Source organism: Hibiscus syriacus, unplaced genomic scaffold (assembly GCF_006381635.1).
Source record: "Hibiscus syriacus cultivar Baekdansim isolate YM2019G1 unplaced genomic scaffold, ASM638163v2 tig00110393_pilon, whole genome shotgun sequence".
Taxonomy (NCBI): domain Eukaryota; kingdom Viridiplantae; phylum Streptophyta; class Magnoliopsida; order Malvales; family Malvaceae; genus Hibiscus; species Hibiscus syriacus.
This window is the reverse complement of record NW_024062721.1, coordinates 425,429-553,280: the sequence shown is the minus strand read 5'-3', so window position 1 is coordinate 553,280 and position 127,852 is coordinate 425,429. Positions and strand designations below refer to the sequence as shown.

General features: G+C 33.4%; 12 protein-coding genes, 1 long non-coding RNA gene and 3 pseudogenes across 14 annotated transcripts in view; 7 read left to right on the top strand and 9 right to left on the bottom strand.

Annotated features, from left to right (window-relative positions):
• The first annotated feature begins 11,793 nt into the window (after positions 1 to 11,793).
• On the top strand, positions 11,794 to 13,218 carry LOC120123407. The gene is made up of 3 exons (XM_039142305.1): positions 11,794 to 12,089; positions 12,178 to 12,427; positions 12,537 to 13,218. The coding sequence occupies exons 1-3, from the start codon at positions 11,856 to 11,858 to the stop codon at positions 12,827 to 12,829; spliced, it is 777 nt and encodes a 258-aa protein (XP_038998236.1). The 5' UTR covers positions 11,794 to 11,855; the 3' UTR covers positions 12,830 to 13,218.
• A 5,086-nt stretch (positions 13,219 to 18,304) lies between these two features.
• Positions 18,305 to 18,799, top strand: LOC120123514 (ethylene-responsive transcription factor ERF020-like). Its single transcript, XM_039142386.1, has one exon. The coding sequence runs from the start codon at positions 18,368 to 18,370 to the stop codon at positions 18,797 to 18,799; it is 432 nt and encodes a 143-aa protein (XP_038998317.1). The 5' UTR covers positions 18,305 to 18,367.
• Positions 18,800 to 20,422: 1,623 nt separating this feature from the next.
• Positions 20,423 to 22,852, top strand: LOC120123513 (probable serine/threonine-protein kinase At1g54610). The gene is made up of 6 exons (XM_039142385.1): positions 20,423 to 20,737; positions 20,827 to 21,111; positions 21,184 to 21,729; positions 21,839 to 21,939; positions 22,046 to 22,265; positions 22,419 to 22,852. Exons 1-6 carry the CDS (start codon positions 20,423 to 20,425, stop codon positions 22,551 to 22,553), a joined length of 1,602 nt encoding a protein of 533 aa, XP_038998316.1. The 3' UTR covers positions 22,554 to 22,852.
• Positions 22,853 to 24,724: 1,872 nt separating this feature from the next.
• Positions 24,725 to 28,824, bottom strand: LOC120123405 (annotated as a pseudogene).
• A 1,291-nt stretch (positions 28,825 to 30,115) lies between these two features.
• Positions 30,116 to 32,360, bottom strand: LOC120123512 (annotated as a pseudogene).
• Positions 32,361 to 34,486: 2,126 nt separating this feature from the next.
• LOC120123451 (putative methyltransferase At1g22800, mitochondrial) lies at positions 34,487 to 41,101 on the bottom strand. 2 transcript variants are annotated; one of them, XM_039142344.1, is made up of 12 exons: positions 40,928 to 41,101; positions 40,553 to 40,738; positions 40,388 to 40,468; positions 39,724 to 39,802; positions 38,181 to 38,322; positions 38,030 to 38,099; positions 37,517 to 37,581; positions 37,332 to 37,410; positions 36,442 to 36,529; positions 35,714 to 35,778; positions 35,512 to 35,601; positions 34,487 to 34,693 (listed from the first exon to the last, which is right to left on the bottom strand). In XM_039142344.1, exons 2-12 carry the CDS (start codon positions 40,727 to 40,729, stop codon positions 34,580 to 34,582), a joined length of 1,050 nt encoding a protein of 349 aa, XP_038998275.1. In that variant the 5' UTR covers positions 40,730 to 40,738; positions 40,928 to 41,101; the 3' UTR covers positions 34,487 to 34,579. The 2 variants fall into 2 exon arrangements, with proteins under 2 accessions (XP_038998275.1, XP_038998273.1); XM_039142342.1 differs by having other exon boundaries at positions 40,946 to 41,100.
• Positions 41,102 to 41,919: 818 nt separating this feature from the next.
• Positions 41,920 to 43,279, top strand: LOC120123511 (immune-associated nucleotide-binding protein 9-like; the record flags this gene model as incomplete). Its single annotated transcript, XM_039142383.1, has 2 exons — positions 41,920 to 42,117; positions 42,934 to 43,279. Coding segments are annotated over 2 exons (405 nt in total), but the record flags the coding sequence as incomplete, so codon positions are not given.
• A 7,676-nt stretch (positions 43,280 to 50,955) lies between these two features.
• On the top strand, positions 50,956 to 51,442 carry LOC120123510 (MADS-box transcription factor 26-like). Its single transcript, XM_039142382.1, has 2 exons — positions 50,956 to 51,153; positions 51,301 to 51,442. The coding sequence occupies exons 1-2, from the start codon at positions 50,972 to 50,974 to the stop codon at positions 51,440 to 51,442; spliced, it is 324 nt and encodes a 107-aa protein (XP_038998313.1). The 5' UTR covers positions 50,956 to 50,971.
• A 224-nt stretch (positions 51,443 to 51,666) lies between these two features.
• On the top strand, positions 51,667 to 58,198 carry LOC120123508 (agamous-like MADS-box protein AGL12). The gene is made up of 5 exons (XM_039142381.1): positions 51,667 to 51,705; positions 51,819 to 51,880; positions 52,090 to 52,192; positions 52,272 to 52,310; positions 58,109 to 58,198. Exons 1-5 carry the CDS (start codon positions 51,667 to 51,669, stop codon positions 58,196 to 58,198), a joined length of 333 nt encoding a protein of 110 aa, XP_038998312.1.
• A 224-nt stretch (positions 58,199 to 58,422) lies between these two features.
• On the bottom strand, positions 58,423 to 61,028 carry LOC120123462 (ribosomal RNA-processing protein 7 homolog A-like; the record flags this gene model as incomplete). Its single annotated transcript, XM_039142351.1, has 5 exons — positions 58,423 to 58,775; positions 59,429 to 59,636; positions 60,147 to 60,244; positions 60,572 to 60,697; positions 60,962 to 61,028. Coding segments are annotated over 5 exons (585 nt in total), but the record flags the coding sequence as incomplete, so codon positions are not given.
• Positions 61,029 to 61,040: 12 nt separating this feature from the next.
• Positions 61,041 to 61,333, bottom strand: LOC120123463. Its single transcript, XR_005516193.1, has 2 exons — positions 61,204 to 61,333; positions 61,041 to 61,095 (listed from the first exon to the last, which is right to left on the bottom strand). It is a non-coding gene; the product is annotated as an uncharacterized LOC120123463 (long non-coding RNA).
• Positions 61,334 to 61,888: 555 nt separating this feature from the next.
• On the bottom strand, positions 61,889 to 63,423 carry LOC120123461 (GDSL esterase/lipase At1g33811-like). Its single transcript, XM_039142350.1, has 5 exons — positions 63,147 to 63,423; positions 62,931 to 63,055; positions 62,565 to 62,813; positions 62,213 to 62,471; positions 61,889 to 62,134 (listed from the first exon to the last, which is right to left on the bottom strand). The coding sequence occupies exons 1-5, from the start codon at positions 63,406 to 63,408 to the stop codon at positions 61,917 to 61,919; spliced, it is 1,113 nt and encodes a 370-aa protein (XP_038998281.1). The 5' UTR covers positions 63,409 to 63,423; the 3' UTR covers positions 61,889 to 61,916.
• Positions 63,424 to 65,923: 2,500 nt separating this feature from the next.
• On the bottom strand, positions 65,924 to 66,838 carry LOC120123507 (annotated as a pseudogene).
• Positions 66,839 to 74,717: 7,879 nt separating this feature from the next.
• LOC120123506 (beta-amyrin 6-beta-monooxygenase-like) lies at positions 74,718 to 75,277 on the top strand. The gene is made up of 2 exons (XM_039142380.1): positions 74,718 to 74,901; positions 74,984 to 75,277. The coding sequence occupies exons 1-2, from the start codon at positions 74,722 to 74,724 to the stop codon at positions 75,275 to 75,277; spliced, it is 474 nt and encodes a 157-aa protein (XP_038998311.1). The 5' UTR covers positions 74,718 to 74,721.
• A 5,836-nt stretch (positions 75,278 to 81,113) lies between these two features.
• LOC120123402 (patellin-3-like) lies at positions 81,114 to 102,340 on the bottom strand. The gene is made up of 6 exons (XM_039142300.1): positions 101,055 to 102,340; positions 100,826 to 100,950; positions 100,600 to 100,741; positions 100,236 to 100,508; positions 93,927 to 93,935; positions 81,114 to 81,124 (listed from the first exon to the last, which is right to left on the bottom strand). Exons 1-4 carry the CDS (start codon positions 102,249 to 102,251, stop codon positions 100,260 to 100,262), a joined length of 1,713 nt encoding a protein of 570 aa, XP_038998231.1. The 5' UTR covers positions 102,252 to 102,340; the 3' UTR covers positions 81,114 to 81,124; positions 93,927 to 93,935; positions 100,236 to 100,259.
• Positions 102,341 to 121,202: 18,862 nt separating this feature from the next.
• Positions 121,203 to 127,852, bottom strand: part of LOC120123483 (transcription factor bHLH80-like) — a 15,358-nt gene continuing 8,708 nt past the window's right edge. The window contains exon 6 of the mRNA XM_039142367.1: positions 121,203 to 121,213. Coding sequence (XP_038998298.1) covers positions 121,209 to 121,213 — 5 coding nt within the window. The 3' untranslated portion in view covers positions 121,203 to 121,208. The remainder of the gene's footprint in view (positions 121,214 to 127,852) is intronic.

The window sequence follows — 127,852 nt, the reverse complement described above, 5'->3', positions numbered from 1 at the left end:
TTGATGATAAAAATGAGTGTTGGGGTACCTCAAGTCTAATTCCCTTAAAACTAACATTTTTGCCCAAAACAGTCTAAAAGTATCGATACTAGTCCAAGAGTATCAATACTACTGCAAAAGTTTCGATACTTTATATAAGTATCGATACTTTTAAACATTTTGTTCTGCCTAGTTCCAAAACTTTATGGGAGTTTCAAAACTATGACTCAAAGTTTCGATACTCTTAAAAGAGTATCAATACTTTTGCTTAGAAACTCACGAATTTTCCCAAAACGAAGAACTAGTATTGATACTATCCCAATAATATCGATACTATCCCAATAATATCGATACTTTACCTGTAGAAAACCATGTAACACATACTAAAATGCTATAAACAACTTTACCAATCCATCTAGGGGTTGAATAACATCTAAACAAACTCCCTATAACTCAAAACTTAGCTAGAATCCATAGATTCCCACAAAACTCTCAAGACCCATTTTTGGTTCCATGGATATAAACTAGTGAATGGGAGCTCAAAATGAAGCTAGAAGGATGAGTTTTAATAATCTTACCTTGGATGGATCCAACTAGGCTTGAATTTCTTTGAGAATCTTACTTAAAGAAGATGGAAGAAGAGAAAAGATGAGAAAATAGGAAGAGTGTTTGGTGAGTTGTGTAAGGAGGGTTGTTCTCGGTGAAAATATAATTTAAGGAGGGATTTTCAGCATCCAAAATAGCTATGGGTAAACTACACTTTTAATCCTTATACTTTTATTTCATAATTTACTCTTCACCCTTCATTAACTCTCTTGAGCCCTAACTCAAGCCCACTAACAACTTGATCCAACTAAAATAATATAAGGTTCAATGGCTCAACTTTGGGCTTCGGGTTGACCCGAACTACTAACCCAGGATTCGGGGTGTTAGATACATTTTTTATAATTTTTTCATAAACATATATGAATTATTTATTTATTTTTTATTTATATATACAGTGAAAATTAACTTTTAATTTAATGATGATAAAAATAAGTATTAAGTCCAATATAATAAAAAAAATCACACTATAGTTGAGTGATTAAGTTTTCGGTGATTAATATAAAGTGTCCTAAAATTGAATCTTATAATCATAAAAAAATATCGCTTTTGTGGTGATATTTGTAACACCCCAATTTAGGGGCTAAATTTAAGAAAATATAAATTGGTGGATTTAATTTGGTATTTTGAAAGAAATAAGGGAGTAAATTGTAAGATTTCAAAGTTGACAGACCGTTTTAAGAAGTGCAGGAAGTTCAGTGGCTAAACTCTTGGTTTAGCCATTTTTAATTATGAGATGTTATAAACCCAGACTCCCGTATGTTTCTGGAAAATTTTCAAGTTTTCCTCTCCCGTTCTCCCTACTTCCAACTCCGATCTACTCGCCGTCCGACCTCCAAACGACAAGCCGAAACAACCATCGTGTTCGTTGTCAACCGAGGAACAAAACCCCTCAAACCTTTCGTCGTGAATCATCGCCGTTCTTCGTAAATTTCAGTCGGAAGTATCGTCGGTAATAACTCGGTTTTAGTTGGTTTTTCATCGATTCACGACGATCGAGTCATCCGTTTACGACACCTCCCACACCATCGTGTTCCTTGTGCCGTTCCGAGTCCACCGGTGTTCTCCTTTTTCTCCGGCGGCGGCAGCGCGTGTGGAGGTGAAGCGGTCAAAGTTTCCGACATTTCAAAATCGAGCTCTCCGCCGTTCAAAATTGTGAACCGAGCTTTGTAAGTATCTCGAAATCGCTCAAAATAATTTTTAGAAATTTTTCTGTGAATTTTACACTGCCGGAACAGTGCCCACGCGCCCCCATGCGCCGCCACTGCGCGTGGGGAAGACAAAAGTGACCGGTTTGACCGGTTTTAGTGGATAGTTGACCGGTTTGACCGGTCATAACCCGACCCGACCCGACCCGTTTACCCGACCCGTTTACCCGACCCGTTTACCCGACCCGACCCGTTGACCCGTTAACCGTTGACCCGTTGACCGTTGACCGGAGTTGACCACTGTTGACCAAAACTTTGACCGGCTTTGATCGGGCATTAAACGACCTTTGACTTCGACCGAGTATACCTATTCTGACATTTTTCGACGTTACAAATCCGATTCCGCTGTTTGTTTTTCGAAATTCGAACCCGAAGGTCTCGAAATTGCCGGTCAAACCCGTTGACTTTGATTTTGACCAAAAATTCCAAATTTCCGAAAAGTCATATTTTATGCTTTCGACATCCGGAATCCGAATCCGAAGTCCGTTTCGCCAAATTCGAACCCGGTAAGCCGTCTTTCACTGATTTATCACCCGATTTGATCCGTTTATCGTAATTAAGCTCCGTTTCTGATATAATTTATGTTGATATGTATCTGAGGAATTATTGGAAGTTGAATTGAAGATCAAAGGCATTCGAATGGAATTTTTATGGTCGATCGATATTGCACGAAAATCGAGGTAATACTTTACTACCTCTTTATGCTTTATGGAACATGTTGATATTGGTAAATGCATGAATAAGATAATGTTGGTCACTTTTGTGGAGTTGAATAATTTATTCACTCGATATGAATGTGGTAGAAATTCTGTAACTGAATACGGATCGAATGCCTATATATGATATTGAAAGATTGTTAGAATTAAATTACAATTTTGTGAATAGTGATAAAGAAATCAGACATGGATTTGTAAATTATATTTTATATCATCAAAGGATTAAATGTTAAAGGTACTTGGATGGGAAATTATGAGAATACTTCGGTATGCTAAAAATAGGAAATTACCCTTATATTGGAAAATGATAAGAATTGTCCCTGGAAGTGGACTAATAAATCTGAAAAGACATAATGATACAATAAATATATTAATGTGCATAAGAAATGATAGTTATACTTAGAAATTATGGATAACCGGTTTTTAACCCCAAGAGGGTTTATACAAGATACTAGAAGTGTGTTAAGGGAATTATTTCAAGATCAGAGAGTGTTCAAGAAAGCAATTAATCATAGGATCTCTAAATTATATTATTTTCGTTAAGAGCTAATATCGAACTTATCTGGTTAAGAAATTACGGAAATGCCCTTAAGAGGTAGAATAGTCTGAGATGACTCTGAATGAGAAAATACTTAGAGGATTCGTACTTAACTCAATTAAGTACGGATTTAATTGTTAAGATCCCGACTTCGTGCAGGAAAATTTATGATATTCCGTTTGTAAAGTCTGAGAAGACACTTGACCTGAAAATATTCAAATAATGAGTAAATACTTGAAGAGTAATTTATCGGGGGTATTCTGCTATCAGAATTGTTCGAACGGACTGGAATAGATAATAAATTGGAATTAATAAGACCGGATTGAGGAAAAAGGTTGAAATACCGTGAATCTGTAAAATGACCAAAATACCCCTGTAATAGAAATGACCCAAGAATATCCCCAAGCTCAGAAATGATTGAATATCCTCGAGCTCTGAAATGAATGGAATAAAACTGAACATCAAAATTACCAAAATACCCTTATGGCCTAAATTAAGTAAATGTCTTGGATTAATTAAGGAATCCAAGTAAGATAAGTATTGGACTACCTTTAAAGGTAATGGAAAACAATTCAAGTGAATAGATCAACCCTAAAGCTATGTCAATACCTGAATGACATAAATATTACTGGAACATGTTCATCTTCTCAAGTTTGGCTCGATGATAAATTTTGGAAGTATTCAACTCAGCTCTAGATTGTATTCAGTACTAAGAATTGAACGTTTGTTCGACAATCAACCACGAAGACCAAATTGAATGGAATGGAAGTACAACATGTATCTGAAATTAGGAACGTTTGAATTACTCTGGAAAATCCTGAAGTAACTGGAATAGAGATGACTGCTAAATGAAATAGGTAACTTCAATGACTGAGGATTTAGTAAGTGACTTGGATAAGTCTGGAAACTCTGATGAGTTTACGTAGTGTACAATTACAATGAGTTTGAACAAATTAATCAAGTACGTCAGCATTTCATGATATTGTGGAAGTGTGGAAATAAAATAAAGACATTGGAAGATCTATTCAACGATGATTCTGAAAATGGTCTATGGACAAGAATTGTGGTATTAAAGAGTAAATACCCTGTAAGAACAATGAATTGACCAATCGACAGGCATTAGTTCTGGAAACTATTCATCTAAGAGTTGTCCGATAATTCGATCAATCGACATATAATATAAATGTCCTGAACCTTCATTTCTTCCTTATCAGCTCAAGTCACATTCTGAATAACTGATGATTCTGTCAGTTATTGAACTCTTTCAATAGTGATTCTGAATTCCGATATTCTATCGGTATACTAAAGATCTGTGTTCCCCTACTTGTTAAGATTATCCAATATCTTTGAATACTATCTGTAAATTCTGGTGTGTTCCCTACTCACATGAATATTTTACCTGATTTTTGATTTGATTTCTGATCTGATACTTGACATGGATTCTGATCTGATATCTGACATGGATTCTGATCTGATACTTGACTTGGATTATGATCTGTTACTTGACCTGATTTCTGATATGATACTTGACCTGATTTATGTTTTGATTTTTGATATATCCGTTTATGGACGGACATATTTTACTTGGGGGATAATGTTGGAGGAAGTATACCTGGAGGCTCCTCAGCTGTGTGCTCAGGGCCTTATTTACCGGTTCCTCGGCTGTGTGCTCAGGGCCTACTGGACTTGATGGTGGGTGTATGGTTCTGGGGAACCTACACAACTTGGACTTGTTGGATGGGGGTATATATATATATATATGTTTTTTTTTAAAGATCTGAAAAGTTACATGATTTTTGGGAACACACTAGAAAACCTGTTCTGATCTCCTGAACCTAGACATCCGAAATATTTCCATCTGAAATGAATACTATTTGTTACTACATGCGATATCATTGGACCTCAGCTCAATATAAAGATCTGTAAATATCTGAACCAATAAGGAAAATATGTTTATCTGTATCTGCACGTTTTTCAGCATCATCTGGTAGTTCTGTATTACTGAGCTTTTCGAAGCTCACTCTATTACTCACATTTTCAGGTTAAAAGAATTGTACCAGTGCATCTATCGACTTCAGTAAGGGAGTTCTTCCGGCGTTGTTGCAGAGTATGGTACATGTGATTAGGGGGCATGTAATTGTATTTTGATTTATATACGAGTCTGGAAATATGTTTTATTTTTAAATAGTGACAAATGATTTTATAAGTTTACATGTTCTGATAAAAAGATTTAAATTTTCCGCTATTTTTACAATGGGTCGCTCCGGTGGCCCTAATGTGACTTCTCGGATCGGATCAGGCTACCCCCATCGGTCTGGGGGGTTACATTTAGTGGTATCAGAGCTATGGTTTGAGTCAAAATTTTCAAGTTAGACTGGCCGGTCGAATGTCAAAATATGTCTGATCAGTACATGTCCCTAGACTGCAATCGTACCCTCTCTGAGCCGGAACTCCTGGGCTGAGTCCCTATCTGTAACGAATAAACCGAAGTTTCTATCCGTTAAGGCTATACTTGTACAAAAAAGGAATACCAGTAACATCTGTCTAAACGCTGTAAAGTATCTCATGAGCCATGTGAGAGTTATTCATCTGAGAATTTCTGACTCGACTCCGGAAATGAAATTGAGATATGTTGCTGCTCTACGAGCCTATTCACGTATCCAATGCTGAATTGATTTCACAAGAATAAAGTTGTTCTGATTATTTACTTGGACTGAGGGAGAATTCTGAAGAGATTGATTACTCGAGAAAATTTTAAATTCTTTTATTGAAATAAGGAAAATTTATGATAAGAATGTATGCTCAGTTGGTTAAGGATAAGTGGAGGAATCGTACTTTTATAAAAGCTATTGATAGATTTGAAAGAACTGATGGAAGTTTCATTTATGCAATTATGTGACATGAATGAATTTCGAGGACGAAATTTTTTTAAGGAGGGGAGAATTGTAACACCCCAATTTAGGGGCTAAATTTAAGAAAATATAAATTGGTGGATTTAATTTGGTATTTTGAAAGAAATAAGGGAGTAAATTGTAAGATTTCAAAGTTGACAGACCGTTTTAAGAAGTGCAGGAAGTTCAGTGGCTAAACTCTTGGTTTAGCCATTTTTAATTATGAGATGTTATAAACCCAGACTCCCGTATGTTTCTGGAAAATTTTCAAGTTTTCCTCTCCCGTTCTCCCTACTTCCAACTCCGATCTACTCGCCGTCCGACCTCCAAACGACAAGCCGAAACAACCATCGTGTTCGTTGTCAACCGAGGAACAAAACCCCTCAAACCTTTCGTCGTGAATCATCGCCGTTCTTCGTAAATTTCAGTCGGAAGTATCGTCGGTAATAACTCGGTTTTAGTTGGTTTTTCATCGATTCACGACGATCGAGTCATCCGTTTACGACACCTCCCACACCATCGTGTTCCTTGTGTCGTTCCGAGTCCACCGGTGTTCTCCTTTTTCTCCGGCGGCGGCAGCGCGTGTGGAGGTGAAGCGGTCAAAGTTTCCGACATTTCAAAATCGAGCTCTCCGCCGTTCAAAATTGTGAACCGAGCTTTGTAAGTATCTCGAAATCGCTCAAAATAATTTTTAGAAATTTTTCTGTGAATTTTACACTGCCGGAACAGTGCCCACGCGCCCCCACGCGCCGCCACTGCGCGTGGGGAAGACAAAAGTGACCGGTTTGACCGGTTTTAGTGGATAGTTGACCGGTTTGACCGGTCATAACCCGACCCGACCCGACCCGTTTACCCGACCCGTTGACCCGACCCGACCCGTTGACCCGTTAACCGTTGACCCGTTGACCGTTGACCGGAGTTGACCACTGTTGACCAAAACTTTGACCGGCTTTGATCGGGCATTAAACGACCTTTGACTTCGACCGAGTATACCTATTCTGACATTTTTCGACGTTGCAAATCCGATTCCGCTGTTTGTTTTTCGAAATTCGAACCCGAAGGTCTCGAAATTGCCGGTCAAACCCGTTGACTTTGATTTTGACCAAAAATTCCAAATTTCCGAAAAGTCATATTTTATGCTTTCGACATCCGGAATCCGAATCCGAAGTCCGTTTCGCCAAATTCGAACCCCGTAAGCCGTCTTTCACTGATTTATCACCCGATTTGATCCGTTTATCGTAATTAAGCTCCGTTTCTGATATAATTTATGTTGATATGTATCTGAGGAATTATTGGAAGTTGAATTGAAGATCAAAGGCATTCGAATGGATTTTTTATGGTCGATCGATATTGCACGAAAATCGAGGTAATACTTTACTACCTCTTTATGCTTTAATGGAACATGTTGATATTGGTAAATGCATGAATAAGATAATGTTGGTCACTTTTGTGGAGTTGAATAATTTATTCACTCGATATGAATGTGGTAGAAATTCTGTAACTGAATACGGATCGAATGCCTAATATATGATATTGAAAGATTGTTAGAATTAAATTACAATTTTGTGAATAGTGATAAAGAAATCAGACATGGATTTGTAAATTATATTTTATATCATCAAAGGATTAAATGTTAAAGGTACTTGGATGGGAAATTATGAGAATACTTCGGTATGCTAAAAATAGGAAATTACCCTTATATTGGAAAATGATAAGAATTGTCCCTGGAAGTGGACTAATAAATCTGAAAAGACATAATGATACGATAAATATATTAATGTGCATAAGAAATGATAGTTTATACTTAGAAATTATGGATAACCGGTTTTTAACCCCAAGAGGGTTTATACAAGATACTAGAAGTGTGTTAAGGGAATTATTTCAAGATCAGAGAGTGTTCAAGAAAGCAATTAATCATAGGATCTCTAAATTATATTATTTTCGTTAAGAGCTAATATCGAACTTATCTGGTTAAGAAATTACGGAAATGCCCTTAAGAGGTAGAATAGTCTGAGATGACTCTGAATGAGAAATACTTAGAGGATTCGTACTTAACTCAATTAAGTACGGATTTAATTGTTAAGATCCCGACTTCGTGCAGGAAAATTTATGATATTCCGTTTGTAAAGTCTGAGAAGACACTTGACCTGAAAATATTCAAATAATGAGTAAATACTTGAAGAGTAATTTATCGGGGTATTCTGCTATCAGAATTGTTCGAACGGACTGGAATAGATAATAAATTGGAATTAAATAATAAGACCGGATTGAGGAAAAAGGTTGAAATACCGTGAATCTGTAAAATGACCAAAATACCCCTGTAATAGAAATGACCCAAGAATATCCCCAAGCTCAGAAATGATTGAATATCCTCGAGCTCTGAAATGAATGGAATAAAACTGAACATCAAATTACCAAAATACCCTTATGGCCTAAATTAAGTAAATGTCTTGGATTAATTAAGGAATCCAAGTAAGATAAGTATTGGACTACCTTTAAAGGTAATGGAAAACAATTCAAGTGAATAGATCAACCCTAAAGCTATGTCAATACCTGAATGACATAAATATTACTGGAACATGTGTTCATCTTCTCAAGTTTGGCTCGATGATAAATTTTGGAAGTATTCAACTCAGCTCTAGATTGTATTCAGTACTAAGAATTGAACGTTTGTTCGACAATCAACCACGAAGGCCAAATTGAATGGAATGGAAGTACAACATGTATCTGAAATTCAGGAACGTTTGAATTACTCTGGAAAATCCTGAAGTAACTGGAATAAAGATGACTGCTAAATGAAATAGGTAACTTCAATGACTGAGGATTTAGTAAGTGACTTGGATAAGTCTGGAAACTCTGATGAGTTTACGTAGTGTACAATTACAATGAGTTTGAACAAATTAATCAAGTACGTCAGCATTTCATGATATTGTGGAAGTGTGGAAATAAAATAAAGACATTGGAAGATCTATTCAACGATGATTCTGAAAATGGTCTATGGACAAGAATTGTGGTATTAAAGAGTAAATACCCTGTAAGAACAATGAATTGACCAATCGACAGGCATTAGTTCTGGAAACTATTCATCTAAGAGTTGTCCGATAATTCGATCAATCGACATATAATATAAATGTCCTGAACCTTCATTTCTTCCTTATCAGCTCAAGTCACATTCTGAATAACTGATGATTCTGTCAGTTATTGAACTCTTTCAATAGTGATTCTGAATTCTGATATTCTATCGGTATACTAAAGATCTGTGTTCCCCTACTTGTTAAGATTATCCAATATCTTTGAATACTATCTGTAAATTCTGGTGTGTTCCCTACTCACATGAATATTTTACCTGATTTTTGATTTGATTTCTGATCTGATACTTGACATGGATTCTGATCTGATATCTGACATGGATTCTGATCTGATACTTGACTTGGATTATGATCTGTTACTTGACCTGATTTCTGATATGATACTTGACCTGATTTATGTTTTGATTTTTGATATATCCGTTTATGGACGGACATATTTTACTTGGGGGATAATGTTGGAGGAAGTATACCTGGAGGCTCCTCAGCTGTGTGCTCAGGGCCTTATTTACCGGTTCCTCGGCTGTGTGCTCAGGGCCTACTGGACTTGATGGTGGGTGTATGGTTCTGGGGAACCTACACAACTTGGACTTGTTGGATGGGGGTATATATATATATATATATATATATATATGTTTTTTTTAAAAGATCTGAAAAGTTACATGATTTTTGGGAACACACTAGAAAACCTGTTCTGATCTCCTGAACCTAGACATCCGAAATATTTCCATCTGAAATGAATACTATTTGTTACTACATGCGATATCATTGGACCTCAGCTCAATATAAAGATCTGTAAATATCTGAACCAATAAGGAAAATATGTTTATCTGTATCTGCACGTTTTTCAGCATCATCTGGTAGTTCTGTATTACTGAGCTTTTCGAAGCTCACTCTATTACTCACATTTTCAGGTTAAAAGAATTGTACCAGTGCATCTATCGACTTCAGTAAGGGAGTTCTTCCGGCGTTGTTGCAGAGTATGGTCCATGTGATTAGGGGGCATGTAATTGTATTTTGATTTATATACGAGTCTGGAAATATGTTTTATTTTTAAATAGTGACAAATGATTTTATAAGTTTACATGTTCTGATAAAAAGATTTAAATTTTCCGCTATTTTTACAATGGGTCGCTCCGGTGGCCCTAATGTGACTTCTCGGATCGGATCGGGCTACCCCCATCGGTCTGGGGGGTTACAATATTATTATATAAGTTAAATTTAAAATGTGGTGAAATTTACCCAAATGACTAGTTTTGCTCAATGGTTGAGTGATTTGTTTATCATGTAAGATACTCAAGATCAATAATTCATACTAACAGCAAGAATGATATCTATCTTTTATCCCATAGGTGGTAACACATCACGACCTAATTGGTTGAATAAAATTAATTAAAAAATACTAAAAAAAAGTGATATAGTAATTAAAAAATAAAAAATGCATGTCATGCCACATAAGTATTACCGTAAGTGATTTTTAAAAAATTAAAGCTTAAATACTAAAATTAAATAAAGATGATAATTTAAATACAAAACTACAATTTATCTATTTTAATATTTACTTAATAAGAACAATTTAATTAGTGATACGTTTCAGCACGTCGCTTTAATAATATATTGCGATATGCGATGAGTCGTAGAATTTTCCCTTATCTTAAGATTAAAAAAACCGTTTGTCCCACCACTATAATATGGAATTCATTTATATATTTGATAATATTATGAATGACCTTGTACTTCAACAAATTAATATATTTTAATAAGGTACACGAACTCTCAAAATATTAAGTGACATATTATTGGTGCCAATACGAAAACTATTTAGATTACTGTGTTAGAATTTTGAAAATAACTTTAATATATTTTTAAAGAATGATAAATTTATTTTTATTATTTTATATAAAATTTATAAAAGAATATTTGTTTTTTTTTTTTAAATTAGGGCGTGGCTTCGCCACTAGATTCAAGTTCTATCATGCGAATATATCAGTTTTAGGATAAATTTACTTTGGTATAAATCTTATTACGTGTGAGTTGTGTCTAAATTTTTATAATATATATTTAAATATATTTTGATAATCTATCTGTTTATATTTATTTGATAATGAAGAAATATATATATATATATATATATATATATATAATCATAAAATTTAGAATGAAAAATTTATAAAAGTAATTTTAGATTTTTTAAGAAAATTGTGTGAAAGCAAATAAAATTAAAGGACTTAGTTAATGGGTATTTATAGGTATTAGTTAAGAATTATTCAACTATCTTTTTCTTAGAAAAGTTAATATATTATTTTAACTTAATTTTAAAAATAATTTTTAATTCTAATCCTATTTTATAAATTCATTATCAAGTTAATATCAAAAAAGGGCAAAGTACACTATAGATCACTAAACTATGCTCAATTGATCATTTTGGTCATTGAAATTTCAAAATTACAAAAACAATAATTGAATTTATCGATATGTTATTAGTAATCACTACGACATTATAATAGGTGTAAAATTTAGATCAATATAATGATTATTTTATAAAAATTCAATAAAATTTAATGATTATTTTGTAATAGATCGGTAAATTTAATAATCATTTTTGTAATTTTTAAAGGTTTAATAGCTAAATTGACCATAGTTCAACGACCTTTTATATACTTCATCCAAAAAATAAAAAAGAATGTAGCGTAATGAAAGGTCCACATTCTCCCACTGGTGTATATATATATATATCTATACCTCATAGCTCTCCTCGTGTTGGATGTTTTGTGCAAGAGCCTTTTCTTCTCTCCTTTTCTTTTTCATTCGTGTTATTGGTAAGAAAAGGAGAAATGGGCAGGCTTATAGAAGAGAAGGCTCTTGATCAAACGTTTTACGGCCATCATTATGATCATCAACAGCTGGGGCTTGACCGTTATAACAGCCTCGAAGAGAAAATTTCAGAGTTTTTGAACAACGGCTACGCAGATTCCGATGCAACCGACGATTATGGATCAGACGACAACGAATCCATCGATGCTCTCCAACACGACCTTTATTGGGAATCCCAGGAGGCCCTTCTTCAGGTATATATTAATTCTTAAAGGGAAATTAATCTTGAAATTGATGTGGATTTGGAATGTAATGAGTTGGGGTTATTTATTAATTGTGCAGGAAATCCTTGAGCGTTATGCATTGGTGGGTGCTAAATTACGGCAAGAAATCAATGGAATTATAGAGGAAGCGAGAGAGACGGTGTTTTGCAGCTGCAAAAACCAGAAGCAAACGCAAAAGCAAAGCCTGAGGAGTGAAGCCGGTTGCATCAACTGCTTGCGCGAGAGAGTTATACATCTGCTTTGTCGCAGTGGACTTAATGCCACTCTATGTGTCTCTAAGTGGAAACACACCAAGAATCATCTTGCAGGTCCTTAATTTCCTAATTTGCACGATTTTATGTTAGAAGAGGTGAATTTATAATGTATAATCATAAAGATAAAACCGGGGTTATTATTTGGTTCCTGTATTACTTGCAGGGACGCATGAATACATCAAGGTGATCGCAAGCACACAGGGGCAGAAGAAGCAAATCCCATTTGTGATCGAATTGGAGTTCAGGGACCAATTCGAGATCGCAAAAGCATGCGACGAGTACATGAAACTGGTCGACAAATTACCGGAGTGTTACGTGGGGAAATCCGAGTACATCAACCCCATCGTGGGAGTGATGTGCGATAGCGCCAAGAGGTCGATGGAGGAGCAGAAACTCCATATGGGTCCATGGAGAAAACGAAGCTTCGTGCAGATGAAATGGTCTAATTCTTCATGAACCATCGAGGCAAGTGCTGCATATATGTTGCTCAAAATCTCGGAAAACCGCTGCTGCTGGGAATTGTTTCCAAACGAAACATCGACGCTTCTTGCTAATGAAGATAGTAACTAGCAAGGGACAGATGCATTTTTGGTCTCATTAAATGATATGATAGTGGCCAACTATTATGAACACAAGTAATGATTGCTATATAAATTATGAGATATATTAGAAATTGTCAAAGAAGGCAAACCCCAAGTCCATGCTGCCCAATTTTGTATCCTGGAGAGACATTTGTAGTATGGGTATTGGATCATATAGCCGTGAGGGTATGACAGTGCCGGCATATGAAATCATTTTGATTCACAGCAAAGTTTTGAAATGAAAAAAAAAGAATTGCTTATTAATTACATCATTGCTTTATAATTCAGTTTACGGTTCCATTCCTTCGGAGTAAGATTATATCATTGAATCATTTTCGCTTGATCGGATAGCAATCAATTAAATTTATTTGAATCGATAGACAGATATTTAAGGTAAGAGAAAAATCATGGTTTAAACTAATAATTTATTCTAATTGTAACTATTCAAACGTTACATCATAATTGTAATTGTATTTATAATATACTTGGGCTTTTTAAATTTATTTATATTTATTAGAATAAGTTTGTCTTGTTGATAGTTAGTAATTTTTCTTTCTAATATTGTAATACCTCAAATTTTGGTTTAGTGACTAAAATTTAAATTTTGAATGTTTGATGGCTAAAATATAAATTTTGTAAAAGTTTAGGGACTAAAAATGTAAATTTAGAAAATTAATATATTTTAGTATATAAATGAATAATTTGGACTAAAACAAGGATTTTCGTGGTAATAAGATTTTCGATACGAGATTTGTGTTAAAAGCTATAAAGCGATAAGTTTCAATATCGAAATCAGATAATCGGTTCGAACCATAATTTTACGAAAAAATTGAAGGATGTTATATCGGTTTGGGAATATTATTTTCATATTTTAGAACCAAGAAATTTAGCACAGATCAGTGCAATTTTTCAGATGTGGCCGAACAATGGAAATTTAGTAACTAAAATGAAATTTTTAAAAATTGAATGGACAAAATAGAAAGTCAAAGTCAAATTGGTTCATCTTTGACTAAGGAATATTTTAATGGAAGATATTACAATGACATATAGTAATTATCATAATTCATTAATGGAAAAATTGTAAACTAGATTTAAATGAATTTTAAATTCATTTATATTATTAAGTGTAGAAAAATCAAGAATTTCTCATCTTCAAGATCGCTTGGCCGTGGGTTCCATAGCTATAAGGTAAGAATTTTTGTTTTAATTTTTAAGCTCACGTGATTGATTTTTTGGACTAATTTGTGTAAAAGATAATTAATCTACATGAAATTTGCAATGCTGGAAATTTCATTAGAATGCTGATTTTTGGGTTTAAAAATTGAGTTGGAATCAAATTTCAAGTTTATAATGATGGGTGGTTGAATTCGAAAAGTCTAAGAAAGTTTAGGACAAAATTGTAAGTTTTTTAATGTTAAAGTATGGATTTAAGTGTTTTATTAAGATGCTGGAAATTTTAGTAATTAATGTGCAATGATCATAATGGTCAAGGATCATTATGAATTTAATGGAAAAAGTTAGTGTGAATTCTAAAAAGAATTCATAATTAGTGGTTTGATTGAGAAATTGATAAAAGTTGAAGGGTTGACTATGAGAATAATTATTTGTGAATTGAATGTGTATTTTGAGAAGTTTGAATTATGACGGAAGTATGATTTAGTTTTATACCGATTAAGCATCGATTATATTTTTTATAGACTTTTATATTACTAAGTTTAGATTATGTTAGTATGATACTAACATACAGTTCGAATATTTTATGTTATTATGTGATGCCGTCAGACCAAAATAAATTTAGTGATCCAAGTAACTCGAAAGGGTAGGAAAAAGTGAGAGATGGAGAAGATATCATGGAGAAGTTTCGATAGTGAGGCAAAGATGAGTGCATATTTAATGTATATTTATGTTATCGAACGAACATTAGCTTACGATGAGCCAGTGACGAAGTTACTATGGTCAGAAGTAACTCCTAAAGATTATGTGAATTGTGATTCATGCATACATGTTCATTTGATAAGCTAAAAGAATTATGGAATAAGCTAAGGATGCTAATTAAGGAAAGCTGCCTAGAAATTATGATTTGAATAGTAAGTTTAAAAAATCACTATAAATTATACAAAAGTGATTAGAGGACGATCTCTATACTATTGGATTTGTATGTCAGTCTAGTTTTGTTAAAAACAAACGGCTATGATTTTGAGAAGTATATAAAAAGATATGAATTTGTAATCGAGAAAATGTCAGAAAACAGGGCAGCAGATTCTGCTCAAACCAACTTCTGTAAGTCAAATTTGAAAATTTACTTTAAATTGTAAAAATTGAACTAGAAGGAGTGTCTTATATGGTTAAATTCATATTTGAGTCTAGTTTTCAGTGGTAAACGAAATAATTTTTAAGTATGTATATTAATACAAAATAATATTTTTTTGAAGTTAGTGCAGACTGCCAGAGTATGAAATTTCGATATATCATGTAGTTGAAGCATGTAAAAGCAAAAGATTAAATCTAAAGCTCAGTTAGGCTTATATTTTGACTTATAAATAATGTTTCAAAGTGAGTGCAATTTATTTATTTAATTATTATGATCGAGGATGACTTGCAATAAGTCAACCTCATTTTATTTTCAAGTATGATTTATAAATTTAATTATGGAATATTTCCATAATATTTTTCATCAAGTTTTATGAATGATTTAGTGTATGAACTGTCCAAGTACGATATTTATGATGAATTGTAAACGTTTACGATTATCATACGTTGATTAATAAATTATTCTATTGTGATATATAAGCTCATTGTATGTTGCATTGAAACTCGTAGGTATATTTGGCATGCCATTAAGTTGAGTACTTTCTAATTCAGTTATGGTACATTCATATACATTATAATATGCACCGTTGGTGCTCATGTTTTGATTGCACTTGGAGTGCATTATATGTTTCAGTTATGATTGACACTGTGATGTGCCCAGTGCGCACCTTATGTTCTACTCACGTACATTGTATTCTCTTACATATACATTGGGCTATACAAATAAATATGAAAGTTATGATAGGATTATGAAAGAAAAGAGTATGAAAATGAAATGAAAGTTCTGAAATATGTACGAATGAAAGGATTGTGAATTGTTTAAGATATTTGATGTGGATTTACATGATTTTTGATAAAATCATGAGATGATATTTTCAGGTTTTCAAGGGAAAATCGATTGGAATAGCTTGGTTTGAAAGTTGTAATGTTTTTATTTACATTACATTTTTATGTTATAATACTTTACGAAATTTATGTTTTATATCACTTTAGTTATGATGTTGCCTCACTAAGTTTTACTTAGCGCGTGATGATTTTCAAGCGTAGGTTCGAATAAATAAAAAGGACGTGAAGTGAGGAGTTTTACGAGCATCTTTTGGAAATCAAACCTACCGACAGTAACAATAAGATATTCTATCTTTGACTTACTAGTGACATGTACATTATATTGTTGGATTACTTTATCGAATTTATTTAAAAATGTTTGTAATAGTAATTTAGGATTATTTTAATTTTGGTTAATTTTAGTTATAATCGTATTCTTAAATGAATATTATAAATGTTTAGTCTTAAATGGTTTGTTGGGTTACTTTATCGAATTTATTTTAAAAAGTTTGTAATAGTAATTTAGAATTATTTTAATTTTGGCTAATTTTAGTTATAATTGTATTTTTAAATGAATATTATAAATGTTAAGTTTTAAATGGTTTTAAATTAAGCAGTATTTAGACAGTTGTATATAGCTATGAAACAACACGGAATTGTCCAATTGCTGCATAAAATCATCATTGTTTTGGAATGCAAATTATTATTATTTTATGAAAATGCATGCTAAATAATACATATTTTAAATTGGAAAAGGGATGTTTTAAAATGATTTTTTTAAGTATTTATGTTAGCAAATGTCTGTTAAGTTGATGTGATATCTTTAATACGTATTTCGAGATACATACTATAGGTTACAAATATAAATAGAAAGTTGTATTCGATAAGGTAATTGTCGTCCAGTGGTGTTACTTTGTAAGAGATTAAGACATAAGGTGGAAGATAGATGTGAAGAAGAAGAAGAAGTAAGTGCAGATGTCTAGTTTTAAGTTGTGGTTGAGAGACATTTACAATGACCATAACTGATGATGTGAGATGCAAGTTAATTACATCTTACTCGTAGGCCAACATATTAAATAAATTTGATAATCAAATCTTGAATTTCACTTTGATAAATCATTTGAAGTCATAGAAGTTTTGTCTATGCACCGCAAGCCATTCGAAAGCTATGATACTCTTATATCTAAAAATATATAATTTTAAAAAAAAATTGATAAAAGAAAATTTTATTCAAAATATTTAACCGGTTAAAGGTTGACAGTTTCTAGAAATGATGTTAAAAAATGTAACAATTTCCTTTGATGCCACAACTAATATTTAATCAAAAGGTGATTGGATAGTTTATGTTTGTTACGTTGACAACTTATCAATTCGAAGGACTGAATCAACTAACTAAATCATCTAATAAATTAATTGGTTGGAGTCAATATTTAAAGTTACAAAGTTGAATGGTGAATCTCCGCTTGAGATACGGTTGCAGCCGCATATGATTCAAAATTGGTAGTGTGGAAATTGGTGACGTCATGCATTATGCAAGTTTTGGTTCTAAATTGAGTCTTTTCTCTGTGGATTGTAATTAAAATACCATGAAAATCTTGGACACTTTTTTATCCCATGACTTTAAACAACCACTTGACCCTCTCAACCCAACTCCCACGGTAATCTGTTTTCCACTTCATGAGGCAGCCACCGACTTCGGATAATATTTTTAAAATAAATTCTAATATAAATTACATTATACATTATAAAATAATTTAAAACAGATACATAATTTTTTGTAATATATTTATTTATCTTACGAAGATTTATATATTTATTTTTAATAATATAATTTTTAAAATTAAAATTTGAGTTTTCTTTAAAAGTGTAATATATTTCTAATATATTCTACATTTATTAATATTTTATACAAAATCAATAAACTTTATGTATTATAGTAGTTTTTATAGGTTTACTTTTTTTTAAAAAAAAATCCAATAAAAAGGAAATATGAACTCGAAGGATTTCAAAAGGATTTTGTAATTATATTTCAGAAGGCACGTCCACTTTGACCTTCTTCAATATTTGACCCCTCCCTTTAATTTTCATGGATCGGTCCAATTACATATTTTATATAATATTTTTTATTTTATTTTATATAAGACTAGACATTAATTTAAAAAAAAATTGCCTTCTGACTTTTTTTCATTTTCTCAACCTATATAAGCTGTTCTTTCCATCCCCTTTCCTTTCTTGTATCTCATTTCATTGCCTGTTTTCCACTTCAATCCTTGAAGACATGAGTGGTTTTAGAGTAGAAGAGAGCTCCGGGAACGGAAGCAACGGCGAAAGGAAATACAAAGGAATCCGTCGTCGGAGATGGGGGAAATGGGTGTCGGAAATCCGAGTCCCGGGCAGCCAAGAACGGCTTTGGTTGGGGTCTTATTCGACGCCGGAAGGCGCTGCGATCGCCCACGACATTGCGTTCTATTGCCTGCGTCGACCGTCTTCCTTAAACTCTCTCAACTTCCCCACCATGCTACCTCCGAATGTCAATGCCGACATGTCCCCCAAGTCTATCCAGAGAGCGGCAACGGATGCCGGCATGGCGGTCGACGCCATCCTGATGGTGGAGTGCCGGCCCGTCGGTAATGACAACAGTGGGAGTGTATTTATGGGCGTGGAGACTGAGTCTTTGAACATATCTGTTGATGATTATCTCGAGTCTTGACATCGTAATCATGTATGAATCTATCTGGTATTATCTTGCATGCAGATCATTTTGTATATAGAAACTATGATTAGGGTTTTGCGCTGCAATTTTCATTATTACTATTGTGATGAATGACAATCAAAATCACAAAGTAACAGCCATAATGTGAAGATTGTTTAATAAATTGTTACTGAGAAAGCAACTGTTTTTCTTAGATTAGAGGTTTTCTTCTAATTGTTTTCAGTTTGTGAGACTTACATTACAAACCCACCATGCATTCATCGTGTCCATAGTTGTTTTTACTGTAACATACTAAATTAATAAATAATTTCTTATTTAATCTCTTAATTATAATTTTATTATTTTCAAATAATAATTTGATGACCATCGATATAATTTATCCTAATTTTAATTGGTTTAGTGTCTAAACAGTATGAAACCTGTGGAATTCAAATCCAATTCACGAGTTGACTTCCAAATATTTAATGGACTTGGTATTTCGGCCGACTCAATGCCTATTTTAAAATTCATTTCTATGTTTGATGGTTCGTTAACATGTTGTTATTATAAATAACATAAATCAAGTTAAGATTTTAGAATTTTTTATAATATTAAATCAAATTAATTATTAATAATTATAGTATATATCTATATATTAATGTAGCTTTTAATAAAAGAAGTAATTTAAAATAAGATTTACCCTAGCTTAAAAGAATATTAGGAGTACCCAAAGAGGGAGGGCGTCAAAATCTACATAAATTTACACGTGCTAAACAAGTTGGCTGGTTAGAAAGTCAAACAGTATCTAATCCAACTCTAGCAACGACCGGAAATAATAATAATAATAATAATATATGTGATGGCACATGATTTTGGAGCTTAGATTATTTAATTCATAAATAATATTAAATAAAATAACATAAAAATTATTTCATAAAACTAATGAATTCATATAAAATTTTAGTACCACAATACCTATAATTATTTGTTATAATAACCAGTTGTGCAAAATTTTAATTTTTAAATAATATATGAATCTTATTCATAGGGTAAAGTGGTTATATAATGTAAACAGAAATCTTAACAAGTTAAAATAATTGAAACAGACAATGAGAAGTTGGAAACAAAAAACCGAATCTTTGGTTTGTCGCAGTTTTAGGAGCTAATATCAGAATATCGCCTGCAATTAGTTTCTCACCAACTGTCATTTTGTTCTTCTTTTATTATTTTATTATTATCATTTTCATTTGCTGCAGTGTTGTCGTCTCTTTCCTTTCATCTTTTACTTTTATGTTCCAGGATAAACAAAAAAACATAGGTTTTTGTTATTCTGGAAACAAGTAACTTCAATATTTGTGTGATCTTTATCTGGGTTTTCATTCATTTCCCCGGGCTTTTGGATTTCCTAGTAGTTTTGTTCTACCACCCATTTTCTCATTTCTCTTCTGACATTAGCTATTTGTAAAAAAAAAATACTGTATTATACATTCTGCTGTTATTCAGATCTTGATTGAAAAACTGAAAATATAATAATAATATAAATATATGAATTGATTCTCAGGAAAGAGTGTTAAATTTAGGGTTTCCTTTTCTGTTTAATACATGGTTAAAACACGGTTGTCTTTTAAACATATTAGCGAGATGCATGTATTCAGCTATCTATTCAAGGACAAGGTATCCTTTAGGAAAAAGAACATAATGGGATGCCTTTGCTCAAAGGGAGCCAAAGATGACCCCAATAAGGACAAAAACCGGAAGAAGAAATGCAAAGGCAAGGCATCATCAATGCAAGTGGTTGCTCCTTTACCCTCTCAAGAAGACGATGGGTCCGAAAAGGTCAGTGATTGTGATCAACAAGATGCAGCCGAATGGCCATCATGGCTATCTTCAGTTGCAGGAGACGCTGTTAAAGGATGGAAGCCTCGTCGTGTTGAATCTTTCGAGAAGTTAGAAAAGGTAATTTAACGGGGTGACCGCCATCTTCAGCTCCCTCGGTCCATACCTGTACATGATCGAGGCTTTTAACATGATTTTTATATATGCAGATTGGTGAAGGAACTTACAGTAGAGTATATAAGGCCCGTGAAATAGAAACCGGCAAAATAGTTGCCATGAAGAAGGTTAAGTTTGTTAATATGGATCAGGAGAGTATTCGTTTCATGGCTAGGGAAATCGTTATTTTACGGAAGCTTGATCATCCGAATGTTATGAAGCTCGAAGGGATCGTCGCTTCGCAGACGCCGCGCAACTTGTTTCTTGTTTTCGAGTACATGGAACATGACCTTGCAGGGCTTGCAGCAAGTCCTGGCATCAAGTTCAATGAACCACAGGTGAAATACATTCAATGTTTTATTTGCTTTTATCTTCTGTTGGTTCTTATAAGAATGTGATTGTTTCTGTAGATTAAATGTTACATGCAACAACTGTTTAGTGGCCTCAAACACTGCCATAGCCGTGGTGTCCTGCACAGAGACATCAAGGGCTCGAATCTTCTGATCGGCGACAGTGGAGTTCTTAAGATTGCGGATTTCGGTTTGGCTAGATGCTTTCAGGCTGATCCGAAGCATCCGCTAACGAGTCGCGTTGTAACTCTTTGGTACAGGGCACCCGAGCTTTTGCTCGGTGCCACCAAATACGGAGTCGGTGTAGATTTGTGGAGTGCCGGTTGCATACTTGCTGAGTTATTTGCTGGGAAGCCTATTATGCCTGGGAGAACGGAGGTTGAACAAATGCATAAGATATTTAAGCTGTGTGGTTCACCCTCAGAGGAGTTCTGGAAGAAAACAAAACTTCCACATGCAACAAGTTTCAAACCTCAAAAGCCTTACAATCGCCGGATAGCCTCAACTTTCGAAAACATGCCTCCGTCTGCACTGTCTCTTGTCGAAAAGCTCCTTTCGTTTGAACCCAATAATCGAGGGACCGCTGCCTCAGCACTTAAATCTCAGGTATTTGTACACCCATCTACATGTATAAAACTTACCAAGATTGTTTACTATTGTTCCCCACTTGTTCAAATACGCATTCGATTACATTTACTTTGTTTCTCCTTCTCAGTTCTTTAAAACAGAGCCTTTACCTTGTGATCCATCAAGCTTGCCAAAGTATGCTCCCAGCAAAGAACTAGACATCAGACGTCGTGGCGATGAAGCAAGAAGGTACATTTTTCAGATAAAAACTAGATTCAGTGTTCATGTTTCATTCGTATTATCTTTTATATATGTTGATGTTCCATTACTGTTGTGATTTTTCATGTAACTTTAGGAAAAGAGCAGAGACTATAAAGGGGAGAGGACCTGCATCTGTTAGAAGAGGTCCAAGAGGTTTTAAGGCAGTGTCTACACCAGAATCCATTGCTGATGGACAGTCAAATTGTGATGCAGATTCTACAGGATACAGCTGCGAGTTAACAACACACATGTCTCAGGCAGCCAGCAGTTCCCTTAAGCAAGGTGTCAGAGCATCCAACAAAGGTTCTGCATCGGTAAATAGCCAACTGTTTCCTGTTTATTTCTAACTATTATTGTCGTCGTCATGTCATCATTGTTGTTTTCTACAATCATTCTACATATTTTCACAATAGCTGAGACCATGAGATTGCAGATTATCAGATTATATAAATTGTCATCTTTGGCAGGCTTATGCACCAAGGAAGAACAAGATCCAATACTCAGGACCAATGGTGCCTGCTGGAGGAAACATCGAGGATATGCTGAAAGAACACGAGAGGCAAATCCAGCAGGCTGTACGAAAAGCACGTCATGACAAGTGAGTATCTTATAACAGTTGCATCATAATGGACAAGATTTTCAGAAAAATGGGAGAAGCTCGGTCCGAACCCGTGTAAACCTACTTGTACATAGCCAGAACAACACACACTGAGATTATGATGCTACATAGAACTTGGATGGTGAGAGTTTTTGCAGTGCTTGATGAAGTTGTTCAAAGTTGGAGGAAGGAATTTGTTGGGTTACTAGCAAAGCATGTATTTCCGTATAGTTGGATGGGGTAAGCACAGCTATTGGCTAAAGTTGCCCTCTCGTGTATATTTTTTCTTCCCAATATCTAAAAGAATAGCTTTTAACTTTTGACAGCTCCTTTTGTCAGTTTCATGCAAAAAGTGTTTTTATACCGTATGCATAATTTTATGTAGGAGGAAATGTCCATTTCTAAAATTTAGAAAACAAATTTATAATATTTAAGGGACAAAAATAAATAATCAATAAAAATAATATTTAAATTCTATGATAAACTATAATTTTCAAGGTAACTGCCTCGTCGGCCTCCTCTTGATCTATTCCTTTCTCTCCCTATATATATGACTAGGAATACCAAATTATCCGTATGGTAATTCTTAGTTTTATACTGAAAAAACTTAAATACCCTATTGCCCTGAATTATTTCATTTTTACCGAATTGCTTCATAAAATATTTTATGGGACAATTTGCCTCCTCAACTACAAGTCGTCACTCCGTTTGCTCCAAACCGTTAATACCGTTAAAAATAAAATTCACGAACCAATCAGAACATGTCACGCCACCTCTTAATATTTATTTTTTTTATCTAAATAAATAAAAATCAAATAATAAAATAAAATAGGTAAACTGCCGAGATTGCCCCTCTCTCGTTGCAATTGTTTGAGCAGAACACACAAATACCTGGCAATGGAGTTTCCACCATATGGGTTTCTTTCTTTTGCATTGCTAGCTTCTTCCCCGAACTTGCTAGCTTCTCGGTCCAGCCATCCGCCGCCGAATCAACTCCGGTCGAACCGACACCGAGAACAGTTCCTCTTGCGAAAACAAAACCGTTAGAACCGGGTTCCATACGTGCACCAAACTGTTCCTTTGGTTATCTTTATTGTTACTCGGTTTCGAGATCACCGCGTATTATAACGGCTAGCATCATTTCGTTGCTTCGGAGCTTCAATTAAAGAATATTTTCACGGCACCATTCGCTGTTAAAGATATCTTCGAATTGTTATATTCTCATTGGGTTTTGATTCTGGTCGGGTTGATTGCTCCACCGCTTCAACTCCTGGCAACTGTCTGCATTGTTCTTTTCTTAACCCAAAGTTCAGATAGGTTAATCCTCTGTTTATGTTGTCTTTGGATCCGTCTCAAAAATATCAAGCCAATTTCTAAAGAAGACGCTGTTGCAGCTCTTGAAAATGGATTCTTTCCGATGGTTCTCGTTCAGATCCCTATGTGTAAAGAAAAAGAGGTAAATAACAAGAAAATTACCATTTTTTTAAGGTTTGAAAAGAACCCACTGTTTTGTTTATGGTTTGAATCTATATATATATTGCAGGTTTACCAACACCCCATTGCTGCAATGTGCATATTGGAGTGCCAAGGTCGAAAATTTTTATTCAAGTTTTTGATGAGTCTGACTATCGTTAATTTACAGAGGTGTTAGGGTAGGGAAAGGAGGGTGGTGTTAATGGTGGAGATGAAGAGGGATAATTTCGGTAGTTTATATGTTTTATTTTTATTAATTAATTTTTATTTATTTATATAAGAAAATAAAAATTAAATTATGACGTGATATAATCTGATTGGTCTGAATATTTTTTTGAACGTGTTAATAGTTTAAGACAAACGATAATGATTTATAGATAAGAGGAACATGTCCTGAAAAATATTTTAAGGACAATATAAATAGTATAATTCATGGGGCATTTACTACTGAAAATTATAACAGCAAGTCAAATTGTCGCAGTCAGATTCAAACTAAATCCCCATTGCCGCTCTTCTTGCTCATATTGACAGAAATATACATGCTTAAACTGTAGTCAATGACACCAGCTTAAACAGTCTTGGAGTTGGTTGTGTTCCACAAAATAATAAGACGAAAACACAGGTCTCCATTGAAAAACTTCTAATGTTGAATATTAAATTTGAGAACTGCTAACAAAACAGTTTCAAATGAAGATATGAGATCATTTGCCCTATACAAAGTTATGACCTAAATGCATCAACTTTAATTTACATTGATTAGAGGGGGGAAAAAAGAAATTTTACAGTATATTGGAGTACAATTCTGAAAAGCCTTATATATAAACCTACCAATTTAGAAACAAACAAGAGATTGCAAGAAATATAAACGGTTTCATAGGCCTTTCATGGTGTATGCACGAATGATGATAATCCATGATCAACAGCTTCCTGTATCTTGAACGAAACATGATCCTAGTATCATGCATCGATGCTAGGTCCCGGATAAGCTGGCAGGCTCATAATCCGCTTGTCCAACACTGGGCCTCCAACAGTGAAATGATATAGACTCTGAAATATTGATCCTTTAAGCCCAAGAAGTTGATGCACTGCAAAGTACGACAAAATGAAGAGGGAAAAAACAGACATCATTCATGTTTGATCTTTAGGCAATGATGGGTCCAACTTTATAGATATAAGGGGATGGAGCAAGGGCAGGCTTTGTGTTATTCATGAAAAAGGAAGGAGTATGTTCGCCATTCCATTGCAAATATCTCAAATTCATGTATAAATTTCATTGACTCTGGCTTAAACACTGTAACCAGAGATGAGACCAGCCTTATGCAACTACTGCCAAGAAAGCAGTATAGTTTGGACGACACAGCTAACGTATCTTTAATGTAGAACTTCATAAGAAGACTAGGATACCATGTATAATCACCATTGATTAGGAATACTAGTTTAGAATAAAGATGAAGATGGAAAGACATACCAGGATCATCAAAGAAACAACCAATTCCAGTTGCAGATATGCCAACAGCATGTGCTTCAAGGTAGAGCACCTGGCCAAGAACTCCAGTTTCCCAAAACAATCTAGGATACATCCAAGCACCCTTCTCACTTAAGGTAGGTTCAAAGTGAGCCACCATTCCAAGACTGAAGCAGCCATCACTAGCAATGTCCTGTGTGTAAGTTCAGTATTTCCGTTACAATAGAAACTATGCTTTGCAGGTTTGGACTCAGCGTTTAAATGGCCTTCTCCAGGAAAATTTGTCATACAAAACATAGCACTCTTGAGCATTTTGCAAAAAGCTTTTTCTCCACCTCGAGAATTCATATTTAATGACCAGAATTAGGGATGGCAACGGGCCAGGTTCGGGCCGGGTATTAGTCTCTCCGTCCCCGTTTAAAAAACCGGTACCCGTCCCCGTTTAAAAAACCGCGGGGATTTAAACGGGGATCCCCATCGGGTAATCGGGGAAAACCGCGGAAAAACGGGTTTCCCCGTTTAGCATAAACGTTTATTTAAACGGGTATCGGTAGGGTTGTTCATTCGGCTAATTTGGTGGCCGAACCGACCGAACTACCATTAACCGAATTAACGATTTTTTTAACCGTTAATAGAACCAAATTTTTTTTCGAAAATATTAACCGAACCGAATAAATTTCGGTTAATTCGATTAATTTTTGAATTAACCGAAATTTTTTAGAATTTTCGAATTTAATACTAGAGAGCAGCTGCTGTTCCATTTGCTAAGGAAGAACGTGATGTTGGTATAGGTCCCGAGGCTGATTTTAATATGGCTAATTCACATGCTTCGCTTTGTCAAAGGAACGTTAAAGCTTGTGTAATGGAGACAGCTTGTATGAGGTTATTGGAATGCGAGGTGAAAATGAGGGTTGTTGTCGAAGAGACGAAGACAATATGCAAGTTGCATTGATTTTAAATTCTGCTGGACATAATTTCTAGCTTGCCAATGCTAGTGGTGGGCTTCAGGTGTGTAATGGTGTACTGGACGAGGACCCTGCAGAAAGTACACGTTCGTTGGAAGTAGCACAATACCAGCAAACCAACTAGACTTTTCTCATTTAACTAGACAGTGTTTGTCTATTAAAAGATATTAAAGGTTCACACGTGATTGCAAACAAGAAGTGTAAGCATATTTTCATTATTAAAAGAAAAAAAGAATATTATAATACAACGAAAATTGAGGTAAATTTTAGAAATTGAAGCGGGGACGATGTTTTAAAGTGGGACAGTATAGGGTGAAAAAAATAATAAAAAATATTTAAGGATTAATTTAAAATATGTTATTAATATTATATATAAAAAAATAATTATTTTTAATATTTATCGGGCCGGATAATCGGGTCGAATAATCGGGTAATCGGGGCAGGGATTATCAAACCCGTCCCCGTCCCCGTTTAACATAAACGGATTTTCCCCGTCCCCGTTTATCATCCCCGAACCCGACCCGTTAAATTCGATTTTCGGTTTTCCCCGTCGAGTTCGGATTTTTTTGCCATCCCTAAGTATTTATGTTTTAAATTTGATGCATTGATGGACTAGAGATAATAGCATATAGTTAATATAACTGTTTTGATTTCCCAAATCAAGCACTTTCCTAACAATTTGTCCAGGCACTGAATATAAAACCACAAAGAACAAAGCAATAAGCAAAATGGCACACACCTGATGGCAAGAAACGCGTTTGGCAAGCTCTCGACAGTCACCAGTTGCAAGTTCATATAAAGGTAGGCATTCCTCTGGTTTATTCCACTTAAACTCCGAGTCGGTAGCCTTCTTAAGCTCCTCTAAATGATCCTCATTTCTTACCAAAAAGTACAATCCCTTGGGCAAACCTATCACTCTATGAACAAACAGAGCAGCATGAACCTCGGCATCCCAAGAGAGAGCCCGAAACGGCAAGGCCTTCTATGCTTCTCACCCTTCCCTGATGGAAGGCAATGCAACAAAATCTGATAAAATGTTTGTCTTTCCATTACAGTGACTCCATCCATATCAATTGCACTCCTCCTTTTCCTAACAACTTCCCTGATTGTTAAACCTTTGTAAGAGTTTTCACTACAAATTCCACTGCTTTTAAATCAATCAACCGGAAATTCTCCCTTTTGAATCGTTAATGGCTTCTTAACGGCCTCGGCAGTTCTATAAATTATGTCCCAACAAATGTGTTCCTTGCTAAGCGAATTTGGCCTCCCTTTCCACTCCAAATTCGAAAATTCATTTATCGCCGAACTCAATTCCTTATAATTCACATCGAATTGATTACTCCCATTAGGAAAAACAAGAATCAAACAATCTGGGTGCTCAAATTCAATATCAGGAAACTTGCCTTTGATCGGTCTTGATGGGATTTTAAAGTCCGGGAAATCTGAAGTCCCATTAGCTTCTCCAAATCCTTATATCCAAACCCATCTAGAAGCTTGACGTCCCAGCCCAGCGTTGCGGCAGCCATTGCAATAGCTCCAATCGCATGACCCACATCGTGGTTGCAGTACCGAAAGGCGCGTTCTTCGTATTTCCATGCTTCCCGCCAGAAAATAGAAGAAATCCCAACGAGGAATGAATTCTCAGGGAAGAAGTTGGGGAAAACCCAGAAGGGATTGTGGCTCGAAGCTCAAGAGAGTGTTCTTAGGGAGCATAATGGGCAACAAAAGGAGAATCGGAGAGAGAATCAATAGGCGGAGCAATAAGGTAAGCCTCAGTGGGGTGCAAATTGCCGCTGATGGGGTTAACCCGAAGGGACCAGGTGGAGGACCCGGTGGTTTTCCAAGCTGATAGAGCCAAAGAATCGTAAAAGAATTGAGAGATCGTGGATTGGGCAATGGGTTTAGGAGGAGGAAGAGAATGGAACAGAGAAGAATGCAAAGGAGCGTCATCTGTGACTGCAACTGTTGGTTTGTTGTCAGTGGGGAAGTGAAGAAGAGGAAGCAGAGGAGCAGAGATGTAGCGGCGAAAACGGTTCGGTTGATTGACCCAATCAAGGCCACGTGGTCCTCGGGCATAGTTGGTGAAACCATGCTTCGTTTCATGATGGTATGTGAGGGCTTGAGTTATCTTTTCTTGCAGCTCTTCATCTTTAGTGGGGGTTTTTTACAGATGATGACGCTGAGGAAGAGGCCATTGCGATCATTGTTTTGTTTGGGAGTAACACGGAGGCAGAGGTTGAAGGAAGAATGTGGAAACGTGGACAGTTGAGCGGCAAAGGAAGTCTTGAAGGAAGGAATTTTGACGCCATAACAGAAATGACCCACTCGTACAATGAAAATTCCAGATTTTGTAACAATGCTATGCTTCCATAGCCAAGTGATAAATGGCCCAACTTTCACCTTGGACACTGGATTTTTGGACCTAAGATTTAAAGTGCGATATAAAGGCTACTGTACCGAGGTTTTTTTGGCCCAATAGAGCAGGGGATTAGGGAAACAAGGCCCTTTGACTTTTAATTGAAATCTACTACATTTGCTATAGTATTTAACGAGTTCACCACGTTGAGATAACGAGTTTGTTCAAATATAATTTTTTATTAATTTTTCTCACATCGAGGGTAAAAACTTTTAAAAAATATTTCTTTTATTAAAACTCATCAATTCAAAGTGACGAGTTCTATGCAATATAACAAATACCGTAGATCCCAATTAAAAGTCAAAATGTTTTATTTCCCTACTTATTTTTCTGACCTGTATTGGGTAAAGAAAAGCCATTGTACCAATGGTTGAGAAGAAAAGTGAGATTGTGATACTGTTTTACTATTTTTCATTTTTGTAAATTTGAATAAATAATTACAAATATAGTTTTATGGAAAATGATGAATAATTGAAAGATATGAAAAGAGAGAATCTATTTTTTGTTCTTCTTTTATGATGATTTATATACAAATCTTTAACGTTAGTGTTAAGTTTAGGATAATGATAATTAGTTATAGGTTGATAGAGTAAATAGATATAACTATAGATAATAAATTTAATCGTTAGATCACGTGATCTTGCCATAAAGTTATAATTGTTTAAAGGATATAAAACTTCGAAGAAATCCGAAGAATTTAAGAAACTTTAGAGGAATGCTAATAGAGTTGTAGTTCGTAGAGAAGATTCGGAGGAGATATAATACTAATTTATTTTTTAAATAAAATTAAAAGTTTCAAATTTTAACATTATAAGAAAAGAAAATTAAGTTGAGAAAACTAAAGAAGTAGAAGATTTTTTTTTTTTTTTTAAAAAAGGAAATTGGCTGATCAACACCTTACAAAAACCAGCTACCAGCAGCAGTAAGACAAGCAAAGACACTAAGCTAATGCACGACTTATTGATCCTGCTTTCGTGGGTAGCAGTGAAATCAGATAACCATCACTTATCACACCGTTAACACAAAATCAAAAATACAACAGACGACACACAATACATTAATATTTATTATGATTAAATCAAATAACACATTAAACAAAGAGTGTTATAGTCCCTCTTTTTTTTCTTTTTCCTTTTTTGCTCAGCAAAAACCAGTACTTTATTGCTCTTAGAGATAAAATATACATCCCCAACTAAGAGCCTCATTAAAAACCCCTAAACCTAAATGGGGAAAAGAGTACTCCACAGTTAGGGGACAGTACATCCAAACTGCAGAAAACACAAATAAACGGTAGTAGTAAACAGGAAATGCGACCATTATGAAGGCCGCTTATTTATATCTTATCTTAAACACACACAAGCTGCTTAAATATTAAGATCACGTTTAACCTTCCAGTGGCCACTGTGGTCCTCTTGTTCCATTCTTTTCCGATTCTCACCATCCCACCAATAAGTAGGAACTCCATACTCAACTTTCAGTCGGTCCAAATGTTTGTTCACCAGCTTATAATCAATATCAACTTCCAGATGAAATTTGTCTCCTTCTTGCTCTCCTGCAATCGCATGCACGTATACGTCCATATTGTGAGCGCTGAAAAAGTCATTCACCCAGCTTCTTTCCTCTATTATTCCCACCTCCTCCGTATCAGTATATGCCCTGTCCAACAGATTCCACTTCAAGTAGTTTGATTTGTTGCTATTAACTGTTAGCTTTTTCCCCAAATGGGTGTAGGGAGAAACCGGCATTTTTGGCACGACGTCCTTGGCGTTTTTAATGCGTAGAATTTAAAGATGATCCAGTTTTCTGGATAATTTCTCCAGACCATAGTATCCGACGCGAGGAGCACCGTATGTGAAGGCTGCACCATGCACGGCGGCGAATGATTTGATCTGGCTTTGTTAAATCCATTTGCAACTATGTCCATTGCGTTGAGCGTGGCCAGGGCTCCACCCAAGCTAAACCCTGTGACGGTGATGCTTACTTCTTCGTCTTTGTATTTTGTCAGCAGCTCTTTCAAGGCTTCACGTACCTGCATCTGCATGCATGCATGCAGTTTGTGCGTATTTAGCTTATCAAATAAATAGTGTGAATATATTTAAATAGTATGAATTAGAGTTTACCATTCAATCAATTTGAGTAAAAAATTATAATTTAATCAAGTTGACGACTTTTATTTAATTTTTTAATCGAATCAAGATATCTAAGGTTTAAATTTAATCATAAATATTTATAATATTATGTTACTAATCGATTCTAATTTTGACACCTTTCTATAATCATATATGATATACATAAACATTTATTCATATATTTCACGTGTGATATACACATATAACACATAATTGAAGAGTTCATCTAGGACTTGAAAATAATAAACTAATTATTAAGAATTCAAGTTATTTATGTCCTATTTTATAACTCAAATTTTATTAGAATTCTTTTTAGTTAATCGAGTTGGTAAATCTTATTTTATAATTCAAAATTTATTTGAGACTTTTTGAGTCGAGTTGTTTGAGGTTTAAATTTAATTGTAATTATTTATAATATTATGGTACTAATTAATTTCAATTTCAACGGCTTTTTGTACTTATATATATATATATATAATATTCATATTTTTCATATGCGAATTATACAGAGGTGAATGACTCAACTTGAAATTGAAAATTAATCTATTAATTACTAAAAATTTTGAATTATTCAATTCCTATTTTATGACTCAAATTTTTTTTGAAATTTTTTCGAGTTGAGTCAAATTTTTTTTAACTTCGAATTGAATAAAAAAATTTAATATATCGGAGTTGTGTCGCCTTTAGCTCATCCTAGTATGAATATATTCAGATAAATTACCTGGTGTCTGGCACTCTTCTTCACGTCAATAGAATCAGACCTTGTTCCTGTATAAAAGGAAAGGAAGCCAGAGTGCACCGTTGCCTCAGATTCAGTCCCGAACAGTTGTTCAGCAGATTGCTGAGCGGAGTTGAGATTATTAAGCCTCTCGGAGAAAGTTATGGTTCCTCTCCAAGCAATCAAAGTGTCTCTCCTTCCAAGAACACGCTTCCCATCATCCGTGGTCACTGCCACAAACCCAAACCATGCGGGATTAACCACTTCCGAACCCGCATAAATGTAATGAGACACGTCGTACTTGAACTCGTTTCCTTTTACAAGGCCCGCCTCTTGGAAAAACTTCTCTTTGGGAAGTTGACCGTGTCTGTTGTAATTAAAAAGGTCTCCGACGGAGCCGGCCCTTTGGCCGTAGTGAATGATATAACGACGGAGATCGAGATCCAGGGGATAGAGTAGACCGTCCCAGCCGTCCTCGCCGCTCAGTTTTCTCCATCGATATGCTCTGTTTTCTTCTTGTTGTGATGGGGGTTCATTTATATAGAGTACTTGTGGCTAAAAACAGGCGGAACAGGAACCGATATGAATCCAAGGGGAAAGCTTACCTCTTGAAGTCAATACCACAGATAAATCACATGAGTTCATTTTGAATACGAATTTCTTTGTCCTTTCAAAGCTAAATTATAATTAATTTATTCCAAATTTAAAATATTGTATACGAAAATATATCTAAATTTACGTTTTTTAATATTTTAATAATAATATTAATCGAATTGAGATTCAATCGATTTAATTCAGCAAAGCAAGAAAAAAAAATGTTGGTGGATACCATGCTATTATAATAAGAGGATTTGTTGCATCTACCTTCTCGAAGCTTTTACCTGTTGAAAGATTGAACACGTTGTTCTTTGGTATCACCAGTACACCAGCAAAATTAGGTGGAAGCGAAGGTTTATATGAGAACTATGTTTTAAAAGTATATTATATTTATTTCATTTGAAAAATGGGTTTAAAATAATAAATTTTATATGAAATGAGACCCGAACATGAATCCTTATGGTTTCGACTTCATCGCCTAGGTTCAAAGTAACTTTAAATAACAACTTTAAGGTCAGGTCATTAACTTTTCATCAAAATTAATCCACAAATTCATAAAATAAAAGTTTAGTTTAAGGTTTTCTTTCATAAACAGTTTGTGGGATAGAAGACCTCTCTTGCAGTTACTTTTCTTTCATTATCCAAAAGACACTAGAGTTAACTTCGCATTTGGCTGATCTCACAAGCCTGATGTGTCAACGGTGGTGCCTTTTTCGGTCACTTCTATGTTATTTTTATTTTTTAATTAATTATTGTTTGAGTTTATTAATTTTTATTTTAATGTATTTATAATAATGTTTTCTAGTGACACTAATCCTGTTAAAGAATATAATGGGTCCCAATGTTTTTGAGTTTCCGGTGTATTATTTTTTCATTAATCTTATTCTTGATATGTAGTTCTACGAGATTCTTAGTTATTTGCCTTCTCTTTGTTTATTTTTGTTTAATATTTTATTAATTTTTAAATATATGCATTGGATGGGGCTATTGTTAAGGGAAAATTCATTTTCATTCATTCACTTTAAATATTTTCTAAATCTTCATCCTTTATATAGTTTTCGGGAACGTCGAAGTGATCCCTCTTTATTTGACTAATGAATGCATGACACATCCCTACTTTAAAAAAATCGATCAATTATTTCTAGAAATAATATTATATTCATTGCATAAATTTACACCCTATCAAATACTCCTAAATTAATATTTCATAAAATAATTTTATTTTTATATAGAATACTTAAATCATATCCCATATATATATAGGGATAAATTCCAATCGTATATGTAAAACTAATAAGTTTCGCACTAATTTATAATAATTAAATTTAAATAAATAAATAAATGACTAGACTTGATTAAAATTTATAATCTATAAATAAATATTTCTTTAACTAACAGTAAAATAATATCTTTTTTTACTCCAAACCGCTAAAATCCCTAAATCCTAATTCTTACAAACTACGTACTAAACCCTAACCCTAAAAAGAAAAATATTATTTACTATAAATTAAAAAAAATATTTATAAGTTATAAATTTTAAATAAATTCAAACCTTATTTAAATCTAATGATTACAAATTAGTGTAAAACTTATTAGTTTTACATAGTATAAATAAATCCTAGCTCGGTTATATATATTAGATAAAATTCCATTACACAATATAAGAAAAAAATTATACTGATTTAAATCATTGTTAGAATAATAAAAATAAATGGTTAAGATTAAATAGGAAATAAAAAAAATTCACTGCAAAAATAGAAAATAATCTCTACTCATTCAACAATCCTAAATAAATTAGCATGTTCCATCAAAATTTCCTTGAAAAAACGTTTTTATTCTCACATAATATTTTCCATGAAAACTGTTAAAAAAAATAAGCATTTCCAAAATTCATTTCGTAAGATTAATGATATATATATTTAATAAAATTTTCACTGAAATAAAACTTCAGTTTTTTTTTCTTTCAAAAAAAGTTACTAGAATATATTTCCAACAGTACTTTCATAAAAGTACCTATTTCTGACAGAAATGGCTGCTGCTCATCATTACCCAAACTCATGACAACTTGTATGCATTATCGACATAGTTAATGTAGTTCCAAAGTTGATGAAAAAACACAACGGCGAGCATTTAAAGGCAAAAGAGTTTATTCACATCATCTCTAAATCTTATTCTTTTCCTTTACCTGGCTTGTGTGCTATGCTCAGCTCTCGGTTTTACATATTCTTCACATAAACACATGAACAATGCTCACATAAATGCAGAGATCAAGTCCCATTTCCTAATTGCTTTTGAATGTCGTTAAACGATATTGTGGCAGAACCCCTTCTTTTGGCCTTCTGTTGAGAAGGATGTTCTCTCCACCCTGTCATGTAAATCACCTACAAAAGAAATGAAAACCATATGTTAATGATTACTTAATTATTTTATTCCGACTCTCAAGTCAAACCTTCGATTTCGATAGAAGCTTATAAAATGGTGTGGAAATGCCAGAGAATGAGCTTAGTAGTTATGCAATTAGGCTACACATGCTAAACCAAAGATGAAATACAGAATATGTTTCAGCCCTAGGAGAGGTGGCCTGGAATAGACATTTTCAACTTCAACTCTCAAATTCAGATGCTGAGTTAGGATTTATATCTCTCTCTCTCAATGGATTAAGGAAGAAACAGTTTAAGGTAGAAGAATCTGTTGTTGCCAAGACGATTACCGGCCATGCCAACAAAACAGAGAATTTCAAAACCAAGTGTAATGGTGAAAAGGAGAGAAAACAGATCATATTCAAATCAAAAGCCAAAAAAACCATAGCTGATTCATTTTCTAAGAATAGTTTATTGCAACCAAATGGAGTCTGTCATGCATGATGCGCTGAAGATTCTCAGACTTGCAATCCATATTAGTATTACCAAAAGGGGGAGAGATGACTACTGGACTTTTTTTTTTCTTTTTTTAATTTTCCTTTAAAGTTCCTCATATGATTAGATTGCTCGGTCAGCTCTTCCACTTTCAGTCAACTAACAAGCAATAATCTTCTATAAGGGAAGTGGAATTAAAGCAAAGTTAGATCACAGATATCAAATTAATACAAAAGATAAATGATTTCTTTCCTTTCAAAGAAAATTAATACAAAAGATTTGTTGGTCTCCATATTGTCTTTATTTCAAATGAAAGCCCTTGGAATGGATATTAATGCACTGACCTGGAAAGTTGCAGGGATGGTTCCGTCTTCAGCTGCAAACATCGAATCATAGATGGCTGCAGTTGCTACAGCTGTTTCCCTCTTAAGGATCTAGTTTCAAGGTATAGTACATAAAGGGTTTTGAGGTTAGATTATCTTATTCTTTGTTTGAAAACCACCTAGATTAAATGGGACAGACATCAGTGTCCAAAAGATGTCTTACATTGCTCCTTTGCAGAAGAGCATTCGTTTCACCCATTGCTCGCAAATGTTCAATAAGATCCAAGGCTGTATTAAAAGGAGATATTGTTTAAATCACAATGAAAAATAATGTTAACAAATTAAGCAATGTAAAAAATAGCAGGCCAATGAATCATTGAATTGGAGGGAAAGGTACACTAGCGTGCATGAAATACTCTGCAGCATTAGAAATCACGTTGATACACATTTCCTATGACTTTTGTCCAGATGGAAAAGGCACAATAGCCAGAAGCCTTTTGGCTACAAAAAATACAGCATATCACTAAATAGGAAACTAAGATTGATGCCTTCAGCATCAAATCTCTCTTCTTCGTCTGCTCCCCACCCCACCAACTTCATTATGTTGCAAAAATCCACAACTAAATGGGGAGGACTTCTCATAAGAACTTCATCATAAGGATTTTAAAGAACCTCCAACAATGCAACTAGCGCCAAATTTCATGAGAACTTGGCATTCTCTTTTACAACTCATTCACAATTCGTGCTAGCTCTCTATTGTAAATCTCTACCAGAATAACACAATCCTAGAAACAAGTTGTGATTAATAAACATGAAATTAGACCTCGACATTTTATAATCCCACAGTTGAAAGCATTTTAAATTTGATATATATATCACTTATTACACACAGCTAATGACAATTGTACAAATCAAAATCGAAAAAAGAAAAACAATAAGAGGGAATCTTACCACTCTTATATCTAACCACATATTCATCGACATCCACACCAGGAAGTGCAAAACCTGCCCTGGTCAAAAGGTTGCCAGCATCCCTGACCTGAAGCCAAAAGCTAACTGCTAGTTAACACCGGGATGAGAAAACATTATTTCTTTATTTTAGAAAAATGTTTTGTTATGATGCCTTCATTTTTCATATTGGACACACAATGACAACATTACGCAATTGAAGCATGATTTAACACCAAACAAGCTTAATCACTTATGGTATATTTTAATTTAAATCACCATGGAAAAGCCAACTTGAAATATGCAGACTGGGAGCTAGCTTTACCTCACATTTACTATACTATGAAGGATGCTGCTAGTGTTACTTTCCTATCGCTATTACTAAATATATTTTTCACACTGTTTTTCTTAACTGTCCCAATCCAAAGCAAAACAAAATAGCCTCTGTAATGTAATGCCTACTCGGTAATTCGCACATTTAATTACCTAGAATCTAATTAAATTAGGCGATATGCTTCTTATTGTCATGTCTTATTGCCAATCAATAGTTTATGCACGCACATTGAAACTACAGAAGGAAATTCAGAGATAAACTCCATAGGCATTTATCTGTTTTCTCTACACATTGCAAGATGAAGAAAATTTGTGACTCTGAGCCTCTTTCTCGGTGTAATATCTTCTCAAAAGTCGGAATTCTTTTAAGCCACCTTATATATAGATAAATAGATATTCCAAATAAATGCATACAAATTTACTAAATAGTAGAATTGCAATATCTAAAGTGAACAAGAATTAAAAGACAAGAGTAATAGTATAAAGATTAAGAAACTCAAAAAAAACTGTCACAATTCGAGCAACTAAAATGAGAGAAAACAAGTAGCCAAGTCACATGCCTGTGCCAGAGGTGATACACGTGGACTAATGCCTCCTTCACGCTCCATTTGAGCCACAGTGCAAGCTATTCGTAGCTCCCTATTCAAAAGTATAAGATACACAAGTGAGACATATAGGTAACATGCAAAGATGTAAAAGCTAGGTTCTAATCCGCATAGGAAAAAAAGAGAAGGTTATAGACAACTTTAAGGTTTCTCCTCCAAGAATAGCTGCTAAGAATAGGCCATCCGGCTTCAATGCCAGTTTACACTGTCAAAAATACAATTAGTATGATTGTCATTGTCATTGGGACATAACATTGCGCAAAAGTATATACACTCCTGTTTAAGGCTGGATGCAAATTTACTACTTGCAGCCATACAAAACATTTGAAAAGAATTATATTTTTCTATTATTTGATATATTTTAGGAGAATGGAAGTGAAAACTTGTCCAAAGGAAATAAAATAAGAAAAACTAGTATTTCCTAAAAGTATAGATACGTTGAGTGTATACCATTTGGTATTCAAGTTTAAGCACAATAATTAAGCTAGTTACTAATATCCCAAGCATCACATTACATGCTGTAGTGTACTGATAAACATGCATCAGCCACTACAGCCAATGTTAATCCCTATTGCAACAGGTTTTTTCTTTTTAATATAATAACACCAAGGTTAGCATAGACACTCAATACACTGGAAAACAGAAACACTTACCTGTATCATTGCTCCTGGAAGATCATTTGTCCAATGGAGCCCAAGGCAACTGACTATCAAATCTACTGAACTTTACATCAAGGAATCCAATCAGTTAACACATGAAAGAAATTTTCAACAATAACATATGAAGTAAAATTTTCATGCTTACCTTTCTTTGATGGGCAGAAACTCTTCATCACCAACTACATACGATGTTTCAATATTTTCATCACTGGAATCGGGATGAGAACTTCTGCACGCCTTTAACATATCATACGAGGTATCCATCATAATTACCTTTTCAATTGCACCTGCAAATATCAGATTCATTATGAGTTACTAACCACAAAGGCTATCTTTGACTTGACCATTCAAATAAATCATACACCACTAACATCGGTAACATATATCTGCAAAAGTGCAGAAACAAAGGCAGACAATTCTTAAAATGAGTTATTAATAAATCACTGCAACCTGCAAGCATGTAAAGGAAATTTGGTCAACTACTGAAGATACACCGAGGGATAAAAAACAACATTCTAGATGCTAAATAACATACATAACCTAAAGAGGTGTAAAATTAACAATTTTGGAGCCAAGAAAAGACATTTTCTCAAACAATTAGAACATAGTGGGAGAAAACAAAGGAAAGGATTGAAGGAACAGTTGAGTTAGTTGGAAATAAATACGTATATAGCAGAAGCAGAATGAGATAAGCATGAAGAACAAACTAATCAATGTAAGAACCTGGCTAGAACACAAATTTCATAAGATTAGGATCGCATTTTGGCCTTTACTTAGCAAGGCTCCCTTTATTTGTGCTTTTGCTACTAGCTATCTACATCCTCACATTTTGCAAAAGGGTAAATTGTGGGAAATATGTGTGTCTGTATTTCATTTAAACAAATCAAATCGTCAGACAATAGCACAATAAATAGTTACAATAATAACTCAATCTTCTATTACCTTTAAAATAAAGCTTTAAATTTACACTCTTGTAAAATTCTTTTTGCTTTAGTACCCAAATCCTTATTCTTTTTCTTTTTTTAACTTGCAAAAACAAAGCAGAAAAACCAATAATCAAATCAAGAGAAAATTATGCACCTGTATAACCACAAGCACCTAAAACAAACCAAACCTGAGTAGATTATAAAAATCATTCTTAAATCTGCAAAAGTTTAACATCTTTTTCCTTAACTTAGCAACAACCATCCCATATACTAAAACCTAAATCAGTAAAACTGTGATTACAAACACATACAATTCCATACACTTCAATTGCAATTGGTTTTTGCTCAGCTCAAAATCCTTGATTTTTTCATCGATTTCAAATGAGCGATGTAAAACAATTTATCTGATTGGTAAGGAAGCCTTAACCATGAAGAAACAGAAACTACAAGAATCAGAATCATACAAATTACGTATTTCTAACAGAAACAAGAGGGGTATCAGAACAGGCAAAGAAACCATACATTTTCATTTGAAAATAAAGCGTTAAGCCGTTAACCACTTCACACACTACCTTTAATGACTTTAACCACAGCCACAGAAAAAGAAAATTTCCTCTCACATTTATCTTCCACCTTTCCATCAATTGGGAATGATCCCATCATTGGAATTAATTTTCCTCTAAAATTTTTCACTAGTTGATGCTAAACAACACAAATAGCTACACAAATGGTAGGAGAAGAAATTGTTAAACTAACACTCACCGCGTCCCCGCAGCAATGGCCTCACAGCTTGCAAAGAACCTCCCAAACATAATGCAGTAGGAAATGTTTTCCTGCAGTCCTAAAAAAAATTAAAGTACACAATTAATTTCCACAATTACTAATTACATTCACAATTCCGAGCAACTTTCTTATACCTTGCTAATGCCACGCTTCTTATTACTTCTTTAAAGTTACTAAAAGTTAAGGGCGATTAATTAAAGGGAACAAACAAATAAAAACTAATGTCAATCGCTATAAAAGTAAATTAAAAGTAAATTATGTATCTTTTCTTTTTTAATATTTTTCGAATTAAAGGTAAGTGGTAAAAGAAACTAACATTAAGTACCCAAATTACCAAGGAAAACTTTCATCCTTAAGAACTGCTGTACCTTTTGAATGGTAAGATCATTCCAACTACCATTAGAAAAATTTGTGCTCCTAAATTCTTATAATTAGAAGCATGAGACATTTATGCCCTAGAGAACCACAGATTGAAACAAATGGGCTTGTAAGAATAGGAAATTATAAAGCAAATCAGTTGACCATTTTTTCACAAATTTCCTTAAGTAAAACAAGCATGGCCGACCAGGAAAATTGTATCACTAAGACAAGAAGAAACTTATTTGTGAAACAAAATGGTATGCAAGGCAAAGCAGATAACAACCTCCAAGCGATCTACTAGATTCTCGGCTACAGCATGTACAAAGGAATCATTGGGACGCAACAACCACGCAGCTCGATCACGCTGCCACCCGAAAACCAATCACCTATTATTGACTAACTAACAATTACTAAACTCGTATAAATATGAAAATCAAAACAGTACTACCTGTTTGCGTTTGAGGTGGCGGTCGAATATCTTGACTTTAGAAGGATTGCTTAGAAAGCCGTCTCCTTCTTCATGATCTGCAGTAGAAAAGGAAGCAGATGATAGGATACGACAATGGGGTTTGGCTCTTTGTCTTCTCCACAGGGAACTGGTCTGATAGAAAAGGGATCCCCTCATTTTCTGTGACTAAGAAAAGCAAGAAATCCAAAAATAAGTTATTTACAATTAAAGTCTCCTTATGTTTCCTCTCGCAAACCTTAAATTAAAGTAAAGTTTTAATCAAGCATACTCTAAATAATTTGATTAACACATTTTGTCGAACAGTACGTATGCAAATTAGTTTTAAACAACAAATTAGGTAAACGATTTGAGAACCTTGACTTGACGAGATACAAAGGCTTAAGAGACCGAGCACTGAGCTTCGAAAAATCAGTCGGTGGGCTGCGAATCACGATGGCTACCCAGGAAAAGAAATCGAAACGGTAAATCAAACGAGAGCGTTGTCAAGAACCAAAATGTTCAATCTAATTCTGCTTCGAATCTATGTCCTGAGATAGCAAAGACGGGATATGTTAATGCTTGTTCTTATAAAGATAAATGTAGTTTCAGTCGGGACATAGAAGCCTTTTCGGCTCAGGTATTTTAATACCCATTTCATGAAGTCAACAGTTTGATCAAAGTTATGTAATTGGGCTTATGATAAGTACTTATTTTGTCCATTTCAGTTAGTAGAGCATAAGGTTGGTCGTGAGATCGAGTCTTACGGTAGACAATTCATAATTGCCGGAAGTCTTTTACGAAAGTTGTTTTCAATCTAACGTTAAGACAACCTACTACCTTATCTTCCTTTATCTCATTATATATGGGAATAGGGTCGACTAATTTTTTTGTTTTTGGTTGGATGTAGAAACCAGCTGATTTGGAGGGTGATTGCCCATTTATGAAAAGCTGATACCATGTTCTTATAGTTTAGCTTGTATATTTGCCTATATATTTGATTCTTATTTTAATAGATAATTAATATAATTTATAATATTTGTATTTTAATAAAATATAATAGTCTTAATATTTTATTTATAAAATATAAAAAAATTATTTTAATAATAATATTGACATAAATATTATTAAATGAATTATTTTAATATCTTGAAAATAATATTATTATTTTTTAATACATTACATTATTTATTGTATTTGATATTCATGATAAATAATTTTTAAAAACTTTTTCAACTAGTAGAAAGCTGTTTACATAGCAACACCCAAATATTTTTTTAAAAAAATGTTTTTCATTTTAAGAAAATCATTTTTCAAAATATGTTTTTTTTAAACAAACATATCCTAAATTAACATCTATTTTATGTTAAATTGATCAGGACATTCTAGGTCTTTGTGAAAACCGTCTTGTTCTTTTTGACAACAAGACTAAGGATGAAACCAAGAGAGTGAAACAAGTTCAGGATCTTCTCTCACTCGTGAACATGGTCATGAAGCAGAACGGAGGGCAACCATATACTGATGAGTTGTTTGCAGAGCTGAAGGTGAAGTCTTTACTTTCTTTTACAGTTTGTTATGATTTTAGTGTAAAGAATTACTGTATCTGAGTTCAAGGAGCAGTTGAAAGATCAGATGAAGAGCTGCTTATGCGAATTACTGAAATGGTAACCTTAGTATCTTTCTTGTTATATTCGATAATGATGCTGTTTCCATTTTCATCTGATTTTTTAAAGATCATTCCCCCTTGGTCATATTTTAGAGATCTTTGTTAATGTATAAATTCAGTCGAAGTAAGAGTATCCCAATGGTTGCAACCCAGGTCATGAATAAAACCTGATAACACAAGGGAAAGCCAAGATGTGAGATAAATGTGTGCGTTTAAAACTTAAGTTTGGTTCATTTGCCTCATTTTATGTCCAAAACATAACCATGTAGCCTTTTGAATCTTACACCATTGTTTTCCCATATACTCCTAAAAATTATCCCTGATAGTTGTCTTAGATGGGAATCTCATTAATCTTTGTATTCCTGTTTTCCTGAAGTGTTGGATTTTGGCCTTGTCTAATCTTTAATTTGATGCGTGTAGGATTTGGTCAACATAGTTTAGACAACAAATGTAGTTTTTACTCTTATACTGCTGTCGTGTTTGTGTATTTACCATGCTTAAGGTATTTTATATTAAGATATTCATGTATTCATGTTGTGTTCATGTTATATTTTGTGTGCTGTGTTGTGTTTTAATTATCTTTTCTCTATCATGTCTAAAATCGCATCAATTACCAAGTTGGCTTGTTGCTTCATGTGCTTTCACTTATTGCTTCTCATAAGCATGGATATGTCCTTTGCACAGTCTTTGTGTCTAATGAATGATGATGTTTGTATAGGTCGAGTCAAAGATGAAGGAGACGACTGCCAGGCTTGAGCAGCAGTTAGCAGAGGAGCAGGCGGCGAGGCTGAAGGCAGAAGAGATGGAACAATTAACTCAAATGAAATTAAACGATGAAATTCTGAAGCTCCGAGAGAATCTTGAAAGAGCACAGAAAGAGACAGAGGAGCTCCGCAAGCAAGCTGCTCGCTGCACCATCCTCTGACTTAAGCCATTGTCATAACACTGAGATAATGACTCTCTTTTGCTAAGAATTTAAATCTTTTAAAGTTGGCGTAATTATTTAAATCATTCCTCTGTCAATATTCAAGTGTTAAGAGATTTCAACACTGGTTTTATTGTTACATGTTTCTTATTTAATCAATTATCGAATTGGGCTTTTCAGTTTAACAAATAATCCTAAAATATTTTGAAAATAATCTCAAAGAATTGGGGTTCTATACTCTCCATTAATATATTTCTTCAATGTTGGAAGCGTAGATGGGCTATCGATAATTTATAACATGAATTATTATTGATAAGAGGTAAAATGCGCTACAACGACGTTATTCCAATATTACAATATTACAACACTACAACACTAGTTGTGGCTAGTTTACAAACACAACCTCGTTATTCTAAGTTTTGCTAAGCTTCACCCTCTCTCTCTGATAGCTTTGCTAAACTATTTTTCATTTTGGCTTTTCTAAGTTTTTCCCCATATTATTTCTCTTTCTTTCACTCGTATTACCTTTAAAGCTAATCTACACACATATTTATAGGTGTAGTAACTGACTTATTTTCAGCTCTGTGGATGCTTCTCAATTTCTCTCTGTCGCCTTAATACTTGCTTGCCTTTATTAAATTCCATGCAATTTTGACTTTTCAAAGTCCATTCTTATTTGATAAGAATTGTTTGCTGCTAACTTATCCATTTTTATGGGACAACCTTAATATGCTTAATAATTAAGCATGTGCATACTGCCAAAAACTTTTCAACTTTGCTTATTTCTATATTTGTTAATTCTTTGTTGCCGCCACGTTTCATGTCACCATTCTACCGCCTTTGACTTTTCAAAGTCTTTTGTTGCCAAGTTGAGTTTGATTTCTAACACTCCCCCTCAAACTCGACTTTCCATTCCGAGCTTTTCTCCACTTGTCATCTTCAATTGATTCTTCATTTGTTATGAGATCACTCTTTGCAAAGAGACTGAATAGTGAAATATTATTTAATTCGTAATCGTTGTACCTTTCTGGTATTCTTCTCTCTCTTGTGGATCTCGAACTTCTATGGGAGGTGCTTCAGCATTTTCTATTATGTTGCTAAGCATCGTTGATGCTGCTTGACGACGATGGTACATTTTATTGAGGACCTTGATCATCAACTTGTTCATCTTGATTGATAAGATTGTCATATTTATCTTTATCTTCATTAAAAAAATAGTCCTTTAACTTGCTTTTCCTCTTTGCTCCATCTCCAATATTCTGCTCCATCTCCAATATTCTGCTTCATCGAACTCGACATCTCTTGAAATTATTACCTTCTTGATAAGAGGATTATATATATGTAAACTTTGATTCTTTCATCATAGCCAATGAAAATATATTTTTCTCCTCTGTCATCAAGCTTCTTTCTAGTCTGTTCAGGAACATGGGCATATGCGATGCACCCAAAAATCTTGAGGTGTCCAACTCCTGGTTTCTGACCACTCCATGTTTTGTTTGGCATCATATACTTTACACTTTTTGTTGGACATATGTTCAATAGGTAAACTACACATCAAACTGCTTCAGCCCAGAAATTTCTCGGTAGATGTTTACATTTTATCATGCTTCTTACCATGTCCAGAATTGTGTGATTCTTTCTTTCTACAACTCCATTTTGTTGTGGTGTGTATCTAACTATCAGCTGATGGATGATGTCATGCTCTTTGCAGAATTCTTCAAATAACTTTGATGTATATTTGCTTCCTTTATCTGATCTGAGTATCTTCAAATTTTGACTGCTTTGTTTTTTCCGCCATTGCTTTAAATTCTTTCAATTTTTCTAACGCTTCTGACTTTTCTTTTAAGATATAAATCCAACATTTCCTACTAAAATCATCAATAAAAGTTAGGTAATATATGTTACCGCCAAGCGATGGTATGTCAAAAAGACTGGCTATATCTGTGTGTACTATCTCCAGCGGTCTTCGGGCACGCCAGGATCTACCAACTTCAAAGATTTGTCTATGTTGCTTTCCTTTAACGCAAGCCTCACATAATTGATTTGGAGGGTTGATCTCTGGTAGTCCTTTCACCATACTTGTTTTTGATAACAACTTCAATCCAGAAAATCCAAGATGTCCATATCTTAGATGTCATAGCCATGAATCATCTTTGATCGCGGTCTTCATGCACTTGACTTCTCCCGACTCGATATCAATTTTAAAGAGACAATTTAGAGTCATATCAACTTGGGCTATCAATTCTCCTTCTTTATTTTTGATGGCAAGCGAGCAATTCTTCATCTTCACTTCATATCCTTTTTTCAGAAGTTGACTAAGACTAATAATATTGCTTTTTAAAGCAGATACATAATAAACATCTGAAATATATTTCTTTTCTCCATTTTTCTGAGTAATTATGACTTCACCTTTTCCTTTTAGTTCCGCGTGCGAGTCATCTCCGAACGTTACTCGCCCATGGACTGTTTCATCTAATTTCACAAACAGTTCCTTTTGACCACACATATGGTTGTCGGCACAATTACCAAGATACCAAATATTTTTCTTGAATTCTTCATTTCTTTTATAAGTGATGAATATATGAGATTTTTCAATTTTTTCTTCTTCAGATGTTGCTACGTTATTTCTTTCTTCTTGTTTAGGAGCAGATCTACACTCATAACTATAATGACCATACTTATTGCAATTATAACATTGTACCTGTGATTTATTTCCTTGTTGATATATGCCTCTACCTCGGTATCTGAATCCTCGTCCACGACCTGATATTGGATTGTTTTCACTTATTTGATCGGTGTCATATGATTAACCACCTTGATTTCCTCGACCTCGTGTGTAGCTGCTGCTAGCTTCTCCTTTATTCACATTCATCTTGCTTTGTAGAGTTTCCTCCAAAATTTCATAATCTTCATTTTGTTTCATTTTCTGCTCACGGGCTTGAAGTGAACCCACAAGCTCATCGATCGAAATTTGGGATAAATCTTTTGATTCTTCGATTGCCACAACCACATAATCGAATTTTCTTGTCAATGACCGCAAAATTTTTCCATCACTCTAACATCGTTGAGTGATTCACCATTTTTTTCATTTCATTCACAACCGCTTTCACACAGCTAATATAATCATCGATGTTTTCTGTATTTTTCATTTTTAATATCTCAAACTCAGCTCTAAGAGTTTGTAAACGTACATTCTTTGTTTTTTCGGCACCTTGTAGGGATTTTTGCAAAATCTCTCATGCTTGTTTTGCGGTATTCGCATCAGAAATTTTTTTAAAGGTAGATTCGTCTACTCCTTGAAAATAAAGAACAATGCTATTTTATCTTTTTTCTGGGATTCCTTGAATACATTATTTTCTTCATTGGCTAGGGCTGCTTCTGCTGCTGCATTTTCAAGCTCGGTGTAACCATCCTCGATGATATCCCAATAATCTTGGGAGCCTAGTAACACCTTCATTTGAATGCTCCAATTGCCATAATTCGTCTTTATCAATCTCGGGATTTGAGGTTGAATCATGTTGGTCATCTTCTCCACCACGTTAAACTCGAACCAAGCTCTGAGGCCACTTGTTGAAAGCGTAGATGGACACTCAGTAATTTATAACTCGAACTATTATTAATACGAGGAAAAAATCGTTACAACGACGTTACCCCAATATTACAACACTACAACACTAATTGCGGCTAGTTTACAAACACAACCTCGTTATTCTAAGTTTTGCTAAGCTTCACTCTCTCTCTGATAGCTTTGCTAAACTATTTTTCATTTTGGCTTTTCTAAGTTTTTCCCCATATTTCTCTTTCTTTCACTCGTATTACCTTTAAAGCTAATCTACACACATATTTATAGGTGTAGTAACCGACTTCTTTTCAGCTCTGTGGATGCTTCTCAATTTCTCTCTACCGCCTTAATACTTGCTTGCCTTGATTAAATTCCATGCAATTTTGACTTTTCAAAGTCCATTCTTATTTGATAAGAATTGCTTGCTGCTAATTTATCCCTTTTTATGGGACCACCTTAATATGCTTAATAATTAAGCATGTGCATACTGCCAAAACTTTTCAACTTTGCTTATTTCTATATTTGTTAATTCTTTGTTGCTGCCACGTTTCATGTCACCATTCTACCGGCTTTGACTTTTCAAAGTCTTTTGTTGCCAAGTTGAGTTTGATTTCTAACATTCAGTCTAGTGTATGAAGGTCTTATGGTTGGTTCTCCCAAGTTGCATAGTCTTTTTAACTTGTTTTAATGTTGGATATAGCCATATGTAAATGGATGTATAGCACTACTGAAACATCGAACAAAATTAAAAGAGTATGTTTATTGGCCTGGGTTTGGTTCGCCAACCGTGAGTGGTTCACTTATTTTAGTCTGTACAATGAGTCACGATCGATGAAAAAAATCCGTTGATTAATGATTTTGTGGAAAGGAGAAATGTTATGTGAAAAAAGATAATAGAAAGTGGTTCACTTCATTCATGTCTCAAGGATATTTATAATAATTTTTAATGTGTGTCAAATATAGAATTATAATGATTATTTGTAAGTAGGTTGATCAAACTTAATTAGACTTTAAATTTTATCCTAGTAAGCCAGGTGAACCCAATATGAGTTCTGTTTAGATCTTGTCTAGTAGTTGACAAGAAACTTGTATAATGTAGATGTTAACCAATCAAAGGTTTTGATATATAAATAAGTAAATTTAGCAAAGATTAGAAAATCTCAGAAATTAACTTAAAAATCTAACAAAGTGTTTATCATTGTTAGAACAAAAGTAAATAAGATGAAGAAATTAATTGTTATTATCATATGAAAACAGCACTCCACTACTCCTGAACCAAGGCACTGAGAATTACTTGTTTAAAGCTAAAAGCAGTCCCTTTTGACTCTAATATCACACAGTATCCATTCATATTCATATTCTTTTCAAAGAAACTTATCATCGAATTGGAATCAAAACTTTACATCACGATGAGAAAGCAAGTATCCACGTGGCAGCTTTGGAGAGAATATCCAAGTGTCGAATGATTAAGACCAATCTTATGCGAGCTTTGATTTAAAAATCTATTTGATTTGACAAGACCTTTGCTTTAAAAAATGAATCACTTCCGTAATGGTGGGGTGGGCATTGCTGTAATTTGATATCTTTTGTTAAGAAAAAGCACCCAATGCTTTTATGACCTTACAATGACTAAGAATTTGTTGAGGAAAAAAATCATCTGAAATTATAATAATTTAACATAAAATTAATATATATTACCAGTTCACGCAGGTATAATATTTTTTGAGATTATAAATATAATTATTAGTTGAATAAATTTAAAAAACATAATTAAATTTTCTAAATATGTGCAATCTAGTAGGAGTATAAATAAAGAGATTATGATATGAAGAGAAAAGGCGTGGAATCTATCATGAGCTGTTCATTGGATGGTAAGTGAGTTGGGGTTGGCACATGAAATGACATCCTACAGCTGAGAAAAGCAGCCGCTGGTTTAAACACCTTAAAATTTGACACGCACCCAGGCATTGCTCGATTAGGTTATGCTATTATAGTTTATAATTATAATTAATTACTAATAACAAGATTTTATTCATAATTAGAATAAACATGCATAATATTGTTACATAAGAAAATTTAAATCAAAATAAAACTTATATGATTTATATAAAATGAAAATTGAAAAAGCTGTACCCAAAAAATTAAATGCAAATTGAATAAAAGCTATAAAATCTAGAAAGTTAAATTGTAGGGTAGAATAATTTATCAATAGAGGATAATACTTTCTTTTATTATGAAATAAAAAGATTAAACACATACTTTAACTTAATAATATATTTTAAAACTTTTAAAATTCTATAAAGAGATGAATTTGTGAAATTTTAGGGGATAAGAATATATTTTTAATAAAAATATATAAATAAAATAATTTTAAAATTACAAGTACGATTGCCCCTTCAATCCATGGGTGTTTGTTCTAATTTACTTAATTTTTATTATCACACCTTTAGTATTTCTTATGCTTGAACTTGAGAGACTTAAAAAAAATAATTCATTATTATTATGGTCGCTAAGTTAAGTTGGTGTAATTGTTACAACTTAAAATAAATAAATTGGAACAAACACCCATGGAATCTATAAAATGACAAGAAAACCGTGGGGGGAGCGTGAAGGGCAAGATATGCGGAGAAAGTGATGGGGGAAAAAGCCATGGAATCTATGATTAGACGACTCATTGGCTGGTTAGGGACTTGTTGCGCAATGCTCATTAATTGGCGAAACCTATTTTCTCAACTTTTCCTACCACAACTACAGCAAATCAAGATTTTAGACGCACCCTTTAGCTAATAAAAGAAGCTAATATGATTTATGGTAATGGAACTTCAAGGTTTTCAAAGAGGAAGCATTTGGTGGCGGTTGGTTGGCGTGAATTTTTTGGAATTAGGGGAAATTGGAATCTAATTTTATTACTTCTCATGTTTGGTTCAAGTTTTTCAAGGGAATTGGAATCCCTCATGGCTTCAACTTTCCATCAAATGAGTGAAAGTAAATTCCATCCAAGAATGGATTGAATTCGATTCCCTTGTTGGAGAGAATTGAAATTTGACCATACTACCTTAATCAATCTTTTGGTAACTTATTCATATATTGAATAAATATATTTTTTTATTATTTCGGGTCGAGTTTCTAATTCATATATTCGGGTCGGGTCGGTGAAACTTTATTTTGGTCGGGTCGGTCGGTTTATTTAAGTGTGATATTCGGGTCGGGTCGAGTTCGGGTTTAACCCGACCCAAAAATATATAATTTTACCTTTATATTTAGGAATAATTACAATAATACCCCTCTATATATAATTTTTTTCAATTAAGACACTGTTTTTATTGAATAAATAATTTTTTTTATTATTTCGGGTCGGGTCGGGTCAGATTTCTAATTCATATTCGGTTCGGGTCAGGTGAAAATTTATTTTGTCGGGTCGAGTCGAGTTTTTTAAGTGTGATATTCGGGTCGGATTCGGGTTTAGAGTGAAAAAACCAGACCCGACCCGAAAAAATATATAATTTTACCTTATATATTTATAAATAATTACAATAATACCCCTCTATATATAATTTTTTTCAATTAAGTCAATGTTTTTATTGAATAAAAATGATTTTTATAATTTATTAAAATGAATAATCAATCAATAAAATGAAAATTTAATATTTTTTTAATTTTTTATAATATATTACTACATGTAAGTTGTAAAACAAACTACAATAAAGCAAAAAAACAAGAAGGGTAATTCTGTCATTTTATATTACTGAAATCAAATTCATCTGACATGTTTGCGAATCAAATAGAATATGGAATTGGATTATAATTCTTGACAGATTCCAATTTCTTCACAGATTTCAATTCCCTCGTAAACATTCCAACAAACCAAACATCACCTAAGTCGATTCCTAAGTCCAATTAAAAAAAATCATGTTATAACTTTAGTTATTTAAAACGAAAATTTAGATGTATAGTGGGAGAGGGATTGAGGAAGAAGGTAAGTGGTGGAGAGAGAGAGAGTATATAGGAATTAAGAAGTGTGAAAAAGAAGGGTGTCGACCAAAATCGATATTTAAAGTGGGAAAGTGATTGAGGAGAATCGAAGGGGACGAATATAAGTGTTGAAGCTCTAAACCAGAGAGAAGCAACTGTTAGACAAAGCACCAAGTCCAAAGCAAGCATTGCAACAACCTCGAAGCTAGTTCAAACTAGTGGGAGGTTGTGTGCACAGGATCCTCATATCCGAACAAGTTGAAGAAGAAGAAGAAGAAGAAGATCAAGATCGAAAAGATGGGTCGAGGAAGAGTTCAGATGAGGCGCATTGAGAACCCGGTGCACCGGCAGGTTACCTTCTGCAAGCGGCGAGCTGGCCTCCTTAAGAAGGCTAAGGAGCTCTCCGTGCTCTGCGATGCTGAAATTGGTGTTGTCATTTTCTCCGCTCATGGAAAGCTCTATGAACTAGCCACCAAAGGGTCTCTTCTCTCCCCCCTTTACAGTTTCATATGTATGTATAAACTTAGTATGTTAATTCAAAATGAAAGAATACATGCATGCATGGACATGCATAACCCTTATATGTAGAAAAACAAACTAATAGTATTTGTTTTTTGGAAATGAAGGACCATGCAAGAGCTGATTGAGAGGCATAGCAAGTACACCGGTGGACCTCAGCTGCCTGATAAACCCATGGTGGAACCTATGGTATGTCATATACGTTTCGTATACAAACATATTTCTTTACAAAGTTTACGTAGAAACTAATAAATAAGCCGATGATATCATCAAAGATGAACATGTCCAGTTTTGAACACCTCTTTTCCATTGATACGAGATACTTTGCTTAGTTCATGTAGATTTGAGATTAGATAGTGATTATTCTTCATTTCAATCCATTAATACTATTTATTAATTAAAAATATTCTTCAATAATAATAAGAGTTATCGAGATAAATCGAATTTAATCTAAAAAAAATAGTATCAGTGTGATGTTATCAGCAAAGTGGGTGTTAAATCAGATTCTTCTGGTTCAACAGACCAATAGGAAATATTGTTAGAATTATGGGTAAGTTAGCATGCTCAAATAGTATGAATAGATCATTGAAATCTCTTCTTCCATTTATTTATCTTAAAATTTTAGGATGCAAAAAAGGAGATTTCCATGCTCAAGCAGGAGATCGAAATTCTTCAGAAAGGTCTCAGGTAGACTTCCTTTTATTTTTTTAAAGACATCAATCTTTTTATTATTATTATATGTATACGCAGTTTAACATAAAGTGTGAAATATAAATCCTCAAAACATATTAATATGTGTTTTCACGGGTAGAAATAGTTTAAATAATAATTAAAATATCTTTACTGAGAATGGTAAAAAAATCAGTTATATTACCAAGTAAATTGATTTTTTACAGGTATATGGTTGGAGGGGGTTGTGAATATATGTCACTGGATGAATTGCTTGTACTTGAAAAGCATTTAGAGATTTGGATCAACCAAATTCGATCAACCAAGGTAAAGGCCATTTTATTATTATTTAATTCAATACCATTTTCGTTTGCATTTTTTTTAAAATTTGTTACATGAAATGCAGATGGACATTATGATTCAAGAAATTCAAATGTTAAGGGACAAGGTTAGTATGATTGTGCATATTAATACATTCTGGTTTTTGTAAGTACTTACATACAAACAAAATTTAGAAAACAGTTATTGGTTTTTGGGTAAAATATAAGAAAAAACAAATTAAGATAACATTTATTTATTTTATAATACTTGATTAAATCGCAATGTTACGAAGGTTCTTTAAACAGATATTGACTTCTCCTTACCAATAATATTTTTTATAAAAAACTCCAAACACATAACCTCATCTAATTATTGATAAATTTTAACTTTAATATTAAACTATAAAAAATTACAAACGAATCAGTAATATTTATTAAGTTTTAATATTATGATCACTCGTTTTATCCTTCATCCTTTGATATAATAGAGAAATTATTTCATGATCCCGGCTCACCACGTCATCTGTGGTCCTAATGAATGAGAGTCACAAATTTTAAAATAACTTATGAATAACTACCAACTTCTTATTTACATGTAGGAAAGAGGTGAATGTCCACCTTGGAAAAAATTGATATGGAGAAATATTATTGGTCGAGATCACGGATGACGTGATGAGCTGAGACCATCTAATAATTTATCGATATAATGACAATGTAGCACAGGAATATTTAAAGCTATTTAAGCATGCCATGTCATGTGGACTTTATAATTTTAAACTAATTTGTAAAATTTACATTTAAACTATCATTTTAATTTACTTTAGATGTTTAAAACTTTTTTTATCAACGCTTATTTAGTTATCATTTAAAATACTTAAAATTTAATTTCATTATCATTTAAATTCATCATATCAACGGTTATTGAAAAATTAATCAACTAATAATTATTTGACATGTGACATTAATATATGATTAATATTAAATTTTTAATGACAAACACAAAATTTTAAAATGTATAAAAAATTTAAATTTTATAATTTCTAAAAAAATTAAAATCCTTAAATCCACATATTTTTAAATCTCTAAAACTCCTTAAACTGATCAAAAAATTAAAAAAGATTCAAGCGACTATGTATGTAACTCCCTAAACTTAATTTGTGACGCAATGACTTTGGTGGGCCACATTGGACCACTAAAGCAATCACTACTTAACTTTTTCCCTATTTATACTATGAAAATCATTTTAAAGCAAACCATAGAAACTTATAGTGACTTTAAAACGTGTTTACAAATTGAAGCTCCGTTCATAAGTATTTTCAAAATAAATCTTAAAATAGAAATAGGGTAATAAAATAAATGTATGTAGAAGTCCTATAGATATACATGTTCTCTATAGTACTCAAATATTGTACCCTGAAAACGAGTGTTAAATATTTTTGAAGTAACGGTACTTCGTCAACTACTTGGTCTATCAATCTACGAATAGAAACATTCGAGTAATGAACTTCACAAGCACAATAATATATTACTAATACACATAATAGAATTCATAAACGTAAACATGTTAGTAATACAAACAATGGGTAATGAATATAAGCATCAAATACTGACCGTAAAAATTGAAGGGGTATTGGTTCATACTTAATTTGTAAGGTCTAAGGGGTATTGTAGGTTCATTTAGCATCAAATAAATCTATGTTTAACACCTAATTCATCGTTTTAACAACAAAACACGTATATCACTCAAATAAACTCAATTACCAACATATCACATACAATTAGGGATGGACATGAGACCCGAACCCAACAGTTTCCGACCAGACCCGACCCGATAAGGTTCGGTCGGGTCGGGTCGGGTTTTTTAAGGGTAATGTTCGTGTCGGGTCAGATTCGGGTTTAGGGTGAAAAATACTCGACCCGATCATACCAAAAAAATATAATTTTACCTGATATATTTAGGAACAATTACAATAATACCCCTTTATATATTATTTTTTTCAATTAAATCAATGTTTTCATTGAATAAAATAATATTTTTATTATTATTTCGGGTTGTGTCAGATCGGGTTCGAATTTTATCTTAAAAAGTCAGGTATAATGGAGGGTATATATTTTTCGGGTCGAGTCAGGTCGGGTGAAGGATGTAAAATTTTCGTTTGCATTTTTTTTAAAATTTGTTACATGAAATGCAGATGGACATTATGATTCAAGAAATTCAAATGTTAAGGGACAAGGTTAGTATGATTGTGCATATTAATACATTCTGGTTTTTGTAAGTACTTACATACAAACAAAATTTAGAAAACAGTTATTGGTTTTTGGGTAAAATATAAGAAAAAACAAATTAAGATAACATTTATTTATTTTATAATACTTGATTAAATCGCAATGTTACGAAGGTTCTTTAAACAGATATTGACTTCTCCTTACCAATAATATTTTTATATATAAAAAACTCCAAACACATAACCTCATCTAATTATTGATAAATTTTAACTTTAATATTAAACTATAAAAAATTACAAACGAATCAGTAATATTTATTAAGTTTTAATATTATGATCACTCGTTTTATCCTTCATCCTTTGATATAATAGAGAAATTATTTCATGATCCCGGCTCACCACGTCATCTGTGGTCCTAATGAATGAGAGTCACAAATTTTAAAATAACTTATGAATAACTACCAACTTCTTATTTACATGTAGGAAAGAGGTGAATGTCCACCTTGGAAAAAATTGATATGGAGAAATATTATTGGTCGAGATCACGGATGACGTGATGAGCTGAGACCATCTAATAATTTATCGATATAATGACAATGTAGCACAGGAATATTTAAAGCTATTTAAGCATGCCATGTCATGTGGACTTTATAATTTTAAACTAATTTGTAAAATTTACATTTAAACTATCATTTTAATTTACTTTAGATGTTTAAAACTTTTTTTATCAACGCTTATTTAGTTATCATTTAAAATACTTAAAATTTAATTTCATTATCATTTAAATTCATCATATCAACGGTTATTGAAAAATTAATCAACTAATAATTATTTGACATGTGACATTAATATATGATTAATATTAAATTTTTAATGACAAACACAAAATTTTAAAATGTATAAAAATTTAAATTTTATAATTTCTAAAAAAATTAAAATCCTTAAATCCACATATTTTTAAATCTCTAAAACTCCTTAAACTGATCAAAAAATTAAAAAGATTCAAGCGACTATGTATGTAACTCCCTAAACTTAATTTGTGACGCAATGACTTTGGTGGGCCACATTGGACCACTAAAGCAATCACTACTTAACTTTTTCCCTATTTATACTATGAAAATCATTTTAAAGCAAACCATAGAAACTTATAGTGACTTTAAAACGTGTTTACAAATTGAAGCTCCGTTCATAAGTATTTTCAAAATAAATCTTAAAATAGAAATAGGGTAATAAAATAAATGTATGTAGAAGTCCTATAGATATACATGTTCTCTATAGTACTCAAATATTGTACCCTGAAAACGAGTGTTAAATATTTTTGAAGTAACGGTACTTCGTCAACTACTTGGTCTATCAATCTACGAATAGAAACATTCGAGTAATGAACTTCACAAGCACAAAAATATATTACTAATACACATAATAGAATTCATAAACGTAAACATGTTAGTAATACAAACAATGGGTAATGAATATAAGCATCAAATACTGACCGTAAAAATTGAAGGGGTATTGGTTCATACTTAATTTGTAAGGTCTAAGGGGTATTGTAGGTTCATTTAGCATCAAATAAATCTATGTTTAACACCTAATTCATCGTTTTAACAACAAAACACGTATATCACTCAAATAAACTCAATTACCAACATATCACATACAATTAGGGATGGACATGAGACCCGAACCCAACAGTTTCCGACCAGACCCGACCCGATAAGGTTCGGTCGGGTCGGGTCGGGTTTTTTAAGGGTAATGTTCGTGTCGGGTCAGATTCGGGTTTAGGGTGAAAAATACTCGACCCGATCATACCAAAAAAATATAATTTTACCTGATATATTTAGGAACAATTACAATAATACCCCTTTATATATTATTTTTTTCAATTAAATCAATGTTTTCATTGAATAAAATAATATTTTTATTATTATTTCGGATTGTGTCAGATCGGGTTCGAATTTTATCTTAAAAAGTCAGGTATAATGGAGGGTATATATTTTTCGGGTCGAGTCAGGTCGGGTGAATGATGTAAAATTTTCGAGTCGGATCGTGTTGGCCGGAACCCGACCCATCCCATCCTTACACACAATATCATATTTATGAGTGTTATAATTTATCATAAGATTAGAAATACACTACCTTAAATCAAAATACCAATTAAGGTCTTTAGCTCAACTTCCTACAACTTTTTGATTGCCTCTAACACATAGGGCCCTCTTCTATCTTTTAACTGATCAAAACATAAACAAGGGAAGTTCTAATCATTCATACTAATAAAATAAAACAATAAGGACAAATTTAAAAACATGAATTTGCTTTAAACATTAGATTCTTTCGACAAAAGTGAAGATGGAAGTTTTAACTTTGGGGAAGAATAAGAAATTAGTGAAAGAAAGAAGAAAACAATGTGATGAAGGGTGGGTGAAAAGCTATCAGCTTCTCTCCCTTAAACCCACGATAACATCACAAAATCAAGGGAAAAATCACCTTGGTTTTTCTAGAATGAGTTATTTACCTAATTGATCCCTTAATATTTAATATTCCTACAATTTTCCTATTTTTCTAGGCCTAAATGGGCTCAATTATCTCCTAAAGAGACCCAACTTGTCCCAAAGGTCCAAATATGCTCATAAACCGACCCAAAGTTATCCCGAACCAACTCTCATATGTTGACTCAGAAATTCCGGACATTATAGTGTAGTCTCACCGATGATGAGACGATAGTTGAGTGAAAAAAACGATCTCGTGTGACAGGTTTAGTAACTAAATGTTGAGATTATTCTGTTTTGAGTGACCATGTCTGACGATAAGGGACGACCAATTGAGCTGAGTTCGAAAGAATGAATGATTGGCTGTGGTTGATTCAGTGGTAGCATAAGAGATTTAGATTTTTTTTAGCAATTTAGAGATTTTAAGTTTTTTAATTAATGATTTTGGTTTTTTAATAAAATTAAAATAAATTTAAAAACACGTTGAGTGTCAAATATTAATTTGATAACATATTTTTAACAACAGTTAACGATCAAATACCTTAAATAATAATAGAATAAACATTAAGCACGTTGAAAAATAAAATAAAATTTAATACCTAAAATAAATTAGATATATAATTTTGACACTTATTTTTTTAATTGAGTTATATATATAATTTAATGATTAAAACAGTGTTTCGTGTGACCTCTATTATAGCCATCTAAATCTTGATAATCACTTAAAAGAAAAGCCAAAACATATATTATATATCGAAAGCAATTATTTATATATAGACTTATCTAATGGTTGGATAAGTTTAAAAAAATAGAAATACTTTCAAAAATATAATAACAAAAATAAATGTGATCATCAATTAAATGTTTTATTAGTTGTGCTTATATACATACAGATTTAGTTGATTATTATATTTGTGTAATGACTGTTTTTCTCTCTTTTTTGTTGGATAAAGGAAGGGATAATGAAAGCTGCAAATAAAAGTCTTATTGAAACGGTAATAAGAAAAGCAATGGCAATGGTTAGCTTTTAAGAGTATTTTAAGGAATATTTGCATATAAATTTATATTTTGTTAGTTATATAATGTTATTATTTGAACATTATTTATAACGATATCATTAGCTTTACTAATAATATATGAAATTTAAATTTTATATATTATTAATGCATCAAATATAAACGAATGACTGACAGAAGGTTTCTTATTTGTTTACAGATTGAGGAGAACATCAGCAACACTGACTTTACTACAATGACCACTGATATGCTGCTGCACCCACTAACCATAGCAAATAACATATTTTAAGTTTAGAGTGTTTATGTATAATTTCATATATAAATTAATAAGAGTTAGTATAAAACTGAATTATCAAGTGTTTTTGTTCCTGTTTTTACACACTTCGTGTGATGAAATAAATTTTGATACCTATTGGGTTGCTTTTAGTGACTGAATTAATAAAGCTTCTCACTTGTTAAAGGCATTTGTTACCTTTTTATATATAATTAAGGATGCAGTTTGCATAGATTGATGGAGATAATTTGGTGATACTTGACCCAGTTTGGAACCATAATTCCATATCATGGAATCTCTGTTTTACATGTGATCATTAAAATGTGCATATATTACGTGATATGCATGCATTATAATTGTAAAATTTCTGGTTGAAAGAGTGCACCCGATTTTCCAGTAGAGTACGAAACCACATGTTGCACAAAATGGGTAGTCAGGATTCCATCTTATCTCAAATGCAGCAATGATGAAACCATCAAAGAGAGATTAGCTTCAACTCTTGGATCTCAATAAGGTCGAAACTTCCGGGCGGCTCTCATCTGTTGAATCCGCTTCTTATCCTGCTCGAATTTGCTTTGGAGTGTCAAAAGTTCTGCAAGGAGAAAACAAGGTTATGTAAATCCGTTGTGTCAGCATTCATGGGTAAAAAGGAAACCCCTACAAGCAGCCAAACATGCACATACAACATTCTTCCATCATAGACATTGCCTGAAAGCAGAACATCGAAGCAAAGGTCATTTTGAGGGATCTTGATCCCCTTCATTACTATTCAAATATAAATAATGATGATGATCAGTGTATTCGAAAATAAATAATGAAATAATCTCAACTCCTTTGAGCATACAGTGCCATTCTATATACTCCTGTCAATTATGTCGTTCGAATTTAGGCGAGTGTGGGAAGGTATGCTTAAGTTTTTCCATGATTTTGAAGGTCTTCTGAGGGTCATATCCCATGTATAGAAGTCTGCCGGATACAAGTGTCAAGCAAAATGAATTCTGGACAAGCATAGCCTGCCGGTAGCCTAGCACACATAATTTTGTCCGACTATACTACATACAATTTATGTGAATTTATTAAAGCAGAAAAGAGAAGTGTAAAATTATGTGCAATGAGAAGCAGCTAATCCTAACATCTACACCCTACAACTTAACTGAAACCCACCAGAAAATGTCAATAATAAACTCAATAGTGACATCTTGGTATAAAAAATGGGGGAGAAAACAAATTTAGTGTCATTCATACCATTCCTCTGGGCTTCTCTTTTTTGAAAGCGGTAGAAATCAGAGACCTCTTTGCTCTTCTTCTTAGCTAATTTCTCCTCCACAGAAGCCTGGGAAACAGAGCCTACCGTAGTTCCACTTTCGGAGTCTGTGGTTTTTTTCCTTCCTTTATGATGTTCAACAAGTATCCATCCCCCTTCCGTAAGACGAGCCTCCTTTTCTTTCTTTTCCTATATCACCATAATGACCAAAATAGTAAATAACAAGAAAAACATTTCTAACAATGCGTCAAGGGTGCAAGGTGAGGTATAGGCATTGAAATCCTTATATTCCATGTGCCACAAAGTGCATATTTGTGGAAAAGGATGCTCATCTACCTGTGTGTGAGTGCATGCGGAATAAGCTAAAAATATATAATAATGTAAATCCTACGAAGCATGCAAAATTTCATTCTTTTGTTGACCAATATGCATGATTGTCTAACAGTCTCGAATTTGTCATTGAATATTCAAATGTTGAGAAGTAGAGAGTTTGATGTTTTCTCCCTATACAACCTTCTTTTCTCTTTTTATCTACTGTCTTATAAAAAAGGCACCTAGGCATACCAAGTGCATCCTCTGATCAAATGCACCTTGCCTAAAAGGGCTTGAAGTAAGTTTTTATCATGAAATGCTAAGGTAAACTCTTTGAAAAAACTGGTATTGCTACGACTCAACATGGGGTATCAAGAAGAAAAATACCTGTTCAAGTTTTTCCTCGTATGCAATTATAAACTCGTCAATCCTTTGTTGCAATACCTTCAAGCCAGGTCTACTTTGGTGGTAGCCTGTAAGCCATTCTGCAGTTTAAGAAAACTTGCCTATCAAATGTCTATAAACCAATATACTTGTCTATCAACTGATAATGGAAAATACATTATCAAACTAGAATCCAAATAAGAAAAGGCATGCTAACATCAATTAAAAAAAAATCTGGCTTTAGCTATAAGTTTGACAATTCCAATATTGCCTACTATGGCGCATATCCTAAACGACGATAGAAATAAGACTTAAACTAATAAGTTCCAGAGAAAAATTCCGAATATTAACAATACTGCTTTGGAAGTTTATCTCTACCGCAAAACCAAACGCTAAAAATCTTTAAAGAGAAGTCACCAGTTTCATACTTTTCATTCCTTTTGAGCAATCGTCGTCTCCAGAAGGTATTTCATAAACTTCATCCTCTTGAGCTGCTTTACTCTTTTCCACCAACTGACCATTTGATTTCTTTTCTCTATCTTTCCTAAATTTGTCTACAAGGAAAAAAATATTATGTAAACATCAAAGAGCAATTGCAATATTAGAGTTGATTAAATTCTAAATAAACCAAAAGAAAAGCCCATGAATTTACAACTTTTAGTCTTACTTTCATAATGGAGTCTGCAAATGCAATGTTAGAGTTGATGAAATTCTAAGTAAACCAAACAAATCCTATCAATTATTTAGAACTTGCAGCTTTTAATCTTTAGAAAATTTTATTTTTTTAAAAAAATAAGATTTTTAAAAAAAAGTCTCACCTTGAGCATGAACTTCGTTCCCATCAACAAGCTTATCAACGGTTCCAACGCTAGCGTTTTTCTCTTTACTTTTCTTTTCGTCTTACTTAATTTATCCTTTTTCTTCCCTTGTTTGGTTGCAACTAAATTCTCCACTGAAACCAACGAAACAAAAGAAGTAAACCCATCGCAGAAAAGCTAAATACATATATACAAAGATCATTCAAAGGCAAATCAGCAGAAAATTTTCCATTGACATTTACTCATATGAAAATCTTCGACGATACCAACAGAATTAGCCTCCCCTTTACTTGCTTTCTTCTTCATCGCACTTGTTAAAAGTTTCAACTTAGACTTCCAAGCTTAAAACAGCTGCTGCAATGGTGAATGAGAAGGTCCAAAGCGCAGAGAAAAGAGGGGATAGTTCTCCTTAGGGCAATTATACTAGTACAAACTATTGGGCTTTTGGGGTTCAGAGAATTTAAAACATTAAACCCAAAGCCCGAGATAGTTCAAGCCTAACTCTTGAAGCCAGTCCAAATTATTACAAAAAACTGTAAATAAAACAAGGAATTCAAGTTTTCAATCTAGTTTATGTTGTTTTTTCTCGTTTCCTGGATCTGGGTAATGCCAAAGATACTTTCATAGGCATTTTATTTACATTTTTGTAATAATTTCTAACACTTGTTTTGTAATAGTTTCCAAAATATTAGAAAAATCTCTAACACTTGTTTTGTTTTGGTTGGTTCAATCTCGTTTCTTTTTGGTCAGCATTATTTAGATTGTGCTCCAATTTTGCAAAGAAAATTCGTTGCATCAAACGTTTTAGAGGGACAGCCACAATTGGAACAAGAAATGGTCATGTTCAGCCACAATTGCATTCACTAGAACAGAAATTAATTACCAGCTTGAATTACAATCACCAACAAGTAGTAACTCATGACATGAATTCAGTAAGTGAAGAAAACATGAGGTTTTAGAGTGAGGACAATTGCTGTATGTTTATAGGATAAGTATAAGCCTGTGATCCATAGGCAGACTGTGCAAATAAGATGTTGGCCAGTTCGGTGGGATGGAAGGCATCCCAAAACAGGTATTTCCTTCGATCAGTACAAGGTTGTTGTAGGGGAAGACATGTTATCTGCCCGTTGTTTCTTCCCACTCCGCAGCATCCTTTGTCTATTACTTCAAACCCTGTACACTTAGAGCGTCAACAAAATTTTCTGTAAAACCAATTACGTCAATCAAACACCGGAAAATATAGTATATTACCATTAGCAGAGCCATTTTGATAAAGATCCATGCTGCTTTTGTAGGAATCAAGGTAAACAAACTTCGCTCCTGGTAGTTGGCCTCCATTGAAACGATCGACCACCTTCCTTAGCTCGGTGTTGAAAAGAGTGATTGCCTTGTTTATGTCTTCGTTGCAGCGGCTGCTATTACTGTGGTATCGAGCTAGTTGATACGGTATGCATCCGATTGGTCCGACTGCTGTTACGATCACCTTTCGAGCTCCTAAGCTATGCAATTGCTGAAATATATCGATGTCAAACACGCGAGAAATCATGTCAGCGTTGGAGACAGACCGAGATGAAATGTTTGTTTCGGGACATGGAAAACTTACTGTTAGCTGGCGTGTGTAGTCTTGTATGAGTGCAGCCGCGTAAGCGTTGGTGGTGAAATCGGAGCTGGTTGTGTAGAAGCTTGGCATGAAATAGTTGTTAAGATAATCATTGCTTCCCAGACCACAATAGAATATGCACTTGCTTAGATAGCTTCCCAAAGCATTGGTGTCTCCTCTAAAGAACCTCCTCATTTGCACCACCGTATTAGCAAAGTTCGCGACCTGTCCGTTCATTGACGTGTGGGCTCCCTACACACAAACATGTTGCAATCTTTTTTCTCATAGTCTGAGGTGATTTTAAATTACGGTCGTGTGAGCATTTTCATATCGTTGAACAATAGTTTATATATATATATATATATGTACCAGATTGTCGCCTGTTTCTTCACGAATACCAGAAGCGCCGGAGGCATAATTGGTTCCGCGCAACAATTCGGGGCCACGAGCCCTTGAATAGGGAAGAATGTAGCGTGTAAACCCCATAAGTTGAGCTGCAATTCCAGTGTTTCAATAGGAAACCGATTGCAACGAAAAAATTGATCAAAACAGGACTGATCAACTGATCAAGGAGCAGTAACTAACCTAGAGCATCAACAAAAGTTCGACCATTAGTGAAACGACCGGTGGTACCCCCGAGGAAATCGATGCCGTAGGGCCTATAATTAGCCCTGGCAAGTGTGACCATACCATTGTTATTGCCATTGTCCACTAAGGAGTCACCGAAGATGTAAAAGCATGGTACTTGAGACTGCTGCGGCTGAGGCAGCCGTTGCGACTGGCCTCTACCGTTAAAACAGGCCACGATCAAACAAACCAACAAGGCTAGCTCACCAACGGTCTTCATTTTTGAATTACGGCTAAACTCATCGATCACAATGCAGATGAATGGGCCATTTATATAGGGATGAAAAGGTTTGATAATCTATTATGGGGTTCATGTGCATATCCATGCATGTTGGGTTTGAGTTTTTGCGGTGGAGAGAGTGAGGCGTAAAACTTTTAGTTGTGGTGGTCACTTATCACATAAAGAATTACTTTACATTGAAGCAGCAGCGGCTGTGGCGGATGTATCTCGTGATCAACTTGTTGGCCAGCCACAACCTTGCTAGCTTAGCCTACAATACGATCTCTCCCTAAAGCATCCCATCCATGTCTATCCAAGTAATCACAAAATTTTGATAAGAAAAATAATTGTGAAATTCACAAAATGAAATAAACATCATAAGGAGGGAATGTGCATCCAAAATTAGTAATAATGAAGGTTAGCATTCAAGATGAGACAGACAGTGAAAACAAAGTTCACAGAAATTGTCGTCACGTCATTCAAGCAAGTTGATAGCTCTACTTGTGGTGGAAATCTCACTGGTAAGGATAGAGAGAGGATTCTATCATTCTCGAATCCCCGGTAGTTGTGAGAGGGTATTAAATTGATGGGTAAATCACCCATTTAGTCATCTATTTATTGTTGAGTTTATATTTTTATCATTCAATTATATTAACGACGAGTCGAACGTGATGTCTTTTTAATATTATTTTCTCTTAATAATTTAATAATAAATTAAACAATTTATTAAAAATACATAGAATTAGAATATAAAAAAGTCAAAAGTGATCTAATAAAAAATTATTTTTAATCTCTAAAATTTTAAATTTTTATAGTTATTCAACTTTTTTACGCATCAGTTATCCTTCCTTACCCGCCGGTTACTCAACTTTTTTATGAAATAATTATCATCCAATTTTTTTAGTTTAATATAGAAAATCACCCTTTTTCGTCGATTCTTTCTACTTTTACTAGTTTTATTTATTTATTTAGTATAACATAGTTTAATAATAATATTTTCTCTTAGGTCCTTTTTTTTATAAAAGATATTATAATTATCGGTGTTTGTGGACTTTCGATGTAGATTTCTTTTCTTGGTCTTTTTACGAGTTTATGACTCTACATGATTTTGTGGTTGGTTGCTTTCCCGATGTCTGATTTCTCTGTTAGTTTGTACAAGATGATTCGTTGGTTATCGTATATATATGTGTTAGATGGAATTGTCGTTAAGGAAGAATCACTTTTTTCGTTAGTCGTTTTCACTCTTCTTCAAGTTTTTCTCCACCTTGTTTATTGCTTGGAACTGTTGGTGTATCCGTTTATGTATGACGTTGTTTCACTTGTTCATGCTTTTAGTTATCACGCTATCACTAGACGATCATTGTTATATTTTACTTATAATAGTCACGATAGTATTTGTTTATTCTGTAATTTGCAAGACGTTATTGACGTGGCTTTCGATAAATATATTCTAGTATTACTTAAAAAAATATAGAAAACCGATATTTTTTAGTTTATTGAAAATAAAATAGAAAATCATATGAAAAATATAATCGAATATTTCATTTTTCTTGGGTAACGGGCCATCCGCAAGGAGGTTTGGGGGCAAATAATGATATTTTAGCAAAAACTCCAATAAATTCAAGATAATCCTTGATTCATTGATTTTTATTAGAAGGGGTGTATGAACTATTTATTTTAAGAATAGATTAAATTCATCTAATTATTTTTCATTATACTAAATAAGAGAAGTGTATGATCCACAAATTACTTTTAAATAAATTAAAATAATTATATTTAGGAATCATAACATTTCATGATTCATTTAAATATCATGTCGACTTTGATTCTTTTTTAATCAACAATTTAAGATCATTAACATAGTTAAGACCAAATCATTTGAAGTTCAGATGTAATAAGGTATTCTTTTTATTAATATTTGCTAAATACATAAAATATTTAAAATAAATTGTGCTTTTGAGATAAAATACTCATGTTGAAAAAATAATTTGAACCTTATTTTTCCAATTCTAAATCCATGACCTATGCATAAAGAGATAAGAATGTTTTGAATTTGAATATACCTAACAAATTACAATTAGATATTATACAATTCCAAGTACAATTAGAAATTTTAAAATTATATGTAAACTTAATATTTATTATTCACTTATTATACTCTTTAGTTTTTTTGATATATTTTTTATTTTGATGAGAAGAATCCTTGAATATTCAAGTCTTGAATTAGTAATTAGTTTTTGTATTTTAGAATAAAAGTAGAGAAGAGAGGATGCCTTTGTGATCGAGGGAACCGAATTAGCTCAACGTTTAGCCACTAGATTAGACATGTCGCTTATGTTACTTTTATAGGTCGTAGGAGACCAAAATCCGCATTCCTTAATGCCACACTCTGAAACAAATTTCTGGTAATCATGTTTAAATTCATCCATAATCCCCGGGGGTGGGACATATGGTTACGATATATCGAGACCCTATCTGTAGGACTTATGATGCTACCAGAGGCGGAGAATGCTCACTACATGGCCTTGGCAATGTTATCTGTAGGAATGTTGAAATGCCTGAGCCTTCCTTGTTGTTCCATCAGGTATCCTTCACAAAGAAAAACTTTGGAGAAGTTATCCTCCACCACCCTGTCCACGTCGTGCAGGAACACATCAGATTCCCCTTCTTCTCGGTTCCTAGCCATCAAACCGGCTGTATAGATGGCGTTCATTCTCCCGGCAGATTCATCGTGGAACCCTGTGGGGGCTTCCACCATTATCTCATCCCATTCCACGTTGTAAATATCATTCGGGAACCCTTTGAGAGCAAGCTCACACTTGGAGAATGTAGGGTCACCCACCACTTTGCATTCCTCCTTCATTCCCCTCTCCATCAGATCATCCGCCCGGACTTTGGTCGCGTATTCCACGAGGTAGCATTCCAAACTCGGGAGTTCCCCCTTGATCTGCTCGATCCACGCCTTGTCTTCTTCGACGAAAACGGTGCGACCACCGTGGTTCAGAGATGTCCACATCAGACTGTCGTGGCCCAACCCGAACACCAAGAAGTTGCAAGGCGATTTCTTCTCTAGAACCCTGGCCGACACCGAGATATCCTTGAGTGTCTGTTGCGGGGTGATGTTTGTGGTGGCGTAGTGGATGAGGGCGTTGGCTAGAGATGGTAGGGTTTTGGTCATGTCGTCGCGTCAAGGGAAGAGATGGGCAGGCCACCGGCGGCTCATCGACTGAATTGTTGCGTTTGCGATGTGGGACTGCGAAAGCGGCGAGGGCTGTGGTTTGGAAAATGAAGAGCATGTGGTGATGATGAGGAAGACGAAGAGAAGAACGGAAGCACAGATGAGGATGAGCTTGGTGTTGAATGGAGATTGAGATTTGGAGTTGGACGGCCTCATTGTTGTTGCCTTCAATTCGATTCCTTTTTCCTTTGCCGGTGAATGGAAAAGTGAGTTTAGTGGCTGCCAAAATATTTGTTTTCTACGTATTTCTTATCTTTCATTCACATTGTTTATTAGCTAGACAGATAAATTGTGCATAGGCCTATATACATTATTAACAAGTTAAACACAACATGGAAAAACATTAATTACAATACTCATTATTAATCTCTATTATTACTCTAACTATAACAATTGATTATTTTAATTATACATTTATTATAAACATATGGAGAATACGTGAACGAACATATATATAAGTTCGAATCCTATCACCGTCGTTTTTTATGGATAATATATAATTCTCAATTGAATCTTAAGTATATCTTGACCTTGAACTGAAGAGTCCCCTAACCTAAACTTTTACATTACCTAATAAAATTATATGGGTATGTACAATTTCAATTTAGATCTTAGAGGAGAAGGAAAGGAGGGTGATTATGATGATTGATTGACACTCGTCGTTTTGATGTCAAAATAATTTCTTATTCTCAATAAATAAATAAAAGGAAATACGTAGCAAGGAGAAGTAAGGGTCGATTCCACAGGTGGACTTAGAAAATTATAAATTCTGTCTGATTTATTTATGCTAGACGTAAAACAGTAAACAGTAAAATGGGGGGGAATTTTGGTAAAAATATATTTTAAATAATAAATAATGCGATTTGAAGTAAAAATAATAAAAGATTTAAAGTCGAAACAGATTTGGTAAAACAGCCTCAAGCCTTACTTTGACTCAATTTCCTTTAGATCATCAATTTAGATTTTCCCTTCGGGATTCACGTCGGTTACTTTGTCTACAAGGGCTATCCCTGTGACTCTATCTTGTATACCGAATACCCAAGACAATCTTTGATTCCGGCTTCGGGAATTGATTCTATCAACATCTATTGTTGTAGATCAATTACCGTTTAAGTTCGTGGCATCCCACTCGGATTGTTGCTTCTATAACCGTCAATTTCGATCTCAATTCCCTCTTGGCGAAACTATCTCGCCAAGTGTGTTCCCAGGAAGTCGAATTGCTTTCTATAAGCCGAATCTTCCTCCCACACATTTAATCGCAACAACCTCTTGACCAAAGTCAATCTTTGATTTTGAAAACTGTTTTGATTTTGAAAAATAAGCGCAGAGATTGAGAGAGATATTCCGAAGATATTAAGGGACCGTTTCAATTCTCCCGTTGGAATTGAATCATCGCAACAGCTCTCGGCTTTTGAAAAGTTTAGCTAAGCATGACAAAAGTCATACTTAGCATTTTGAAAACAAAGCTTGAAAATAAAAGAAAAAGGGAAAAACTTGAAAAGTAAAAAGAGAAAACTTTAATAAAACTAGAGAGAAAAGAAGAATGTAATTTTGAGTGATGAGTTTAGGCTTACGCTAAGTGGGTATTTATAGACTCTCAAAGCCTAAGAGATAAACAAAGAAAATAAATAAAATAATCCTAAAAGATAATTGTTTTAAATTTAAATTCAAACTTAAACTAGTCTCCTAATGCAACTCTACTCGTCAATCTTCCAGAAGGCGTGTAGATGAAGTCTTCTAGAAACCGTCGCTGACTGGACCTTCTAGAAACTGCCACGTCAGACCGCGTCGTGCCCAGAGTCATGCCCATGTCTCCAACCGTGACCAAATAATAAAAAAAATGCAGAATTCGCTCGTTTTATCACTAATTCTAGAAAGTAAGGACCTGCACGAAAATAGGCATAACACAACCAAATCAGCAGCAATAACTCCACAAAATCGAAGAAATAACGAGCAAAGATTAACGATTCTGAACACTCATCAAATTCTCCCTCACTTATCTCATGTTTGTCCTCAAGTATGATTAATCAAACTAGTTAAAAATTTCATTTATTGTTGTTTGTCAAGTTTCACATTCGAGGAAGCAAGGTAAAGACCACAATAACTATTCAAGTCAAGAAATCAATCAATTGAACATCACCAATTGGAACAAGTCAAGTGCAATTGTAATATTCATTCATTCATTAATCTTAATGCTCATAACTCAACACCTTACTGGGATTCACTCAAATCACTCAATGTGTTTGGAGTAAAGAAACATTCAGTGTCAGAATTTACACGGTATTACCATAAGCCTGCAAGTAAATCAAATCTCCACTACTAATAAGAACAAAATGCATAAAAAAGTGTCTTTATTGGTTGTAACGAGGCTTAGGTAAAGGTGGGGAAAAGGCTAAATATGACTAAAAATTCAAGGCAAGAACTAACAAATAATAATCTCAACTCCATCAAAACATTAAGCACAACAAGATAAAAAGACGACATATCAAACAACAAATTTCTTATCAAAATGCATTTTTTCACACTTTTGTTGCTTTGTTTTCCATTTTTTCTTTCATGTGTTTTTTTCTCTCTCTTTTTCTTTCGAACAGCTTTTTTTTTTCTTTTTTTTTTCGAACTGTTATTTTTCTTTTTTTCTCTTTTTTTTCTTTCATTCAACATTTTTTTAATGGAGAATACAATGGTAAAATTATTCACTTTCCCTGAAAAAGGTAGAAAAGAGTGATAAAATAAAAAGGCTCGGGTTTATGAACATGGTGAAAACAAAGAAGTGGGAATAGGCTCAAAAGTGGTTAACTAAGGGGAAAATGTATGGGTAGGCAATTTGGTGGGGAAACGGAATGGTTAATCCTAAGGTGCCCAAATCATCTTTAAGCATCATGTTCATGTGTAATCTCGACAGTATTTAACATGCAGGTTCTAGAATACCAATGTCAAATTCGACAAACTCAATCCAACAAAATGAGAGCGAAAATGATATGCTTGTAAAGGCTCAAATCTCACCAAATTATTTCATACATTGAGCTAATCACATTTCAACCAATAAAATTATGGAATATCACAAAAACACCAACTTATCACAATTCATGCTATTCACTATCAAGAACATCCTAACCTAAACAATTATGTATTCCCAAACAAGCATAACATTCCAAAAAATATTCAACAAGACAAAAACAATTCAATGAAATTTCCGACAAATCCAATCAACACATACTAGCATCGAAACATAAAGATACGCAAGGTGAAATTCAATCCTACACTCTACTCCCCTCACTTAAAGCGTTTTGCCTCAAAACGAAAACTAAAGTGCAAGAGAAAGAATAGAGTACTCCCCGGATTTCATGTAAGTTTTGCTAACGTGCACCGTTTAATTAAACGGTGCGCACGGTTAGGGCATTATTTTTTTCTGCTTTGTTAGTCTGTTCACTGCTCAGTAGTCTCCAAAATTAGCATTGATCGAATCATAATTTCGTAAATCTTCTTTGTTCAAGTTTGAATAAAAAAATTCGGTTCCCGCAAAAATAAAAATAAAAATTAAATTAAACATGCTTGAATAAATAAAAATAAAATGAAACAAAAAGTAAAGATAAAAATAAAAATATAACGGAATTGAAAACAATGGGTTGCCTCCCATGAAGCGCTTTTGTTTAACGTCGTTAGCTCGACGACCTGATTCAGACTACAGGTTTCGTGACAGACACTTCCACTTCATTCGCCTTTTCCAACTAAGAAATTCTTTATGAGAAATTTGAAAATTCTCATAAAGATTTCTTCGGATTTTTCCCAAATTAAAATTCTTGTCGAAAAGAATGTCTGTCAAAACATCTTTTTTAACAAAAATTGATTTCTTCAAACGATTCCTCAATAGTTTCGACATAATTGTTGGTGCCTGCAAAAGGGAGGTGAATCTTTAGTGTTTAAAGGAGTTAAGATCAAATTCGAATCAACAAATGAAATATTTTTCAACTCCCTTATGTCGTCTTTTTTATCATCCAATTCCTTGCATAGATAATCAACAAAGTTAGATTCATCATCAATAGGTTTAATAATGCCAACAAAATTAATACTATACACGTTATCTGGATATCTCATTGCTTTATAAACATCAAACTTTATGATCTCACCGTTGAACTCTATAGTAAGAATACCGCTTCGAACGTCAATTTTTGCATTCGTCGTGCTTAGAAAGGGACGACCGAGGAGGATTTCAGAACCAATGTTGCTACGATCATTTTCCATATCAATCACATAAAAATCAGCAGGAAAAATTAAGTCTTCTACCTCTACTAGAACATTTTCTATGAGTCCTTCAAGATAAATAATTGATTTGTCGGCTAGTTGAAGTGTAACTCTCGTCTCATTCAAAGGCTTGGTGGAAATTAAATTATAGACGGAGAGAGGCATTACATTGATAGAGGCACCTAGATCGCACATAGCTCGCTTGATTTTAATCTCACCAATTTTACAAGGTATTGAAAACATACCTTGATCTTTATACTTCGGTGGAAGCGGTCGTTGGAAAACTGCTGAGACGTTCGCACCTAAATCCACTTTCTCAACCCCGGTAAGCTTCCTTTTAGTTGTACAAAGATCCTTCAAAAATCGGCAATACCTTGGAACTTTCCGGATAACCTCAAGGAGAGGTATATTAACTTCCACCTTCCGAAGTACGTCTAATATTTTATTTTCCTCGACTTTTTTATCCTTTTTGGCTAACCTCGATGGAAAATATGGTGGCACGTCATAGGGAGATGGCGTCGGATCGTCCATTTGTTCTTCATCATTCTCTTTCTGGGATCCTGCGTCATCAGTCTTCTTATCTTTTTATACTGCTTGGTCTGATGGAATAGGTGGCGCCACTACTGTACCACTCCGAAGAGTGATGGCACTGACGTTTTCCCTCGGGTTTACTTCAGTTTGAGACGGAAGCTTACCTTGTAATTCTATGCGACTTACGGTTTGAGCCAGTTGGCTCATCTGCTTGTCTAACTCTTGTAAGTGGGCTTCGGTGCGATTCTAAAATTTTTCCTGGGAAAGTGCTAACCTCTCGACAATCGATTCTAGTGATGTCTTCTGTGGTTGTTGTTGTGGTGGAGGTGGTCTCGATTGATAGCTTTGATTTGGTCTTGGGTTCTGAGCATAGCTGAAATTCGGATGATCCCTCCATCCTGGGTTGTATGTATTGCCGTAGGGATTATAAGCTCTTTGGGGAGGTCCCGGGAAATTCCTGACTGTATTGACTTGAGCTGTTGCGTCATTTTGAATCAGTGGACAACCTTTTGTCAGATGATCAGGCAATGCACATATTCCACATACTCGGTTTTGCCCTATCTTTCCTGAAACAAGAGAGTTTACGACTTCAGTTAGCTTATCGATTTTATTTTCTAAGGAAGATGAACTTATCTCATGAACCCTTCAAGAATGTTCATTATTTGTGCGAAATTGTTGGGAATTTGCAGTCATTGTCGATATTAAGTCCCTAGCCTTAGTAGGAGTCATATTCATCAAGGCTCCACCGCTGGCTGAATCGATCATCTTCATTTTCAAGGGGATAATCCTTCATAAAAGGATTGAAGGAGTGTTTGTTCAGCTAACCCATGTTGTGGGCAACTAGAACATAACTTCTTAAACCGCTCCAGTAGTCGTAGAGTGACTCTCCATCAAGCTGCTTGATTCCAAGTATTCTCCTTCGTAGTTCACTTACTTTTGCCGCAGGGAAAAACATGTCAAGAAAAAGACGAGTCGTGTGAGCCCATGTAGTTACAGAATTAGGAGGAAGATAAAATAACCACTCTTTAGCCGAATTGGCTAAGGAAAAAGGAAAAGCTCTAAGTTTGATTTGGTCCTCGGTTACTCCCTGTGACGTCATGCTGAAGTAGACCATGTGGAATTCCTTGAGATGTTTGTGTGGATCCTCGTTTGGCAATCTGCGGAATGTAGGGAGGAGATGAATAAGGCCAGTTTTCAACTTATATGGAGTTTCGCCTTAGGGAAAATCAATGCACATAGGTCCTTGTTCAGTGGGTGTCGCGGCTAACTCCCGAATAGTAAGTTCGGCCATCGGATTTGTATTACCTGAATTTGATTCTTCTTCTGGATTTGTTTGTTGTCTCTTTCTTTCCCGAAGTCTCTGTGCGTGGAGTCTCCTAGCTTTAGCTTCAATCTCTGGGTCTTACTCCACTAATGTGCCCGGATTGGTCCTGGTCATAAATCAAAAGCAAACAAAAAATTAGTAACTTTGGCGAAGTCCCCAGCGACGACGCCAATTTAACACCCGTCATTTTGATGTCAAAATAATTCTTTATTCTCAATCAATAAATAAAAGGAAATACGTAGCAAGTAGAAGTAAGGGTCGATTCTACAGGGACTTAGAAAATTATAAATTATGTCTGATTTATTTATGCCATGCGTGAAACAGTCAACAGTAAAATTGGGGGGGAATTTTGGTAAAAAGATATTTTAAATAATAAATAAGGCGATTTGAAGTAAAAATAATAAAAGATTTAAAGTCGAAACAGATTTGGTAAAACAACCTCAAGCCTTGCTTTGACTCAATTTCCTTTATATCATCGAATTAGATTTTCCCTTCGGGATTCACGTCGGTTACTTTGTCTACAAGGGCTATCCCTGTGACTCTATCTTGTATACCGAATACCCAAGGTAATCTTTGATTCCGACTTCAGGAATTGATTCTATCAACATCTATTGTCGTAGATCAATTACTGTTTAAGTTCGTGGCGTCCGACTCGGATTGTTGCTTCTATAACCGTCAATTCCGATCTCAATTCCCTCTTGGCGAAACTATCTCGCCAAGTGTGTTCCCAGAAAGTCGAAATGCTTTCTATAAGCCGAATCTTCCTCACACACAGACCAAAGTCAATATTTGATTTTGAAAACTGTTTTGATTTTGAAAAATAAGTGTAGAGATTGAGAGAGATATTCCGAAGATATTAAGGGACCGTTTCAATTCTCTCGTTGGAATTGAATCATCACGACAACTCTCAACTTTTGAAAAGTTTAGCCAAGCATGACAAAAGTTATACTTAGCATTTTGAAAACAAAGCTTGAAAATAAAAGAAAAAGGGAAAAACTTGAAAAGTAAAAAGATAAAACTTTAATAAAATTAGAGAGAAAAGAAGAATGTAATTTTGAGTGATGAGTTTAGGCTTATCCCAAGTGGGTATTTATAGCTTCTCAAAGCCTAAGAGATAAACAAAAAAACAAATAAAATAATCCTAAAAGATAATTGTTTTAAATTTAAATTCAAACTTAAACTAGTCTCCTAATGCAACTCTACTCGTCAATCTTCCAGAAGGCGTGCGGATGAAGTCTTCTAGAAACCGCCGCTGATTGAACCTTCTAGAAACTACCACGTCAGACCGTGTCGTGCCCAGAGTCGTGTCCATGTCTCTAGCCGTGACCAAATAATAAAAAATGCAAAATTCACATGTTTTATCACTAATTTTGGAAAGTAAGGACCTGCACGAAAATAGGCATAAACACAACTAAATCAGTAGTAATAACTCCACAAAATCAAAGAAATAACGAGCAAAGATTAACGATTCTGAACACTAAGATTCCTGTTGTCGTCGGGTACAATTAGAAAATGACTTTTCTGTTTGAAAAAAAGTCACCGATCCCGATGAGATCGAAAACTTTGCCAAGCCCTTCGCTCTTGCCACTGCCAGTCTCATATCGGTGCCCATTGATCTTCCAGGCACGACTTTCAATCGCGCAGTGAAAGCCGGGAGGCAAATACGGCAACAGCTATTGGCCCTCATTACCAAGAAGAAAAACGAGATATTAGAGAAACAACAAACAGTGGCATCGGACTTGGTTGATTGCATGCTGATGGATGGAATGACGGAGGTTGAGATCGGCAACAAGATCGTGGGGTTATTTATAGCCAGCCATGACACAAGAAGCACTGCAATCACCTTCATTTTTAGCTATCTCTCGGATCATCCTGAGGTTTATAACAGGTCCTTGAAGGTAAGTACTTTTTGATTTGGATTTTAATTTCAATATTAATTTTTTGGTGGGGAATTGAATGAAGAAGTGGTGCAGAGCAAATGGAGGTGTTGAGAATCAAAGAGGGAGGGTCATTGAGATGGGAAGATATACAGAAGATGAAGTATACGTGGTGCGTGGCATGCGAAGTAATGAGGTTGGCTCCACCTGCTAATGGTTCTTTTAGAGAGGACATTACCGACTTTACTTACGCTGGTTATACTATTCCAAAGGGATGGAAGGTAAGTAGGTTACATATTTCTCATAGATACAAGAGAATAGATATAATTCATTATCGTTGTTGTTGATGTGTAATCGGTTCAGGCGTTTTGGACGGTGCATTCAACAAATAAGAACCCCAAGTACTTCCCGGATCCTGAGAGATTCGATCCATCAAGATTCGAAGGAAATGGTCCATACAAGTTTGTGCCATTCGGAGGAGGTCCTCGAATGTGTCCAGGAAAAGAGTATGCTCGACTCGAAATCCTGACATTCATACACAACCTCATCACCAGTTTCAAATGGGTCAAGATCAACCCCAATGAGAAGATTTCCTACATCACTTCTCCTATTCCCGAGGAGGGCCTCCTCATCAGCATACAACCAACGCCAAATTAAGTGTTCGATTGATCTCCACAAATGCCTAGGGCTACTTTTATTATTAATTGTTCTTCCCTTCCTTATTTTAGTTTAACTAGGATTGTGGAGTTTAAAAATCCCAGTGTAGTTGATGTCTTTTAAAGTTCTATATTATAAATCTTTGCTGTTTTGTGAAACGATGTAATAATAAATTCCTAAAATGAAGTAAAAGAGTAATAGCTTTCTGTTGATTGATTCGTCTATATCCTTAACTTCGGGTAAAGAAATTCAAACCTAAGTTAAAAAGTTGGTGAACATAACTACAACACGAAAAAAGCGAAATGGGCAACGAACTTGGTTACGATTTCAAGAAACTCAAAAGCTAACTACTAGGGCACAATGCAGAGGGCTTAATGAGGTATATAAGCCACTCAAGAACAGGAGGTGGGCAAATTAGAACTTTTGAGAACTTTGATAACCGAAAGAAACAGAATGCATTTTCCCTCTCTTCCCCTAAGAATTTTCGGTATAAGCTAACGTGTATGAACTTTTTTTATATTATTGTACCTGGGTCAAAAATTCAATTATTCAGTCATCCTAAACCATGACTGGACCCTTGTATAATTCTCCCTTGCAAAGATGAGAAGGAATAAAATTGAAGGCTATAAATGAAACAAAGTAAAGATAAGAGACAAAATATGACCCATGGTACATCCTTAACTTTCCTATGTCATGAAGCATCTGAAAATAAGCTCTTGACATCAACAATCAGTAGAGAAATATGGTGCAAACTACAAACAATAATCATGTAAAATTCAAGACCAAGACAGGAGTTGTTTCCATTTTCCGCTTCAAATTGTTTATACTCATGATAGAATTACAGAATAAAAGATAAAGTGGATTCGTAATGAACTTTTGGTGCATCAAGTTAATTGTTTACCCACCAACATATAATCTTAGTATTACAAATGCAGAAGACACTCCCAGGGAAACCGGAAAAGACTAAACAGCATCGGCTTATGAAATTCAGAATTTAAACCTGTAAACTAGAGGAACTTCAAATACATCAACTCACTCCTCTTGATCCTGGAAATAGAAAGAGACTATGTTAACTTCCTATAGAAATTCTTGAAGTATATAATAAGTAGAATAACATTGAAATAAACTAAATTTTAGAAGCATACTTGATATGCTGCTTTTTTAGATAATTAAAACTAAACCGACGGTAACTAAAAGTGTCAGAAAAATTTGCAGCATCATCTACTTTAGACAAGAGAAATTGACAAGCATTCTTGCTATGCTGTTTTTCATCAGTATCAAAGTTCCACTTAATACAAATATTTCTTTTCTTTCCTTTCCATTTAAAAAAATCTAGTTATTGTTATGAGAAATTATCTTAAGAAAAAAGTTCACTCATAGTAACCAATTTTTTGATTCAGATCGATGACTCATATATGGCTCTAATAGAGTTGTTGGTTGGTTGAATGTTGAAGTTGATGATCACAAAATTGGATATCGGGCATTTACAACCTAACCCAGATTGGCTCCACTGGTGCTAATACATATACTCATTTGATACCTTGAGATAAGTGCTAATAGGTTGAAGAAAACTCTAATATTTATATAGACAAAGGATTACCACTAAACAATTAAAACATGAATGTGCAACCCAGAAAAGGAAGAGTCAACAAGATTAAACTCGTAGTTCAATAACGTATTAGGCCAACCTTGGGTGCAGGAGCATCGTCAAGCTTAGGAGGAGTCAACTTTGGAGAATATCCACCAAAAATACTGGAACAATCTGTGTATGCAGATCCAATTCCAACCCCGGCACCAAAAGCTACAGATGCCCATCTAGTCACTGGACTCCCTGGCATGACAAATCAAAGTTATTAATTCAAGGAAGGATTGGGGAAGACAAGAAAAGGAGAAAGCACAAAAATGGAAAGGCACAGTAGCGACAATGCTTGGACATACAACTACTACAAGGAAACTCATGCAAACTGAGTGTACTCTGTCTGCAACCTAGATGAACCTATAGTAAAAGGTTAAATGTATAATCACTTTAACTGTTAAGGCTTTGCTTGGAAGAAATGATAAAAAGTTTTAGCTCGACGATTGAAGTTGGCTACGAGGCATAAAACTAAAATCCATTCCTTTTCCCTTTTCCCTCCCTGCAAAGCAAAGAAGTAATCAAGTTCTTAATCAATTCTAGGCAATCTACAGCAACGACCAAAAGGAACTAGTTATGGTATTGGAATATAAGGCAAATCAAAACCAACACACGAGATGCAAGGTTGCTCAAGCATCTTAGGCTATGAGATTCATTCAATACCATATGGTCTCTCAAGCTTTTCTCCTTAACAAAGCCACTTGGTCTGAACCGTTGCCAACTTAAATGGATACTAAAGAATACAGCACCAGATTTAAATAGCAACCACAACGCAATATTAAATCTGCTATTTTTCAGTTACGTCTCTCTTTGCTGTCAATATTCGCACATGATATTTGTTGCAGCTGACTCATTACGTTCTCAAGCACAATAGAAAACGATGCATCCAAAACATGTCCGCTGACTGCAATTTAAATCTTACATATTTCAAGTACATGTATATGCATAATATTTGCATCAAAATCTATGACTGTGGAGCATGCGCGTGTAAAATTTGAAAAGCGAATGCTACCAAGTGCCAAACAGAATTGAAAAATAAATACTTTGAATATAATGAAACAATAACAAGAAACATGGGAAAATGGTGGCAAGCAGAAAATCAGAAAGCAAAATTTCTAGAACCAATTAGGCCAATCTGCAATCCATGATTTTTAATCATCTAGCTTAATAAAACTAAATTGTAGTCATTAAGTGCGATGCAATTGGGGAAATCGAAAACAATATCTTAAGAGGAGAAAAAAGAACAAAATTAGGGAAAGAGAGACGAACTGAAGAAAATGAGGCCACCGAAAGCGCCGGCCAACGAAGAGTAAACGAAGCGGCGGAGAGAGAGATCGATGCATTCGTCCCATTTAGCGTTCATGTCATACTTGGACGCCAACGACTCCTTGTTCTCTTCCATTTCAAAACTTTCTTTGTTTATTCGGATTGTTGCTCGGATTTACCTTTCTTTTGCTTCGCCTTTTGTTGTTTAGATCTGCCGCGATGGTTCCACGATCGTCTGAATCTGATTGATGTGTTTCTTACCATGGAAATGTGATTTTCTGACTTGCCGTACGCATCGTATTTACCTAATTATCCTTATGCTCCTAATCAAATTAAAATTCTATTTTCCTGATTCTATTAGTTAGATTATGTTTTCAGGTCTCTACTTTTTGCAATTTGTAATTTTGTTATCTGGTTTATTTTTAAGAATTTAATTTCTATATATTAAATTAAAAATTAAAATTTATATAGTCATAATATTATTATTTTTTTATTTGATATTTTTATCAATTATATAATAAATAATTAATTTATTTTAAATAATTTTGATTCACCGATGAAGTAGTAATATCTTTTTTGATTTTATTTAAGAATATTACAAAATAATTATGATATAGAGATAAAGAAACCGAGTGGAAAATCAAATAAAAAATATCAAATCAATATTATCATTAATTTACGTTGATTAAAATAGGAAAAACTTAAAATTAATAAAAATTAAAATTTGATCATATTTGATGACTAATTTATCAAAATATAAAAGAGTGCAGGGATTTAAAGACAATTTTATTTTTATGTGAAACTTTCATCTCTGAAACATTCAAAAGACTCAACCCAAATAGGGCAGCTCCCAAACCGAACACAAAATGAAAGAAGGGAAAAGGCCCAACCCCCGGTCCAACCAAATCGAAACCTAAGCCTAAGGTACCTCAAGTCGCAGAATAAACGCCAGGCGCTAGCAGGGAGTAAACAAGCCAAGTTGAGTTTAATTTGATTTAAAAAATTCATGAATTTAATTTGAATTAAAAAAAATCATGAAATTAAGATTGTCAAATTTGAATTAAACTCAAAATCAGAAAATTGAAGCTTAATTAGAGCTAAAAAAAACTTGAATTTAAAACATTCAAAGACTCAGCTCGGTTGAAGCTCGAAATCGAACTCAAATATGAACATTAAATACATAATAACATTATACTTATTTTTTATTAAAAAATAGCATATAATATTAATATCATTAATAATGTGATTTTAAAAAAAGTAATATATTATTTTTATATCACTCATAATTTTTTTAATCTTATGTTAAATTATTATAATTTGTTAAGAGTTTAACTCAAATGGAGATTAACCGAGCTTTTATGGCATTGAACTTAAATACCTTGCCATCCAACGGTCAAACAATTAAGTCACAATGCAATTGCAAGTAGGGGTGTAAATAAGACGAGACAGATCATGAGCTATTCGAGATCGACTCGATCAAGGTTCGATAAATACTCGGATCGAATGGGTTCGACTCGAGCTCGAGCTCGACTCGAGTTCTTAACGAGTCAAATCGAGCTATTTGATATTCGACTCGAAAAGCTTGTGAGTAGCTCCAAAATATAATATATTATGATTTTATTTTTTAAAAATAAATTATTAATAATATTAACATTTATGTATTGATTTTTTTTAAAATACAATAAGATTTTTATGTATTTAAGGTTCATGTTCGAGTTTGAGTTTGAGGCTTCAATCGAGTTAAGTTTATTTTTTTTTTCATTTTGAGCCTTTTTGAGCTACTCACGAGCTTTAGTTCAGGATTTCGAGTTCGAGTCGAGTTTGAAAATTTTAAGCTCGCGAGTTTTCGAGTCAAGTTGAGCTCCATTTCAGAGTTTTCGAGTCGAGTCGAGTTCAGCAATACTCGAACTCGACTCGGCTCGTTTACACCCCTAATTGCAAGGACGGTCTCAACCATCATTTGGATACCACTCTACTAACCAAAGCTTCTCGCCCGATTTTTCTCGCAAAATTCCCCAACCCACTCCCTATATAAACCCCATTCCCATTCCCCAACTCAAAAAATCACACGTAAATTTTATTTTCTTTCAATTTATTCTATATATATAAACAAGGTATAATTATTTAGTTTTTAGTAAATTTTTATTATTTTATTATTTATTTTATATTTATTATAAACTAATTTAATTAATGTTTTTAATTATAGGTAAAAATTGGAAGATGAGTTGTTGTGATTGGATGCTGAACATATTTCGAGTCATTTTGCAGATACGGTAAGAATACAAAACTATATTATTTTTAAATTTACGAATATTATGGAATAAATTATATATGATTAAATTGTTAGAATTTATTTAAAGAAAATAGAAATAGAAGTTCAAATTTTAATGCTCATAATTTATTTATTAGGAAAATGATCATATATCAGAAGTTTTTATTTGCAATCAAAAGATGACAACACTGATACGTATATTGCCCTATTTGTCTATGGTTGGATTCGGTTACATAGAAAAAATTAAAGGAGGTTGTAAACTTGAACCTGCCCTGATTTCTGCACTCATTGAGAGATGGAGGCAAGAGACACACATGTTCCATCTACCATGTGGTGAGTGCACGATTACACTGTAGGATGTTTCAATGCAACTCGGGCTACCGGTAGATGGAACAACCATATGTGGTGTGATAGATGATGATTAGGGGGTCTATGCATAGAGTATCTTGGGAAGACGCTGCCCAGTTTCAACGGTGGTTAAATAAAATTACCGTGGATGAAAAGTGAATTTAAAAAGTTGCCCAAAAATTGTTCGGAGGACAACACAAAAGCATTTTTATTGGGTATATATTATACAACTCATTGGAGGGATATTGACGCCCAACAAATCTCGAAATCAGGTGCATTGTATGTACTTGCGACATCTGATTGATTTTGAAGAAGACGACACATTGAGCTGGGGGTTGTGGTGTTGGCATTTTTATTTAGAGAAATGTGTCAGTTTACAAAATATAGCATGATTGTTATTGGTGGGTGTCTCATGCTTCTCCAATCGTGGGCATGTATCGCATGCCTTTTTTGTGCATGATTGTGAATGACCCTTATGCATTTCCATTACTGTCAATATATCAAGACTAAATTTATTTTTAAATAATATTTTATATATTAATATAGATATATATATATATATATATATATATATATTAATTTGGTGATCAAATAAAAGGAAAAATCATCTTGATATCCCAAAAAAATTAGAAGATATCTGATTATTGATTGACCAGAAAACTAGTGGAGATGTACGTTTTTTATTATCAATTTTGATTTAATTGTATTGATATAATTTAAATCTCATTTTAATTTTGATAAGAAATATATATTTTTGTTTTAGTTCAAATGGTTACTGTATTTGGATGATGAATTGAGGGTTTGTATCTCACCTAACTTGAGTGGGCTATTGGATGTATGGATGGCGGTTGTGCCCCTTATTTGTTATGTTGTTGTTAAGTGGCATCTGATTTATCGTGTGCTTCATCAATTTAGTTTTACACAATACATTCCCGAAACACTAAGAAGCATGGAAAAAATGCATAACGTTGATAGGCAGAGCAAGAAAGAGGTTAATTGGTTGGTGAAACATAGAGACTGGTTGGTTATATGGGAGATTTGGCATCAACGCTTGCCCCATCGACAATATATATTAGAAATTGGTTGTATGGTTTCATCTGGCTATATAGAATGATTTAACGTAAATGGGAAGCCATTCTTACTTTTGGAGGAAACACGAGGGTGCCAATTCATCGTAGGCAACCAAGACATCCGACATCGTAACATCATCGTCCCCCACTACTAGAAGAAGAGCTGACGCTTTTGGGTTGTATGTATTTAAGCCACCAGACCTTCACACTAACCGCAGTGAGACCGGTATACATCACTATCTCTCCATCTTATATGGAGACACCGTATCAGTTTCAAACACCCTCGTTATCGGTTCATATGCCATATCCACCAGTTGAGATTCCAAATTCTTCGTTCATATGCCACAATCGTATGGCTACGCACAGAGGCCGTAGAGTTTTATGACACCCCCTAGCGGGTAGTTTTTTCATCTGTGCTTGCGGATCCGACATTCAGTTCCTATGCGAGTTAACTTGCGGGTGGTCCTTTACCAAAAACACTACACCCACATGTTTGATTTTTCACATTTTTCATGGTTCTCAAGAGTGGTGGGATAATCAATCAAACACCTCCAAGATACTTATTCTACTGAGGTGATACATCGACATTCACCCCTTACCAAGATAATGTTATTGAGACTGATGATGACGATAAAGACAACGAGGATGATGATGATGATAAGAAGGAAAGTGAAGAGAAGTAGCAGTAGATAAGAAAAATCCTTTTCGAACTAGACGACCAGCATCTTGGGAAACACATTATAGGAGACATTGATAAATATAATAAAATTGTAATGTTTTTATTAATTATTTCTTTATTATGTATTTGAATCTTATTTTATTTTTTTATGTATTTTGTATAAAGTTGTTATGTTTCTTTTTATGTATTTATTATTTATAATTTCTTTTTATGTTTTTGTCGCTTATTTGATTTTTCCATCTTGTTATGTTTCTTTATTCATTATTTTGTATTTATATAAAATATGTTTTTGAATGATGTTTAATGTTTTTTTTATGAAAAAAGACAAAGAAAATACAGTAAATTGGGTAAGCTCGTTTTATAGGACGCGCTTTGTAAGGGTTATATATATGTGTGAGGTGAAAGCTAATTTTAATATATCCAGAAAAAAGCTTGAGTTGTTTACCTAGGATGACTACTATTCAGGCAATTGTTTTTTATTTCAAAATGTTAAGTATGTCTATCAACAACGACAAAAATCACTTAAGGAGTTGAAGCGTAAAATAGTAAGAAACGTTAAACTCGAGAGGAAAAGAAGAATTTCTTTGTTACATTGTAGGTTGCATGTTTCATTTAAAAGGTTTCTTCTAAGCGATGATGTCGACCTTTATGGAATGACTGAGACATACTTCTCTTTTTATGTATCTCATGTGGATTTGTTTGTAGAGTTTGATCATGTTGAGGATGATGCTTCGAGTTTGACTACCAACACATAAAATTTAATGAGTTGATGAACACAGAGATAAATGATGAAGACCCTGAAGCATGGTTCAAACACAATTGGACATCATAACAACATTAAAAAATATATGTTTTAGGACGTGCTTGTATGCTTATATTTATTGTTTTAGGTGTATTACTATGCTTTTATTTACTGTTTAAGGTGTGTGCCAGATGTGTTGTATTTCTAACTCATTGGTTTGGTATTCTTAATGTCATGATTAATAGTTTGTTGTTTAATGTAATGTTCATGGTTTGTTGTTTTTATAGTCCTACTAAGAACAAAATTAATTACAATATTGCTTTCACGATTCTAGAAACCATAAAAACAACCTCTAAATGTGTCATCACATGCACAATATGTTTGTGGAGTCTTGCTTTATGACACCCATAGTAGAGACTTCCTTCAAGATATGACAACCAACTTCAACATTGACACAATATTTGAAAAAACACTCCACTATACCTTTCCTAAGCAATGCATCTGGATTTCTGGAAACATAACCCTTTCATACGAGCAGTCATTCACAAAGATCCAAAGGTTTCAAGGCATACTGATGAAGTTGAACATTTGGAAATATGATTCTGTAATTGGATGTCAAGCAAAAGTCCCAATGAGTTAAACGAATGTGGAGAAAGTCCTCAATTGAATTGGAAGCAACACAACGTAAAATATCAACTAATATATCATTTGGGAGATAAGATAATGAACATTTAGCTGCCATTGAAAACGATTGAAAAGTCTATGAAAATGATATATAATATACTAATGAAACACGGAAGGTAAAGTACTTAGGACCACTTGCTTAATCTTTCATATATATAGTGTCTAACGCTGGATAATATACAATCTCGAGAAAAATAAATGCACATTTCAATCGAAGCATTCCTTCCTGCCAACAGATAAAACTTCAATTCACTGAGATTCTAAGACAAAATCTACCGATAAGGAAATGTGCATTCCAGGGGATGCGTTTTTCCATTATTTTTCAGAGAATCTCTGGATTATAATAGTAATCCATCCCATCCGAAATGAAAGGCGTGTTCCAGGGGAAGCATTTTTCCATTATTATTCAGAGAATCATTGGATTATAATAGTAATCCATCTCGTCCGAAATAAAAGGCGCGTTTCAGGATAAGAGTTTTCCATTATTATTTAGAAAATCTCTGTCATGTCAGAGTGTTCCATCCCATTCGAAGTGAAAGGCGTATTTCAAGGAAAGTGTTTTCCATTATTATTTAGAGAATCTCTATCATGTCAGAGTGTTTCATCCCATCCAAAATGAAAGGCGTGTTTCGGGGAAAGAGTTTTCCATTATTATTCAGATAATTTCTATCATGTCATAGTATTCCATCCCATCCAAAATGAAAGGCGTGTTTCGGGGAAAGAGTTTTCCATTATTTTCAGATAATTTCTATCATGTCATAGTATTCCATCCCATTTGAAATGAAAGGCGTATTTCGGGGAAAACTTTTTCCTTTATTATTCAAAGAATATTTTCCATGCCAGAGTGTTTCATCCCATCCGAAATGAAAAGTGTGTTTTCCATTATTATTCAGAGAATCTATGCCACTTCACATAATTGACATGAATTGTTCCCCGACCCTAAACATATTAAATTCTTAAATTCAAAAACTCAGTAACTCTAACTATTAAACTCTCAAACGTTCAAAACTTCAAACTTTGAAATGCTCAAACTATGAAAATGGCTCTTATTTCAGCTGTTGTTTACTAAGATGGAGAAATCAGGGAAGATCAATACGGGGTTATTTTCTGATCAAATCATTATATTCTCCTATCCTCCAGGAGAAACATTACTCTTTATGATTTAATCACAAAAGTCTCAAGGAAGGCTCGTGTTGGAAACAGTAGAAGACTGGCTACACTTTAGTACATTTTTTACTAATATTTTTCTGTTAACATATACATCGTTCAATCTCTCAAACGAGATATTTTGGAGGACCAAGATATTTTCTGGGAATTGAGGTTTCTAAGTCTTAGGAAGGTTTTCTGTTGAGTCAAAAAAGTACACTTTGGAGCTTATTAAAGATATGGGTTTATGTACTGCAAAGATGGTTTTGTCACCATTAGAATAAAACTTAAGGTTGACTAAAACAGAGTATGATGAAGTTACTCGGCAACATCAAGATGATCGATTGTTGGAACACAAAATAGTTTATCAAATACTCATTGGTAGACTCATTTACTTAACTCATACACGGCCTGATGTTACATATCGTTGAGTTAATCGATCTACGAATCGGCCAAGAGGGGGTGAATTGGCAATTAAAAAATTGGTGGAAGCTTTTGCAAAAAATTGAAAGTAATTGCACAACGATTTAGAGTGGTTCAACTTTCTCAACCAAAGCCCATGTCCACTACCTTAGCTATCCACACTAAGGATTTTCCAACAAACTCACTAATTTGTTCTTTCTTTTGAGGCCAAAGAGATAACCTTACAACTCCCTCAAGAATATACCCCAATTCTTGAGAACACTCTTTCTCAAAGAGAAGATTACAAATTCACAAACATAATAAAAAACCTCACAAGGAAAATGTGTTTGCACAATTCTATAACAAAGAAAGAACACTCAAGAATAATACAATTGAGCACAATAAGTGTTCTTGAAAGCAAAAATGAATATTGAATGAAATAGACTTGAAAATGCTCAAACTTGAGGTTTGATGCTTTTTCTTTGATTCTCTCTTGATTCTTGTTGATTGTTGTTTCTTGTTTTTGATCAATGGCTTCTAAGCTTGTTTAAATACTCCTTCAATTGATTCTGAACGTTGGGGATGGTTAGTGGAGTCAATGGAGCCATTTAAGTGTGGAAACAATTAATAAAACTGCTTGGAGCATGGGGGAATCGGTACCCCCTCATAGGGAATCGGTTCCCTCAGTGTAAAATCCAAATATTTCGACCGTTACACAGGGGGAATCTGTTCCCTCTGAGTAATCTGTTATTTCTCGGAGTCAAACCATTCAAGGGGGAATCGGTACCCCCTTGGTGGGGAATCGGTTCCCTCTGGGCAATCTGCCCATTTTGGTTTGAGAAATGTTAAGAAATAATTTTTGACTCGATTAAGGCTCGAAATACTTTGTAAATTTGCTTAAAAGATTAAAACATATTTTTTACACTTTAGTAAGGATTAAAATGAACTTTGAAATACTTGGAGTAATATTTTGATATTCGAATATATTGATCGAATATATATTTTTGAAAATGATTAGAAAATCTTGAAATCCAATAATATTTAATTTATTATATCGAAACATCAAAATGTTTTCAACAATCTCCCCCTTTTTGATATAACAAAACATTTTAGTAATTTTAAGATTTTCTAATTGAAAAATTGAAAATAAATTTTGAAATCAAGTTTTGAATTTTCCCCCTTACTTTAACACTTCTCCCCCTTTTTGTTAAATCAAAAAGACTCTAAAACGTTTTTAAACAAGATTTTAAAAAACTTTAGCCAATTGAATTAGAAAAATTAAAGCTCTAAGCTCCTAAGAACACAATTAAAAGAGATATTAGCCATTAGTTTCATAATCAATATTCATAAACGAATATGAAATGGTAAAATTGGTCATATAACTATCATGATGTAAATGATGCACAAAATAAAAATTTAAGCAAATCCACATATATAGATAAGTTCAAATCATCCATAAAAACATCAAACAAATTCAAACATCCAACAACCTAAGTAAAACAATCCAAAAGCATTCAAAATGTTGAAAACAATAAGTTTAAAGTTTTTATCCAATAAAGCTAAGTAAGAAAACAGGGCCTAATCGTCCATCGGTGGATTAGGAGGAGATAAATGTGTCCAAATGTTGGCCATATCACGTGAAAGTGCGTCGACCCACTCATCTAAAGAGTCGAAACGACGATTCATCATTTCGTTGTTAGCAGACATATGTGATTCGATGATGCAAACCTCATATCAAGATTCTCCATAAATGATCGAAGTATGGAGGCACTTGATCTTCTTGTTGTACTTGTTCCTCGTGCTGCTCCGACTCATCGTCGGCTTCGTCAGCTTCCGGAGGTTGCTCACCAATACAAACCCATATACCAGTTTCTTCATTTATCTTCCATCCCGATTTTTTTAATGAAAAGAGATTGATTTAATTTTTGAGTGGAAAAGATGCATCAAGGCCAACCTTAAGCTCGGCTTTAGAAAACAGATTACTCAAAATACAACCGTAAACTAGAGATGAACAGAGTTTCGTATTAAAAAATAGGTTTACGGTTTTAACAATTTCGGCAAAGATAATCTGAGGTAGGTTTATTTTAAGATTATTTTGGATACAATGTAGCAAAAAGAGATCCAAGGCTCGAAGAGTGGAGTATCTGCCTCCGGATGGTCGAAACCACCAAAGATCATTAAATGAAGGAAACGATCATGGAGATCAAAAACACTCACACTATCCCTTCTTTTATAAATAGAACCTACCATTTTTTTTTCATTTTCTAAGTTGTCATTATCTAATCCTAATGCGTTGGCTACGTATTCCGGGTCAATGTAAAAGAATTTTCCTAGAAGATAGGATCGTATTCCTATGGTTACGGTTTTATCCCGGTTTTGAACGCAAACGACATTAGAATAGAAGATTTGAACGAGTTGATGATAAACTATTGGCTCAAGTTCGAAGAGTTTATCAAATTTCCACTCTTGTAGGGTAGGAAGATGTCGAAAATTGATGTCTAACATGCTTGAAGAGATGGGATTCGTTCTTCCCGGATTTTGTAAGACTCAAAGTATTGAGAATACCTAAAGAAAAGATTTTGTCTACGATCGGGTTCATTGAAACACAAATTATGAATGATCATATTTGGATCATCGGGATTAGGATTAGGAATTTATTGGAGAGGAGGAGGATTGGAGTGAGTTAGGAGGTTGGTTTGATCGACTAGAGGAAGGTCTAGAACGTTTGTGAGACATGTTGTAAGATAATCATAATGGAAAGAGTAACCTACAATTTTAAACACATGTATGCAACAAATATAATCTCAAAACTCAAATGAGTCCTCAATATTTCAAGGTTTTCTAAAACAATCCTAATGGGCAAAGTTTTGAAAAAACTATTGAAAAATAAAGTTTGAAAGTCTTAATACGTATAGTTTTCATGAAAGACAACATAACTGAATCAAAAACATCATTAATTTTCGAAAATAAATTTTTTTTATTTTATTTCGAAATTCTCAGAAAACTTTAAAAAAATGTTCGTTTTTGATGAAATTTGTTGTAAAATCTACTTTCTAAACACTAAACAATCAATGCCCGATATAACGTTCAACCTAGAACTAATTAAAACTATTCCTAAAATCAAAAATTGATAAAATAGAAGTTTAAGAAAAATACCTTGAATATTTTCGGATTTGAGTGAGATTTGATGAAGTTTGCACGATTTTAATGATTCTAGTAGGTTTAGGAGATGAAATATGAAGTGATTTCGACTAGAAATCGATGTTTTGAAGCAAAGTAGAGAGTTAGGGAGATGGAGAGAGTGAACGGTGGTAAAGAGAGAGACACGGGGTTTTGAGAGAAAGAGTAATATTTGGGGCGTTTATTAACAGACCCCATAGGGGGTATCACCTCCAGGGGGAATCAGTTCACTTCAAAGGGGGAATCGGTTCCCCTTCAAGGGGGTATCGATTCCTCCTGCACCAAAATGCTAAAAATCTGATTTTAAACACTAAAATGCTAAATTAATCTGTTCTAGTGGTATTGGCAACTCATATATTGAAAATTAATCATGTTCAATCAATCAATTTTATCCTTAAACAACATTTGAACATATAATTAATTCTCACCAAAGATCATAAACTCCCCCTAACTATTAGCATGGAATGCATTCAAAAATGTTATTTTATAAGCATTTTCAAATCGAATTAAAAAGTGCTAAAATTATTTTAAACACTAAGTGAAGATAGGTCAGTTAAACCTAATTCTCTCCTAAGTGTCTAAAATATTTCTTTGTCTAAAGGTTTTGTAAAGATATCCGCTAATAGATGCAAAGTATCAACAAATTCTAGAACTACATCTTCCTTAGCAACATGGTCTCTAATGAAGTGATGTCTAATTTCAATATGCTTAGTTCTAGAGTGTGATGGAATTTTTAGTGAGACAAATATCACTAGTATTGTCACACTTGATAGGAATGGTACCTACTTCAATTCCATAATCAAAAATTTGTTGTTTCATCCATAAAATTTGTGCACAACAACTACCGACTGAAATTTATTCCGCTTCAGTGGTAGATAATGCAACACAATTTTGTTTCGTTGAAAACCAATAAATCAACATATTTCCAAGTAATTGGAAAGTACCGGAGGTTATTTTCCTATCTAATTTGCATCCTCCATAATCCGCATCAGAGAAGGCATGCAAGCTAAAGCTAGAGTCTCTAGGATACTAAATTGCTAAAATAGGAGTGTCCTTAAGGTATCTAAAGATTCTCTTAACAGATAGTAAATGTGATTCCTTAGGACATGATTGAAATCTAGCACATAAGCAAACACTAAACATAATTTATGGTCTACTTGCGGTTAAATAAAGCAAATAGCCAATCATTGACCTATATAATTTAACATCCACACATTTACCTCCTTCATCTTTATCAAGCTTTGTTGATGAGCTCATTGGAGTGTCATGAGGTTTCCCATTTTCCAGTCAAAACTTCTTGAGCATATCTTTTACGTACTTAGCTTGATTGATGAAGATGCCATCTTTTCTTTGCTTGATTTGGAGTCCCAAGAAAAATGAGAGCTCCCCTATCATGCTCATCTCGAATTCACTTTTCATTAGCTTAGAAAATTCTTGGCAAAGAACATCATTAGTAGAAATAAATATTATATCATCAACATAAATTTGAATTACTAATAAATTTTTACCTTTATGCTTTAAAAACAATGTAGTGTCAACATTCCCTTTTAAAAAACCTTTTTCAATTAAAAAGTTTGACAATCTTTCATACCAAGCTCTAAGAGCTTGTTTTAAACCATAAAGAGCTTTTGTCCATTTAAGAACATGATTTGGAAATTTTAAATCTTCAAAACCAGAAGGTTGTTCCACATACACTTCTTCTTTTATAAAACCATTTAATAATGCACTTTTAACATCTATTTGATATAATTTAAATTCATTGAAACATGCAATTGCTAATAACATTCTAATTACTTCCATCCTAGCTGCGGGAGCGTATGTTTCATCATAGTCTATGCCTTCTTCTTGAGTATACCCTTGAGCAACAAGTCTAGTCTTGTTTCTCACTATATTACCACTTTCATGAAGTTTATTTCTAAATACACATCTAGTACCTACAGTAGATTTATTACTAGGCCTTTCAACTAATGTTCATACTTTACTTCTCTCAAATTGATTTAACTCTTCTTGCATAACCATAATCCAATTTTTATCATTTAATGTTTCTTTAACATTCTTAGGCTCTATGCATGAGATAAATGCAACATAATTACAAATATTTCTAAGAGAAGATCGAATTGTTACCCCTTTGGATGGATCACCTATTATTTCACCATCCTTGACATAGTTGTATTCCCTTGGGTAAGAGACTTCCCTTTCTTCAATGGTTGGATTCTCAAGAGGATCTTGAGTTTCCTCATCTTTCGTTTCTTCTTTTGATGATGGTTTTCCAACGTCATGTCCAACGCCATTTATGTTTATAATACCTATATCATCATTCACACAAGAATCATTCCTTGGAATGGGATTATCATCGAAAACAACATGTATAGACTCTTTTACAACTAAAGTTCTTTTATTAAATACCCGATAAGCTTTAGAATTTAAAGAATAACCCAGAAAAATTCCTTCATCACTTTTAGCATCAAATTTGCCAAGATTGTCTTTACCGTTGTTTAAAACAAAACATTTATATTCAAAAAGATGAAAATAGCTAATGTTAGGCTTCTTATTTTTAAAAAGTTCATATGGAGTTTTCTTCCAAATAGGCCTAATCATTACTCGATTAATAACATAACAAGTGGTATTTGTGGCTTTCGCCCAAAAGTATTTTGGCAAATTGTTTTCACAAAACATGGTTCTAACCATTTCTTCTAAAGTTCGATTTTTCCTCTCAACAACTCCATTTTGTTGAGGGGTTCTAAGTGCTAAAAAATTATGGATAATACCATTATAATTACAAAATTTAGTAAATCCAATATTTTCAAACTCAGTTCCATGATCACTCCTAACACTAGTTATAGAGTAACCTTTTTCGTTTTGATTACTTTTGAAAACGTGATAAATTTTTCTAATGCTTCATCTTTAGTACTTAAGAATAGAACCCAAGTATATCTAGAATAGTCATCTACCAAGACAAATGCATATTGTTTTCCGCCCAAGCTAGTAGTCCTAGATGGCCCAAAAAGTTCTAAATGGATCAATTGTAATACTCTAGTAGTGGATACGTCATTAATTGATTTAAAAGAAACTCGCTTTTGTTTTCCTTTAGCACAAGCATCACAAATTTTATCATTATCAAATTTTAGTTTAGGCAACCCTCGAACTAAATCTCCTTGAATTAACCGTTACAAAACACTCATACTAGCATGTCCTAGTCTCCTATGCCATAACCAACTATCATGCTCATCCTTAGAAACTAGGCATAAATTAGTCATATCTATAGAATCTAAATGCACCATGTAAATATTTCCTATTCTATGACCAACAAGCACAATTCGATTAGATGCAATGTCAATCACTTTACAACCATTAGTATCAAACATGACATTAAATCCCTTATCGCACAATTGATTAATACTCAATAGATTATGCTTTAATCCATTCATATATAAAACATTCTTAATTTGTATGGAAGATGTATTACCTATAGTGTTTATACCTTCAATGTGACCTTTTGAGTTATCACCAAAAGTTGCTTCACCTCCATTTTTGGCGTTGAGCTCTATGAATCGATTTTTGTCTCCGGTCATGTGTCTTGAGCATCCACTATCAAGATACCATGAGTTTGAATTTTTTCCCGTGCCTTGTAGCATTGCTCTTTTTCCTACAAACATAGATTAATTTTTGATTTTTGGTAACCAAATTCATTTGGGTCCATATTCATTAATTTCCAAAATCCTAGTCCCCTTAGGTATCCATTTGTGTAGGATATCCTTATCTTTAGTAGTAATGAGTTCTTTAGGAACCCATATACTTCTAACGATTTTTCCATTTAAGGTTCGTTGAGGACCTCTATGATTATAGTTTCTAAAACTTTTTCTAACAAAGTTGATTTTTGAATTTTTTTCCTTTTTCAAAACGTTTTGATCCAACTTTATCAAAAGAAGCTTTAAGATCATCAATTTTCTTTTGATGATCATCATTGACTCTTGAAAGTAGATTATGCAAATCAATATTTTTCTTTTCAAATTCATTTAATTTGATTTGCAATTTTTTGATCTTACTTTCATGATCATTGTTGGTTTTGGAGATAAGATTATTTTCACTTTTTAATTTTGAAATATCATTTTTGTATTTTGAAAATAAAGTCTTATAATCCAAAGCCAACCCATTATAATCCTCTAATAACTTATCATAAGATAATTCATCCAAATCGAATGAGTTAGAGGTTACATTAGAATCTTCCCTGAATGCCATCAAGCACAAGTTTGCTACTTCTTGTTCCTCTTCATTGGAACCTTCTTCATCGCTCCATGTAGCCACATGAGCCTTGTGCTTATTCTTTTATTGGCTCTTTCTCTTCAATTATGGGTAATCATATTTGACATGCCCCGACTTTTTGCATTCATAGCAAATGATCGGGTCCTTCTCTTTTGGTTCATTCTTGAAGCCTTCATTCCGTTTGAATTTTCTTCCTCGGTTTGGCCTCATTAACTTTCTGAACCGTTTGGCAAACAATTCATTTCCTCGTCATCGTCATCTTCATCTGAATCACTCTCATCCTTTGTTGATTTGAGAGCAACTCCTACGTTCTTTTTCTTCTCCGTCTCCTTCTTTGGCTCGTCTCTTTTCTCGAGATCTTCCTCTTCTTTAAGAATCATTTCATGTGTGAGAAGAGAGCCAATAAGCTCATCGAGAGTCAAGGATTTTAAGTTCTCAGCTCGATGATCGTCGTCTTCTTTGATTGCCAAGATTTTGGAATAGAGTAAACTAACTTCCTTACAAGCTTGTCATTTGGAATGATTTCTCCATATGATTTGAGACTATTGACAATCGTGGATAATCTATCTGTCATAGCTTTGACATCTTCATCCGGTTTCATCCTGAAATTTTCATAGCTATGAGTTAGAAGACTAATTTTAGATTCTTTTACCTCATTTTGTGCCTTCATGAGTGACTTGTAGTTTGTCCCATATCTCCTTGGCAGTTGTACAAGATGAAACTCTACCGTATTGGATGGCTTTGGAGTTGAGCTGGAACATTCTTGTTTCTCCTTCACTCCACAATCTTGGATGAGTTGAAGGTTTGATGTATCCATCTTCTATAATATTTCATGCTCCCATGTCACTTGCTTGAATGAAATACATCATCATATTCTTCCAATAAGCATAATTAGCTCCATTGAAGAAAGGAGGCTTGTTGACGGTAATGAATCAAGACCGAAGTCGGAGTTTGAAGTGGAGACCATTGATGACTTGATTATCGATGTAACTCTTCCAGATCTACTCAAGAGGCGATTAAACCTTCAAATGAGTCAAGCTCTGATACAAATTGTTGAGTTAATCGATCTACAGAATTGGCCAAGAGGGGGGTGAATTGGCAATTAAAAATTTGGTGGAAGCTTTTGCAGAAAATTGAAAGTAATTGCACATCGATTTAGAGTGGTTCGACTTTCTCAACTAAAGTCTACGTCCACTACTTTAGCTATACACAGTAAGGATTTTCCAACAAATTCACTTATTTTTTCTTTCTTTTGAGGACAAAGAGATAACCTTTCAACTCCCTCAAGAATATACCCCAATTCTTGGGAACACTCTTTCTCAAAGAGTAATACAAATTCACAAACTTAATGAAAATCCTCACAAGGCAAATGTGTTTGCACAATTCTAAAACAAAGAAAGAACACTCAATAATAATACAATTGAGCACAATAAGTGTTCTTGAAAGAAAAAATGAATATTGAATGAAACAGGCTTGAAAATGCTCAAACTTGAGGTTTGATGCTTTCTCTTTGATTCTCTCTTGATTCTTGTTGATTGTTGTTTCTTTTTTTTTTGATCAATGGCTTCTAAGCTTGTTTAAATACTCCTTCAATTGATTCTGAACGTAGGGGATGGTTAGTGGAGTCAATGGAGCCGTTTAAGTGTGAAAACAATTAATAAAACTGCTTGGAGCGTGGGGGGAATCGCTACCCCCTCATAGGGAATCGGTTATCTCAGTGTAAAATTCAAATATTTCGATCGTTACATAGGGGGAATCGGTTCCCTACGAGTAATCTGTTATTTTTCGGAGTCAAACCATTTAGGGGGAATCGGTTCCCTCTGGGCAATCTGCCCATTTTGGTTTGAGAAATGTTAAGAAATAATTTTTGACTCGATTAAGGCTCGAAATACTTTGTAAATTTGTTTAAAAGATTAAAACATATTTTTTACACTTTAGTAAGGATTAAAATGAATTTTGAAATACTTGGAGTAATATTTTGATATTCGAATAGATTTATCGAATATATATTTTTGAAAATGATTAGAAAATCTTGAAATCCAATATTATTTAATTTTTTATATCGAAACATCAAAATGTTTTCGACACATATATTGTGACTCATTTAAGTCGGTTCATGCAGAGCCCAAAACAGTCGCACATGGATGCTGCTATAAGGGTTGTTAGATACTTGAAGCAAAAAAGGGGTTTGGGGGTTTTGTTAAGCCAGAGAGAATTTCGATTGGTTGCTTACTGTGATTCGAATTGGGCGGCGTGTCTGATGTCAATGAAGTCAATAAATGGCTTCTGTGTAAAGCTTGAAGAGTCACTAATATCCTGGAAATCGAAGAAGCATAACACGGTGGCTAGATCGTCTGCAGCATGGCAATCGTAGCAGAAGAAGTTGTTTGGTTAACAGGTTTGATAAAAGATTTGGGTGTTGAATTAATAAAATCAGTGAGGCTTTTTTGTGATAGCAAGGTAGTGTTTCAGATTACGACGAATCCAGTATATCACGAAAGGACCAAGCACATTAAGGTGGATTGCCACTTTGTGAGAGAGAAAATCAAGGAGAAGCTCTTACAGACAGAGCATGTAACATCCACAGAGCAGCTTGCAGACGTGTTTACAAAAGCGTTGGGATCTGCACAACACAACCGACTAATATCCAAGTTGGGGCTAAAAATTAGTTTTACCTCCAACTTGAGGGGCGGTATAGAAATGGTTGGTTGTCGAAGTTAGTTAGGGTTCAGTTAGGTAATTAGGTGGATAGGCTGATTATTGTTTGTATATAAAGGATTTTATACATATTGTACAGATAATTGAATACAAGAAAAAGCATTTTTAACAAAGATTAATCAATATTGCTATATTAATTACATCATTCAAGTGATGTTATTTAAGTAAATTCTGTCTAAGGCGGCCGAACAATAATGGGTTTTAGTATATACGAATTATTATAATGTTTAAATGTTTATAGATGATTTAAATTTGACAGTGATGGTCTACCTCATTTGATATATAAAGATATTATCCAAAATCGTATTGGATTGACTAAGTATTTGTGTATTAATAAAGAAAGTCAACTCCTCTTACATGAAACTGCATTCTGAACTTGAAAGGTTTAATAAATGAATAAAAAAAACATCATTAATATTTTTAACTTAAAATCATAGCCATTATTCACGTAATATCACAAATCTAATTTAAACCAACATATACAAATTGAAAATAAAATAAAAACCTGATGTATTCGTAGCTGCATTCGATAATGAATGGTTTTGTGCATTGACTTGTCTAATCTATTCATTATGTGATTTTGTAAAGATTTTGTAGGGCATTCTAATTATGATTTATGACACGTTGATGTTTGAGATACAAGAGAAATTTATATATTATGAAGTTTGTGGTCTTTACATCTATAATAAATTTATATTTTCTCATCTATAAAGATAAATAAGATCGATTAAATCATATTAAATTATTTTTTATTTGATTTAATTTTTATTTATTTTATATAACTTGTTATTCTGTTTAATAATTCAAACATAAAGATTTTAAAAACTAGGAAGAAACCTCAATTAAATTTATAAACACCTCATAATCATAGAGTCATAATATACACGGAATTTAGAACACTCTAGGCAAGGAGTAGTGGATAAGGATGATCCAGCATTTTTATTTAAGGCAAAAGATAATTTTTGCTAGTAACTCAATTTATCATTTTTTATCTTATCATATTTTTGTATTAATTTAGTCATAAAAAATGCTCAATTGCATCATTTTATACCTACCATAAACTTAAAACCTTAAATTTAAATATTAAATTATAATATGGTAAACTTTAAACCCTAAACCTTAATTAATTTAAATTTAGGATTTTAAGTTAGGGATAGGATATACAATGATACAATTGGACAACATTAAAGGTTAAATCGATGCGAAAATACGTTAAGGATAGAATAATAAATTAAGTTACTACAAAGACAAAAACAACATTAAACCTTTATTTAATATTTCCAGAAGCATCCGTGATGTTTTGAAATCATAAATATCTCGTCCATAAAATCCTGAGATATTTGGGATATCTTAGCATTTCGTCGACAAAATCCACCTTTTCCCATGGGCATTCCGTGGATCAATTCCCTTCCTAGTTGGATGATAAAACGTTGAGTAAACTACATAAATGGTCACCTAGTTATAGGATAATTCTTTATTAAGTCCCTTAATTATTAAAATATCAAAATTGTCCTTCAACTATAGAGAGTTATTTTCTTGAGTCCCTTGACTATTAAAAGTACAAAATGGTCACCTGATTACTCGTTATGTTCCAAACTTGTCTTTTTTCATTAAAAATTTGATGGTAGTTTGAGTTTTATGTTAACCTGTTGATTGAAATATGATAAAATCTGATCTCGTAATCTCAAACAACAATCATATTTCAGTCAACATATTAATACCCAACTTAGATGATTTTAACTTTTTAATGGGAAAAGATGAGTTTGGAATAAGGTTGTTCATGGACGATTAAATTGTATCGTTTAGCCTAAACAATCGGTTAACCGTTATAACGGTTATAAGATTTTTTTTCTAACCGTAATCTAACTATTAAGAAACAGTTAACCGCTAATAGTTAACCGTTATTAACGGTTCGGTTACAAAGTAACCTATGGTTAACCTATTATAATTATTTGTCAAAAATTTTCATAATTCATACTAAAAAAGTGTAGCAGTTAACACATACTTACATCGGTATAAGTGAATAAAATAAAAAATATATAGAACTTAACGCATACTTGTACCAGTGTAAGTATTTTTCTTTATTTACAAAGAAATAAAATAAAAAAATTTATTAAGTTATTTGAGTACAAATTTTATTAAATATATATACATGTATTATTAGAATTAATAGAAAATTATATTAATTTATTTGTGTAAAAATATAATAAATTAGAAATATAATTATAAATTTAAGTTATTAACGATTAACCGTTTATTAAAATCGTAACCGTAATCTTAACTGTTAACCATCATTTTTAGCTGTTCGATTAACCGAAACCGTTTACTATTAACGGTTTTTTAACACCCCTAGTTTGGAACACAATGAATAGTCGAGTAACTATTTTGTAACTTTAATAGTCAAGATACACAACAAAGCAAATTACTCTAATCGAGGGATCATTTTATAACTTTTAATAGTTAAGGACTCAATAAAATAATATCTTATAATCAAAGGACTATTTGTGTACTTTACCCTAAAATGTTTTGATAATAAACGAAAGTTTAGCGTATATTTCTTAAAACATTATTACATTCAAATCAAATGAATAAATGAAACAATTCAATCATGATTTGAGATGAGAGCAACATGTTAATTAAGGTGTGGGGCATACTCCAAATTAAAAAGCATCCCTTGGGAGTTTCATAAGCTGACAACTAGCCTTGGTTTTCTGGTTGGTTTTACGTATCGAACATTGATCTATACAAATTTAATAATACTTTAAAAAATTATGTGGTTTCAATTTGTTCATGTATGCAAGTTATATTCATGTGATGTTTATTGTATTTATCATTGTTTTTTATATGTATAAAATTGTTTATAGATGTCAAATTAATCATAGGCGGAGTAGCATAGTGATAGGTCTATCCTTAATTCGAGATAAATATTTGTCACTTTAAAATTTAATTTTTAATTAATTTTAATTATTAATTGTGTTATTTTAAAATTTTATTTGTATTCATATATATATATATATATATATAAATTTATGTTATTAATATAAATATGCTTGCTCACAAAAATATTTTTAGATTTACGACTGAAATCATAATCTTTTTATCTTCTATTATTAATATATAATTATAAATGGTCTAAAAGTAACTTACCAATATATTATTTACAAATTGTTGTTTAAACTTTTTCCCATTGAAAATAATTTATTTAAAAAAATAATGAAAAGAATTTAGAATCGATATTTACGATGCAATTAAAAAAATAGGTACAAATTTTGAGTGCACCATTAAACTATGAATTGCCCAATCAGGCTAGTTTTGGTTTACCTTTTAATTACAATTGTAGTTATTACGTATCAAGCTATATTCCAGCCCGTTTGTTTTGTCTGGTTTCACCTATTCACTTTATATATTATCTCTTGATGTATACGTTTGGACTCTGTATTATATCAAGATATATGTGTTTATTATCAAATGATCTAGTTAATCTTTGAATAAATATTATTTTATATACGTCCTAAGCTTATCCAAAAGAATTATATTATTAAGATTAAATTTATAATTTTGATGAAGTAATATGTATTTATATAACACTAACAACCAATTGTCCTAGTGAGTGAGACATTAGATCCATCAAGTAAGGTCAAAAGTTCAAATCTTGGCTTTTGCAAATGAAGTAAATTAGATTGGGAGGGTCGCATCGCCTCTGCAATACCTTATTCAGATTAATCGATTAATAAATTAGATACTAGCAGTTATAGAAAAACTATTTATATAACGATATTAGCACTCCTCTCATTTAATATTTAAATAACGTCTCTCGTATACAAAACGTTAAAAAGAATTATATACATTACATTTTATTTTACATCAAATGAAATTTAAGTTCTCAAACATAACAGTATATTAACTTGATGAATACTGGTATAAAGAATATATTATTATTACGTAAAAAAACTTCCTTTAGAAAGGGTTAGTGTACTATTTAACTTTACCTTCAATATGTATTTTGGTCCTAAGATTAGCTTGGAGCTATAATAAAAAAGTGAAAGCCATGTTGGTATCAAATCTAAGTCGAGGGTCAGATTGCATTCAACAAAATATCAGGGGTTAAATTACAGTAGGAAGACAGACAGGGACTAAACTGCACCCAACAAAAAGTGAAGAGTCAAATTATATAGCTTTTTCCAAAACCAGAGGTTAAGGACCAAATATATACATTTACCCGAGAATAACACCAAATGATGTAGGCGTGTGTTGTTGTGTTTGGCATTACATTAAAATAATAATAATGAAGTTTACAACAAATGGTGAATGAACGTAGGCAAAAAAGAAAAACACCAAGAAACATAGCCAAAACAAAAAATAAGAATAACAACAACACTACTTTTTCACATTGCACACATCTCCATCCCCATCCCTTTTCTTCAATAAATAAAAACAAATCCCCGACACCATATTTATAAAATTAAATTTTCAAACACAAAACAAAATGAAACCTTGTTATTTCCTGCCCTCGTGCACCGGTTTCCACTTTTTGACAAGTAATTTCCAAGGGAACTATTCGCCATTGAAGAAGCTTCAATCAGAATACGGTTTGGCCTTGACCTATACAGAAGTTCTTCTTCTTTGCGGTTTGGTTATCGATGTTGAGAACAATTTTCCCAGCGTCACCTGTTTTGAAGCTGCCGGAGATCACGGATTCATCGGCCGGACCTACTTTTCTCGTCTTTGATACGATCACGGTGTATCCATCTTCAGCTGTTGGCACAAATTCGGCTCCATAATTCACGTCCCATCCCACAACTCGTAGCTCCCAGACCAGAGTAGATTTCTGCTAATTCATCAACCAAATCTAGTTCATAATTGAATTGAATTCAACCCAGCTTTAGATTGTTATTTGATCCATGTTTCTTTTATCTTACCTCAGTTATAGGGAATTCAACGGTGTGTTTGGTTGCTGGTTTGATTGTATCCTCAGTTGCAGCATCAGCAACGCTAAATTCTTGTTCACCCTCCCTGCTCAATCCACCATACTGAACTGGTACTTGTTCAGGGGCAATATATCTATTACATATAATAAGTTATTTTTAATTATGTTTCTAATATGTTCAACCAATACAGAGAAAGAAATTGTTGGAGTCCACTTGCCTGAAAAGGATATCGGTTGATTTGGATGGACCTGCAAACACAAACTTGCTCTTGGTTCTCTGGGTAAGGAAAGGGCTAATCATCAGATTGAATGCCAAGTACCACCATGGAACATTGATAAACACCTTCAAAATCCAAACCCATATTCAAAATTTGTTATAATTTAACATCATGATACAAAAAGATTTATTTCTTTTTTATATATTTGAGAATTCTATTGTATGTTTACCTGTTTGGCCACGAACTCTGGATAATTATCCTGAAGCAAGTTAAGGGCATGGTTGGTAGCTTGTCTGAGTTCCCTTTTGGTGAGTCCAGGAGAATTCTTGAGATCATTAACCTGAACTATTGTATTGATACCGGTGGGACTAAAGTCAAGTTTTCTGATGCTTTTTTCCAAGAATTGAATCCTCCATCTCAAGAATTTGGATCGCTTTTCATCGTCTCCGAAAGTGTTGTGATACAATTCTTTGTTTTGGAATTCTCCGTAAGCGTTGTAACATACAGGGTGACCTTCTTTGTCAAATCCGTGCATGAAAACCACTTTCTCCAGTTCATTTCCGAGGTCTTCTTCCAGCAAACCTTCAACTCCGAATTCCTTTCGCCAGATGACAGTGTTTTTGAGCATGGTGAATGCGTCCTTCACTTTGAAATCCCTTGCCCTCAAGAATTTCAATAGGATCACGTCACTCCTTTCGTCTGCGAGGAGTGGGATTCCCCATATGGATACCTCTTCCGGTGGAGGTGGAGGAACATCGGCTTCCTTTGGCTCATCTTTCGGAACCACCTCTGGTTCCACCGAAGAAGAGGCAGTTTTTTCTGGTTTCTCAGCCGGAGGAGGAGGAGCTACTGCTACTACGGACTCCTCAATTGCTTCTACAGTCTTGGCACCATCGTCCTCGACGACTGGAGCTTTTTCAACAACCTCTGTTTGCACCACAGTCTCGGCTGGCGGCGGAGTCTTCTCTTCTTCTTCCTTGATTTCAACAGGTGCTGATGCTTCAGCTTCGACTTTTTCAGGAGCTTTCTCTTCAGTTTTTTCTTCAGTTTCAACAGCAGCAGGTTGGTCTTCCTCTTTCTTTTCCTCGGCCGGTGGTTTAGATTCTTTTTCTTTAGCCGGAGGAGGTGGAGGTGGAGCACTGAATTCGTTCTTGTTAAGAGCTTCTTGAATAAGTTGCTTAAGCTCTTCGAGAGCCTTCTTCTGTGCGTCAGGGAGTTCACCGACTATATTGGTTTCATCCTTGAAAGAAGCAGACTGAGTGACCTTGGCTTCCTTTTCTTCAACCTTAGGCTCCTCGGCTTGTTTCTCTTCAACAACGGCCTCGGTTGCAGCAGGAGGCGGCGCAGCCTCCTCTTTCTCCTTCTCCACAACCACTTCCTCGGCAGGCGCAGCAGCTGCCTCAGGCTTTAGAGTCTCCTCGGCCATGATATAAAACTAAAGCAAAGAAGAAGAAAGCAGAGATAGAGAGAATCTGAGAGAGTAGGTATTGGGTTTGAAAACTGAAGGGGAAGGTGGGGCTTAAAATGGGGGGAGTGATAAGAAGAAATGGAGGCGACGTTGGTTGGAGATGGAGAGAACCATTCTGCCAGGCCCGTTTGCCAGCTGTTATTATCCCACTTTGTATTTGGACCCCACCCTTTACATGTTTTTCTCTTTTTTCATAATTATCATTTTTCTCTTTTAGAATCGTAATTAATTGGAATCAAATCCATATTAACGGCTAATTCTAAACCCTTGTCTTTGCCATTGGTTGGATTTTTACTTGTATTTTGAAATTTGTTACCAACCCCACCTCACTATTTGTGTTATTTATTCAAATATCACAATTCAAAAATTTGTTTTTAGAAAATGTCTACTTTTATTATTATTTATAAAAATGCATCTAAATATATCATATAGACAAAAGATATGTCACATCAAATTTATTTCTTAAAAAATATTTTTAGTAAAATTTGTTTTTATTATATAATATCAATATTGATATTATCATTTATTTTTATTTAAATACTATTACAAGTATTTTTTATTTTTGATTTTGTGAATGCACATTTCCACTTATTTTTGTTTATTATTTTTTTAATTGTTGGTTTTGACATTGTCATGACTAATTAAGATAGTACTTATTTGTTATCATATTAATTTTCTCCTCTTTAGATCCTAATATTGAATTTGGATACGTGATTTACATTCGTGGATAATTTTCTCACATTGCACGATCTAATTTACGGTTTATCGGTGATCTTTCAATTACTTGATATCATTTTGTTGTTCGTTTGTCGATGCGATCAATTCTGCTTGTATCTATCTTTTATCGAGTTTATTTAGTTAGGTTTTTATCATTTTTCTTGCATGGTGCTTGTGTGATATTAAGTGACTAGTTTCTTTTGTTATAGAAAAATGTTCTTATTATGCGTTATAGCTTACAATTGTGGTCGTAAACTTCCATTATAATTTGTATACTTTTTTTATTTTTAATAAAACTAATGACTTAAATCTTGTCAAAAAGTAGAAACAAATTGTTAAAAAGATGAACAAGTAAAATGTGTCTCTCCTTTTAATCTAGGTTTTCTCTCAATAATTTTGTGCGTCTTCCACTTCCACTTTCGCTTTGATTTTTGTTTAACTATCGGGGACACCAATCTTATTGTTGATTGTCGATGATCGTTGATCATTGATCATTAGTTCTTTTGTTTATTCATACTATATCATTTGCTTCCCTTTTTCTTGAGTTTTATTTTTAATTTTGAAAAAGAATATGTCATTGTGACACACTTTTCTATGCTATTGTGGCATGATTCTTATGGTTTTTGGCATGTTTTTCGTATATCTTTGTGGTTGTTTTGATGCTCGCACAAAGACCCTCACTATATTTATTTCTTGATTGGTTTGTCGGTGGTAACGTATAAACAAATTTCCTCTTTGCTAATAGGTTGTTTGTTGATATAATCAAAATTGTGTAACAAAGCAACCTGTCACATAGTTTGATTCACTCACCACTATATCAAAATTGTGTAGTGAAGCAACATGTCACATAGTTTGATTCACTCACCACTATATCAAAAATGTGTAGTGAAGCAACATGTCACATAGTTTGATTCACTCATCACTCCTTTTATCACTTCGTAAATCGTCTTGTTCGACAGAAGTAATGAGTTTTTATGAAGGTTATTAGATCATTTTGAGGTTGATCGCCATTCTAAATGGAATGTTTAAGTTTTATTTGTATATTTAGGTTTAATATTTTTATTTTTTATATGAATTTTTTGTGTGACTATTGTCCCTATTTTTCTCTCATAAGTAATGCATTTTTAAAAATATTATATAGAGATCTAATGTATTATCATTTTTTTGAATTCATTAAGTGACCTCAATGATTAAAAGGTGTGTTGTTTTCGTGAGGTTCAGAATTTGAGCAACTATGTCTACAAAGTTTATGTTATCAATAATTAAAAAAAGATTAGAATAGATACTATTTTATAATCACTCTAAATTAATAAAAAAATGTGCTGCCATTTTCATTTTATATGTTTATAAGCTTATTTTTGTACTTATTCGTGTAAAAGTAAATAAAAAAATACCAACGATTAAATGTATCACAATCTCAAACACATTTATAATACATATAACTTGCGTGTTGTGTTGATCATATTTACGTATAGGATACTGTATTTGTTTTATTAAATTCATATTTTTAGAATTAATTATCAAATCTACGTCATGGGATTTGATTTTCTGGGTTATCCGCTTTAGCAAGTTTTGCTAAACGTCGATCTCATCTACTCATCTTCCTATTTTCATGCTCATCTTAATTTAAGCTACCCATCTTCCTAGTAAATTTTCATGATCAACTTTTGTTGAATCATATTATTGTTTTTTTAAATATATGTTTCTCTAAAATTAGTTACTTTAATTGAAATTTGTAACAATTAAATTGAAGATAAGTGAAATGATGGCTAAAATGATAATAGTGTAAATTAATAAAATTTAACGTAATTCAATCTTATCTTACTCCAACAAAACAGGTTTTTAACGGCGTTTTTTAGTCATATTAAAAATGTTTCTACATTTGCAAGAACTAATAATTCACTACAAATATAGATGTCATTAAAAGTATAAAAATATGATATCACATGTATCACAAAATCTATTATATATACTAAAACTCGATGTAGCCCAAAACATTCTTCAAACATCCCTAAAAACTCGTATTTACAACGAATATCCCAAAAGTTACATAAACTATAAAATAATTGCATCTCTTTAAAATAATATCACAATTTTAAAGGTTAAAATCTACTTTATACTTACAGGGAAAACAAGCTTGATCATAAAAAATATTAATACATAATTTTTTTACTAAAATAAATATAATCTTCAAATAATATTCAAGTATTATGATTATAATTAAAGTAAATTTAATTTTTAATTAAAATTTAAATTTAAATCGATATCTAATAAAATTGTTAACGTTCATACGATCCATTAAGAATATAAAAGTATCTGCTAAAATATATTTAAAAGTTAATATGACATGTGGCAATGTATATTTGCAATTTTTTAAAATTTTGTATTAAAAAATAAATAATGGAACTCTTACTTTATACGAAACATTATGTTATCATATTTTGGACATCATCAACCCAATGCGAAAAGCTTTGTAAAATATATTCAAACATTGGCTTAGCACACTTAATCTAAATAATATAATATTCACTCCTTTATTTATTTATTTATTTTTTTCAAATGGTATAAAATTAGCAATAAACCCATTGGCACTTTTGATGATGGGAATGCCTGTCACATAAAAACTAAGGTCTTACTATATAGGGTAAAGTATATAAATAGTCCCCCGACTATAAATATTGTTTTGTTGAGTCTAATGACGGTTAAAAGTTACAAAATGGTCATCTGATTATAAGATGTTACTTTGTCGAGTCATCCGACTATTAAAAGTTATAAAATGATAACTCGACTATTCATTATGTTCCAAACTCATCATTTTTTGTTTAAAAAATTAACGACAATCTAAATTGGATGTTAATATGTTGTCTAAGATATGATAGTCGTTTGAGATTCTATGATCAAATTTTATCATATCTCAAGTAACAGATTAACATTCAGCTCAGACTGTCGTTAATTTTCTAACAAAAAAAGGACAAATTTGGAACATAATAAATAGTCTATGACTATTTTATAACTTTCAATAGTCGGAGGACTCAAACAATTCAACATCCTATAGTCAAGGGATCATTTTATAACTTTTAATAAATTGAGGACTCAACAAAGCAGTACCATATAGTTGATAAACTATTTGCATAATTTACTCTAATGTAAGCCCTAATAATAATAACAAGGCATTATACTATTTATCCCACAATTAGGACAAAACAAGGAGCAAATTATGTATGTGGTGAATTAAATAAAGTGATATGGTCTTTGCATTGTGGTGTGTCATGTTGACTTATGTATATGTTTTCATGTACAATTAAAATTAGGGGTGTACAAAATTATCTGACCCGGTTATTCGATCCGTTGACTCGGATAAAAAAATCGGGTAATTTTCTTAAAAAAAATTACTCGGCCGGGTCGGGTACCCGACCCGACACTTTCCGGGTTTGATCCGAATACCCGGTTAGCTTGTTGTTTTTCAGGCTTTTTTTCAGGCTTTTCTGCACTGTTGTTTCATGAAATATTCATACCCTCATGCTTTGAAAGTTATGCATACTATATTTGTGCTTATTGGGCTAACAATGATGATGTCCAAAAAACTCTTAATATTAGAAAGGTAGGATGTTAAAATATTATTTAATTTGTATTTTTAAAACTTTGAATTTAAAATTTGGATTTACGATTTACTATTATTATATATTTAATAAATAATAATATTATATATTAAATTAAAGTAAACAATTACTTTTTAGAATATTTTAAGGTAACATCGGGTATCCAATTATATAATAATATAATATTATTTTATATATAAAAAGAGTCCTATAATTAAAGTAAACAACTATTATATATTAAATTAAACTAAACAACTATTATTTTAGAACATTTTAATATATGGGATTTTTTTGTATATAAAATAATATTATATATTAAATCAAATAATTATTTTTAGAACATTTAAAAAAAACTGGGTATTCGAGTACCCGTAAAATCTTGATACCCAAAAACCGAGTACCCGAAATATCCGGATCGAGACACATACCGAAAAATCACTGACCCAAATATTCCCAAAAATCTAGGTATATGAATTTACACACCCCTAATTAAAACAGCTGAAAAAATTGAATGAATTAGTGGGGCCAAGCTTCTCATTTCCCATCTTTCAAACAACATTCACACGATTGAAATCCAATATTAGAAGTCACTGAGCAATAAATAAACTTCTAATTCAAATTCCATGCTGATTTGATCAACTAGATTTAAATATTAAAAATATTTAATATTAAAAATATTAAAAATATTTAATATTAAAAATATTTTAAATATTAAAAATATTTAATAAGCATACATATGTTTATATTTATATTTAATGGTGGATTCAGAATTTTTTAGAATGAATATGTATTATTAAAATAATTTTTTTATATATGTTAGTTTTGAGCAAAGGATAACTCGTCGAAGTTTATATTAATTTAAACTTTTTATTGAATTTGATACAAACTTAATTAAAGAAAATATTTATAGGAGAAAGAAATGAGAAATAAAATAGTATGTTGATAAGGTCAAATGAAATTTTAATTTTAAAAATCTAGAAAGTGACTCTGTAACCTTTTCTCACGCAATTTTTCTTCTATGAATAATCTTCAATTTTAAAGAATATTAATTAAATAATTATTAAGTAGTTTTTATTTTCCATCATTGCATAGGACTAGTAAGTGATATAATTTTCTTTATAAAATTTAAAAGTTTTTTTTATAGATAAAATTTTAATACGTAATTTTATTTATTTATAAATATGAGTATATTCCTATTTGTTTAATAGTCTAACTACAAACAAATCTCGTCAAGCAGCACAAGATAATAATTTTTTTATTAAGTTAGGTGATTATAAAGTAATATATGTTCTAAATATTATTAATCATTTGACAATGAACGCTTAATCATCATGCTGCAATTGTTGGTGCTCGAACCTGTGACATTTAGGAACAACAATGATTCCTTTATCCACTAAAGTCAGTTGATTCATGCAACAAGACAATAATTTTTTTATTAAATATTTCATGAAGATATATTTCTAAGGACTCAAACATAAAACATATATTAAACAATAATAAACTCATACCATTTGATTTAAAGGTATGGTTAATTTTTAAAAAAAAAATATATATTAAAAAACTTAGAAATATTATTTCTTTTTTAGAATTTGAATATATTTTTTGAACTCATGAATTCATATAACATACATTGATTTCATTTTAAAAATTAATATAAAACTGATGTCAATTATAAAATATTTCTTCAATGATGATGTATTTTGTGTTGGAAATAGAAACTGCAAAATGAAATTGTTTGTGATGAATTTCGCCTCGATGTGTATAATCGTTACTATAGGAGGTTGTCCCTCGAGGTTAGCATAACTCTTAGAAAATTTGTACACTCGAATATTCAGAGTGAACAATGGTGAAATTGCTCTTCTCACTGGAAAAATAAGAAAACTTTAGAGAAAATTCTTAAAAAAGGAAATGCTTTGAATTATGGGATGATTTGAAACTAAGAAAACCATCTTTATTCATAGGTTGACAAGAGGAGTAAAATCATAAAGAATTAAAACAACAATAAATCACTAATTTAATTTCGTAATTAAAAGTCAATTAATTGTTGTAATTTTATCTAATGCAGCTGGTTGAACCTGGCCCCAAAACCGTCCAGGTTCATCCACAAAATAGTTGTTGAGATAACTTTTAAATCAGCAAAACAGATTGCTGAAATTAAGTTCTGAAAATAATAATGTTGTTTACTGTAATTAAGATTCGAATATGATCTTAAAATTGTCCAGGTTTAATATATGGAAAGTCAAATTCCAGTATTAACAGCTGCTAAAAATACCAACTGGCATAGCTGTTACAACGTATTAATTTTCAAATTACCAACTAACACAACAATTATACAAGTAATTATTCTAACCAATTTAACCTTGTTTTGCATATAAGTTCATTTTAAAAAATTCTCATTTCAGTTTTAGTTTCAAAGAAATTCTTCCATGTTTTTCTCTAAAAAGATACAACGCATGTAAACGTGTCAAAGACACGTATTACCTCAATCACAACCACGAACCGAGCCGAGTTGGCAAGACGGCGGTGGTGGCACGTGCGTACGAGGGAGTTATCTAACCACATTCAACAATGAAGAGTAAAAGAGATCATTTAAATACCATTCACAAGGGATGTTTTCTCCCAATATCGGATAAGTGCCCTTAAAATATAAAGCATAACCAATATTCCCCCTAAAATACAAAATAATTCTTTTGAAAAGGAAAATATTTAAAATTTTAAAAAAACCAAGAGAAGAGCAATTACGAGATTAACCGCTTAAGCATTAGTGAATGTATCTAGAACTAGTACATAATGATGATGAGTAATTATTCTCTTAGATAAGTGAATAAATCTTGAACTTTCTAAGATCAAGGTTAACTCATAACACACTACTAACCCCTTCATCCATTGAAGTCCTTGATGTGTTTACAAAGAGTATATATGAAGGTATATACATGTAGCCTTCATTCCTCATGATTACAATAAGCATATTAGAAAAACGGTCCAATGATTTTCATAGAAGGTGGCTAATCCTTCTTACTTACGTAGATTATTTTATCAAGTTTATCTCAATATAAATCACCCAAAACCGAGCTATAAAATAATTAAGAGCTTTTACAACAACTCATCCTCATATATATGTAAGGTGAATTTCTTCAAATTCATTTTAAATGAACTACCCAAACTGTGGAATAAGAAATCATTAAGAATAAATATTCAACCTCAATAATCAATGAATTCAATATGTATTTCTCACTAGGAGCTCCTAAACTCTTGGATTTGAATTCAATAAGCGTAAGTTCACATAGTCCTTCGCAATTAGGTGTATCCACTCAACACTGGGTTGTGAACTTATTAAGAATATATATTCAACCAAAAATTGATAAATTCATCAAGTCTTTCTCACTAAGACCACCCAAAGCCTGAGCTATGAATTTATTAAAGGCAATTAAGCTCATCATGTGCATGTACATTATTCGTCCTAGGGATATGTAAGAGAATATACACTATGAGTCTTTCCATGGTTTCGTTTGACTACATTGAACTTAGATAACTAACTTGGGTATCCACCATGAATTCCTCAACCAATGGGCTTTAAACCTATCCCCCTCGATGAATCCAAAACTAATTTCTTACTTAACCTTTTTGGTAAGCGGATCAGCTAAGTTACTCTCTGACTTCACCTACTCTAAAAAGAGTACTTCGTCCTTATTAAATGTCTCACTGATTCATGTCTAATGTGAATGTGTCTCTTCTTACCATTGTAAGCTTGATTTTGAGCCACACATATTGCAGTTTGTGAATCACACAAAAAGGACATCGAAGGGGTCAGTTTTCTCCACAAGGGTATTTATGCTAACAAGTTTCTAAGACATTCAGCTTCTTGCCCAACTAAGTTAAGAGCAATGAACTCTGACTCCATGGTAGAGCGAGCGATACAAGTCTGTTTAGTAGACTTCCACGAGATTCTTGCACCACTTAAGGTGAAAACATACACATTCGTAGAGTTTACTTCATCATTATTAGTAACCCAATTGGCGTCATAATATCCTTCTAGTATCTAAGGGTAGCCAATAAAAATTGAGTTTCCAATCTATAGTACATTTAAGATACTTAAGTAAGCGTCTCAGTGCAGTCCAATGTTCATCACTAGGATTATGAGTATATCTACTTAACCTAGTCACAACATAGGCAATATCTGGACAAGTATAGTTCATCAAGAACATAAGGTTATCGATGATTTTAGCATACTCTTGTTGGGAAACACTATTTCCTTTATTTTTAAGGAGTCGTATACTACTCATAAGGAGTTCTGACAGGGGTGAGATCAAAACTATCAAATTTCTTTAACACATTCCCAATATAGTGTGTTGATTTAAAGAAAATCCCTTATCAGTTTTTGTAAACTTAATTCCTAAGAACACATCAACCTTTCCTAAGTCTGTCATATAAAATTTAGTAGATAAGAATTTTCAGTTTTGTTAATACACTGAATAACAACATGTCATCAACATACACTGAATAACAACATGTCATCAATATACAAACTTATGAAGACACAACTAGTCCCTAACATTTTTGATATACGCATGCATCCACTCCATTAACAATAAAACCAAAATTCAAGATGGTTTTGTGAAATTTCTCGTACCACTGCTTTGGATCTTGTTTAAGGCCATAAAGTGACTTGTTAAGTCTACATACTTTTCTTTTTGAGCCAGGTGCTTCAAAACCTGGTGGTTGCTCCATATAGATACCGTCCTCTAGATCTCCATTCAGAAATGCAATCTTTACATCCATATTGTTGAAAACATTTTGATATTTCGATATAAAAAATTAAGTTAAATGAATTTTAAGATTTTCCAAATGATTTTCTAAGTATATTCGATATAATTATTCGAATATCAAAACATTACTCCAAATATTTCAAAAATCATTTTTAATCCTTACTTAAGTGTAAAATTAAGTTTTAATCTTAAAACAATTTCAAAATAATCTTTCAAAGTATTTCGAGCCATTTCAAAGCCAAAAATTCCAGATTGCTCAGAGGGAACCGATTCCCCCCCAAGGGGGTACCGATTCTCCCTGAATGGTTTGGCTCCGAGATTTCCATAATGCTCGGAGGGAACCGATTCCCCCATAGGGGGTACCGATTCCCCCTGTTCAACGGTCGAAATATTTGAATTTTACACTTAGGGAACCGATCCCCTATGAGGGAGAACCGATTCCCCCCACGCCCCAAGTTGTTTTATTAATTGTTTTCACACTAAAACGACTATATAATCTTCACTAATCATCCCCAACATTCAGAAGTGATTCAAGGTGTATTTAAACAAGTTCTGAAGCCCTTGATCAATAAGAAATCATAGAGAAACAAGAGAGAAAGCATCAAACACCAAGTTTGTGCAAATCAAGCCAATTTTCCTTTCAATATTCATTTTGCTTTCAAGAACACCATTTGTGCTCATTTGTAATTATCTTTGAGTGTTCTTTTCTTGTTCTAGAATTGTGCAAACATCTTACCTTGTGAGGTTTTCCTTGTAAGTTTGCAAATTTGTAATCTTCTCTTTGGGAAAGAGTGTTCTCAAGAATTTGGGTATATTCTTGAGAGTGTTGTAAGATTATCTCTTTGGCCTCAAAAGAAAGAACAAATTAGTGAATTTGTTGGAAAATCCTTAGTGTGGATAGCTAAGGTAGTGGACGTAGACTTTGATTGAGAAAGTCGAACCACTCTAAATCGCTGTGCAATTACTTTCAATTTTCTGCAAAAGCTTCCACCAAATTTTTAATTGCCAATTCACCCCCTCTTGGCCAAATCCGTCAATCGATTAACTCAACAATTGGTATCAGAGCCTAACTCATTTGAAGGTTTAATCGCCTCTTGAGTCGATTCGAGAAGAGTTATATCGATTATCAAAGTCATCAATGGCCTCCACTTCAAACTTCGACTCCGGTCTCGATTCGATGACCGTCAACAAGCCTCCTTTCTTAAATGGAGCTAACTATGCTTATTGGAAGAATAGAATGATGTACTTCATTCAAGCAAGTGACATGGGAGCATGGAATGCTGTAGAAGAAGAATACATCAAACCTCTCACTCATCCAAGGTTGTGGAGTGAAGGAGAGACAAGAATGTTCCAGCTCAACTCCAAAGCCATCCATATCATTTTTTGTGCTCTTGGACCAGATGAATACGGAAGAGTTTCATCATGTACAACCGCCAAAGAAATATGGGACAAACTTCAAGTCACTCATGAAGGTACCGATGAGGTAAAGAAATCTAAAATTAGTATTCTAACGCATAGCTATGAAAATTTCAGGATGAAACCAAATGAAGATATCAAAGCTATGACAGATAGATTTTCAACGATTGTCAATGGTCTCAAATCATATGGAGAGATCATTTCAAATGAAAAGCTTGTGAGGAAGTTAGTCTACTCCCTCCCAAAATCGTGGCAATCAAAGAAGACGGCAATCATCGAGTCTAAGGACTTAACATCCTTAACTCTTGAAGAGCTAATTGGGTCACTCCTCACTCATGAAATGATGCTCGAAGATGAGGTGGACCTCGACAAAATTGACGAGACACCAAAGGAGAAGGAGAAGAAGAAAAACATTGGATTTGCTCTCAAATCCCCAAAAGATGAGAGTGATTCGAATAACGATGACGATAACGAGGAAATGGCATTGTTTGCCAAACGGTTCAGAAAAATGATGAGACCTTATCGAGGAAGAAAATTCAAACGAAATGAAGGCCTCAAAAATGAACCAAAAGAGAAGGACCCAATCATTTGCTACGAATGCAAAAAGTCAATGCATGTTAAATATGATTGCCCACAATTGAAGAAAAAGGGTCAATCAAAGAATAAGCACAAGGCTCATGTGGCTACATGGAGCGATGAAGAAAGTTTTGATGAAGAGAAACAAGAAGTAGCTAACTTGTGCTTGATGGCATTTGGGGAAGATTCTAAGGTAACCTCTAACTCATCCGATTTTGATGATTTATCTTATGATGAGTTATTAGAGGAATATAATGGGTTGGCTTCGGATTATGAGAAATTATTTTTAAAATATAAAAACGATGTTTCAAAATTGAAAAATGAAAACAAACTCATATCCAAAACCAACAACGATCTTGAAAGTAAAATCAAAGATTTGCAAATCAAACTAGAAGAGTTTGAAAAGAAAAATTTAGATTTGCAAAATTTACTTTCAAAGATCAATGATGATCATCAAAAGAAAATTGATGATCTTAACACTTCTTTTGATAAAGTTGGAACAAAACATTTTGAAAAAGGTGGAAATTCAAAATCCAACTTTGTTAGAAAAAGTTTTAGAAACTACAATCATAGAGGTCCCCAAAGAACCTCTAATGGAAAAATCGTTAGAAGTATGTGGGTTCCTAAAGAACTCATTACTACTAAAGATAAAAATATCCTACATAAATGGATACCTAAGGGGACTAGGATTTTGGAAACTAATGAATATGGACCCAAAAGAATTTGGGTACCAAAAATTAATCTATGTTTGTAGGGAAATGAGCATTGCTACAAGGCACGGGAAACAAATTCAAATTCATGGTACCTTGATAGTGGATGCTCAAGACACATGACCGGAGACAAAAGTCGGTTCATTGAGCTTAACGCCAAAAATGGAGGAGAAATGACTTTTGGAGACAATTCAAAAGGTCACATTGAAGGTATTGGTACAATAGGTAATACCTCTTCCATACAAATTAAGAATGTTTTATATGTGAATGGATTAAAGCATAATCTATTGAGTATTAGTCAATTATGCGATAAAGGATTCAATTTCTTATTTGAAATTAATGGTTGTAAAGTCATTGACTTTGCATCTAATCGGATTATGCTTATTGGTCATAGAATAGGGAACATTTACATGGTGCATTTAGATTCTTTTGATATGACTAATTTATGCCTAGTTGCTAAGGATGAACATGATAGTTGGTTATGGCATAGGAGACTAGGACATGCTAGTATGAGTGTTTTGCAACGGCTAATTCAAGGTGATTTAGTTCGAGGGTTGCCTAAGCTTAAATTTGATAATGATAAAATCTGTGATGCTTGTGCTAAAGGAAAACAAAAGCGTTTTTCTTTTAAATCCATTAATGACGTATCAACTAGTAGAGTATTACAATTGATCCATGTAGATCTTTTTGGGCCAACTAGGACTACTAGCTTGGGTGGAAAACAATATGCATTTGTCTTGGTAGATGACTATTCTATATATACTTGGGTTCTATTTTTAAGTACTAAAGATAAAGCATTAGAACAGTTCATCACATTTTCAAAAATAATCCAAAATGAAAAGGGTTACTCTATAACTAGTGTTAGGAGTGATCATGGCACTGAATTTGAAAATCTTGGATTTATTGAATTTTGTAATTCTAATGGTATTAGTCATAATTTTTCAGCACCTAGAACCCCTCAACAAAATGGAGTTGTTGAGAGGAAAAATCGAACTTTAGAAGAAATGGCTAGAACCATGCTTTGTGAAAATAATTTGCCAAAATATTTTTGGGCGAAAGCCACAAATACTGCTTGTTATGTTGTTAATCGAGTAATGATTAGGCCAATTTTAAAGAAAACTCCATATGAAATTTTCAAAAATAAAAAGCCTAACATTAGTTATTATCATCCTTTTGGATGTAAATGTTTTGTTTTAAACAACGGTAAAGAAAACCTTGGCAAATTTGATGCTAAAAGTGATGAAGGAATTTTTCTGGGTTACTCCTTAAATTCTAAAGCTTATCGAGTATTTAATAAAAGAACTTTAGTTGTAGAAGAGTCTATACATGTTGTTTTCGATGATAATCCCCTTCCGAGGAAGGATTCTTGTGTGAATGATGATGTAGGTGTTATAAATACAAATGACGTTAGACATGACGTTGGAGAACCATCATCAAAGGAAGAAATGAAAAATGAGGAAACTCATGATCCTCTTGAGAATCCAACCATTGAAGAAAGGGAAGTATCTTATCCAAGAGAGTACAACTATGTCAAGGATGGTGAATTTATAGGTGATCCATCAAAAGGGGTAAAAACTCGATCTTCTCTTAGAAATATTTGTAATTATGTTGCATTTATCTCATGCATAGAGCCTAAGAATATTAAAGAAGCATTAAATGATGAACATTGGATTATGGCTATGCAAGAAGAATTAAATCAATTTGAGAGAAGTAAAGTATGGACATTAGTTGAAAGGCCTAGTAATAAATCTACTGTAGGTACTAGATGGGTATTTTGGAATAAGCTTGATGAGAGTGGTAATATAGCGAGAAACAAGGCTAGACTTGTTGCTCAAGGGTATACTCAAGAAGAGGGCATAGACTATGATGAAACATATGCTCCCGTAGCTAGGATGGAAGCAATTAGAATGTTATTAGCATTTGCATATTTTCATGAATTTAAATTATATCAAATGGATGTTAAAAGTGCATTTTTAAAAAGTTTTATAAAAGAAGAAGTGTATGTGGAACAACCTCCAGGTTTTGAAGATTCAAAATTTCCAGATCATGTTCTTAAATTGACAAAAGCTCTTTATGGTTTAAATCAAGCTCCTAGAGCTTGGTATGAAAGATTGTCAAATTTTTTAATTGAAAAAGGTTTTTCAAAAGGAAAGGTTGACACTACATTGTTTTTAAAGCATAAAGGTAAAGATTTATTAGTAGTTCAAATTTATGTTGATGATATAATATTTGGTTCTACTAATGATGTTCTTTGCCAAGAATTTTCTAAGCTAATGCAAAGTGAGTTTGAGATGAGCATGATGGGGGAGCTCTCATTTTTCTTGGGACTCCAAATCAAGCAAAGAAAAGATGGCATCTTCATTAATCAAGCTAAGTACGTCAAAGATATGCTCAAGAAGTTTGGACTGGAAAATGGGAAACCTCATGACACTCCAATGAGCTCTTCAACAAAGCTTGACTTAGATGAAGGAGGTAAATATGTAGATGTTAAATTATATAGGTCAATGATTGACTCTTTGCTTTATCTAACTGCAAGTAGACCGGACATTATGTTTAGTGTTTGCTTATGTGCTAGATTTCAATCATGTCCTAAGGAATCACATTTACTAGCTGTTAAGAGAATCTTTAGATACCTTAAGGACACTCCTAGTTTAGGACTTTGGTATCCTAGAGACTCTAGCTTTAGCTTGCATGCTTTTTCTGATGCGGATTATGGAGGATGTAAATTAGATAGGAAAAGCACCCCCGGTACTTGCCAATTCCTTGGAAATATGCTGATTTCTTGGTTTTCAAAGAAACAAAATTGTGTTGCATTATCTACCACTGAAGCAGAATATATTTCAGCCGGTAGTTATTGTGCACAAGTTTTATGGATGAAACAATAACTTTTTGATTATGGAATTGAAGTAGGTACTATTCTTATCAAGTGTGACAATACTAGTGCTATTTGTCTCACTAAAAATCCCATCCAACACTCTAGAACTAAACACATTGAAATTAGACATCACTTCATTAGAGACCATGTCACTAAGGAAGATGTAGTTCTAGAATTTGTTGATACTTTGCATCAATTAGCGAATATTTTTACAAAACCCTTAGATAAGGAAAGGTTTTGGACACTTAGGAGAGAATTAGGTTTAACTGACCTATCTTCACTTAGTGTTTAAAATAATTCAGCACTTTTAATAAATACTGAAAAATGCTCATAATAATTTTTGATTGCATTCATTGCTATTAGTTAGGGGGAGTTTATGATTCTTGATGAAAAATTAACTTTATGTTCAAATATTGATTAAAGATTAATTTAATTATTTGAACATAATTATTTTTCAATATATGAGTTGCCTATACCACTAGAGAAGATTAATTTAGCATTTTATGTGCTTAAAAGTCGGATTTTAGCATTTTGGTGCAGAGGGAATCGATCCCCCCCATGAGGGAACCGATTCCCCCTTTGAATGGGAACCGATTCCCCCTTTGAATGGGAACCGATTCCCCCCACAGGGGAATCGATACCCCCTGGGGTTCTGTTAAAATCGGGCAGAACACCCCAAAACCCCAAAACCCTTCCGCCGTTCTCTCTCTCAACTTTTCTCAAATCTCCATTTTTTCCTCAAATCAACGATATTAATCGGAATTCGATTCAAATATCATCTTCTAAACCTGTTGGAATCATTAAAATCGTGCAAACAACATCTAAATCCCCTTAATCTTCATCTTTCAAGGTAAATTTTTCTAAACTCTCTATTCCATTGATTTTGAACATAGGATTAGTTTTAATTAGTTCTAGGTTGAAATAGTGAGCGGGCATTGATTGTTTACTAATTAGAAACTAGATGTTACAACTAATTTCATCAAAAACACAAGAATTTTCCAAAAAAAATTTAAATTTTCGAAATAAAAAAAAATTGTTAATTTTCAAATTATTGTGTTTTGATTAAATTATGTTGTTGTTATGAAAACTATACATATATTGTTTCTCAAAACCATATTTTTCAAAAGTTTTTCAAAAACTTTGCCCATTAAGATTGATTTAGAGAACCTTGAAATATTGAGGACTCAATTGAGTTTTGGTATTAATTGAATTGCATACATTTGTTTTTAAAATTGCAAGTTATCCAATCTATTCTGATTTCCTTCACCATGTCTAATCCTAAACATGCTAGGTCTTCATCTAGTCGTTCTAGTCGTTAACCAAATCTTCCTCCAAATCCTCCTCCTATTCCTCAAAATCCTATTCCAAATCTTGATCCTAACTTGACTATCCAAAATTCTTGTTTCAATCAACCGGGTCCTAAAGATTATCGTTATTGGTTTTACCAATATTTTGACTCGTATAAGATTAGGGAAGAACGTATCCCATCTCTTCAAGCTATGGTTGCTATTAACTTTAAATATCTCCCTATCTTGCACGAATGGAAATTTGATAAACTTTTCGAACTTGAACCCGTTGTCTATCATCAACTTGTTCGTATCTTCTATTGTAATGCCGTTTGTATCAAAAATCGTGACAAAACCAAAACCATAGGAGTACGTTCCTACCTCCTAGGTCAATATTTCCATCTTGATCCGGATTACATAGCCAATGCCTTAGGCTTGGATAATGAAGGTTTATCAAATGAAAAACAAGTTTTAGGCTCACGATATAAACGAAATGATAGTGCAAGTGTTCTAGATCTTCATGAGCGTTTTTTTCATCTCATGATCACTTGGTGGTTTCGACCATCCGGGGGTCGTTATTCTACTCTCAGAGATTTAGACCTTTGGTGGTTGAATTGTTTTGAACACAACATAAAAATAAACCTTTCCGAGATTATCTTTACTGAGATCGTTGAAACTGTTAACCTAGTGCCAAATAAGAAACTCTGTTCTTCACTAGTTTACGGTTGTATCCTTAGTAATCTCTTTTCTAAAGCCGAGCTTCGAGTTGGTCTAGATGCCGCTTTTCCTCTTAAGAAACAAATCAATCTTCTTTCTTTAACAAGAGCGGGATGGGTCAAAAATAAAGAAACCGGTGAATGGGTTTGATCTTCTGCAACTACTCCGGTAGCTAGTTCTTCACAAGCTCCACCCGAAGCTGAAGAAGATCTCGAGCTTGAGCAATTAATGTGAGACATCGATGAAGCTGAAGATGAACCTGAGCAGCCCGAGGAGCAGCCCGAAGAGCAAGCACAACAATCGACTCAAATGCCTCCATATTTTCAATCTTTTATGGAGACATTTGATTACCGATATGCGACCATGGATTCGCGCTTTACTTCTATAGAGTCTCATTTATCCACAATGAGAGCTCAACAATTAGAAATTCTTCGGGAAATGCGTGCAAATAATGAAGCAACCAACGCACGTATTAATGACCTCACTAACGAAATGGCCGCTATGCGAGCTCGTTTTCCTCCTCCTGATCCGGATATGTGATTAAATGTTTTACTTTGAACTCCAAACTTATTGTTTTAACATTTTGAATATTTTGGAATGTTTGAATTTGTGGATTGTGAATTTGTTTGGATTTATGGATGGTGTGAACTTATATGTTTGGTGTGATTTATTCATTATTGCATCATTTACATCATTATTAGCAATATGACCAATTTTACCATATCACATTGTTTATGAATATTGATTATGGAACTAATGGCTAACGTTTCTCTTGATTGTGATCTTAGCAGCTTATGCATACATATACCTAATCAATTGGCTAAATGTTTTTCATGTTTCTTTGAATCTTTTTGATTTAACAAAAAGGGGGGAGAAGTGTGTGTTTTAAGTGTGTTTTAAAATGATAAATGGGAGAAGTGTTAAAGTAAGGGGGAGTAATTTCAAAACTTGATTTCAAAATCTTAAAATTACTAAAATGTTTTGTTATATCAAAAAGGGGGAGATTGTTGAAAACATTTTGATATTTCGATATAACAAATTAAGTTAAATGAATTTTAAGATTTTCCAAATGATTTTCTAAGTATATTCGATATAATTATTCGAATATCAAAACATTACTCCAAATATTTCAAAAATCATTTTTAATCCTTACTTAAGTGTAAAATTAAGTTTTAATCTTAAAACAATTTCATAATAATCTTTCAAAGTATTTCGAACCATTTCAAAGCCAAAAATTCCAGATTGCTCAGAGGGAACCGATTCCCCCCAAGGGGGTACCGATTCCCCCTGAATGGTTTGGCTCCGAGATTTCCAGAATGCTCAGAGGGAACCGATTCCCCCATATGGGGTACCAATTCCCCCTGTTCAACGGTCGAAATATTTGAATTTTACACTTAGAGAACCGATCCCCTATGAGGGGGAACCGATTCCCCCCACGCTCCAAGCTGTTTTATTAATTGTTTTCACACTAAAACGGCTATATGATCTTCACTAATCATCCCCAACGTTCTGAAGTAATTCAAGGTGTATTTAAACAAGTTCTGAAGCCCTTGATCAATAAGAAATCATAGAGAAACAAGAGAGAAAGCATCAAACACCAAGTTTGTGCAAATCAAGCCAATTTTCCTTTCAATATTCATTTTTCTTTCAAGAACACCATTTGTGCTCATTTGTAATTATCTTTGAGTGTTCTTTTCTTGTTCTAGAATTGTGCAAACATCTTACCTTGTGAGGTTTTCATTGTAAGTTTGCAAATTTGTAATCTTCTCTTTGGGAAAGAGTGTTCTCAAGAATTGGGGTATATTCTTGAGAGTGATGTAAGGTTATCTCTTTGGCCTCAAAAGAAAGAACAAATTAGTGAATTTGTTGGAAAATCCTTAGTGTGGATAGCTAAGGTAGTGGACGCAGACTTTGATTGAGAAAGTCGAACCACTCTAAATCGCTGTGCAATTACTTTCAATTTTCTGCAAAAGCTTCCACCAAATTTTTAATTGCCAATTCACCCCCCTCTTGGCCAAATCCGTCAATCGATTAACTCAACACATATGATGTGCGTGCAACTTATGAATAGAAGCTATCGCAAACAAGGCACAAATCTTTGAGATTGTTCGTGATAGAATAGTACGTATCGAGAAAATCTATACTAAATTTCTAAATGAATCATTTGACTACTAGTCTTGCCTTTTATATATGGATTGACCCATCTGACTTAAGCTTTTTTTTTTCTTGAAAACCCATTTAGAATTGATTGGTTTAAACTCTCTAGGAAAATCTACTAGCTCCCACGTGTAATTAGACATTATTGACTCTAGTTCTTCATTTATTTTAGTTTTTCAGAAACTAGCATCGATAAAACTTATAACTTCATCATACGACTTTAGATACTCATATAATAGGAAAGCCTGAGATATATGAACATTAATAATATCTACATCACTTCATTCGGAAATAAAAGAAGTTAAGAAATCTGGACCAAAGGTAATGACTACTCATTGTCTTTTACTTCTTCTAGGTTGTAATACCTACAGACCGATACAGGTGGCCTGATCCAATCTAGGGTGTCACATTAGGGCCACTGGAGCAACCCACTGTAAAAATCTCAGAAAAATTAATTTTTTGTTAAAACACGTAAAATCATAAAAATAATTTATAAACACAAAAATAAAATTTAACAATATTAAAAAATAAAACATATTCCAGACTCGGTCATAAAAATAAAATTCAAGTTACATTCCCCCTAATCACATACACCGTACTCTGAAATCAACGCTGGTGGAACTCCCTTATAGATGTGATAGTTGCACTGGTTTAATCCTTTTAACCTGAAATGGTGAGTAACAGAGTGAGTTTTGGAAAGCTCAGTAACATATAACTACCAAATGATGCTAAAGAATATGCATATAATAGATAAGCATATGTTTCTTTATTGATTCAGACACCTGCAGATTTTTATGTTGAGCGGAGGTCCTACTGATATCTCAGGTAGAAAAAGACAGTAAGCTTTTAGTTAAGAGGAATTGTTTCGGATGAATGGGTTCAGGATATCAAAATGGGGTATCCAGTGTGTTTCTAGAAAACCAGTGAAGATGTACATGTCTTTTTTAAAATAGTAGCAGTTTAAAACATATTTTTCAAAAACCATAGTAAAACCCTCCAACCGAACGCCAATATGCAATTACCCAAAACTGCATCCATAAGGACTTACCCTAGGCCTGAAGGGCGTAGGTGCTAACCTAAGAGAGCACCTTGGGTCCATAAGGTTTTACCCAAGCCGAAGCATAGGTGCCCATCTGAGGGGAATGCCCTTAGGTCCAGAAGGTATTACCCAAAATCACATAGCAATGGTGTCATCCCTAAGGGAGTGCCTTAGGGTCCATAAGGTCTTACCACTAGGCCAATTAGGCCTAGGAGCCCACCCAAGAGTTGTCTTAGGTCCATAAGGAATTATCAGTCGATGTTGAACCTATACAAGGAATTACCAACAACGACTAAACCTACCAGTGTCTTAGAGTCCCAGAGTATCCCATATAAAAATAATTTCAGTCAATAATTAGAGATATCAGAAATTAGAGAAGAGATCATATATCATAACTGAAATCAGAGATCATAACATATATCAAAGTTCAAAACAAAAATAAGAGGTCAGACTGTATTTCAGATAACAGAGACATACTTTTAAGAACACACTAGAGGTTTCAGATATTATTCAAAGGTACTTGATAGTCTTATCGAGCAGGGAAACACAGATCTTTAGTATACCGATAGAATGCCAGAATTTAGAATCACTATCGAAAGAGTTCATTAGCTGACAGAATCATCAGTTATTCAGAATGTGATTTATCAGGATCAAATAGTATTCAGACATTTTTTGAAGGCATTATGTAATCATAAAGGTATTCAAAATCTTTTACATCTGAGTTACTTGTGTTTCCAGATATGACAAGAGTGATTCCATTATTCGGGAAATCAGAGGCATTTTGGGTATTAGGTTCTTGGAGAATTCTTAGTGATTTGATTTAATAAGGGAGAAACGAAGATTCAGGGCATTAATATTTGTGTCAATCTATCGAAATATCGAGTTAAATCAAACTGAATAACTCCTAGTACTGATGTCTGTCAACCAGTCAAATCGTTGCACTTCCAAGGTATTTACTTTTCAATACAGATAACTCTTGTCAAAATGATCATTTTTAGAATCATCGCTGAATGGTTCTTAGGGAGACGAACAAATATTCAAATGGTTTTTATTTTATTTCTACATTGCAAAGATATCAGGAAATGTCAATATGCTTGATTTGTGGTTCATAACCCTTTGGGATGATACATCATGTAAGTTCATCAGTGTTTCTAGACTTATCAAAGCCACTCACTTAATCCTAAGTCATTGAGGTTACTTAGGTTATTTAGTAGTCAAGTTTATCCCAGTCACTTCGGAGTTTCCCGAGTAATTCTATCATTTCTGAAATTCAAATATATACAATACTTCCATTCCATTTAACTTGGTCATATAATATAGTCATATTGGTAGACGAGGTTGATTTGTTAATTTAAGAGCTGAGGGTATTTAGTTATTCCAGAGCTTGGACGTGTTTCGAATCATATTACACTTTAGGGGTATTCCAACTAAATCAGAAATTTATTCGGTGATTCCAAGATTCAAGTGGATCATAATTTGAGTTCTCAAGTCGTCTCCATTATCATATTCATCCATAGTCCTTTTTACTCTCTAGGGATATTATCGTCATTTTATTCAATTCTGTCAGTGGCATTACTTATGATAACTTAGGATTGAAAGTATTCTAGTTCCTTTAAAGTTCAGGTACTTTGCTCAATTGATCACTGGAGGTTATTTTCACCACTAGGGGAAGTCTTGGTCATATTTCAGTACAAGGGCATTTTTGTAAATTTACCTCATAGTGCTATTTTTGGTAATTTCTTTTCCAAATATTTATAACATTAATCTTTAATGAGATTAATCAGAATATACACGTTATAAGACTGATTGATTTACTGATTAAATCATTGATCTGAGATTTATTTCCAATCAGTCTACTAATTCCTTTTTCGAGCCGTTAGAGTCTTATACAGTGTTCCGTCTGAGTCCAAAGATAGTTAACTACCCTAATGGATCAATTATTTTCATTCATACATTTACCATTTATCAGTGAGTCCCAAAAAACACACAAAATGTGGTAGAGTATTACCTCAGTTTTCGTGCCATATCGATCGACCATTTAAACTCCATTCGATCGTCCACGAACTTGAATTCAACATGCAATAATTCCTCAGATACATAGCAAACGAATTTACGTCAGAAACTGAACTTAATTGTGAAACCATATTGAATCCGAAGGTAAATCACTGAAAACGGTCAAAGTCAATGGTCAACAAGTTGACTTGGTCAAAGTCAACAAGTTGACTCAGTCGAGTTAACTCAGTGACTGGATCGAACCAGGGGGTCGGGTCGACCCGATTCTGGAAAAATCCTTGGACCAAAATAAGCCATACGCGCGAGTGGCGGCGCGTGACGCTGGCGGTAGGCTCAAAGTTGATGATCGACTGCTCCCTGATCAACCATTCACTAATTACAACCACAATCAACCTAAAAATCAGCCAAAATCTATCGGAATTAAAAGAAAATGGTCGAAATGCTTACCCACACCGGTAATCAGTGAAAACGGTGACGACGAACCCGGTCGGGTTTTGATCGCACAAAGCTGGGGAACTCGATGAGAAGGGCAGTGAGGTGCGACGGTTACCGGATCGGTAGGAAAATACGTTTATCCGAAGAGGATGAGGGGTTTCAATGGAGCTTTAAATGCTCATAGACGGCGTATGACATGATATTATGATGACTGGTTGGATGGGTTTGCTTTGCGGCAGCCCGACGCCTCAGACGGTACTAGCGGTGACAAACATCGATGGTTGGGTGATGTCTGATCGAATGAGGTGACGGGCGGGATTTTCTCACAATTTGGTTTTTCATTTCGAACTGGAGAAGACGATCGGGGTGTTTATTTTTCAATGTCTATTAAAAATGGGATAATTTTGGTTCAAGCCCCTGAATTTCCCACAAGTTTTAAAACCATGCTGTAATATTTAAAAATTTACGATTTGATCCTCAATTTCTCCCTTGTTATGACTTTAATTTGATACCTTAAAATTAATAAATTTTAGCCCTTAAATTGGGATGTGACATAGGCTCTAATTCTATCTCTAGAGTATCATCGCATGAACAAAAAAAGTTGAGACATGTTTTTCTATTTGAGTTTCAACACTTAATCTAAGTTTTTTTTAAAGGGAAGTTATCTTCAAAGATCACAACAGTCCTAGATTAACAAATATAGAAATCATGCAAATACATGAATCTGTATGCGACATTATTTGAAACATACTCGATAAACATTGCATCAACAGTTTTGGGATCGATAGTGGACTTCTTGAATTCAGACAATCCAATTTTTTACAAACACCCTCACACTTTCAAGTATTACAAATTATGTACAAACACCCTCTCATATCAAGTTAATTTTCAACTTTTGCCTTATAAATAAGAAGAAGTTTTCAGCTTCATCTTTAGTTATAAGGAGATATACCTTTGTACATCTTAAAAATCATGTATAAATGTTATATAGTAGTCTTTACCTCCCTTACTTTTAGAGTTTCTAAAGTCTTCTAAATTAGTATGAATAAGTTCTAACAATTTAGTCTTTTTACTAGAAATAGTTTTGAAAGAAGGTCTAACATGTTTGACTTCTACACAAATTTCACATTTGTTAAAGCTATTATTGTCAAGATTAGGAAGTAAATTTATTTTAATGAGTTTCTTAAGAGAGTGATGTTCACATGTCCTAATCTAGCATGCCACATATTAAGAGTTTCAACAATATAAGCATCAATTTTGGTTTTTTTACTTTCTTTAATCTGGGTTTTGATTACAAATAAACCTCCGTTCAAATTACATTTCCCTACATAATCACCATTCTAGGAAATTATAAGTTTATCTTATTTGAAAACTAGTTTAATATATGTTTTATTCAGTAATCCACTACTAATCAGATTTCTACGCATGACAGGTACATATAGAACATTACTTAAGGATAAAGTTTTTTCGAAAGTCAACTTTAGTAAAACATTACCTTTGCCTAGCACCTCAGAACTGCTAGAGTTCCCTATGTACATTTGTTCACCATTCTTTACATTATCGAATTCGGTGAACAATTTTTATTTGTCGCATAAATGCTTGGAAGTACCGGTGTCAATGATCCATTTGGTGTTGTTCTCCACCAGTTTGACTTTAAAAACCACCACTACTCTAACTTCGTCAGCTTTCTCAACAACGTTCAGTTATGGTTTATTCTAATTTTGGTGGTCAGATAATTGTTGGCATTGGTAGGTTTTGTGTATGGCCTGTCCGTACACATAGTAGTTGAAGGGCTTTGGTGGAACCTTCTTTTTCACGGGCTTCTTGAAGTTGATAGCTTTATGAGTTTGTCATTCTACTTTTGGCCACCTCATCTTTTGGGCTTATTAAACTTGGACCCTGATACAAACCCATATTTAATCAGCTTAGTCTTAGAAGAAATATTACTAGAATGAGTCAACTTATCCTTAAGTCGGTTGGCTTCTTCTATCTTTACATGGCTAATTAACCCTTCAATAGTGAACACTCTTTTCTTGTGCTTCAGAGAGTTCCGGTAGTCGAACCAGGACTTGGGTATCTTTTCAATGAGGACATTTGGTTGCAAGAGTTCACATATCTTCATGCCCTAGATTAGGATATCAGAAACAAGCTTCTCATAGTCATGGACTTGATCCATGATCAACTTATCATCGGACATCTGGAACTTAAGCTATTCACCCACTAGGTACGTCTTTATCCCAACATCATCAGCTACATACTTCTTCTTCAACGTGTTCCAAATTGCCTTGATAGCGGTTGGAAGAACTTCACTGGAAGGAGTAGGAGTTGAGTCACCTTTGACAATATTAAATGCGACAACTAAGGATGAAATGGACTGTGGCGTCTACTTTAGCAACACGTAGTCAAGGTCGTGTTGTTCGAAGAAAATTATTATCCTCTGTGACCATCTCCAATAATTTGTCTAGTTAAAAGCGTCGAGCTTGGACAAGTCAGGAACGAGCTTAGCCATGGTAGTCGACATTTTGCAATTTAAAATTTGTTTCTAAATTGTTGGAAATAGAAACTGCAAAATAAAATCATTAGCACTGATTGTAAAATAATAAAATAATTAAAAGGTAAATTGAACAACCGTGTCGTGTTATAAACCATTGCCTTAAAAACCACCTAGATGTGTGTAATCGTTTCTATAGGCGATCGTCCCCAAGGTTAGCACAGTTCTTAGAAAATTCGTAGACCCAAATTTTTAGAGTGGACAATGGTGGAATTGCTCTTCTCACCGGAAAAATAAGAAATCTTTAGTGAGAATTCTTAAAAAGAGGAAATGCTTTGAATTGTGGGATGCTCTGAAAATGAGAAAACCATCTCTATTTATAGACTAATAAAAGGGGTAAAATTGTAAAGAATTAAATAATAATAATAAATCACTAATTTAATTTTGAAATTAAAAGTAAATTAATTGTTGTAATTTTATCTGATGTAGTTTGCTGAACTTGACCCCAAAATCGTTCAGATTCATCCACAATACATGAGTTGAGACAACTTTTAAATCAACAAAATAGATTATTGAAATTAAACTCTGAAAATAATAAAGTTGTATGTTGTAATTAAGATTCGAACCAAGCCTCAAAACTATCCATGTTCAATCTATGAAAAGTCAAATTCCAGTATTAACAGCTACTAAAATACCAACTGACACAATTGTTACAACATATTAATTTTCAAATTACCAATTAACACAACAATTATACATGTA

Coding starts and splice junctions, on each gene's coding strand:
- LOC120123513 (XM_039142385.1), top strand. CDS start 20,423: ATGCATGTATTCAGCTATCTATTCAAGGACAAGGTATCCTTTAGGAAA. Junction 21,112..21,183: donor TCAAGTTCAATGAACCACAG/GTGAAATACATT, acceptor TTGTTTCTGTAG/ATTAAATGTTACATGCAACA. Junction 22,266..22,418: donor CCAACAAAGGTTCTGCATCG/GTAAATAGCCAA, acceptor CATCTTTGGCAG/GCTTATGCACCAAGGAAGAA.
- LOC120123508 (XM_039142381.1), top strand. CDS start 51,667: ATGTTATCAGCAAAGTGGGTGTTAAATCAGATTCTTCTG. Junction 51,881..52,089: donor ATTCTTCAGAAAGGTCTCAG/GTAGACTTCCTT, acceptor GATTTTTTACAG/GTATATGGTTGGAGGGGGTT. Junction 52,311..58,108: donor TTCAAATGTTAAGGGACAAG/GTTAGTATGATT, acceptor ATTTGTTTACAG/ATTGAGGAGAACATCAGCAA.
- LOC120123506 (XM_039142380.1), top strand. CDS start 74,722: ATGGAGGTGTTGAGAATCAAAGAGGGAGGGTCATTGAGATGGGAAGAT. Junction 74,902..74,983: donor CTATTCCAAAGGGATGGAAG/GTAAGTAGGTTA, acceptor TAATCGGTTCAG/GCGTTTTGGACGGTGCATTC.
- LOC120123514 (XM_039142386.1), top strand. CDS start 18,368: ATGAGTGGTTTTAGAGTAGAAGAGAGCTCCGGGAACGGAAGCAACGGC.
- LOC120123510 (XM_039142382.1), top strand. CDS start 50,972: ATGGGTCGAGGAAGAGTTCAGATGAGGCGCATTGAGAACCCGGTGCAC. Junction 51,154..51,300: donor TATGAACTAGCCACCAAAGG/GTCTCTTCTCTC, acceptor TTGGAAATGAAG/GACCATGCAAGAGCTGATTG.
- LOC120123402 (XM_039142300.1), bottom strand. CDS start 102,251: ATGGCCGAGGAGACTCTAAAGCCTGAGGCAGCTGCTGCGCCTGCCGAG. Junction 100,742..100,825: donor TCAACCGATATCCTTTTCAG/GCAAGTGGACTC, acceptor TATATGTAATAG/ATATATTGCCCCTGAACAAG. Junction 100,509..100,599: donor TTGAATTCCCTATAACTGAG/GTAAGATAAAAG, acceptor ATGAATTAGCAG/AAATCTACTCTGGTCTGGGA.
- LOC120123461 (XM_039142350.1), bottom strand. CDS start 63,408: ATGAAGACCGTTGGTGAGCTAGCCTTGTTGGTTTGTTTGATCGTGGCC. Junction 63,056..63,146: donor AACTTTTGTTGATGCTCTAG/GTTAGTTACTGC, acceptor CTGGAATTGCAG/CTCAACTTATGGGGTTTACA. Junction 62,814..62,930: donor AAGAAACAGGCGACAATCTG/GTACATATATAT, acceptor GTTTGTGTGTAG/GGAGCCCACACGTCAATGAA.
- LOC120123407 (XM_039142305.1), top strand. CDS start 11,856: ATGGGCAGGCTTATAGAAGAGAAGGCTCTTGATCAAACGTTTTACGGC. Junction 12,090..12,177: donor CCCAGGAGGCCCTTCTTCAG/GTATATATTAAT, acceptor TTAATTGTGCAG/GAAATCCTTGAGCGTTATGC. Junction 12,428..12,536: donor CACCAAGAATCATCTTGCAG/GTCCTTAATTTC, acceptor TATTACTTGCAG/GGACGCATGAATACATCAAG.
- LOC120123451 (XM_039142344.1), bottom strand. CDS start 40,729: ATGAGGGGATCCCTTTTCTATCAGACCAGTTCCCTGTGGAGAAGACAA. Junction 35,779..36,441: donor TGTGGTTAGATATAAGAGTG/GTAAGATTCCCT, acceptor CTTTTAATACAG/CCTTGGATCTTATTGAACAT. Junction 35,602..35,713: donor CTCTTCTGCAAAGGAGCAAT/GTAAGACATCTT, acceptor CCTTGAAACTAG/ATCCTTAAGAGGGAAACAGC.